This window comes from Mixophyes fleayi, chromosome 12 (genome assembly GCF_038048845.1).
Source record: "Mixophyes fleayi isolate aMixFle1 chromosome 12, aMixFle1.hap1, whole genome shotgun sequence".
Lineage (NCBI taxonomy): Eukaryota > Metazoa > Chordata > Amphibia > Anura > Limnodynastidae > Mixophyes > Mixophyes fleayi.
In genome coordinates, this window is record NC_134413.1 from 68936324 (window position 1) to 69052331 (window position 116008).

Genomic DNA, 116008 nt, shown 5'->3' on the forward strand with positions numbered 1-116008 from the left:
CCATATATTATGCTATGATTCTACTGTAGAATTTGCGATTTAACTTCTCAGCAGGGGCGGATCTAGAGAATTCTTCTACCCGGGGCAATTTAGGGGGGGGTCAATTTAGGCCCGCCCCCTTTTTTTTTACATCTAAAGCTGCCGGCGGCTGCATACTATGTGCAGGTCCGTTTAGCAGTGACAGGTAGGGACAGTGTGCTGCCCGGATGCTCTGTTTAAAACACAATCAGAGCGGCCGGGCAGCACGCTGGCCCTGCCTGTCACTGCCGAACAAACCTGCACATAGTGTGCAGCCGCCGGCAGCAAGCCCCTGCTAGGGGGGGCGATCGCACCACCCCCCCCCCCCCCCCGTGCATCCGCCGCTGCTTCTCAGCCACTCAATAAAGCAACATGTAACCTAGAAGAATCAGAAGATCTCCTCCGCATTCCCAACACGTGACTCTCGCAGCCCAGCCAACCTTATGACCAGTTCCGTTAGGCTGCACTCTCCATGCTGCCTGCTGTCTCTTGTCCGTACGTTGACAGTGTTGTTCTGCTTTTCCTTCTCCCCGACCACTGCAGAGCAAGATAGGAAGTATTTGGTATGATACAACGCATTTAGCATGGTTTAGAACAAGACTGGCCAACCTGTGGCTCTCCAGCAGTGGTGAAACTTAATGTCCCAGCATGCCTTGCCAGCTATCGGCTGGCTATTTACTGCAAAGCATGCTGGGACTTGTAGTTTCACAGTGCCTGATAGCCACAGGTTGGCCAGGCCTGGTTTAGACACTAATATTGTCGAGCATACTCTGCCATCAATAATCCTTAACTGGATACAGATGAAAAACTCACTTGTATTTACGTGTGGCTGAGCACAGCTGACCTCAGATAAAATGAACCCAATATAATTGGAACAGGCCCATGAGTCACTTTGAGAGTCAGCAATTCATTTCTTCACACATGTTTCAGAAGGCGTACTTAGTTGGTAGGAGAACCACTAACATCTTTACAGGGTTGCATATAATTATTAGTTGAGAACATTCACTTTACATCTGTTTCCAAACTGGCACTGATGACCATAAGTGATTATGCCAGAGGTCAGCATAATACAACTAAACTGGTTACATAAGGTTATTTCACGGTGTAAAATTCTAGAATTACCCCAGATGTGCAACATGCAACTTTATACTTAGATTACGTTAAGCCCAACTTCCTACCTCTTTATTACCACTAATGTCATTAAATTAGTTTTCTATTTTTCTCTTAAATGCAGCCGAATTTATGGCTTAAATTAAGTATGAGAGGGAGGGGAATCAGAGCTGTTGCATGTAGCAATGTAGTGTGTGTGTGAATGTTATTTCATTGCTCGGAGTGCGTCTATTAAAGGCGCTTCTCTGTTGAAAGGGTGCAGGATTAAGACAGGAAATGGTTAAAAGTTTACCCTTGGAGACCACCAGCTCTGAGCCCATCTGCACACTCTCCACTCCTTTATTTTGTTTCAATAATCTCCCTCAGTAACATTAAATCTAATTGTTGCACTGAAAAATACGAAGTGCCCTGAGCGCACCTACTCAATACTTGTCTTGGCAAAACCTCAATCTGCCCAATGTCTCCAATCTGCAACACTTCGGCTCTGCCACTGATGCTGCCAACGTGCGCCACAAAACCAAGCACCTTGGTGGAAATCTAGGCACAATGGCTCAGTGGTTAACATTGCTGCCTAACAGAGCCGGGGGGTCATGAGTTTGACTCCGACCAGGACCCTATCTTTGTGGAGTTTGTATGATTTCCCCGGGTTTGTGTGGGTTTCCTCCCACACTACAACAACATACTGGTAGGTTAACTGTTTGCTGACAAATAGACTAGTTTGTGTGTAGTAAAGAATTTAGATTGTAAGCTCCAATGGGACAGGGACCGATGTGAGTGACCATATATTCTCTGTACAGCGCTGCGTAATATTATTAGTGCATTATAAATAAAAATAAAGGCATGTATAATACACCAGGGTGAGCTCTTTAATACTTGAAGCGATCTAACTGGGATGACATAATGATTAGTAAGATCAAATACCCAGGATGAAGTTGTATTGTGCCAGTTGAGCTTTGCGGATTTTCTTGTTGAAGGTAGTTCCTCGGTCTGCATCAACATCCACCATAAAGCCTCCGTCATGAATGATTCTGTATACCTGCCAGACACATAAATAACACAGTCTGACATACACACATTATACTGTACACTGTCAGACCTCTCACTCACAACAGTTGACCAATAAGAAACAGGTCCTCCAATTGTTGAAAGGGGTAATACGGTCTCTTACCTCCTGGGCATAATCCTCAGTACTGGTTCCAGTAGGGACCACCATAACCTGGAATGGCGAGAGCCAGAAAGGCCTGGAGAAGACACAATGTTTAGTTTTCATATGGAAACGGAGTACTGAAACAGCAGACAAGCTGCTTAATAATGTTCAGGCCATCTATCATGATAACAACATTTTCTTCTTTTTAACTTTTGCACTCAAATATAGGTTTGTTACTGCACACTAATGTTTTATGATATTACTAGGATACAGCATACAATCCAACTCCTGGGGGTAAATGTATCAAGCGGAGAGTTTTCCGGCGGGTTTGAAAAACCAATCAGATTCTAGCTATCATTTATTTAGTACATTCTACAACATGACAGCTAGAATCTGATTGGTTGCTATACGCAACATCTCCACTTTTTCAAACACGCTGGAAAACTCTCAGCTTGATACATTTACCCCCCCTGCTTTGTGACTTTTCTATTTTACGGATGTAGCTAAATGTGTTTGCTAGTATGTGGAGTTAATCTTATAATTAAAAAGCACTCATTGTTTTGGGAATCTTTTTTTTATAAAAAAAAAGGGCAATTTAATAGATTTATAAAGAAATCTATTTATATAATAACAAAAAAAAAACACACACAGCCTACTTGAACCACCACCATTGTTCTGGAGGACTTTTGACTTTCCATATAAGACCTTTTCCTGTGTGCTAAATAAATCTCCAACCCAAATATGCCCCTCCTTCAATATTTTACTCTCTTAGCAGACCTTTGATAAGAGGGAGTGTAGAAGAGACTACTCACGGCTTCCCTGCCGTTTCCACCAACTCATTGTTCCCCACAAAACAATAACATAAAAAAAATGATAAACTGATCAAAGACAGAATGTAATAATGAGCAGTATTTTCTCATTTGCTTTCCAGAACACAAAGCAAATAACTTTGTGTGGTTAGTTTGCCTCCCTTTAAACATATAGTCCACCGACCACAAATTATTATCTCGTTGCCGTCAGTAACTTATTTCCGCGAACTGTTCAGCCACTGACAGACCCATCACATTAATTAGCTGATGTAGAGACAAACGTACCACTTCCCGGCATAATTCTCAGCCAGGATAGCCAACATCCTCTCCACAGAGCCCAGCACAGCACGGTGGATCATTACCGGCCTCTCTACCGTACCATCCGCTTTACTGCGACAGGGAACAGAAGGGGCTTTAGGTGAATATCGCTCTCTTCACAGCAAAACACAACATTCTATTTCATAAATGATATACATTATTTATTATATTTCTGTTGTGCTTCACTTAGCAAGTCCAGGTAAACAATAATGTCCTCATAAAAGCAGTTTTATGTATGGTTATGTAATCCTTAAAGTTTTATTTCCAATGTAATAAAAAAATTTTTTTGAACAGATTTGTTTTTCAACTAAATATAGACACAGGTAAAAAAAAAATTACACATTTTTCATCATATACGGTCAACCATTAATTGTTATGTCGACACAAGGACCCCAAATTTTAAAACATATACCTATCAATCCATGGGCAAGAAGAAATTATATATTGAAATTATGTCTATATATATATACATACATTTATTCCATTTACTTTATCATGGAAGATTGCTAAATGATCACTTACTGCATTCAGTCTGCCCATTTTACCTGTTTTAAAAAAAAAAAAAAAAGTACCTGCTGTTGGAGGTTACATAAAAATCACACCCTCTACTAACAAAAAAACAAATGCGTGTTCACGATTGGTTTTTATTTGCATACTTTTCAGAACGAGGAGATACTAGGTCGGGAGCTTATCTGCATACAAGGAATTCTTCTTAATCAGGGAAAAACTCCCCCAAAAATTAACCTTATCTACTCAAGTACCTTTGGGAAGCGGTGTCATTTTTAAATGATTTGCACGTTTCCAGGCAACTAAAAAAAAAAAAGTCTGAAAGCTCTCTGTTATGTAGGTTAAAGTGCGTGGTCTTTAGACATCAATTGTGAGCACACGTTGTGAGCACACGTTGCTCACATACACTGTTGCTCACATACACTGCAGTCACTCGGACCAACGGCTGAACTAGCAGATCTGCTTCTCTCCACTCCACTCCGTTAGTTAGACTACTACGACAACTGCTACTCCCAAACACATCAGACAAAAAGGTGGCTGATAAGTTCCTATCAGTCATCACACTAATGAACCTGCAGGGAAAGCAGCAATGGACGCTCCCCTAATGCGGAAGGAGGTACACTCTGCTGCTAAATCCTTTAAGCTAGGTAGATGGTCTCAAAGTGGAGCTCTATGTAACGCTGTGGAACCTCATTGGACCAGACCTGGTAGAGCTGTGCGAAGAGATAGCTGTGGAGGGCAGAATGCCTCTGTCCCTGAGCGAGGAAATGATCACGATCTTGTATAACAGGAAGGGGGAGAGATGTGATCTTAAAAATTGGTGTCTCATCTCTCTCCTGAACGTGGACTACAATTCCCTTATCAAGGTAATAGCCAAACGGCTAAAGGCTGTCATCGGACAGATAGTGAACCCCGACCAGACCCGTGGCATTCCGGACACATGATTTTAGACAGCCTTGCCCTACCCAGGGATACGGTCCATTATATCAAGGACTGCCGCGTGCTGTGTTAACGCTTTATGGCTTGCCAGGAATCGCCTCTTTTTGAAAATGGAGAAGATGTCTAACACTATCACAGACCGATTCACAGCCTAAGAGACTATTCCATCATGGACAGTCGCTGAGGAAGAAGAGTATTAAACACCTCTTCTCGCCCAATCTGTGTCTGTATTTCAATAAAGCCTTGTGCCTGTAATTCTCCTTTACCCTTCATACTACTTGAACTTTGTTGAATGTCTTGTCCTATTAATGCACCATTCTCTTACATATGTCTATCAAAAAGCACAGGGCCTGCTATTACCCTCATCACCTACCTGCCCCCCTCAAACCATTGTTCGTCTTGTTTAAAGCGATGAATGAATAGCGTAGTACATTATCTATAGTGTAGGATGGCACAATTTATGACATTTGTACTCAAAGGTAATGTCTTTATGTATTTATTTTTATTTTTTTTAAAAAAATAAAGTATATATTTTTCAATAAGCAGAAGAAAAAAAAAAAAAAGTCAGGGTTGGTTCTAGACCTTTTGGCTAGGATCAGGTCATGACCCCTCTGACCATAGGCGGGATACCTTGGTCCTCTGGCCAGGTGCTGAGGCAGCTCAGAAAGCCCAGGATCTATGTGTCCCTGGTGTGGCGAGCCAGGCATGCCCGAAAATCACAGAGGGACGAGAAACTCCACTGAACTTATTAAACATCAAGTAGTGCAGAACTTCCTAAAGCCTCCACTTCTTAAAGTGCAATGTTGCAGAGGTTTGTTTGCTTTTGTGTTACCTGTGACTCCAAGGGCTAGATTTACTAAGCTGCGGGTTTGAAAAAGTGGGGATGTTGCCTATAGCAACCAATCAGATTCTAGCTGTCATTTATTTAGTACCTTCTACAAAATGACAGCTAGAATCTGATTGGTTGCTATAGGCAACATCCCCACTTTTCAAACCCGCAGCTTAGTAAATCTAGCCCCAAGTGTTTTGGAGTGCCATTTTTTTGGCACCCCAAAATAGGCGGTTCTTAATAGAGTGTATTCTACATCTTAACCCAGGGTTTCCCAAACCCAGTCCTCAGGGCTCCCTAACAGTGCAGGTTTTCAGGATCACATGTGACATAATTAGGACCACCTGTGGATCTGTTACAATGTGTCAGTCAGTAATGATTAAACCCTGTGCTCCAGCAAGGAGATATGGAAAACCTGCCCTGTTAGGGAGCCCCGAGGACTGGGTTTGGGAAACCCTGTCTTAACCCATGGACTGCAAAAACAGATTCTAGGGAACCGATCTTAAGATTGCTCAACCATGATCTACCGGGTTCACACTGGTGGTGAGCTTAGAACAAGTGCCCGCCGGTCCCCAAGTAGGTGAACACTGGAGATGAGGTATCACTTGTGATATTATCCTTTAAAGGAAGAGAAATATTTTGTACTTCAAATGGTCAGACCCATTTTCATATAGTAGTTATGTATCAGGTCCACTGGGAATAACTTACTTTTTACTCTACTCAAGCAAACGTTTAAATTATTTATTCTGGACATATATGCCCTTTATGGTAGCAAATTACAATAAAATGCAGTTTATACACACACCCACATCTCTATCTCATGCACCTTGAAAGCAGAGAAAAAGATAGACTGCTCGTTTAAATACTTACATGTCTAACAACACCACAAAGAAAGATCTCCTGTGAGTACATGACACATTACAGTTTACCTCATTAAGCAGCCTTGGGCACTTGGCGTTCGCCTCCACAAAACACAGACGCCAGCTCATTTTCTCATGCCAAGAAAACCTGTCACCTCCTGTTAGTTTTGCAAAAGTACCTTTAATCATTTCCGAGAATGAGAACGTACCCCACATAGCTAAGGTTGAAGCGGATTGGTAGCTGAAAGTCCAGCTGGATGGTGGCGCATTGGTGGTAGCGCCCCATGGCATCTTGAATCTGGATATCAATCTGGAACGGAGAAAAAAAAATACCTGGTTACATGCAGAGCGTGGTTATATTCCGCAGCTCTGTAATCACGCCTCCCAAAAAAGATTTTTTTGCTTACGGTAAAATCTCTCTCTCTCTCAACATAGTTGGGGGACACTGCTCACCTTGGGGTATAGAGGGCGCTGTTGGAGTAATGGCACTAAATACTTGTCTAGCCTGCTCCCCTCCCATCTATGCCCCTCCAGCCGAATCTACTCAGTTTAGAAGAAAGGGCAAAACACAACCAACAGAACACTGAACTGAACGGTGGTTGAGAACGCAGTGTCACTCAACTGTGTTAAGAGAAAGAGAAAGTCGAACCCGGTTTTTGCATGAGGAAATGATGGAATAGTAACCCAAACCTCTCTACCCCTACAGAACGAGGACAGTCACTTCTGAAGCTGGTAGAAATTAGACAGCCCCCTGAAGGGCCCCCTTTTCTGACTCGATCCCAAGGAAGATGGGGGTCGTTGAGGTATCCCCACGAGGTCCAGGATGTATTTTCTGGACATCACACCCCTTACCCTGGCATCTGCAGCGGAACAAACCCACTGCTACCGTAAGAGCAGCACGTGCGCTCCCACCACCAAACGGACCGGTGGTGAAGTCCAGGAGTCATGCGCCCTGTTTTTGGGATGGCATCCTGTGCAAGCCTGCCTCCCCCCCCTCCCCGCCACCCTCCAAGGCAAAGACCGCTGGTAGCTCCGCCACCACTGCAGACATGGTTTGCCGAAGCATGCTCCCGTATCGTCCCGCGACACCTTCCTGAAAGTGACTGGGTCCTGAGCACTCTCTTACAGTGCCAGGTGACCCTTTTTCTGGGAGGAGGGAGGGCACTAAAACACCATGGGCACTCTCACTGAAGTAGCTGCGGTGTTCACTAAGTGAACGCTGCTCAGAAATAGCACCAAAATTTATTAAAACTGTAGAAAATAAAAGCTACACTAAAAAACGCGCCCAACTCGTAGGCACGATTAAAAAAACCTGAGTGCCTCCTGCAGGAGGGGACAGAGAGGGAAGGGGAGCAGGCTAGTCAAGTTTTTAGTGCCGTTACTCCTACAGCGCCCCCTATACTCCCAAGGTGGGCAGTGTCCCCCAACTGTATGTGCAAGAGAAAAATGTCCAGAACAACGTTACAGCATAGAGGAATGAAAAGAACTTTAGGGACAATATAGGTATACTCCCCCTTCTACAATCCACTGTAGCCAAGCTAATATATGAAAGGTATTTACATTATCTATCACCATCATCCAATATTTATATAGGGGCAGCATGAATTCCTTTACCACTGGCACAGAAGTCAATTAACCTACTAATAGGTCTTTGGAAAGTGGGAGAAAACCTGAACGAACCAACAACACAAAAGACAGCTGTGTCCCCCATGTCTCTAAATACTATCGGGGTCCAGGAGCAAGCAGGTGGAAACCTGTAAAGTGTCTTGGCGAACACTCGCTTGCAGGTATACACGTCTAATAGATATATGAGTGTGTACTGTGATTCTGAGGAAGTACTATTCACATCTTTGTACATTTTATTTGTCTATTTCCTGCTAAGTAAAAGCGAGTGTTCTATTTGTTCCCCCCCATGTAAAATAGAAGACTATATATTACAAATACAGAGAGGCATATGAGACAAGGAGCTTATCTAGCGTACTACTGTCAGCAAAGGAAACGGGATGACATTTACAGCTTGTGGTATACCATTGACAGCTCGCCAGAAACAGGCGTGAATCCGGTAACACGAACTGTGTCACACAGACAACCACAAACTCGTCCGGCTGGAGTTGAGCAATGTTTGAGGTAACTGTGGAAAACTCCATATTCCCTGGGGGGAGGTAAGATTCAACATATACACAATTTAAGAACCACCCAGGCCAGTAAAAAAAAAAAAACAATTGGGTCCTTTTCAAGAGATTATACTCATCTAGGAAACGTCTATTACGTAATCTATACTGCCAGTTACTAGTGATACGTGGATTTTTTGGCAGAAATAAAATGACTAATGCCGTGTAACCAGCGAGGAGTCACTCAGCATAGAAAGGAAAATAACAAAACCTTCCAAAACAAATCTAAACTACGTAGGCAAGAGAAACAAGTGCCAGAAATACAGGCCACTAATGTGGTCACATTTGTAAACATTTTATAGGCATTTTACTATGTAGAATTCAATTCCCAGTTTTTGCACTCGATGCTTTTGCATGTATGTTATTTCCCCATAGAAGGTATACATACAAAAAGCTCTATTACATTCTTTTCACTCGTGTGCGATTCTTATCACTTACATCTGCTGCCACTCTTTGGGCGGTGAAAAGATTCAGGGACAGCGAGATCCGAGAACAAATATGTTTGAATCTCACTGCAACTCAATAATTTTTATTTGAAAAGGCCGTTTGCCCACTGCTGATGTGTTCTAATATGCAAAGACACGTTGTATGGGAATCGCTGGCAGACAGTAGACTTACACTTCTTATCCAATAGCTGTCTCAACAATTGAGAGAAGGCAATTTGGATGGATGAATAACAGATTGATGCACATTGTGCATCGTGTTTGGCAAATGATTAATGTCTTCCATGCAACTACCATATTCATTTGTGTCCATTTCATTTTTCTCTGGAATTCCTCCTTAAATCTTCCAGAAACAATGCTGTTTTGTAATCATGACAAAACGCACAGCATCCGTTCCTTGTATGTGGACTGTTTTTCCTAAAGCTGCTAATTCTCAGCATCTGCTTTTAATAAATATGTAGAGACAGCAGAATAACACCACTTCTCTTGTCCTGTATGCAAGAAGAAATGACACGATATCAGGGTGCAAACGTATAGCTGTCACTTCCCAATAGCAGGCACATTACCTTAGCTTGCAGGGTAGACCGTTTTGCTGCTTACAAAATTTAAATCCCCCCCACACACACCCTGCTCTTCACTCCCCCTGTAATTTACTAATTACATGGAAGGGGGAGGGAGGCGGGTACTGGTGGAGGATAAATTAATTACAGAGAAGGGCAGTGGGGTAAAATGGGTTACAGTATGTGGATTATGTACCTTAATACACAAATATAAACACAACAGTCACATACATCTGCAAACAGCAAAATTCCTATTCCATTTTCAGTCTCCCACAACTTTTTGCTCACAGTCCAAATTTTCAAAACATCAGAGGGGAAACTAACCTTTGGACCATAAAATGCGCCATCTCCTGGATTCAATTCCCATGGAAGATCAAACCCATTCAAACTTGTCTGAAGTTCCTGCAAGAGATTTAGGTATAAACTCTGCTGAAGTAATCGGCTAACCAGGTGAACCAAAGAAAATAATGCAGTGCTTCAAATTTGTTTAAAGCAATGGCAAACCTGTTCAGCCTTCTGCCAGACCTCCAGCTCTCCCATATACTGTTCGGGACGGGTGGAGAGGAACAGTTTAAACGTGAACCCAAACACAGAGTACACTGCGCGGAGGAAGTCCAGACAGCCGCTGATTTCCGATTCAAGCTGGCGAAGTCAATAGCAGATGCATTAGAATGTGAATTTAAGAAAACAAAAAGCAGATTCTGGAACTTCTGAATTAAATTAGTGTCGCATTGGCATTTAATGCACGGAATTCCGTTCTTCTTTTAACCAGCTCATTACAATAGTCATGTTGTTAACATGATTAATTAATCCACTGGGCTGTGCTGAGACTTAAATCCTATACAAACTTTTTAAAACAATCTTGTCAACTCAAATTCTGACAAGGGCTGGATACATCCAAGTATATATAAGAGGACTTAATGAACACAAATGTTATTTTATGTGTGTCACTTAAAATCTCCAAACGCTGCTAACTGTGCCAGTTCAGGATAAGTTCATTGTGATCGCTCTATACCCATTAGCTGTGCACTGGCTAAAGGCAGATATCATTGTAAAGTTTGATGTATAACAATACATAAGCTGAAGGTTTCCACAGCGCAACCAATTTTATTCCTTTTTGTCCGACCTAGTGTTAATGGTGGTTGATATACAATAAACCACGGGTTTGCAGCAGTGGGTGACTGGATTGACTTGTGTACTTTTTTTTATATCTAACCACTATATTGACATCATATCTATTTAAATTGTCTCCTCAATCTATCGTGTGTGCCAATAACCCGTAGCGGGACCGTTTGTTTCATATACCTTAACAACTGCCTGCTCACCAGCTGTAAAATCTCCATCCAAATAAAAACAGTATGGGCACCTTTATATACAAGTGGTCTGCTCAGAGCCAGATCATCCATTAGGCAACCTAGGCTCCTGTCTAGGGACCATTTGGGCCCAATTACCCCAACCTCTTTTTCTGTGGAATTTTCGACAAAGGGGGTGAGAAAAAGGGTCCTAAACTAGCATCTTGCCTACGGACCCATGTGGTCTTAATCAGGCTCTGGATCTACTGCGTATATTCAATTTGTATCCAATGCACATGACTTGAGCTCATTTAATTTTGCTCTAGGATATAATTAATAAATATGTCTGGGCAATAGAATTATCTGAATGCAAAAATCCCTTTAAACCTCAGGTGATGGCAGCGTTAGGTTCAGAGATTCCATTAATCAGTGTAACATGAGTGAAACCCTTGCTATCACACGCAGGTCATGTGACCATGGATGTAATTGCTGTGCACTTGGTAAATGATGGCTAATTCTACAAGTAAGGACTGCCGGTGTGAAGCTAGCCTTCTGTGCTCTCTTGTAATTGGTCGAGATTATCAACAAGTCACAGATGGTCTCACCTGATCCATCGAGCAGAAAATGTGGGCATCGTCTTGCTGGAAGCGACGAACGCGCGTCAGTCCCGATAGGGCCCCCGACAGCTCATTTCTGTGCAATACCCCAAAATCAGCTAGTCTCAGCGGCAGCTCCCTCCACGACCGGGGCCGATGGTCAAACATCAAGCTGAAAAGTGACAAACCAACTATTTATGGTGTCAAAAAACAAATAGGCCATTTATAAAACTAGTCACAATTTAAACATACAAAAACAAGCATTGGGAGATTAAGATTCTGAGCGACTGACCAAGTAAAAGGGCGACACACGTTCTACAATGAGAAGGTGTCAATCTATCCCCTGCCAGAGGAACAAACATAATTACAATAAACTTTATCAAATGAACAGCAGTCAGCTCCAGGTGTATATAGCAATGGAGAGTGCAGAAGCCCCAAATAAATATAGATAAAGCACTTGATGGATCAAGTTTATGATTAACACCTTTATTAATATAATAATCACCAGTTCAATAGGACAAAGCATGCAAAGGAGTCAAACAGTCAGCTACAATCCGTAACACATTAAAAAACAAAATACAAAAAAAACAGACTGATTAAATACGTTACACACAGATAACTTTTACACTTGCATCACCCCAAGAACCAAAATGCAGATGCCATAAAAGTTCATCTTTTAAACAAACGTGACCTCAACCTGTTCTCTCTTGTTACATGGGCATCGTCTACTAAGCCATCAAACAAAGTTTATTCTGCATTGTTAAAACCGTCACCTTTCATATGCTTTGTAAAACGTCCATGCAAGGCTAATGTTTAATTGACTGTACAGTTACCTAAAAGAGCTACTTAATATATAGAAATTACTTTTCCTGGTATATTAGCAGGATGATGCTGTTCCAAATCATCTATGTAGACCTGATGAAGTGCTGAAACAGCATCCGAGAGGCTAGAGATGACCTCATATGGTCCTTTTCACTCAGAGAATGGTTCCATTTCATTTCTGTATTTAAAGTTTTCTTGCCACAGATGAACTCTCTTCGCTAGTGCACATTAAAATTAAGTATGTTCACCGATTAATATAGCACACAGTCCTGGAGCAGTGACAACTGTGACTTTCCGTATGTTCTAAAGATGGTTCTACAAGTATAATATCTAATTTGCTCTCTAAGAGTCACTTAAATCGCTAACAATTACTCTTCGCCTGGTATATAGAGGGAGGCAATATAGTTCCCAATGATCTATTCAGTTTGTCCCTCTCCCTATATAAGAAGTGGGTTTATAATGCCAGCAAGGTTAATGATCCATCGGCAGATGAACTGCCAATCATAAGACTGTGTGCACAAATATCTGATCAGCCTTCTGTTTCCATGAATATGTGGAACAGGCTCCAACCCCTGCTTGGAAATGCATTGTGTCTGTGGCAGTCTATCAAATACGTGCTGTGAAGTGGAGGATACTCCGAGAAGGCTCTTTCCTTCTACTGTCAGCCGATCAAAATTGTGCAGTTTTGGGGGGTAGGATGGGATTAAACTTCTGCTGGATTTGAGGGGAAGGTGGGGGGAAGCATAAGGTGTTTGTTTTGGGTATTTGATAATATAAGGGGGGAGAGAGATAGATGTAGTGTATTTATGTGGGTGTCATTTTAAAGAAAACGTAACCTCCAACAAAAAGGCATACATTATCTGCAGGGTCTCCCATATGAAAGTGGAGGATTCCATCACCCTCTGTACCTCTTTGCCTGCTTCCCTAGCCCTATTGTCTTACGCTTCAGCCTATTTCTCGCTGATTTCTATCATCACTTTCACTCATTATCCCAGAAATAACTCACTGTATATGTCATGTGCGGCGCTGCGGACCCTTTGTGGCGCCTTATAAATCACAGATGATAAAAATATTATTATTATTAATAATAATAATAATAATAATAATAATAATAATAATAATAATAATAATACCACACAGGAAATTCAGATCCAAACAAACAGATATATTTTTGTTACAAGGGCAATATACATGGTAAACCACTTCCCCTAAACACTATAGATCTTCCCCTGGATTGCAGCTTTTTAATAAGGTAACAAAAGGTATCTATCAAATATTAAAAAAAGGCACAAAATAATCAAATTACTTATTTGCACATGAGCCATGTGCCCCTTCTGGCAGACTAAAACCTGGATACGCTCATCTTGCATCTATATGTGTAGGTTAACGCTTAGCGACGTGTTCCCGAGAATTCCGTCACGAACGGCTCAACAGGCAGTCTTGGCAGCTCTTACTCATGAATAGTAAGCTGATGATCACACAGCACATCTGTGTTACCACTCCTGCTCTCTGCGTACCTGTGTGGCATCCGGTCAACACCTTTCATGCTGCGACTCACCAGTGACCGGGGCAGTTCATCGGCTTCAGAGAGAAAGTCTCCTCTTCCACAGTGAAAGAGAACATGTGCTCGCCATAGTGGTCCCAGTGCCCAGACTGCTCCCAGAGGCTCTTGTTGTACATGTTTGGCGTAATAACTTCAGTAAAACCCCGCTTTCTGTACTCAGCCTGCATGGGGTGATAGAGGAGCACACAGGGATCTCTCTGTTATCAGTGACAGAAAACTCTTCAGAGTACAGCGTCATTACTCCCATCTGAACAACGATAGCACATATGGTGGAGCGAATAGTACATACATGAGTCACTCATACAGAACACGCAGATGAGCACTTGCAGAATGCAACCAATTAAATTAGCATAGGCGACAATTACTTTCAGTGGCAGAACTTGGCATTGTATTTAAGAACATCTCACAATTCATCAACTTTGAATGGTTAACTGCATGTATGTTTACACTTCATTATTGTAGAAAAGAAAAGATGTTTCTAAAGGTATTAATAACACATATTTTAAATGTCTCTTAACCTACTTGTCTCAAGGTCCTCTAGATGATGTTACAGCAAACTGGTGTTAAAAGTTCCAGACAAATGTATACAGTATAAGATGTTTGTTTACTTTCCAATACATAAGTGTCTTGTTACTGAAAGCTGAAGTATATGATGTACTGTGCATGTGGTCCATTGTGATAAAGGCTTTAGCTGAAACGCAGTAATGATGTACGGTACAAGGTACTCCAAGCTCCACATCCGGATATCAGTACACACCTTTGTACAGCTTACTCCCGGAATTGGCTGCGTGAGCTATGCTGTGGATATGTGAGTTGGATATTTGCAACACCTTAGGGCAGGGTTTCCCAAACCCAGTCCTCAGGGCTCCCCAACAGTGCAGGTTTTCCATATCTCCTTGCTGAAGCACAGGTGTATTCATTACTGACTGACACATTGTAACAGATCCACAGATGGTCCTAATTATGTCACATGAGATCCAGAAAACCTGCACTGTTGGGGAGCCCTGAGGACTGGGTTTGGGAAACCCTGCCTTAGGGGGATACACTTTAACTATTTTATGTGTATTTTTATGATTGGAGTTTCTGTTTTCTCCATATTTTGCATGGGCATGCCATCTGGAGGAAATTATGGGAAGAATTGAGATGTATGTAACAGACAAACAACTTGCAATTTCCAATAAAATAAACTTTTGAAAGGCCTGTAATTCTCATCCCAAATAGGAGTTTAATTGCATTACATGTAATATATCACTGTACAGTGCTTCAGTCTCCCACACGTGTGCGGTTCTATAGAAGGCTATCCTAATATCCGTCATGATGACTGAGACTTGGAAGTCGATTGTGTGGTGATGAGAAGACGACAATAAAATAAAATATTGGAGGAAAGGCTCCGCTCATGTACTAATGGTAATAACTGGATCTCCACTATTGGCGTTTCTATTATGTTCTGCATGAGAGCGCCATCTGGAGGAAATTCTAGGAAGGAGTCAGACATATGTAACATACAAACATCCTGAATTTTCCTAGAAAAGGAACTGATGACAAACCGGTCATCCTTATCTCATATGCGAGTTTAATTGCAACCCATATGAGCCAGTTCTCCTATATTAGGAGTATGCTGCGCTGTCTGTTAAATGTGCCCTCCTATACCAGCAGGCGCGGGCTGGGATAGGGAAGCCCGGGGGGCACACAGGCGGCCGCATCGCATGAAACGGGATGTGGCCATGCATTGATGACGCGGCCGCATCCCTGTCATGTGATGCGGCCAATGTGCTATATTGCACCCGGGGGGGCGGCCGGCTGGCCGGCCTACATCCCGGCCCTAATAGCGGTCTGACCGAGCAGCCCAGGGGGGCCCGCTCCCCCCCGCCCCCCCGGGCCAGCTTGCCCCTGTATACCAGTTATCTTGCTAGGATGGGGTTGATATAAGGTGACCCTTTAAAGCAGGCCTGTCCAACCTGCGGCCCTCCAGGTGTTGTGAAACTACAAGCCCCAGCATGCTTTGCCAGTAGACAACCAGTTGACAGCTGGAAGGGCATGCTGGGACTTGTAGTTTCACAACACCTGGAGGGCCGCAGGTTGGACAGGCCTGCTTTAAAGTTTTTTTCAAAACAAGTATGTTGAGGTTGTGGTGTACACCACAGGTCACCAGAGTTCTACTGCACACTTTTGGAGGCACCTAATTGTTATTTCTATACATTTATACACCCATGTTTCTGAGGTTACATTACATAGATTGATCCACAAAGATCGTCTTAAATTAAATATCAGGGAAATGGCTTTTAGGAAACCTACTATTCTGATCAGCTAAAAGTGGATGCAACAGCCAGGAATCAGTGGAAGTCTTCATAGCTGATAGCAAGAGGACTCTATCCTTTTCACCAAACACCAAAACGAACTATGAGGGGAAAATACATTGGTGGTTGTTAACCCGACATTTAATGGCAGCTCTGTTTAAAAGTAAAGAATTACCTCCCCACTTCATTACTGAAATCTGAAGTTCCTCCCAACTATTTATCCAAGTGTCCTGATGGGATCCAACGTTGGCCAAACAGTTGAGAGTGAGGTGCTGCAACATCAATGTCCCTGTGTATGGATAAACTAATCCAAACTGTGCATCTGCTGCAGAGCATACTGCCCGACTGCTAATCACTGTTAGAGAAGAAGCCCCTCTCTGCTAACATCTCTGCAGAGCATACTGCCCGACTGCTAATCACTGTTAGAGAAGAAGCCCCTCTCTGCTAACATCTGCTGCAGAGCATACTGCCCGACTGCTAATCACTGTTAGAGAAGAAGCCCCTCTCTGCTAACATCTGCTGCAGAGCATACTGCCCGACTGCTAATCACTGTTAGAGAAGAAGCCCCTCTCTGCTAACATCTGCTGCAGAGCATACTGCCCGACTGCTAATCACTGTTAGAGAAGAAGCCCCTCTCTGCTAACATCTGCTGCAGAGCATACTGCCCGACTGCTAATCACTGTTAGAGAAGAAGCACCTCTCTGCTAACATCTGCTGCAGAGCATACTGCCCGACTGCTAATCACTGTTAGAGAAGAAGCCCCTCTCTGCTAACATCTGCTGCAGAGCATACTGCCCGACTGCTAATCACTGTTAGAGAAGAAGCCCCTCTCTGCTAACATCTGCTGCAGAGCATACTGCCCGACTGCTAATCACTGTTAGAGAAGAAGCCCCTCTCTGCTAACATCTGCTGCAGAGCATACTGCCCGACTGCTAATCACTGTTAGAGAAGAAGCCCCTCTCTGCTAACATCTCTGCAGAGCATACTGCCCGACTGCTAATCACTGTTAGAGAAGAAGCCCCTCTCTTCTAACATCTGCTGCAGAGCATACTGCCCGACTGCTAATCACTGTTAGAGAAGAAGCCCCTCTCTGCTAACATCTGCTGCAGAGCATACTGCCCGACTGCTAATCACTGTTAGAGAAGAAGCCCCTCTCTGCTAACATCTGCTGCAGAGCATACTGCCCGACTGCTAATCACTGTTAGAGAAGAAGCCCCTCTCTGCTAACATCTGCTGCAGAGCATACTGCCTGACTGCTAATCACTGTTAGAGAAGAAGCCCCTCTCTGCTAACATCTGCTGCAGAGCATACTGCCCGACTGCTAATCACTGTTAGAGAAGAAGCCCCTCTCTGCTAACATCTGCTGCAGAGCATACTGCCCGACTGCTAATCACTGTTAGAGAAGAAGCCCCTCTCTGCTAACATCTGCTGCAGAGCATACTGCCCGACTGCTAATCACTGTTAGAGAAGAAGCCCCTCTCTGCTAACATCTGCTACAGAGCATACTGCCCGACTGCTAATCACTGTTAGAGAAGAAGCACCTCTCTGCTAACATCTGCTGCAGAGCAGTGAGAATATGGTGGACAAATCTAGCCAGTTACTTAGCGTATATTATTCAGCTCAGTAATGAACAGCCTTATGATATATATGTGTGTGTGGCACAGTGAAAATAGGTAAATACCTTGATGAACTCTATCAGGACATTGTAGATGTGAGCTCCTTTTGGAAGGAAGAAACAACTTCCAGGACTCCATTCATGGAAGAAAAACAAACCCTGGTCCTAGAAGAGAAAGGACAAGATTTACTGATAAATACTGAGCATACGGCTTCCGTGCTAACCAGACTTGGCAATAGGAAGATCTGTTCCCAGAAACCTGATGCAGACTGCAGCTATCACCGATTGCAAGCGGTGCAAAACTTTAGCCAGTAGGAAACATCCAAGTCAGAGCCTCAATCTTGAGAGATTTTTGTACAAACCATTAAATGCATTTCTGCCGTAGTTCAAGGAGGGTCACAGGCGTCACAGACTATAGTGCCTTTTACGAACAGGTTATATACCAAGGATTGAATAAGTTTAAATACCGTGTTAGTCCTTAATGCCAGCCATGATGCAGAGATACCAAGCCTAGCCCGACAGCAGAGATGGGGGCAGCTGTACACATGGCCATATTCTGTAGTGTGGCCCCAAAAGGATCGCCATGCACAATAAAAAATCCTATTAAAACCGATAAGCATGTTCCTGAAATTCGATTGGTCCGTAACCACATAACTGTGTTTGTATTCATCATAGGGCCCAATCTCTCACCAACAGACAACGTCTGTGACCATTTAGGAGCCTTTTAAACAAAATTGTCAATTATTCCGTTTGGTTCAAAATGAAATCTGATTTGAAGCTTTAAAAAGGTGTACCTCATATTTATAATGCCATAAAGTAGACCATTACCTTTCCTATTTTGCGGTGGTCCCGGCTGATCGCCTCTTCCTGAGCTCTCTCCCAATCTTTCAACTGTTTAGCATCAGGAAAAGAAATCCCATACACTCTCTGTAGTGTTTCCTGTGTAGGATCCGCCCTCCAAAAGGCTGACGAGTTCTGTTATGAAGAAGGAGAGATGTGATGCTCCGAGGCTAGCGATCAGATTAGCGTGTCACAAGCAGGATCTCATTTGTCATTTCAACGTTTCTAAGCACAATCTAAGAGCAGCTTCCTTACCTTTGTTTGCTTGTCGTCTAAGTAATGGATTGTTAACCAATTTATGACTTTGCAAAATGTATTTAGCGCATCTATACACTGTGGTGAAAAGGCTTTAACATGTTTAAATGGTTGAAAGATGTCACAATTGGTACCTTGGTGGTGTAAGGGGGTTCAGGGAGCATTGAGTGGCGTTAGGCCATCGCTCCAGTATGTGGTGTGCCACGGAAATCCTCTATCATTATGGTCCAGTGTGGATTCCGTGGGACTTGGGGGTGTTGCCTGCCTTCCATGCTCCAGAGTTCCACGAACAAGGAAGGCAGCGATGGAAACAGCTACATTAAATCTCAAGCAGGGTTTACGTGAACCCCACAAGAATAAGTGTAAGACAACCAGCAATACTTGGGTAATCCTGGAAGCATTATAAAATACTGGCACTGCGCTGCCCCCTAGAGGCTCTAGGGAGCAAAGCTCCACAGCCGAGTTTAAAGACTTCTGGCTACGGCAGTAGTGGGACTGCTGCCCCAGTGTTTGCCTACCATCCCTCTGGAGCTGGGGGTAGACCACAGAGCAGGAATCACAGAAGGTACTTAGCCTTAGTAATGCCAGGGTGGAGAGGTGGCCAAGCCACCTTCATACCAGCAGTGCATGGAGACAGGAAGGAAAAACCACCCCAAGTACAATTTATAAGTGTGAACAAGGTAAGTGAATCAACCTGGAATGGTTTAAAGGACGGGGGGAGGGGGGGGGGGCTCTATTAGTTGTGTGGATAAGCTTCAAAAAGGGAAGCGATGTACCAGGTACAAGGGAAAGCGCTGAATGAATAACAGCTCTATTAATAATAATTATAAATATGATAAGTGATAAATAAACATTACTATTCTAATAGATCATGCTCTATTCCTTCAAGATAGCTAATTAAACCCTGTGCTGAACCCAGTTCCCTGAATCAATGTTCCGCTCGCTACCGAGCCGCCCTGGTCCAAAGTAAGGGGTTATGACCGTGTCCCTCTAGGTGTTGTGAAACTACAAGTGCCAGCACACCCTTCCAGCAATAAGCTGCTATATATTGGCAAAGCATGCTGGGACTTGTAGTTTTACAACACCTGGAGTGTCACAGGTTAGCCAACACTGGGTTCTGAGGATCCAGCCACAGTCTCTAGCGCTGCAGCAGCCACACAAACTACAAATAAGCAAGCGTTTCCAAGTGTTGGTGAAGGGCCTGGTAGTGGCAGAGACGATTCTCCTACAAGCGGGAACACCACGGTGGGGCGCAGCTGACACATGAAGAGAGTGCCTGGTGTCCAAGTAGCAACAGCGGCCAATCACAACAAGGTCACTGTTTGGTAACGCTAATTGCATTGAAGTAATTAGGGTATAATTGTATGGTTACTATATACAGCCCAAAGTAAAAGATTTATTCTGCTATTCTATCAAAAGGAAGCTATAAAAAGTCACAAAAATATAATCTATAAAGAACTCATCTGGGTAGACCGATATCTATAATTAATCCCTGTAAAAAAAAGACACAACCAAAATGGAAAAATATGGCCTGGTCATGAATGGCGGTGAGGAGAACCATCAATCACGCTGCAGATAGAATGTTTTGTATCCCCACAATACAGCTAGATCAATTTACTCCAGAGTTACAAGTGCCTTTGTGTCTTATGTCTGCAATTGTTTGCTGGACAAGTCTAAACGAATGTATTTCAACAAGTGTCCAGTTTTAGGTGATTATTATTGCCTGACCTTGAGGAGTCGAATGGCTTTAATTTGCCCCGTGTGCATGACATGGGGCCCTCGGCAGAGGTCAACCAAAGAACCGCATCTGAAACGAGAAATAATTCATCTTACCAGCGCTGTGATTATAACTGCAAGATACCAACATCCTAAGAGGAACTAATGACGGCTGCCAGATTGCTCGGTAAGATACGAATACATTACACTTCCGTTACCTGTAAACAGTTGTTGTCGTCTCTACTTTCTCTTCAATTATTTGCATTTTAAATCGGTTATGCTGAAAATGAAAAATAAAATTAAAAATCAAAATATTAATATTTGAGGTACATACCAGTAATGTAACATTAATGGAATGACTGATTACACATGGCTGGTAGAATAAATTCTACTATAGTTTATAATACATTCAAACAGGTTTTGCATTCTGTCTGACCTACCAAAGTGTTTATTCTCAGGTTGTACAAATAATAGGAGAGTTACAGATACTACTTATTTGCAAACGGATGACAACGATGAGGACAACAATTTTAAATAAACCAGTAATATCAGAGAGAAAGAACAAAGGACGTCCCACAGGGAAGTAGGTATTGTTAGCATCCATATGAAATAGGTCATGTTCCTACCCAAGCAGTCCAGCGGGGAATTTTACAAGGACTGACCAACCACTGCACAGTGCGTTCTCATTTCAAGAAGAAATCTAATTGGATTGGTTTTGATCGAAAAAGGTGGAAAATAAAGTTGCACAATTTGCCATATCGGTGCATGTGTAAGAGGAAATCAGACCAACTTAAATGGTGGGTTAGCCAATTTCCAGTCTCTTTATATTAGATCACTGTAATCAGACTGTGTGTGGCCTAATTTCAGATATAGTCATACTGCAACATGGTGGGATTGTAACGTGTATGACCAGCATTAGATACATTTTGATCGTGCACACACTGTGATTCCAAAATAAATAAGATAAACATTATTTGACATTTTATTTCCTCCACCCCCTCCAAAAAAGAACATATACATTTGTATAGAATATGGCTTCTGTTTACTGCCTAAGCTACCATAGAGGAAGCAGGTAAGTCGTTTCTGGCCCCTATCTTCCTAGAGTTGCATTCCCGATGATCCCGGAGGAAGCACACCCCGGTATCACAGAGCTGGGGTGGTGGGGGGGGGGCGCCACGCAGACACTGCGCCACAGAGCTGGGGGGGGCACCACGCAGACACTGCGCCACAGAGCTGTGGGGGGGGGGGGGGCGCCACGCAGACACTGCGCCACAGAGCTGGGGGGGTGCCACGCAGACACTGCGCCACAGAGCTGGGGCAGGGGGAGGGGGGGAAGAGCGCCATGCAGACACTGCGCCACCGAGCTGGGGGGGGGGGGGGGGGGGCGCCACGTAGACACTGCGCCACCGAGCTGGGGGGGGACCTCCACGCAGACACTGCGCCACCGAGCTGGGGGGGGGACCTCCACGCAGACACTGCGCCACCGAGCTGGGGGGGCGCCACGCAGACACTGCGCCACCGAGCTGGGGGGGCGCCACGCAGACACTGCGCCACCGAGCTGGGGGGGGGGGCGCCACGCAGACACTGCGCCACCGAGCTGGGGGGGCCGCCACGCAGACACCGAGCTGGGGGGGGCCGCCACGCAGACACTGCGCCACCGAGCTGGGGGGGGGGGGGGCGCCACGCAGACACTGCGCCACCGAGCTGGAGGGGGGGCGCCACGCAGACACTGCGCCACCGAGCTGGGGGGGGCCGCCACGCAGACACTGCGCCACCGAGCTGGGGGGGGGCGCCACGCAGACACTGCGCCACCGAGCTGGGGGGGGCCGCCACGCAGACACTGCGCACACAGACACTGCGCTTGTGTTACATAGAGGGACATGAATGCCTCACCTTGAACAGTTCCAGCAGGTCTTCCTGTGTCACTTCCAGTCGCTGGAAGGGGAGCTTCTGTTTAACTATATCTTTACAGACTGCTTCCAAATCGGGAAGTTCACTGCCCAACACACTGCTAGAAATGAAGGGAAAACAAAGCATCCAGTAATCTGGGCTTATTCAGCAAGGATGATATCTACTTATTTTTTGTAAATGCTTTATTTAAGGAGGAGACAACATTAATACAAACATCACAGTACTCCAAAAAAATATGAATATACAAGATGTTTCTCTAAGTTTTGTGTGTTATACCAATGGAAACGGGGAGGGGGAAAAGAATCAGAGATGAGGGAAGGCGATAAAATGGGGGGTAGGAAAGGCACTAACAGCATCAAGAATATCGCTAATGACAATATGTTTGGTATCAGTAGCTGATGGGTATTGCTAGTGATATATTGCCATTTGGGGACTTTTTGGTGTACCTCTTGGGGACGCTCACTGTTTAGAGTTAGGACCACCCTATTAACAAAAGCACCTTGACGGGGCTAAGGGTACTGCGAGGACCCACCCCCATGAGCCCCAACCCCCACCCCCGTGAGCTTACCTCCTTCTGTTGTTCAACTCCATGTAGGGCTTCCGCGGCGCGCTGTAATCTCCTTACTAAGGAGGAGATCTCGTAAGAGCGAGACTATGGCTCATAGTCTCACTCTCACGAGATTTCCTCAGTAAGGAGATTACTGCGCACCACAGAAGTACTACAGTGACAGCAGGCAGGTAACAGCATAACATTTGCTGTTCGCTGCCTGCCATTCTCCTTGAACAGGTGACAGTCGGAGCCGGGGGCGATCCGAAGAATGCTGGCGGGCCCCCCAGCTGCCTGAGGCCCCTGGGCTGTAGCCCCTTTAGCCCTATTGTTAATCCGGCTCTGCTTACCATACATTTGCAAATATGTGCAACTGAGATTTCTGCATTTTTATGTACAAGTAGAAATAGCAGCTCCTTTGCTGGTTATAGCAGTGTGCTGGGGGATTTTTCTCGTAGATCCTTTCCGGATAACCCCACCATTCAAGCACCTGCTACGAACCTATAAATTGATTGAGCAACACGTCCGGGGAGAAAGAACCTGTACAATTAAAAAAAATCAAACCTCAACAAGGACAAGATTCTTACCCAGAGGATAACCGCTTTGAAAAGTCTATAATTCCAGTATGGAAGCCTCACTGTCACACTTGCCAGAAATATGTAACACTATTTAAGGGCGAGTTCTCTGTATTGCAAGATGCTTCATCATATCACATATCCAGTGTATGCGCCCTATATGCATTAGTCTAATCCACCCAGCAAGCTATCAACCTCAATCTCCTAAGGCCTCCTGTACATTATATTCTGCATAATACCATGAAGACAACCTTAGATACATAACACACTGGGCACTTTAGTTAATAAAAGGAACTTATGCTATGTATACCACTACACCTAAAAAATTGCAACACAGAAACAGTTTACGTTTCATCTGTATTTTCAATAAATATTTTCTTCCTCTATTTTATTTAGTCCATCTAAGAGGTTTTTAAAAGTACCACTTGCACAACAATTACCTTCATTGCTAATGACATTCAACTGCAGTTCTGTTAAAGTTGCCTACTGATAGCACATTGAAAACTAACTAGCCATAGCTTGCAAACGAAGTACCTTTTTGCTTACTCCCTGAACAACTTCCAAGAGGCAAGATCTATCCCAAACCACTTGTGTCCCCCAATGCACCAAATAAGAGGGATTTTTTTTTCCTTTCAATTAAGCCTCTTGACGCATTACAACTTTAATACTCCCTGCTGCGCCTAAGCAGAGCCTTGTGATGCGACATAATTCAAGTACAAGTAGGGTACGAAACAGAATCATTAAAGGGCGACGTGTACAGCAGTATACAAACACAAACAACATAACACACAAACTTGGCTGCTGTTACCTATTGTCCAGATGTATATCATAGAAATACCCATTCTCGGTGTTGGGTCCGTGGCACAAGAGCCCTCCATAGAACTGCTCCAGAGCTGCCCCGAGGACGTGGGCACTTGAATGCCAAAATATCTAAACAACGACATAAAAGACGGCTCCATAAAGAATAGAAGCTCTTAGAGGTAATGAAACACTTCAACGTATTTGAGGCAAATACTCCATAACTTAAAAGGTAACAAAGCAAATTTACTGAGTACTACGTTCCATTTAAATACATTTATTTCTTGCTGAATGTGTTTTAGGTTTTGTTTTGTTTTGGTACACAAACTTTGTTGTGCACGTAGTCAATGTTTTCTGCATATTTTTTATGTTATAATAACTTGCTTAAAGTACGATATCTAACTACCTTGGTGAGGAGGGACGATTGAGATCTGTAACCTCACATAAAACCAAAGTGAGAGGACATCTAACGATTAAACATTCTCCGTACAGCACTCCGTAATATGCTGCCGTTGTATAAATAAACCATAAGGATACACACATAACTATTACTCTATTTTATAGGTCCACTCTCTTTCACCTGTTTTGAAATGAATATTTCTTGGACTCATGTATCACAGACGAATTAACCGGTGGTAGTCAGCACATTAATGCTGACTACCCAAACATCTACACACCAAAGGTCTCCTTCCCGACGAGGCTCCAGGACGACTGATGTGCCAAACGACTGGAAGCAACCGCGATGAATGAAGAAGCCGCCACGGCTTGTTGACGTCACTGTACAACGCTTTGTAAAGTACATTGTCCAAGGCCACACTTACATTACGCCCTTAACAGCACCGATAACAGCGTCGCGGATATCAGTGAAGTCATCAAGCCGTGGCGGTTTCTTCATTCATCGCGGTTGCTTCCAGTCGGTTGGCTCATCAGTCGTCCTGAAGCCTGGTCGGGAAGGAGCCCTTCGGTGTGAAGACGTCGGGTAAGTGTTGTCGGAATAATCAGCATCATTATTCTGTACCCCACTCGAATTAACAGCTAATCTAATATACTATTTTGTACAATATCAGGGGAAAGTCTTCTCTATTCAATGGGGGGGTGGGGATTAAATTGGCCGCGTTACTCTTGAAAGTACCAAGGCCTGCGCACTATTACCATTCATAAAATCAGAGTTAAAAATTACCGAACTAATGGTAATCGTGCGCAGGTCGTGTTACTTTCGAGAGCAACGCGACCAATTGAATTCCTGCCAATTAATTCATAAGCATATAGGATGCATGTGAAAATATAACCGGTTTGAGAACATCTTCTACCGTTGCTCCTATCTATAATCTGCATACGGTATGACTAAAGCTGGGTACACACTACAGAAATTTCGACCAACTTTTTATGCCGATCGATTTTACATGCGACCGATGTTCCGATCGCTCGGTCCATGGACTGCATACATACTAGCCTTGTTTAGGACGATAAAGGGAAGAGCAGACGTCCCTTTAGCGACTTTTTACAGTTATGTTGTCGTGAGCAATGACTGTAATTTCGTACTCACTGTTGTGTAGTGTGTATAAACTTCCGACCAATCCACAACGGAAACGAGATTGGAACGAAAATATTAAACGGTACGACCAACCAAATGAGGCGATAATCGTCCATTTGGGCAGACTGTTAACCATCGTGTCACTGCACACACTGACCCCACTTTTGAACGAGAGGTTGTATGTCGGCCGATTTAGCCGATTATTGGATGAAAACTGTGTAGTGTGTACCCAGCTTAACAAAACTTCTGTGTGGAGCATAATGCAATACTGACCCCTGCAAGATAAGGAATACAAATATAATATAGGATTAGCCACTTTAAGCAACACCACCACCAAAGTTCATAGTGGGTTATATACTCACAGCTTGTCCATCACTGGAATCAAAAGTGAGAAAGTCAAGGTCAGCATCTTCTTCTAGTGGTCTGCTCAGATCATACACCACACCATTTACTCGGGCAGCTACGATGCTGTGCGGTGAACCCGACCTGCTGAAAAGACCAGGGAAACATCCAGCCTCTGTGGTGACTGCGATTTAAAATAAGAGGATGATAAAGAGAACTCACCCAGTTTTTATGGCTAGTTCATAAGGAGTGGTTCTCCATGACTCCCCACTCACTACCCTCCCATCCGGTAAGGAGATTTTGATGGGACAGGACTCTCTATCTGCAAGCCTGGCCTCATAACGCTGCCATAGCTTCTCGAAATACCGAAGCCGATCGCGAATAAACTCTGGCAGAACTTTGTGCTGGAAAAGAAATACGGCAATTGAGAACTAGTACACGTAAGAAAATTTCACATGAAATGATCAAAATAAATAATAATAAAAAAAAAAAACAGTGCTGCTATTGAAATCGTAACAGAATGCATTTGGGGCTCTACCGATAACGTGCAATTCTTAATGACAACATACAGACAGTTCTGAAGATTCTTTTTTAAATGTCTATTAAATGATGAATTGCTTCAGTCTAATCAATTGTTGTAAGTCAGGAATGGCCATAGATAGAGACTGTCGGTGGTTGTGTGGAGGGATGAATTAGTGGTAAGGTTGTTTGACGTTTATATAACCTTATCCAGGCCAATAGACAAATCTGCTTTCAGGGATAGCTTAAGGCTAACGCTACACTTTTATACAGGCTGACTTGCTCTATACCAAACAGAGCTTCCAGGTGGATGGGTCACAGGGAAACCTACCTTTCATTTTCTTTTTGTTTGCTTATTACACAGTGCAGATGTAATAAAGGAATAACACTTCTATAGAAAACCAGGTGACATGATCTCTTTTACATGGGTCACAAGTAGGTCCTGGGGGGGCTGACAAAGAAGCCTATGTTGCAGTGTTCCAAAAGAGTAGTTGGCAAAAATTTAAACGGGGGCATCAATATTCTTTGGTCCCCAGAATTCTCTTTGGTTACGCGTATGAGTCAGTTTCAAAAACGTGCTGTGAAGAACTGACTCATGAAGGCCGAAATGTTTTCATATGAAATCGGTCAAAGACCTTCTAACTCATCTGATTACCTTATTAACTGGAACATCGTGCTTATATTACTCCTTAATAAAGATGGCCATTTAACTTCCAATATCGCAGGTTTATAACGGTATTTTAGATGCCATCCACACAACAGTGTCCTGAGGATGTGATGCAAACGGAACGCAACTTGAGGAAACCGCAGCATAGAAATCCATTCATTTCCATGACTTCTCGCATCCACCCGGAAAACAAATAAGTGTTGTCTGAGAAGCTACTGCAAGAAAATTTTGTCCACTTCATTTTCTCACACTCTCCCCCCTGGTGAGCATGGTCCAAAGCTCGTGACTCTTTATACCACGGTCTTTCCTCTAGTTCTCCCCGGCTGCAGCAGAACACAATTTGTGAAAATGCTCACGTGGACATGACCCTATTCACAAGATGTTATCTCCTGTCTGATTTTGCTGAAATATTTTTATAAATGTTTTGCAACCATCTGACTTTTCCCAGCAAGAGTAATGTGTATTTAGAATTTAAACTGCATCTAGGGGAATAAATGTATCAAGCTGAGAGTTTTCCGGCGGGTTTGAAAAGTGGAGATGTTGCCTATAGCAACCAATCAGATTCTAGCTGTCATTTTGTAGAATGTACTAAATAAATGATAGCTGGAATCTGATTGGTTTTTCAAACCCGCGAAACATTTACCCCCAGGTGTATGACCATGTTTCCCTTATTCTGCTGATAGTTTTGCCCTCCAAACATCAATAAAATGAATGCAGAAGGTTTAAGATGTCTTGCAACAATATATCATGCATCATGGCAACCACTACCAGTGTTTTATACAGCACAGCTCTGAAAGCCACAGAGACAACAAATCATAAAATGACAGCTGTCATTCACCATCGTGGACAACTTGGGATGTCCAATCTGTACCTGAAATTAAATTTTTGCATCTGCCAACAGAGACCACTAAGCAGGGGGGGGGGAACTCATTTACATTACAGGGTTAATAAACCACATTCAAATGTTTCTGTCACACAAAGTGGGGGCAGCTATTTTGCGTGATAAACCAATGAGCGTGAGAATGCAGGCTAAATTAACAATTTGTGAACACATAGGCCTTACCATAGCAGATTACAGAATAATGGTGTCACAAAGTACCTGTAAACCTGCATGCTGTGTCACATTACTGGAACTGTGCTTCCATTTTCTATTTCCTGCCAAAGGAACGCCTTCACTGGGGCACTAAAAGCAGAGGGGACATACAAAAAAACCTGTTGTAAACATACATATAACAAAACAAAATATACATTGCAAGAATAATTTGCTGTACTTCCTTTAGCCGGTGATCATATTTTATTATCTAGTCTCAAGCTACTTCAGTTTTTACCAAAGTGTATAAATCACCAAGAAACAAGTTAGGTGGACAGTGTGCATGGGAGATACAATATAATAAAGCACTTCTGAGAAAAACACATTTATTTTTTTGTGCCACAGAAAACAATGTCATTACAAACACCTGGCATGGCAGCGACACACAAAGCATAAGCTAAATTGATGGCATTTGCACCCACTTAATAAGCGGTGTGGGGGCGTCTTATGGATAATAAAATTCCATGCAGTTTGTTGCTGAAATTTTACCGTATCTTTAATTAAAACCATAATCATGGAACGCGCTCTTATACATCACATGCCTATTATTTAATCGCACATGTTGATTACTCTGGACAGGAGGCAGCCACGTTATAGGCTTAACCAATATTCAGCCCATCAAGTCACTAGTTCCCAGTGGGTGATCAATTGTATTCTCACTAATACTGAGAGCATAGTTCTATACTGCATTTGACACCATACAGGTATGTTTATAATTATAAATTAAAATCTATTCACTGTTGATAAGAGCAACAATGCATTTTACTTTCAATTGAATCATTTTGGTTTCTTAAGATAAATGTGGTGCTCTCTCAGAGCACCATCAGATGCAAAAAGGTCATTTGAATACACATAAGAGAACATAGTACTGGTTAAGGTCATTTCCTATTGCAATAAAGGATAAATACACATCAGTGTTAGTATAATAAAAAGGAAACTAACCCTACAAACACCACCACGGAGAGACTTATATCTAATAAGAGAATTCCTCTTCACCAGCTCTAATAACTTCATACTCTGCAGCAGAGAGCATGTGCCCTACATGCACACAGCGCAGCCATTAAGCCACAGCCACGCCCCCTCCCATCCCCAGGAAGAGGTCATGTGACTGAGCTGCGTCACATGACTTCCCCCACTGACAGCTCAGATCTGCAGCTAGGAGGAAATACTGCAGGGTGCTGCAATGCCCGTGGCTGCTTTGTATAAATGCATCATGAATCTGACTGCATGCAGCAATAAGTGCAATACTGCAAACATGGTGGCTGATTAGCTGCATAAGATCTACACAAGCTAGAGGACTGAAATGCACTAAACTGATGGCTGCCAGACATTAGAGCAGCAACGACTCACTGCAGACATCAGGAGAATCCCTTTCTACAAAGTATTGCGCATTAGCAATGATTCCATGCTGCAATGAGATGAGTTGTAATTACGTTATGTAGATTTAGTGCCAAAGGAGCGCTACAGTAACGGTGGTCACACATATGTAGGACACAACATGAGAAGAACATAGAATCTGTTACTAGAGATTGGTGCACAAAGTGCTACATACTTAGTAATACACAGGTTGTTCTGTGCAATATCAGTATCATATAATTGCATTGCACACACACACATTATATATATATATATATATATATATATATATATATATATATATATACACACACATACATACACACACACATATATATATATACACACACACATACAGATAAAATTAGGGTTATACAAGGGTGGCATTATAAGAGACCTTTACATAAAATACTTCACAAGCCCTTATTGGCCCACTAGCTTTAATGGACACAGAGGGGATTTCAATCCAATGCAAAGTGCTGTTGAAGTAAAACATCTCTGATTGTTGCTGGGATCTCTATCTGTAACAATCACCCACAACTGAAATCCACCCCATATAGTGTAGCGCCTCCATTATATATTGCAATTTGGCCCATCTTATCTCTGTCTTGTATTGCTATGGTGTTAGTTCCTAATTGTAAAGCTCTGCAGACTCTATATAATATAAATTAATATGGATAAAGAATATTTTACAGAGCCTTAATAATTTTGAATGCTGCAGGCAACCTTGAAGTTGATGCAACACAAAATGCTTTTCGGAAAGCCGGTGTACAGGTCCATTTGCTTACATTTGTTTTTTGGACCCCGGCATCAGAGTATTTACTAGGCTTGCTGATGAGCATTAAAACGCACTTGATTTTAAAGCACATGTGTACAAGCAGAAGACACTGATAGGTGGTTAATATAGTGTAAATATGCAGTAAATCAGGACATCTAGCAAGAAAAAAAAAATAAGTGTTTTTACTACTTTAGCAGATTGGTTTCTATGGCTTTCTGCACTTTCGCACCATATTAAATCACCCCTTTTCCAAGACATATGAATTAAATGCCTGGATAATTTTGACAACACAAGATACCAAATTATTCACATATTTTGGGTCAAGCTAATCCCCAAATACCCCTTAGAGGTAATTTCCAAACAGGGAGAACTGAAATTAATTTTGCAAAATGTCCCAGTGTTCAATGGCTTCACAGAAAGCTAGTATAAAATTAGGCCAAGCCTCCATCCTGCCCTAGGTCCAAGCATATCCACAAAGTTGATATGGATCAGCTAATATGGTCATTTACAAGCCACTTGTATTGACATGAACAAAAGCTGAATTGATTGAGTCATATTGGGAAACCAAATCTGATTAAACATTGATCCCCCTAGGCATGTGTATAGTGTCATCAGCTGATTGGTCATTTGGCTTGACCAGACAGCATCATCATCATCACCATTTATTTATATAGCGCCACTGATTCCGCAGCGCTGTACAGAGAACTCGCTCACATCAGTCCCTGCCCCATTGGAGTTACAGTCTATATTCCCCAACATACACACACACTAGGGCAGTGGTTCCCAAACTGGGTGCCTTGGAGATTTCACCGGGGTGCCTCGGCCAGGGCCAGTGGTAAGCAAGGTGGGGGACTACTTGGTAATTATTTTGGCTTAGGGGTGCCTTGAAAATTTTTCGGAGACCTTAAGGGTGCCTTGAACTGAGAAAGTTTGGAATCCACTGCACTAGGGTCAATTTGATAGCAGCCAATTAACCTATTAGTATGTTTTTGGAGTGTGGGAGGAATCCGGAGCACCCGGAGGAAACCCACGTAAACACAGGGAGAACATACACCCTCCACACAGATAAGGCCATGGTCGGGAATTGAACTCATGACCCCAGTGCTGTGAGGCAGAAGTGTTAACCACTGAGCCACCATCTATCTATGAGACGTAGACCTCAAGTTCACAAGTCATGTCCATCATGGATTGGGCTTGTAACCAAATGTCCAAGGTGTGTTTACCAGAACGCTCAAATATTAAGGTACAAATTAAAAAACATTCTTAATTGTCAATTTTCATCCAAATAACGTTGATAACATCAATTACAAAAACTCCCCATTGTAAAATGAACGTATGAAAGAACATCATCTGTGTGAACATCACCAAGCTGAACCAGTGAAAAGGTGCCAAGTAAAATTATGCCAATCATATATAATAAACTGTCAACTTTTTTTCATGTAGGAATGTTATGAAGTTATCTTTACTATAGGAGCTGATCCTGTTATATTACTAATGCTACGTTTTAGGTTGTTTTATTCAATGTTATAAGAAAGATTTCACACAAGTATCCAATTTAAGTAGGAACCTTTTAGTACAACTTTCGGCACAAACATCCTTCAATATAATTGAATTATGGGAAAGCCACATAGATAAGCTTTAATCCAGGTCGTCAATATCTGTGTTCCAACCCAAGTCGCTTTAGTTGGTTCACAATGACCCTCGTTAATACGTTTAAATGTCATTCTTCTATTCGATTTTGTGCTAAAATAGGCTATTTAGTTTAACTGTTGCTGTGTCCAACTAATATCTTATCATTCTATACAAATAATATGGCTCCGTTTTATGGTTTGTAGACAAAAGCAGTTTAAAGGAATTAAAGATTCATTTAAAAGTGGATTTTGGGTCACGATATGGATAAGATACCATTTTAAACTAGCAGGAGGAAAAACATAAAAATCAGCCAAAGAAGGTTGGATTTCAGCACACTCAATCTGTAAGTAGAAAACAAAAGAAATGCGTTACAAGTTGCACAGTTAAAAATTAAATAAATATGGAGATGTCCACTACTGCCATTATAAACCGTGGGGAATATTTATCAATTGAGACCCTATATTTGTTAAAGCCTGACATGGGGGGTCAGTTCTACTTATGTCGATAATAAAGATAAAATCCTTTTAAAAATAGATAACATTTAAAAAACGAAAAAAAATCCTTTGTTTATTAAAAATCGCTTTATTCAGTGCAATCAAACTATATTTTCAATTATTTTAATCTGTCATTGTCATCTTGAGTTGGCTGTAACAGAACAGGTCATACAGTGGTACAAGTCCCACCACGATACTTGTAAATTAGGCCTCATTGTGCAAAGGCAAGTGGATGCCTTTGCTGGAAAATCTTATTGCCAGCAATAACCCTTTCATATATATGTCACAAAACGCCCCTTTCGCTGGCAAAAATAGTTTTTGGTTTTTTTTTTTTTACCCCTTACATAAATCTACAACTTTGTTTTCCAGGCCAATATACCTTAAGAATAAAGTATTGAGGACAGCCTGGTGAATAGAACAGACAGTACGCTGGAAGTTGCTACATTATTATTCCAGGGGACCACTACCGTTCTGTCAGGAGAGGATGATTCTGTATAAGCACCATGGTGCATGTTACGTTTGAATATGCCCCATAGTCTACCAAGTTCCAATAGTGTTCTTATATTAATTGTTGGCGTTACAGCCTAAAGTAACATGCCCAGCGCACTATTACCATCATTATGGTAATAGTGCGCGTAAATACCGTTATTACGGTACTTTTCACGCTGGATTTCAGCTCGTGGCTCAGGGAGCCGCGAGCTGAATTCCGGCTTAGTATTACCGTTTTTTTTCCGCCGCGGAAACCGCCAACAATTGAATATGCCCCTATAGATTCATTGAGCTTTGGTTTACAATATTGCTTGAAATTTAAAATACTATCTCCAATTTTGATGACATTAAGTTAGTTTGGGCACTAAATTGCGACGGGAAAATATCGACAGGCTAAATGCAGTGGGCACAGCTAGAATTGTTGACATTTTCAAGCTGTCCCCCGCAATGGAAGTGTCTGCATTTAGCCTGTAACGTTTTCATGTCGACAGGTTAACTGCCGACATTTCCTGTGTCGTAATTATGAACGCATCCGGTTTAAAGTCCAACGCTGGGGAATCCAGCTACAGCCAAGCCACTTTGAAATCCTGCTAGCGGGGCCTGTATTGTTTTCTCTGTGAGGGAGTGGTTTGAATTAGAGATGAGCGAGCTCGGATATCTGAAATCCGAGCCCACCCAAACGTTGCCGATCCGAGCCGGATCCGAGACAGATCCGGGTATTCCCGCCAATTGCAAAACTGCAACCGAGGCTCTGAGTCATAATCCCGCTGTCAGATCTCGCGATACTCGGATCCTATAAATTCCCCGCTAGCCGCCGCCATCTTCACTCGGGCATTGATCAGGGTAGAGGGAGGATGTGTTAGGTGGTCCTCTGTCCTGCTATATCTCGTGCTGTGCTGTGCTGTGCTAGGGAAATAACAATGCCCTTAGAAGGACCCAGCCCAGCACGAAAAATTTTAAAAAAAGTTATAAAAAAAATAATTATAAAAAAAAGAAATTAAAAAAAAATATCCAAAAACAATCCTGCAGTATAAGTCCATTGGTACTGCAAAATTACAAAGTTCACTGATTCTGCAGAATAGACTGGGAATTAGTGGAAATGATTGTTATTGAATGTTATTGAGGTTAATAATAGCGTAGGAGTGAAAATAAACAAAAAAAACTTGATTTTAACACTTTTTATGTTTTTTTCAAAATAAATCCAAATCTAAAACCTTAAATCCGAACCAAAACCTTTCGTCAGGTATTTTGCGAAACAAATCCGAACCCAAAACCTCAAGCAAATCCGAATCCAAAACACGAGACACCAAAAGTGGCCGGTGCACATCCCTAGTTTGAATAGCAATGTCCCATTTGCAGGAGTAGTTTAGTATGAGGCAAATTAATAATCTTTTATTTGAAGCACTCTCCTGTATGTATTGTCTAATCATCTTTTTTTTATCATGCATCAGAAGTATGAACGGTCATTTCTAACGTGTTATCCGTTTCGTTCTCCGTTAGCTGAATAAAAGATAATTATTGGGCTATTAGCAGGCTAACTGCCAGCCTGATACTATGCAAAACAAGAGGCTTTAATTTGGAACATTTGCATTCCAAGGCTATATATGTAGTATTTAGCTTTCTCTCTTTAGTAAAAAACCAACATTGACATTACCGATGCCATGAATTGGTTGTTCACACCTATATAAAAAAAAAAAATAATAATCAAGAGTACGGGGAGAACATACAAACTCCACACAGATAAGGCCATGGTCGGGAATTGATCTCATGACCCCAGCGCTGTGAGGCAGAAGTGCTAACCGCTTAGCCACCGTGCTGCACATTCTCTCTAAAGATGTAATGTAACAAATATGATGTTGGCTCCACAAGTTATGAAATAACTTTATCCAGACAATGTGTAACACCTATAAACAAACAGGGCACACGCTTAAAGAGGCGCGGTATAGGCTGTGCGGCTTTACAGCGCTTACTCTATGCGTAACACGCCAGAGAGGTGTATGCTTTGGGATCAGTGAGTCTTAAGTCACTTGTCCGTACACTAACACATGCTCAAGTGCAATAGACAGCGAAGACACCCTGCGAGCCGCCCGGTAACTATGCACCAAGATAAACACGACAATTCTTTATATAGATTAATAGATTTGAACACAACTGACTTCCAAACAATTTTGCTTCCAGCAGAATGCATACAGTATCAGTTTTCAGCAACGCATACTATAAGAAGTAAACAAACACACTCCTTGGGGGCTATACAGGATACATTTCTGGCAAACATTATGTGATTGAACTTTTTCAATTTATTTAAATCTGAAAATACAGCGGCTTAGCTAGCTTTAACCCATAATCAGTATCTGTCATGTTTAGTCTAATGTACACAAGAGTGATCAACATCAATATTCAAATCGGTACTATATCCAGATTATTAAATGCACTTTATAATTTTTTATTTTATTTTAGGTATGTTTCTGTTGTAATGCTCTTTTTACCATTTTCATAACCTTTATTATAATCTGTAGATATCAATGTTGTTATCTATAAAGAGATGTTAGATCGCAGCCTACATTCTTATAAGCATACCTATTGTACTTTTTCTAATTTGTGTGGTTTTTCTAGTTAGTATTGGGTTAAATTTGCACTTTCATTAAGAATTGTTTTCATTAAGAAATGTAAGACAAAAAAAATACTATGTAATGTAGTGACATCATGCCAGACTACACACCACAATCGCTGTAGTGTATGGACGCTAGCATTGAAACATCATCACCAAGTGGTTGTGCAGGAGCATATAAACTGCGGATTTGTTAAACCACGTGCCATTACCTTTAAAAGTATCAGTAAAGTAAAAGCCAAAGGCCACTTCTGTACATTTAAAAGCAATAGTTTAAAAGCAGGTTGAATAGTCTTGAAGTGTAGTACCACAGGCGGCCCTCTAGCCAAGTCAATTTGGCCATCACTGTTCTAAAATAATTTTAATTGAATATTTTGTAAACACGCAGAAGGATCTTAAAAAGGTTTTTCTTTAAAATGAAAACAATTAACAAAATAAATGTTTATCTTGGCTTCACTATAAATTACGGCGTTGTGGGGAGTAATGTTTTACAGTCAACTAAAGCAACCATCATTAGAGAAGTTTAACAATTTTAAGGCTTCCCCATTAAGAAACATTATAGGGCGGAATGTAATAAAAATTCTTGGCTGTTGTATTTATTCACATATTTAACAATGTTATCCAAAGCTGTGAATACATCGTCATCAATTGCAATTTTGTTGCATTTGTTTGGTTGTGTGATCAGAACGCTAAACTGAAAAATAATATTTTGAGTCTGGCAATTTGTTTTAAATTTTTGTAGCTATTGCAGCTACTTTTAGCCATTTTGATTGTCCAAGTCAAAGTTTTTAAAGTTGATGTAGTTTTTGCAGTGTTTAAGCTTTTCACTTTATTGTGTGAAAGTTCTTTATTGCATTTGCTAGCAAGTGGCAAATGCAAAAGATAATTTTAAAGGGATGATGGGAATACAAGCGTATTAAATGAAGATTTCAAGGATTTCTCTAGTCGAAATAAAACAGGAAGTGGCCTGCAAATAAAAACCATACGTGTGCATTAGCCCTCACACTCGTGTTTAAAAATATGGTCTGCAGATACCAAGGAGTTTCCTTCCAAACTCAACAGCTTTAAAAACGTTACACTTAAATTTGTTTTGCTTTTTAAGTTCTTATTATGGAAGTGTATCTTCAATTTCAGGCAACTACAATTTGAAACAATTTATCTTTTAATTCTAAATATTTGTCTCTGTAATATAGTTAAAAAAAAAACAACTTACATTTCTATAAACCAATGGATCTTTTGTTGAGTCATTGAAATAGTTTACTTTGTATTCCAGAAACTTAAAAAGATACAAATTAGTAATGTAGGTAGAAAAAAAAATGGCCCATGGATTTGATAGATGCAACCAAACATTCAATCACCAAACGTTGACCGGGTTCTCAGCCTTTTCATTCGTTTTGGCGGCAACAAGTATACCGGGAATAACTATTCAACTTTTTATCTATCCAAACAAATTTTATATTGCTTTTACATCTTCCAGAACAAACGGGATTGATTTGTGGTAGTATATTAGAATATTCTTTTATGGGTCTTTTATAGGGCAAAACTGATGGGAAAAGAATAAGAGTACAATTTTACACGATTCTTTTCAAAGCTACTTTCAGGGAATTAAAACCACTAATCTCCACCCACGCCCCCCCCAAAAAAAATCCTGATAATGTAAGACTGCTTCTCCCAAATAAACGTATACTAAACATGGTCATTTGTAGAAGGCCTGGTGTAATTAATGTTCACAAACAAAAATATATATTTGAAAGTACAGGATAGTCCATAAGTGTGTCCTTAAAATGGAAATGAGTAAGGAAATTTGAATCCAATGTGTGCACTTTTTAAGGTATATGGCAGCCATCTTGTGGTTGGCCATCTTAGACGTAGCTCTAATTTTGAATTTTTTTAAAAAAGGGCGTTTCCACAATTGTGGACCACCCTGTATATGGCAACTGCACCCATAAGCACAAATTCTTATGGTGTAAATGAGCATAGGGAACGAACAATGACATAGCACAGATATGTTGTATTCTATAGTCATATTCACTCAATTAAATATAAATACTGCAGTAGGTGGCGCTATTTTGGAGGTCTGCTTTGTTCACTTGAAAGCACCCATGAGCCCAAATTCTTAGGGTGACAGTGGGCAAAGGGGCTGGACATGGGAACATATATTGGGAGTGATGACTTTTAATATAGGTTTTTGGAGCACATGTTGTATGCCTTACATTCCTATTAAGTGTACAACTTTTAAGTAAAAATAATGAGGCAACATTTTTTTTTTGCTGGCTGGACCAAAATGAAAAAGGTACCGGGCACAGAGCTGGTTCCAGAGCTAGCAAAAGGAGGTCAAACAAACCATCACCAGTTTTAGCTACAGTCTACAAATGGTAGCTCAGGCCTTATTAAAGTGTGACCTGCCGTGTGAACTTAGCAATCAGCCGGGAACTAGTTAAAAAAATAAATAAAAAAAATACAGACAATAGTAGCTGCATGGAGCCTTCTTTTTGAGAATGATAACTTACACTGCTAAAAAAAAAAAAAAAAAAAAGGAAAAGACATGAAATGCAAATTTGATGATAAAGTGAGGGTAATTAATTTACGCTGGCTTTACTTGAAATCATTCTTTACAATCCCGCTGTTTAATTGTTCGGAGTTGTGCATCGAATTATGACAACAAAACAAAGGGATGTGCTGCCACTCTTCAATATAAATCAACGCTCGTGTCTTAGCCTTAAATATTGAAGGGAAAGAAAAGCTGATTTTTAAAGTTGATCTTTTCAATTAAATATGCGGACTAAAAAGGAGGCCGTTACGTAACGGATGCACTTCCAGTGTAGTGTGCATGATTCAAATAAAAAAATAAAATAGAAATTATAAAAGTAATGTGGAACTTTGTTACTGGGATCATCAATTTGATTATGTATAACTGACAGAGTACAGTTTTGCTGATAGCAAGAAATGCAATTTCTATTATTTGATTCAGCACCTAGAAAATGTCTTGAAGGACTAGAATATCACATTACTAGTATAACCCTGCTCGTTTTACCAACCTTTTTGCAAAAAAAAAGTGTGTGTGTGTGGGTGGGAGTGGAAACTGTTTTCTATTAAATGTATATAACAAGCAACTTACTTTAGGCCGAGTCGTTCTTTATTTTAATTATACTCGGCTATGCTCCAACTGACAGTTGTGAGCAATATACATAATAGGTTTTACTAGGAAATCCAAATGGATGTTAAAGTGTGATATAATGAGAATATTTAGGTTGAAACATTTCCTGTTCATTTCTGAACCACTGCTGGCCCTAAAATCTATGTTGGATCGGAAAATGGAAAGTTTACTTTTAATTAAAAGTCAATAGCAGTACTTTCCTACTCCTAAAACTGGTCATATGCGTTAAAATCCCATCTGTTTTTAATTGATTTGTAAGAAAATCAAACCAAACGGTCATTCTTGACAGGTAACGGGTAGTGAAACGTGTTTGGAAGTACTCCTGCACTGACTTAAACCTATGCTTATTCTGTTGTATAGTCTCCATCCTGTTCAATGGCATTACTCTTTCACTTCTGTTATTTTTCAATGTACTCAGACATCAACATTTATTTATATAGCGCCAGCAAATTCTGTAGCGCTTTCAATTGGGATCTTTTTATGCTCTGCCAATCTTAATTCTTAGTTACCACATTTATACCGTATACTTTGATATATCTCTAACTGTGTAGTTGAACATTATTGATTAGTCATTACTACCATATTTCACTCATTGACTTTAACTTCATTAAATTGACTATTTATATTGAACACATTGTTCTAATTATATTTTCATCCTATTTTTGCTTACCAGTTTTTCCCCACGGCTATTACGGATGGCCCTCATACTGCGATCTCCTGCCCACTTAGTAACCATAATGCTATCATCTCTACACTGCCTCCAATATAGTCTGTTGTACTTCCACTATATCTAATTCCACCATCCTTTACCAACTGATACCATTTCTCCCTTATCTGCAGCATAATTCCCAGTCACTAAAAATCTACTCATCTTACTTATTGCACCTCCTAGCGCATCAAAACTAAAACGTACTCAACCAGGCTACCCTCGTCCACCAATACTACCACGCCAACTAGCACTCCGTGGCTACGGACAAATAAGTGTAAACTTTATTTCTAGGTATACTCGGAGGAACCAGTGTTTGCAGTGTATACACACATCTCCCACAAGAGCCTAGGGAAGAACTGCACCATGAATAAATGACAACAGATTAAATATGATCAGATGTATAGATCTGAGAATCTGGGGCCTGATTCATTAAGGATCTTAACTTGAGAAACTTCTTATTTCAGTCTCCTGGACAAAACCATGTTACAATGCAAGGAGGGGGGGGGGGGGGGTACAAATTAGTATTCCGTTTTGCACATAAGGTAAATAATGACTGTTTTTTCATGTAGCACACAAATATCAACTTTAAATGTCAGTGTACAAATAAGCTATCAAGTATTTGTGTGCTACATAAAAAAACAGTCAGTATTTAACTTATGTGCAAAACAGAACACTAATTTGCACCCCCCCTTGCATTGTAACATGGTTTTGTCCAGGAGACTGAAATAAGAAGTTTCTCAAGTTAAGATCCTTAATGAATCAGGCCCCTGATTGGGAATGATGGAAAGATATAAACACAATTGGCCAAATTGAAGAATTCCTTTTTAGTGTCTAGTAAAGCAAGGGGATAAAAGTCTAGCATTGTTACAATGTATGAAATGTGATAATTCAAATAGTCTATTCAAGTAACTAATTTGTTCTGAAGTGTAATAAAGGTTGCCTTTATGGTCACCCTGTCACTACAGAAAATACATGACAGATGAAGACATGGGGGCAGCACTTGAAGAGACTGTCAGAGAGACAATTACTTTCACATTCAGCTGTGCTCCTGTGTAGTGATCCAGAAAACAAGCATTATTTGTAAGATTGAAAAACTAGATACAAAATCGATTTAAGCGCTGTTGCATTATATCTGTTTTCAAACAAGGTGTTGATAAATTTTAAGATGATCAGAATCGCCTATCAAACGAACGTTGTAGTCGCAATCAACAATTAACCCCATTTTTAAAGTTGTTGCCAGGTTGGATGTCTACACTACGGGAAGATTTTTCCTTTTAAGCTATTAGGGTCACCTGTTACATGGATCCAAGTAAGATATTAGGAGTAATGACTGTTGCACACTGCAGTTGCTGAGGGCTTATTTCTGGGGGTGAAGATTGATTTTACCTGCACTTCCCCAGTATGATAAATCCTTTCACTGTAAGAAGTCTGTGCATTTTGGGTGTCAGAACACATCACATTACCATTAATGAATTATCCTACCCCAACCAACTTTTATGAAAAGCAAAAAAAAAAATAAAAAAAAAAATATTAAAATAAAATTATATATATGCTTTTTAAATATTTTCTCAGTATATATAGCGCTATTTTTCAAAACAAAAAGCAAGTTAATCAAGCTGGGAACATTTTGTTTTAGTTATGATGGAGCCTGAATAGTAAACACTCTGTATTGTACACTGCAGTCAGATCTAGAAGCCAGTTGTATCTTTCAAGTAGCCATGGAAGATGTGCATATCTTTATTAATAGAAATGACTCCAGTTAGCTATATATTTTTCTTATGGGCATTGGCGGCTGGCCAACCCCTGGAAATTGTCCAGCCCTATTTGGAATATACACTCAGTGACCACTTTATTAGGTACATACTCTAGTACTGAAGTACCCATGTGCCCTCAGAGCAGCCTGGATTCTTTGCGGTATGGATGCAACAAGGAAAATTTCCTTAGAGATTCTTGCACGTTAACAAGATTGCAACATGCAATTGCTGAGCATTCAAATGGCAAATCTCCCCGTCTTCAACATTGCAAAGGTGTTCTATTGGATTGAGAGCCGATGATTGTGGAGGCCATGGAAGAACACTCAACTCATTGTCACTTTTGTGGAACCAACTTCAGATGAAGGGCGCTTTGTGACATAGAACATTACCCTGCTGGAAATAGCCGGTAGAAGACAGTTAGACTGTGACCACAAAGGGATGCACACTTGTTTAGCAACAATGCTCAATTGGTGGTATCAAGGGGCCTGTGTGCCATAACAAACAAAATATTCCCCACACCATTGATACAAATATTCAACCGTCTATTTTGTGGCGAGCCTGTGCCCATTGCAGACTGACATGAGTGGAACCGCGTGTTGTCTTCTTCTGCTGTAACCCATCCATTTCAAGGTTCGAACTGCTGTGCACTCATAGATGCTCTTCTGCTTACACCGCTGTCATAAAACATGATTATTTGCATTACGGTTGTCTTCCAAGCAGCTTGAACAAGTCTGGCCATTCTCTTTTCCTCAACAAGGCGTACTGTCCGCAAAATTGCCTCTTACTGAAGGCTTTTTTTGTTTTGTTCATCATTCTCTGTAAACTATATAGAATGTTGAATGTTGTGCGTGAAAATCCCAGGAGATCAGCAGAAACTGCTCAAATTACCCCATCTGGCACAAAATATAATTCCACAGTCAAAGTCACTTCAACCGAATTTCGTCCCCCAGTCTGGGATTTCATCTTAACAACTCAACCTCTTGACCATGTCTGCGTGGCTTTTATACATTCCTGGCCGATTAGATATCTACATTAATGAGCAGGTATTCTGGTGTACCTAATCAAGCAGTCACTGAGTATATATTCGCATTGTCAACATTCAAGTGTTTTAAAATAGAAAACCCCCTTAGACATTAAACATCACTATGAAATTACTGACCATGTGGTCAGGAAGCAAATCTGGTGCCCAGAATGACAATGTGAGCCTGGGTTCTCCCATCTCACTAAAGTTCTTTAGTTGGGCTAGCAACACCTTCCCCCCCCCCCCCCCAAAAAAAAGAGTGCCTGCAACTTTAGTATTTAAGGATATAGATAGCCATTGGCAAAAATTCTACAGTGTTGGCATTCAAAGGCAAGAGCTGGGTATTAAATGTAATAGCAGAACATTGACAGCAGAGGGTAAACTGGTAACGTCCAACCCCAGAACAGGAAGCCAAAGCACGACGCTACATGACCATTTGACTGAACTGAGGAATATAGCCCCAGAACCACAATATTGTGGTAAGTGGGAGAGGCGTTAATAGCTTACGAATGCCTAAGGGAAGTCAAATTGTTGGGAAAAGTATTTGGGTTAGATGAGAACTGGTGTACATTTATGAAGACTGTCCTGCAGGTAGCCGCAGTATAATAGCCACCACCCCCTTTCTCTGGACAATATCACATTTTCTAGTCACCTGTAATACAGGTTTTAAAAAAAAAATTAGAAAAAAAAATATTGAACTTCTTATCTAATAAATGTATTTTGTTGCAGCCTCGTTGAACAATCCACTCATAACACATATGGAAACTTGCTATACATGCGATCTGTATGCTAAAATGCAGGATATTACCATTTGGGAGAGGCTGGGAATTGAAATTGAACATTGTCTACACAGAGTGCCCCTAATACCTCAGCGATACCAAATGCCTGTCTAGACCATGTGCCTCAGCTGTACCACTTTGTCCTACCGCGTTAGTAAGTTGCAGTCTAATACCAGTTCAGTGTCTACCTCCTGCGCAAGAGATGGGTATATTGTAACATCGATTGATTTAGTAAACCACTTATCTATGCCACTCAAAATGTTTCATTGGATAGTTTGCTGAAAATACCACCCCCCAAAAAAGAATATATATTTTGTTTCAATTTATAGTTTACAATTCACTGAAAATTAAACTCTCCTCTGGCCAGTATTGTTCAGATCAGCATGCCTTTCATAATACTATCTTAAAGAGTACATATACATTGCTCATTTTGAATTACAATTCCATTCCTTTGTCATGTGACCACAGGGGTGAAAGGCTGCAGGGCAACAGGTACAGAAATTCTCCATTTAGGCTGAACACCAACATTCAAACCTCCTTCCTTGGCTTCTAACTAAAAACCTGCAGCAGTGCAGTGTTATATTTCTTTTCAATTGCACTTTGCATAGATAACCCTAATCACAGACAGCTGAATTAATATATAAAAACATAAACACCCTGCCTAGTCTAGTCTGAACCAATGCCAATTTCAATGATATTGGTCAAAAGCACCGAGGCAGCACAAGTACTGCAGTGATTACATTTTCAGGAACTTAGGAACTTAAAAATATTTATGTAACAAATAATTAAAAAAGTGTGGTGCAAACATACAATCTAGTTTTTATTATATTAACACACAGACAACCTTCAGTTTATTGTTACTGGCTGTAATGCAAATGGTTTTTTTTTCACACAGAGCACATGAGAATATTAAGCATTTATAGAACAGGCACAAAAGGGGGGGAGAAAAATAAAAAGCGATCAATATTTACAGCATTTTCTTTTAACAAAGCTGCATATTTAGACATTCTGAGACCGGTCTTCATATACCTTTGAAATTCAAACATTTACATTGTTTGTGATCTTCTAATTCAGGACTGCACAACTCCAGGAGGTGAAGGCCAAATATTTACTCTAAACCAAACACATGTATATTAAAAAAAAAAAGTAAATTAACCGATTTATTAACAGATTTTTGGGTAAGCCATACAATCTGTCTTATTTGTCCTTCCGGGTCTAGAGTTGAGTAACCCTAATCTAACATATACAGGGTAAAATGATAGCAATGTCCTTTTCTAATGGGTACATTGTGAAGGTAGGAAGGACAATAGGAGATGGTTTAAATTTAGGAATGTCCCTTGCTACTCTAGAGTCATGCTATATTGCCATTTTGCAGATACAGGGAGGAGACACGTTGCTAACACCATAGACCTCTCCAGTTCAAAGCAAACCAGTACACATTACTCTGCATCAGGCACACTAGAAGGCCATCCCAAAAAGGAGATGTGAACCAGATTTGAGACTTCATATAAACAAATATTTGTCAAGGTGAAATTTGCAAATATCAAATTGTTCAGTTAGTTGAGTGTAGTGTGACTTGACTCGCTTGTATATTTTTAAAGTAGAGGTTAACCTTCAAGTTGTAACTAGGAATTTAATATTCCAAAGTATTCCACCAGCTCTGTCTTCCCTGACAACCATCAGTTAGCGCACATTCTACATTACTGTCCTGCAATCATTGAAGACCGTAAAGTAGGCCCAATAACTGTACTGCGGAGATCAGTGCCTGCGAGTGTGGCATTGGAAGATAGAGAATAACGCGATGGCTATGAGACAGACAGTTCTGGATGATGCAGAGGGATATGTTTTTAGATCTACTTGAACAAAAAAATAAAAAATTGTTTTGGCTGGGAAAAAAACCCAAAACTTGCATGTATCATTAAAGCATTTTCTTCTATTTAAAGGTAACTTATAAATTGGGGAATATTTGTTCAAAAAAATATATTAAGACAATTTGCATGATTATCCTTTTTGCTGATAAATGGTGAAAAAGTAGGTTTTCTTTGCATTTTGTTGCAACCATGTTTAAGTACTCTCCCAAAGTGTGTTCCCTTTCCAAAGCACAGGGCAGCAGCAGGACAGTGACTAACAATGGCGGAGAACGCATTTAAAATAGAAATCTTGAGTGGACATAATGTTTCAAATAGAAGTATGCAGGAATCATTGTCCAACGATCAATTCCTTGGAGCAACTACAGACTTTGTTAAGTCCCTTTCTGGAGTTTGCGCTAAATTCTATATTTAACTATAGACATCCCTTTTATTGTGTGTCATATGCATTGTTACAAATCCACCACAGTTTGTAGAAGCACCTGTGTAGCATATATTCAAGTGTGCCTTTATTGATGCAGTGAACTAAGCGTACAAAGTATGTAACATCTTATGGCCTACCAGCAAGCTACAAGCAAACAATGGCCTTACAATACTTCATCAGAATGTTCTATGTAGATCCAGTAGGAATCATCGGATACTGTTCTATTCACTTATAAGGGTCCCATGTTTCACTTTGCACCCACAGACAAAAACACATTACATTACAAGTGCAGTTTTTGATTATCAAAGTACTTTGCAGTCTGCCTTAGTGTTCTGATAAGTGAAGCAACACGCTGCCTTTACACCATCAAGCAGTGGTCAACTTCAGGGAGAAAAGGGATTTAATTTTAGCAATTTTTACATTCAATAACATTTGGAGATCAAGCTGTATATCAACTATGCCAATGTTTGCTCTGCTAAGCAGGATACTAACAAAAGCATAACGGCCAGAGCTCAGGCTAAAATAAGCGGCTGTGCTACGCCAAATATTAAAGTGATCAGTTTAAGTGTTACACAGCCTGTTTGTACAAGTGCGGTTTGTCATTAAACAAGTGCCGAAGACACAGAAAAATAAAACAAAAATCCTTGTTCTTGGTGGAAGTCATACTGTATTATGCAGACATTTAATAAATGCACTTTTGTGTACGTACAGGCTAAATTAACACAGTCAAAACATTGTGTATATGTATTTTTGTCACTTTCACACTGTGGAAAGCATGTTTGCAGGCTAATGGAGTTAGACGACGAACTACTATAGTAGTGGTAATGGAGGCCTTAATTTTACCCATCATATTATGCACTTCCGTATTTGTGGGCTTATGTTACACACAAAACTAATGATTAGATTGGTTTGCATTATACAAGTTAAAACTGAATGTAAAAAACATTGCTGTGTGTCAAAAACAAACACTAGGCATATAAATTTGCAATTAGTATAAACTAACACGTTATGAAGAACTTATGACTACTCTTAAACGTGTAAAACATATACTAAAAAACAAGCACAACTTGGGAGTATCGTTAACGCCACCAAGTGTTCATACTCTCCTCCTCATACTCCAAGGACCTCAGGCTGCAAATCACCATAGCCGGATTAAGTCCCGAAACGCGTCATGCTGGAATGTAGCTTAACTGCGTTTGGAGTCGCATTTCTTTCGACTGGAGGGTGTGAAGAGAATTAGAGGGAGTAGGCAGAGGAAGAAATGTTAACATTTTAAAAAAAGAGACAGATTCCATTATTTAGCCTCAAAAACCACTGATCTCCTTATTACTTCCCCTTGTGACTCACCTATCTGGTAAATAGAAAGCAATGAGCTGATCTGGATAGGCTTCACTTGAGAGAAAAGAGCAGATGGACAGTTTGTTAACTCCACAGATTGGTTCAGGTATGGTTTTATTAGAGTTTGAAGTTGGGCATTTCTTAAAGACAACAGCATCACCACCTTACTGGAAGGTTCCAAATAACACCTTTATGATTTCGGCATCAAGTGATTTACGTGAGAGAAAAAAAATCATTTTCTGTGGTTTCTTTTGACAATTATCAATAAACTTGGTGAACAAAGAACACACTTTTCTGATTTATCTTGGATATCAGCTTAGTTAAGATCGCAGAACTTTCAAACCAAATGTAGGCTTTACTGGATAAGTACATAAGCCAGGGCCACAACTTAAAATCATTACTATAACTGTGTTAGTACCTCGGTTGGTAATAAGGGCGCTTTGGGGCAAAAAATTGTGGGCCCCTCCCAAAAGGTGGCCGTGGTCGTTTTAAATTGTGGTATGGTTCTCTAGGCCTGAACTGAGGTCGCTGTGGCCTTAAGCCACCACTGTTCATAAAGTCTCTATGATGTGGGCCAATATGATGGGGAGGACCACTAAAACCTCCATGGTGGTCTCTAGGAATATGGCCCACTGGGTCATTTACCCTACCAAGAGTTTGGTTGTGCTGGCTATTATGGTCACGGGATAAAGGTTCATGATCTCTAGTTGAACCTGGATGCATGGTGAAAGGTTCCTTCATCACACCTTGATGGACAGCACCATGGTCTTGTGAGAATGGGTTGTGCATATCTAAACGTGGAGGAGGTGAAAATGGAATGCCACCATGTCCTGTTGCATGATGAACAGTAAAGGGGTTTCCTCCGTGTTCTGAAGGTGGAGGAAGACCAACATGAGGCAAAGTTTTAGGTGGTTCCACAGAGGGTATACGTGACGAGATCGGTATATCATTAGGAAAGAGATTTCCATGGTCAGGTGGTAAACCAGGAGGGGGGCAAGGAGGTGGCACAGTCTGTTCCATTTGAAATGGCACACCACGATCCATTGGAGAAACTATGGGTGGCGGTGGTAAGTGATGGTCAAATGATTGGATATTTTTTGCTCTGAAGTCACTGACAGAGTTCTGAAATCGTGGTAAGTGCTCCTCATACTTTGTTTTAAACCCAGCACCACCACTGCTGCCACTGACTGAAGGCTGTTCATCAGCATTTGGAGGACCATCTTCAAAAGAACTCCCTGTGTTGCCAAACCAACCACTTCTACCCCCGTCCATCCCATGTCCTCTGCCCCCCTTCATGCCAACCCTCATTGACTCTACAGTTTTAATAGGCTCCCCTGATATTCTCATATTACCCACATTGTGATACCCCAATGTTTCAATTGGAGCTCCTTTTTCCTCAGAACTATTTGGCAAGTCAACACAAGAGGAAGAAACTCTAGTTTCTATGCGATATTGCTCTTCAGAGCGGTCTTCGGACGTTATCCCAGTATGACCAAGACCAGAGATATCTTCATTTACGCTTGCTTGGCCAAACTGGTTCTCAGAGGGTCTGTGAGAAGCATTTTTAAGCATATTTTTAAACTCCATTGCTGTAGATGCTGAAATAGTTGAGCCTGATTGTTCAGCACTAGTTCGTGTAGGTTGATTATTCTTGGGGAGAAAGTTTGGATGTCTGCTTTGAGAAACATGTGAAGGATCCGAATACTGTGTTTGTGGTATAACCGACTGCAACAATGCTATATTGAGGTTAGTGTCAGATGGGTAAAATGGTTCACTTTTAGGAGGGGAAGAGGAGCGGCTACCCTCAAGATTATTGCCTCTTAAATTATAGCCATAAATATCAGAGGTGGGGGGCAATTGACTGCTGTTCTCACCAGGTATAAAAGGAGGTTTCACAGAATGAGGAAAGGGCTGTCTACTAAAATCTTGGGGTTGACTGAAACTCGAAGTCCTTTTTTCAAGATTACCAATGGCAGAGGATGGAGGCCCAGAATACTCAAAGTCACGATAGTCTTCATCTTCATGAAATGATGTGTCCGGAAAAAACTTCTCCAAAGTAGAATCAACTAATGAAGGTTTTTCCATAGTATCAGATGACTGCCTGTATGCATTGGGTGAATTTCCATCAAGGCCAAAGGACCTATATGATGGTAAGGACAGATGCATCTGAAATTCATTGTCTTTGTTTGAGGGGGGAGATCTTGAATTGCTGGGTGTAGAGGAGCCAGGACTTATTATTTTTGATAACAAGGACACACTATCAACATTGCTTGGAGTCTGTTTGTCCATAATTTCATCCTGGGTAGGCGTACCACTTCTTTCGTCACGGACCGGAGTCCCATCTACATTATCCAGAGAGGTGCTAGTGGGTCCACTGTTAAACTCTGACGATGTTTCTGGCACACCAGTGGAACCCATACCACTAAGAATGGGAATGTTCAAATCTAGACCACTAAAGCCTGGATTTCCCTTTAAAAAATTATGAATCTTCATTTCTAGACTGGAAGGTTCAGACTCTTCAGCGGGTTTAGGAATCTCTGTGGGTTGGTCATTGAGTTTCTCTGTAGACATTTTAGGTTGAGATGAAAATCCAACTGTCTGTTTTACACTTGAACTAGGTGGAATACTTGGCTTGCAGACAGGTGTGGAAGAAATATTACGATTTGAGTTTGTGGGGGAGTAACCATAGCTTTTAGGCATGAAAGGGGGAGTTACAGTTGGGGTATTTCTGTCTTTTACAGTGTGCACAGTAGTATTCACTGGAGCTGTTGATGTACTGATCGTTGCTGATCCACTCTGCAGGGCACCGCTGGCAGCAACACTTTGAATCAAAGATGATAGACCTGAAAAAAAAAATAAGGCGGCATCATTTTAAATACATGAAATTAAAGAATACTGAAAAATGCAAAACTTAGGAATCCTTGAAAAGACATGTTTACACCTAGACAGCAGTCAACCATACAAGCACATTATATTAATCTTAAAATAAAATATACTGATTTTTATGGAGTATATGAAGTACTTAGATGCTTCATAAACACTCCTACCAACCCTCCGGCATTAACCAAAAAGGAAATTCTGTAGAAGAGAAAGAGAAACCAGAACACACCTAGTACAGGCATGAAATGGACTTGCTTATGTTTCAAGCCCCTGGATGCAGTGCAAGTGTAAAACTAAAAGTGAAACGTCCCTTTGAGTGGGTACCCTTGACCTTAGAACCCATTATGTGTTATTAAAAAAAAATATATATCAAACAACGTTGAATTCACAGGACAGTTTCCCACCCCTGCCGTTCAGTTGTAACCCCCACAACGGTCTTCACTCTGCGAGATTTGAAGTGCAAACAGCAATGTTAGTTGCTTACTTGTATATAAACAGATTGTAGCATGCACTTGGCCACGACTAGAGATGCAAGAGTAAAAATATTAGGCTATGCTTTAACTATATATTTGTACTATATTTAATCTCATTTACCCATTAATAAAGAAGTACATATAGTTATGAGGGGGGGGGATTTTTATACTTGCAGTAAATCAGTTACTCGGATTTCATGTGGGGGACACTTACCATGGGGTTGTATGAGGACATACTGCAGTTGCTACTTAATGGTTTAATCTAACAACTCTCCTCTGCAACTCCTGTAGCTACTCAGTGTAATTAAATACCCCAAGGAAAGGAATCAGAAACATGCAACAAGTGAACAGCAGAAGAGCGGAAAGGTAGGGAAAGCAGCGTCTCCCAGATGGAACCAGAGAAACCTGATATTGTAAGTATAAAAATCCTCTTCTATTTCATCCAAGCTGGGAGACACTGCTACCATGGGGACACTCAAAAACAGGGAGGGAACGCTGTCAACCCAGCACATAACCAGTAGATTCGACAAAGCCGTGTTCAGCTCAGCCCAAGAGGCCCCCAGAGAGAGTGAAATGCAGTGATACGCCCATGCACAGGCTGTTTGGAACCAACTAAAACCTGCCTGAAGGTGGATGTAATCCACCTGTTGATTGTTTTGTAGCAGGCCAGCACCTCGTGAGCCTTGTACAAAACAAAAAGAGGATCTGTCTGCCAAACAGCGGACATTCTATTCACATAAATCCATAGAATGCACCATCATCGAACAGTGCCAAGGGGCCCTGACCCGAAGATGCAGCCGCCTCCTGGAAGACCAAGACCACAGTCTCCTGATTGAGATGAAATCTGGAAACAACCTTGGACTAGAAGGAGGGAACCGAGCCATATCATGGAAAACCAGATAAGTACCAAAACACTCTCCTCACAGAAGCGATGGTGAGGAGAAATACCACCCTCCAAGAGAGGAACCTGTGCATAGCAGACTCCAACAGTTCAAAGGGAGTTGACAGTAGGACCTCAGGTCCCAAGGTGCCGTAGGTAGTACGCAAGGAGGCTGGATGTACAATAACCTCTTAAGGACTGCACTTCCAAAATCCACGCCAGCCCATTCAGGAAATATAGGGAATGGTCCGATACCAGCACCGTCCAGGAGAGCTAAGGCCCGTATTCAAGCCATCTTGCAAAAATACCAAGATTCTGGAGACTCCGAAAAGCTGCCATATGACAGGTCCTGCCACACTAATAATTGTGGGTGTAAATCGGTCACTGGCCCTCAACATGGTGCCTACGACACTGAAGGAGAGACCCATGGACCGCCAGATGCTAGTCTCAACAGTCACGCCATTAAAGACAGCGAAGGAAGGTTTTGGTGCTGAAATGGACCCTGGAGCAGGAGGTTGCTGTGAGGACGACAAAAACACCATGCACCCACTGCCAGGTCCTACCAGGCCCGACAGGGCCATCCAGGATCACAGTAATTCCTCCATGCACAACTATATAGAACCAAAGGCAGCATGGGGGAAACAAGAACCCCAAGCGAAACTCCTACAGCATGGTCATGACATCCACTGTGCACAACATGGAGTCCCTGAACCTGGAACAGAACCTGAGTACTTGGCATTTGACCCCCACTTGTGGACAAGCCAGCAAAACACCTTCCACTACAGAGACCACTTCCCTGGGAGCAAGGCGTGTCTACTGAGGTAGGTGCCTCCATTTCCCACACCTGGGAAAAATACCCACAATATTGCAAGGACAGCATATTCCACCCAGGACAATATCAAGGCAGCCTGTTTCATCGCTCTGGCACACCTTGTGTCGCCCTGCCGTTTGATATACACCACAGCATTGACATTGTCCGACAGACGGACTGGAGAGCCCTCTGAAGTACTAACAGCATGACTTGGAGCACCAAGATGTTTATCGGGAAAGACACTCTCTGAGGTGGACAGAGAACTTGCAGGCGACTGAAGAGCGACTGCTCCCCATACCTGAAGACTATTATTCAGGACCACAGGACCTGATCACAGTCAAGTGGTCTGCCACCAACCACCAAAGACATGCATCTTGGGAAAAAATCGGACCGTCTGAAAGTCCAGAGATGGAATCATGAACAGTTTGACAAGAGGTCCCACTGAAATGTCTGAGAATGGAACAAGCACTATAAAAAGTTTTTCAAAGCTAGAGACCATCTTCTCCATCAGCTTCATATAGGAGGATAAAAGGGAGTCTCGCACCTAAGACTCTACACCAAGGCCTGAAGAGTGCACTCTTTACAGCTGGAAGAAGAACCTTATACACTCTGCAGTCCAAGATAGGGCAGGAGGGATAACATCCACTTACAGGGTATTAACTGAGTTTGGGAGTTCAGCATCCAGTCGTGCTGCGCAAACACTCTTATGATCAGCGAGAGATGGAGCCAAAAAGGTACTAATCGGAGGTCGCCTTTATGAGCAAATCATACAGATATGGGACGATACATACTCCCAAGGAACATAACCATGCTGCCTTGACCGCCATGATCTTTGTGAAGACCCGTGGCGTCTTGGAAAGGCCGACTGGAAGTGTCCAACTGAAAATCTGAATAGTGACTGATGCCCCCTCACAAATAGGCATGTAGAGATAAGCATCCTGTATGTCAATAGAGGCCAGGAGCTCGTGGGGTTCCAACATGTTGATCAATGACCTCAGGGACTCCATGCAAAAGAGATGTACATTTAGGACCTTTAGGTTCAGAATGTGGTGAAAGAAGCTGTTTGTCTTTGGAACCAGGAAGAGGCTTTGAACATAAACCACGGCCTCACTGCCCGGAGGGACCTGGCAGATAACAGCAACGAAAAGAAGCAAAGTGATTGACTGAAGCAAAGCCAACCTTTTCATTTTGTCATGCGAAAGCTTGTTGGAGAAGAAACACTGAGGAGGCGAAACTTGGAGGTCTATCATGTAACCCCATTGCATAATACCCGTGATCCACGGATCTTGAGAAAAAGCCGCCCATTGGTCTGAAATGGCATCAGCATCACACTGCACAAACCACCCCTGGATCATGCTGTCTACTGGGTAGTTTGCCCTTCAATTGTGCACAGGTAAAATATTTAACCTTGGGTGCTTTAACCTTGTCCGACACTGTCCTACAAAAAAAGGTGTAACACTACTAGTTAAAACTGCAACTCAAATATACCAACAGAAGGAAACCGATTTCTTTCTAAAACACACTTTTGTTTCCATCTTCCAATGGCTCAACAGGGTGCACAAAGGGAAGGGGGGTTTGAGCATGGAGAACCCCTTGCATGAAAGTCTGCACATACTTCATAATTGCCAACTTGCACCAGAAAAGATGGCGAGCAGAAACCTGCATCTTCATTGAAGTTAGAGATTTTTGTTGAGACCCACCTGAAGGAAGGAGAGCAAACGAGAAAAGAAAAAAAAAGGAAGTGTCAAAACGGATTCTCACACCAGAGAATATATGTCTCTTATACATGGGAGAAATTCGTGGAAGAATACCGTTTCCTAGTGTTTATCATGATCTGTACAACAGTGTTGGAGAAACCCTTGGCCAGAAGAATCAGGGGGTCTCCAGATGAACTAAAGGGAGTGCAACAAATAGGGCCTTAGACAACAAGATCGTGACAGAAGCAACCGCCAGTGTGTGCCTACAGGCATCCTGAGGATGTCTGACTACCAACACGGCCACTCTGGACCCACCGGAGGGGCAGCCACTCCATCCCTTTTCAGTTTCTTGACCACCCATGGGAGGAAAGTACACCAAACGAAAGTCACAGAAAACTCATAACATCTCTGTACCTCACAATATCCCTGGACTTCACGCAGGAAAAAAAAAAAAGGGGCCTTGAAGTTCAGATTTGACGCCGTGAGATCTACTTCTGGCTGACACTCGATGATTAACCAGAAGGACAAACACGTCACCATAAACGGACCATCCACCTAGAAGGAATCTGTTGTGGCTGAGATAACTGGCCTCCCAGTTTCAACCCGGGGATAAAAATGGCAGATATCACAGGAACACGACATTTTGCACAGGACAAGATATGCGCAGTCTCCTTCATGGCCATGCGGGTCAACGCCCATATTGTTCAGGTAGGCTACCACTGTCGCATTGTCTGACTGGACGTTTAGGGAAGACTATGCCTGTCTGTACAAGTGTGCAGCAAGCAGCAAACAGAAAAAAACGTTCTAAAATAAATTACAGAAAATTGCTGCAGAGCAGCTACAAATAAGCCCATCTCCTAACGGCAATTAAACCTCATTGGGGAGTTGCAAGGGTTGCAAAGGGGAGGAGCTTCTGTCAGTTACATAAAGTTCCATCTCCTGTGTTCCCCTCATACAACTCCATGGTGAAAGTGTTCCCCAGATTGGATGCTAAATTTTACACACTATTTTACATTCAAATGTTTTATCATATGTGTTACGTTATCCATTAAACTTCATCCATTTAAAGTAAATTTGAATGTGTGCCAAATACAAAATATTCTCTTTTGTGCTTACACCAACACCCTAGGATAGTGGAAAAACAATCTAAGACAAATAATTTGCAGAGACATAATAAAGAAACTGACAATTGAGGTAGTTCAGGGTCAGCATGCATACTGATACAAAGACAAGGACCACCTATAATCTCCTCACCCATTACATAAACCGATTCATTGTTATTTAGTAATCCTGTTAATTAAAACATTTCAAAAACCCCACATGTGGTATAAACAAACACACACTAAGCTTGATGTGGCCACTTAAAAAAGAGCACCTATAGCAGTTCTATAAAATTACCTTGCAAGTTTGGCATAGAGGGAACCTGCGTTTTAGACAAAACAGAAAGAATGCTTTCAGGAGTTATATCCACTTTGGAAAAGAGGTTTGCCAAAGGGTTTGGTGTGCTCTGATTTGGCTGCTTAACAGCGCCACTTAAGGATGTAGTTGGAGTTGTCGGTGTACCAGGGGAAGGCTTGGCTGCTGGACTCACTCCTAGAGACAAATGAGAAATATTTAGTATACTGTGCACCATGCATTCAAAGATATAACATTTGTTTACATTCTTAATTTAAGAACAAATATTACAGTTAATACTCAACAAATAGCTTTTGGAAGGTTAAAGCCATTCCATCCGTCTCTTCTAATCTATGCTCCTTCAAACGGGCACTTAAATTCACCTGTTCCTTAAAGCCTACCAACAACCCACTTAACCTCTCATCTCTTCTGCTCAGCCTCCCCTGACCCCTCTTCTCTCTCCCCTTTGCTTCACTGGCTCCCTTTTGTGCCTGACTTTGTTTACCCTGCCTTAGGATGTAAGCTCGAATGAGCAGGGCCCTCTTCCCTTCAGTCTCCATACCTGTTCTTCTGCTCCGTCTCTACTGTATTTGCCTGCCCGGAGTTTCTGAAGTACTGGTACTTTGTTTAATGTTCTGTACTGTTCTACCCTGTATATAGTCTACTGTATAGTCTACTGTTTGTACTGTGTGCGGCGCTGCGGAAACCTTGTGGCGCCCTACAAATAAATAATAAAAATAATAAAAGAAAAAACACAAACTAGTCATACAGAATTGATATTGAACTGTAATTATAGACTGGATCCACAGATTAAAAGCAAGGGGAAACTCACCTGTTTTCATGACAGAAGTTAAGCTACTTAAGATGGAACTGATCTTCCCCAGATCTACATTGGCCAAGTTAGGCAATGCGAGGGGAACTGATGGAGGAATGACAGGAGCTGTTCCTGTTTTAGCAGAATTTGTTGCTATTGGTGCAGAAATAGCAGCTGCCACAGTGGAGGGGGGTGCCGGTGCACTAACGGTGGTGGATGCAGGTGTTGTGACAGAAACCGGGGCAGAAACTGGGTCAGGAGATGCGACAGGCTCTGGAACAGAAGTTGTGGCTGTGGCATCAGTGAGCAGTGTAGAATCAACACTGATGACTGTATCCTTCAAGGTTGATGTAGGTTCTGCATGCTCCTTCCTTTCTTCAACTACAAACAGAAAAACAAACATTAATCTGGTAAGTACATTTCATATCCTGTGAAAGAGCTTCGTTAAAGGACATGAGGGTGCCAATTTAATTTATTTAACCTGTGAGTGTTCTAACAAAAGTTTTTCAGTGGCTTATACAAAGATGAATATAACAATTCATGCTGTAAAACAGACCTACAAGGCATCAGAGGAAGTTACACTGCTATGTAATGCTGTGCTGCTTAATCTGTGGTGTTTCAGGGCAAGCTAGAAAGGGCCATTACAAATTATTATTTTGCAAAAACATGTTAAACTTACACATTCTTATAGAGTCAACATGTACTAGAGAAATTAAGCATGTGACAGACATTTCCGTTAAGACAAAAGCATCTAGAGCAGTGTTTCTCTGTGAAATATTTTAGAAAATCCACAGGTGGTTCTAATTGAGTTTATCGGTAATGAATACACCAGTGCTAAAGAGGAGAGATATAACATGCACTGTTAAATGTCATGTACTTGTCACACGTTTTTACCGTTATGGCACAAACCCATAAAAACGTACTAATGATCTCTGGCATTTCCTCGTCTGCATCCACATCGGACAGCTCCATGTCTTCCACCATGCGATTGTCCTTGGGAGGCCCTGGGGAATCAAGTTGCACAGGCTCAGCCTCTGGGGACAAAGGGCTCTCATCACCCATTCCTTGGAAAGGGGATTCTGAGCCAGTTGGAGAAGGCGCATCTATGGTGGGAGATGGTACTGGAGATTCCTCAGGGTTTGGAAGCGTGGCTTTCAGCTGGTCCAGCTTCTTTTTTAAATTGTTTACTCGATTTGCAAAGGTTTTGTATGCCTTTAAAGAATAAAACATGGGTATGAATGTTACTGGTTTATTTTGTAGTAGATTGCTCAAGCAATAATGACATCGTTAGACTACCATGATTAGCTGAAAAGCAGTTAAATCTGACAGCTGCATCAGGGATGCATGACATCTTAAAAATGTTTGTACGGATCACTCATATAAGCAGAACAGTGATCTTGAAGTGTTACCACCTTACCAAGCTGTCTCTGAGAACTCTAAACGTATCAAAATGGGCAGCAACGGAGCAGTTTGAGGTAAAGGAACAAAAATCTGCAATCCTCCCTCTTCAATCCTTCATCACAGCCATCACAATAGGATGTAAACAAGCAATAGTATGGAGAGCTACAAAAGAACTCAGCCACGTATGCTACACAATCAAGAATTCAGACTATAGAACCGCCAGCTGATGACTAGCTAACAAAGGGATAGACGTTAATCTAGCTGCTTTGCAATGCTTTGGTGCTGAAGCCCGAGCTATTCTTGCCCAAGATTTTGCTACAGCTCATGTTGAGTGGGCTATCAGTATCTCTGGCACTCAGTATCTTTGGCATTTTAAGTCAATTCCTCTTGTACGTCTGTCTAATTTCTCAGATCCATGTGGAAAGGTCTTGTTTAGAAAGACATGCACTTTCAGAGGTCCTGTAGGAATCAGTGCCGTAACTAGACATTTCGGTGCCCTGGGCGAGACAGGGCACCGGCGTCCCCCTTCGAAGTGGGAGTGACATTTGCCAAGTGGGTGTGGCCAACCTAATGTGGGGGTGTGGCTAGAACTTTACTGAAAGAATTCTGTTACACATATTTGCAAATGCATGATATATATATCTATCAGAGCCAGATTTACACCTCATGGGGCCCTAGGGAAGATATTGGTTTGGGCCTCCCCCTTCACACACACAGTGGCCCCTTACATACACATAATACACACATGCGGTGGCCCCTCACATACAGAGCTGGATTAAGGCTTTGGGGGGCCCGGAGCACTTAAGGCAGAGGGGCTCCTATGATGTAGCATGGTTATCATTTTACACAAATAAACAGGCAATAAAGTGTGCACTACTGTTAGAAGCACACAGCTCTGCCTGCACAAGCAGTACGTGGTGAAGTAGGACATACCTCCCAACTGTCCTTTTAGTCGGACCAAATCCTGACTAAGCGAGACAGCCACCCAAATTCAGGGCTGTCCCATCAGATTCAGGACAGTTGTCAGACTGTCCTGCTCTCTCCTACCTGTCTTGGTCACTTTCATCACTTGTAGCAGCTGGTTTCTTTAGCTCAGTTCCTTCTTGTCTTGATCCTGTGGATCCCTATTTTGAAAAAAATGGGTACATGAGATTTAGAAAACTCCAACCAGCCCCGTTGTTAAATCAATAGCACTCACGCTTTATAATTAGGCCTCCCCCCACTCCCAACAATAATATTCACATTTAATAAGTAGACCTATTTCCCTCCAACCAGCCCCAACATTAAATTGACAGTATACCCATTTAATCAAAACTTATTTCCCTCCCTCCAAACAGTCCCAGCAATAAATAGCATTTACATTTAATATAACCATTTTCCACAACCATCCCCGGCAATGAATAATTCATATTCACATTTAATAAATAGCCCTCCTCCCCAAAATCAGCCCCATGTTCAATTAATAGCCCCAAACCACCCCAGCATTAAATTAAATATTCTGTCACCTCACCTTAAATAATAAGCCCCCACCCTCACTCCACCATTAAATAGCCCACCTTCCACACTATATTAAGATCCTCCTTTCCCTCACACGCCTAATTAAAATACTGCAGCCACACACACTTTATTAACAAACTTTCACTACCCCCCCCCCCCAGCAGCCATAGTCACTCACTCAGCCCCCCCCCCAGCCGCAATGTTCACTCACTCAGCTCCCCCCCACAGCAGCCATGTTCACTCACTCAGCTCCCCCCCACAGCAGCCATGTTCACTCACTCAGCCCCCCCCAGCAGCCATGTTCACTCACTCAGGCCCCCCCCCAGCAGCCATGTTCACTCACTCAGCCCCCCCCCCCCCCCCACAGCAGCCATGTTCACTCACTCAGCCCCCCCAGCAGGCAGCCATCTTCACTCACTCAGCCCCCCCCCCCCACAGCCATGTTCACTCACTCAGCCCCCCATGTTCACTCACTCAGCCCCTCCCCCCACAGCAGCCATGTTCACTCACAAATGTCTTGCTATTGCCTTGATGAAGTAAAATAACTCTGCATCCATTTTATTTGAAATGTAGAGCACAAATTTTTACGATAGCTGATGTTTTAGTAAATTGATGGAAAGTGGATTTCCACATTAAAATGTTAACTCATTGGACTGTATATCTAAGCAACATTTACTAAATATCTTGTTTGATACTTCTGTCTTCTCTTGCGTGTTTTTAGTTATTTATTTTTTTGCCATGCAATACAATACAAAGTTGATCTCTGGATAGGTTTGTGCCCATTGCAGAGAGCCCAGAGGTTGGAGATAACTAAAAGAAGCTACACCCCCCCTCCCCTCCCCTGTACACATGTTCACTTATTCCCCGCGGTGAAGTCTTCTTTACTTATTCCTCCCCCTCCAGTACCTGTCCCTATCCCTCGAACGGAATAAAGACTCTAAGAATAAAGACGATCAAAAACACTCACCTCATCAGCCTGCAGGAATTTACTCTGCGCCGCACTCAACACATTGCGAGTGCACGTCAGCCAGCCACCACACTAGCCCCTCTCCCCTCTCGCGGCATCCGACCTCCCACTCCCCCGACTCGCCCCCCACGTGTCGCGGGGGGAGGGGGGTGCCGCGAGTCGGGGGAGGGGACACAATTATTTTTTTCTAAAAAAAAGTTTTTTTTTCTTTTTACTCTGTGCCAGAGGGGAAGGTAGCGGGCGGCTGCTGCGCCCCCCTCGGGCTTGCGCCCTGGGCGACGGCACCGCCCGCACCACCCTGGTTACGGCTCTGCTCAATACCATCAAGGCTAGTTACACTGGATTTGGATGGAGGACATGAACCTTCGTGAAGGAGGTCTGGCAGAAGATGTAGTGGTCATGGTTGTTTCACAAGGCATCTACCAGGACACTGGCCAGAATGGAAGGATTGGTATCAGTTCTGCCTACTCATTTTTGATCTCTCTCAGCAAGTGTGCAATGAGAGGAAAGAAATGACTCAGCTGGAACATCCATAGACCTGTCAACGCACTAATTTCCTATGTCTTGGGAGCTTTGTTTCGATAGAAGGCGCTGGGTACCTTGTTATTCTTGCTTGTTGCAATATTGTCCACTTAAGGAAGCCCGACCTTTCCTATTATTAGTTGGAATACTTCCTGATGGAGTCAAAGACCATCTGCTATGTTTGCCTGCTACATGCAACTCTGAGTGAGACTTATCTGTCCATGACTCGATTTTTGCTACTTCCACTGTTATGGTTCTTCTAGTACCTCCCTGGTGATTTATGAGACTACAAAATTCTGGTCGTCTGAGAATAGTCTCCAGTATTTACTCAAGGTCCTTTCTTGTTTCGTGACCAGATCCCTTGTGCCATTACAGAAGATGGGTAACACAGTAGACTGGGGAGCCAATTGAGTGAAATTTTGCTTTTAATTTCCGACTTTACCACCAGCTGAGAGAGACTGCTTGGTGGGTCTAGTTAGTGTGATCACAATCCAGAGAAATCAGTTTGTAGCTCCACACAGATTCCACACTGACCTTGCACAGGGAAAGACCCCTATGGTGGAGGAACACATTCCAAACAATCAAAATCCCCACCTTATTGTTACTTGGCGACAAGTTTGATTGATGGGTCAGGTACCGGATTTTGACCACCTCTCTTTTGACAAAGATACCTTGTTCTGTTTGTTATTTAAAAAAAAATTAAAAAATCCCTAAACGATTGGACTTAGATGGTGCCTGTCATGGATAAACCTGTCAAGTTTCTTTGAAGTCCAGAACAATGCAAAAGGCTCCAGATGATTTTCTGATGAGGAAGAGTCTGAATTAACAGCATGTGCTCTCTTGACCTGCAGGATCAAGATGAACTACTCAAGCTTTCCTTGAAGTATGCATACTGTTGAGCAAGGCTTATATTTTCACTGGGGCTGATTAAGCCTTGGCTTGGACAAAGAACTTTCCCCTTGGATACTGATGGAATTCTCTGTTGTATCCAATTCATACAATGTCCAAAACCCATTGATCTGCGAGTTGTTACATATTTCTGCATATTGACGGATTCTTCACCCTAATGGTGTCACCTGGTACTGACCTTGGCAATAGTCATTAGGAAGTCCTCCGATTTGTTATGGCTCAGAAGTTTGAATATTCCAACAGACTAGAGGTAGAAGGAACACACTGCCTGGTGTATCGCCTTACTGGCATATAACTTTGCATCTTGAACGGATGAGAAGGGAGACTATTTTAACCTCCTATCTTTGGCAAGCGGTTAGATTTACCCACAGAGGCCTTCTGTATCATGGTTCACCAAAACTCTGCGCCTCTGCATAATCTCAATACTATTCAATGGGTATAGCATGTTGATCTCGTCTTTGACATCTGTATAGTCTGTTGCCATAATCTGAGTGCTCTGGCTACTGAAGCCATGATTTCAATGTGGCTTGGGATACATATGCTTTTTAAAACAACTATTCATATTTCTATCAATGAGGACCTTCAGAGGACCCCCATCCTCAAGAGGGATAGTAGTAGTAAGCACAATAGCTAAAGCAGTGTTTAACTTGGGAGTTAATCTCCACTTCTGCGCCTCTATATCACTAAACTGATACACGTTCTAATCTCACTGTTAGACAGCTTTCCATCTGTACCCATTCCTTACAGATAACTTTTCTTCACTGCTTTTTTAACACATGTGGGACCTTGCTCTATTTATGCTTTGCATAGCACATATCTGACTTGGTCACAAATTATTCTTTCATCTAGGCCAGTGGATCCCAAACTTTCTTAGTTTGAGGCACCCTTAGGGTCTCCATAATTCATTCAAGGCACCCCTAAGCCAAAATAATTACCGAGTAGTCACCTGCCTTACTTACCATCAGCCCTCGCCACAGCACCCCAGGGAGGTCGCCGCGGCACCCAGTTTGGGAACCACTGATCTAGGCTATACATTTCTTAAACTGCTCAGTGGTTTGAATTTGTCCTTAAGTTTGGAAACTACATAGTACAAAAAGACCCCTTTTTTGCTCCCCTTCCCTTACAGAGACTCAAAAGAAGTACTTAAAGGACAAGATATTACAAACACCTACCATGGAAACAAGGCAACAATAATGCACCCCTAACTTAGAGGTTTACCTAGAGTGGGTGCACTTCAGCTCTTTGGGATTAGACTCCAGCACCATCTTACACAAGGTATCTGGCTGCTGTACACTAAAATTCAGTGAGGGTAAGAGTGCTCACACTACAACAACAGAGAATGCTAAAGGAGCTCCAAGTTCTCATTCAGCCTGGTCCTCCGTTTCGGAGTCACGTGACCTCTTGACATGGCACAAGCTTGCAGGACCTGACATTGGGGGGCTGGCACGCCATTTGAAACTAACCAGTTTTGCTACTTGTGGGAGCAGATTTGGTGTTCCCTGCGGCGCCAACCCTGTCCTGGCTTGCATAACGGGATGTTTGTCACCCGGACCTGCAAATCAGGTAAGCTCCTATGCTATCTAACTAGAAACAAGGAAAATACATAGAAATAAGAGGAGCCGCCTTGCATACTTCTGGGGCCGATATTTGTTTATCTTATTTCTATCTTAATTAGAAGGGAACGTGCCCATAGTGACGGCTGTCATGGAGGATTGAAGACGGAAAAAAAATATGAAGTCAGAAAATTGTGTGAGCCCAAAAATGTAACCACTTGTCTTGGCACTTCTAAAAGAATACGTCTTAACACAAGTCGTACATTTCCTTTATTAACAATCCATTTAATTGAACCAATGGCTCAACCAAGCTATGCTCTAATGATATAGAGTGAGAATTGATCCATCTGACTGCACTGTTCACACGTGCTTATACTGGGCCTGCTACAGGAAGTATAAGAAAATATAAGTACTAAAGTACTACTGCCTATAAATTAATGAAACCTGTTCCCCTCTGTATAATTCGTGCCTCCAATTACCAAACTGTGTGACCATGACAACGGAACTCAACGTTCCACTAACGTTAACCTACTGATAAGATCCAGCATAGACAGAGTTAAACAGAGAAACACAGATCGATCAAATCTTGGTATTACTTACATTCACCACAACCTTGACTTCACGGTACTGAGCTTCAAAGAATATTCCAGCATTCTCCAAAGCTTCAGTTAAAGGTGGACCATTTTTCACCTGCTTGTCAAGAATATTCACAAATTCTTCAAGTTTTGCGCTAGCTTCTTCAAAATCTTTGGAAAACTTCTTTCCTCCAGCCTTATCTAGAATTTATTAGAAACATGGAGAAAAGGTTAGAAAAATGAGGTCATTTTACTCACTGTAAAATCCATTTATCTAAATCCATTAAGGGAACACTGCTTAACCGTGGGGTAGAGCGCTGGGAGTAAAGTAAGCCACCAATTATACACTAAAACTTGTTTAGACTCCACTCGTTCCCTTCTATGCCCTTCCACTAAGCCCTCCGTTTCTTTAACTAACAAAGCCCATATGATAGGACAGAACTAATCAAACAAGAAAGCTTAACTGTAAAACGGCAAAAAAATAAAAAATTAAAACAGGGATCCCCAAATAGGTTGAGAGAAAGTGTTTCTACAGCAAGTACAAAAATCTTCTTATTCAGTATATTTGGGGGGACACCGCTTAAGCTTAGGGACATTCCAAATTCGATCCTAGAGAAAGACACACTATGACACAGCTGAACGCAAAACTTTTGACCCAAACCTGGCTTCTTTGGAAACAAAGACATTGAACCTGTAGAATTCGGTAAATGCAGAAAGAGGACCAGGATGCTGCCCGACAACTGTTCAACCTGAAGCTTCATGCCACGTTGCTTAGGAGTCACAGACTGATCTAAGAGTAAGCCGTTAAACCATCCAGAACAGGAGTCCCCTCTGAATATAGCTTTGATCCATAATGAAACAGAAGAGATGATGGCTGGCAATAAAATACTGTGTCAATGAACAACGAGGCTATCTGTTCTACAAAAGGATGACCTGTCTACATAAATCCTCAAAGCTAACCATATTTATCAGGTAGAGAAATTCTTCATTTCTAGACGCAAGACCTTATCCTAGAGTAATGTAATAGTTCATATAAAATTTGAACACCTTGGACTGGTAAGAAGGCGCACAGAACCATTGTAAAAAGGCAGAAATGGCCTGCAAAAATAGCAGACAATTCGGGCATCTTGCTGTCAGTAAAAAGGACACCCGTCGAGTTTAGGAATAAGATCAATAGATTTGAGGGGCTCTAACTGCAGCTTCTGTAGCATAGAAAGGACAAAAAGCTTAGGTCCCAAGGAATTACAAGCAAGAAAGGTCTGCACCTCAGGAACAGAGGCCAGCTTTTTCTGGAAAAAAAAATATTGAGGGGTTACATTTGGGACTGAGAGGCTAAACACAACCCAATATGTAGGCCACCCTGTTAGGTGATCAAGAAAGCTCTGTGGTAATTTTTAAGGGAGACTGATTTTCTGGCCTTGACCATGGTCTGATTGACTTCACTGATAGCCCCCTTAGCTTGAAGAATCATGGTCTCAAAAGTCATGCCGTTAAAGCAAATAGAGCCCAACTTAAAAACATTCTCAGCATGTCAACAAAAGCACCATTTATGTTCTATGACCATCTTAGCTAGTCTGACGGTACCAAAACTACTGGGACAACCTCTCTTGGCCTTCTTTATTATCCTAGGACGCCTGGGGACTGAAGGGAAGATATACACTAGTTGATTCTTTCAGGGGACTGTCATGGCATCCCAACAGGAATGCATCTAATCCTTTGTTCTTGCGCAGTATTGAGTTACTTTGTGGTTCAGCTGAGCCACCATTATATCGACCTTCGGCTGACACCACCTCTCCATATACTGGTACAAAACCTCAGGATGGAGGGACCATTTCCTAGGATGAATGGCATGCTCACTGAAGTAGTCCTCCAAGTTGTCCACCCCTGTAATAAATACCAGAGATCTCACTGGGACAACTTTCAGCCCAGGACATAATCTGGGCTGTCTGCGCCAGAACGCTCTTGAAAGCTGAAGAACTGCTTGGGTGGATGTCCCAATAGTAACCTTGTTTTATGATGCCACCAATCCATGAGTCCAATGAAGACCTGATCCACAGGTTCCAAAACGAGACATTCTCCACCATGGATTTTTCTCGGTGGGGAGGGACCACTTCATGGGGACTGTTTAAGTGAGACTGAGGGGCATTGGACTGGCCACCTCTCACAGAAGTTCTACTAGCTTTCCATGAGAAAAAAGTACCAAAATCTCTGGCCTTGTTGTATACAAAAACTGGGAAACATTTCCTCCTGTGGCCTGAGAAAGGAACCTGTCCAGTTCTGGAGCGAAAAGGACAGTCCACATCCCTTAAAAGTGTAATACATTCAGAGCCCATTTGGACTCCACATTTCCCTCTCCACTTACTTGGTGCAGCTCCCTTGTGATCAATGTCACAGCCACTGGCGGTACTGTATCCCCCAATACCCAGAAGCCAAGGAAGAGCACCGACAGCCCCGTCTCAGCGTGACAGGAAGAGACTAGGACTTATGGATACTCCAGCTCCTGGAATGCGTTTTGGTGCTGCACTGAAAGGTAGCCACTGTTACCATACTGCTGACCAGGTAATCCCTCCAGAGAGATGGGGGTGGCAAGAGAAGTCAGAACAGTACTTCTACCAGTATTATAAAGAAAACAGTGGTAGTGTAAACCAAAAAGCAAAAATAAATCAAATAAAATCGCTATAACAAAAATGGTGCCCTACTCCATAGGATTTACAGTGGAGGGATCTAGAGGGGAAGAAACAGAGACCAAACAAGTTTAAGTGTAGAATTAGTTCCTTACTCCCAACACAGCATCCGCTATACCCCATGGTAAGCAGTGTCCCCCAAATAGGATGAATGACGATCAACAGATAGAAACATTTTTGTTAAATCTAAGCATTCACATAACATACCTTTTAGACGTTTCAATGTCTCTGTGCTGCACACGTCAACTCTCATATTTGAGAGTTGCTTTTCCTTCAATTCAACATGGTCCACAGATCGCTTGTATGACAGCAAGTCATCGATCACACTTTGGGGCTAAAGGGGGAAAGAACAGAAAAGGTTCCAGAATCAGTAACTAGAAGGATTGCATATTAGAAACATACAAACATATTGAAACCTGGTAAAAATCCATTTATAATATTTAACATGTTAAACAGCCAAATTCTCATTTTAGTTTTTTCTTTTAATCTTTGTTCGAATCTCACTATGATGTATCTTTCAGTAAAATAAATCTCTATTTGTAAAGTTATATAATTGCCGAGTGTGGTCAGGACAGGCTTTACTTTGCAGTTCTGCTACACAGACTTGCAAAGGTGATTTACAGATTATTCTTTTACTGTCTCTAACATACTGACCACTCCTACTGGTGCTATCGACCACTCACTGACTTATCACACCACTTTGGTGTCCCCGCTTGCAGGAAAGCAGCGATTTTCCTCCCAGGAAGCAACTGCTAACTTCTGGATGGTTTATGCTGCAGCAGTTTTTTTGCAGTCCTGATAAAAAATAAGTGGTCAGATCAAACCAGGCAGTCACCAGCAGTGTTGGCTCAGCATGCTAGATTTAGCAGGACAGCCAGAGGGTGAATTAAAAGGTAAGCTCTTATGTGAAGGTTGCATGATTTCAGCAGATAAGGAGCCTTACAGAAACAGAGTAGGATCTTTAGAATGAGTGGTGTTCATCACTATATAGCTCTTAAATGAGCACAGCCAGATAGATACACATGGAATACACACTTTACATGGAGCTTTGCTGCCCTATTACCAGCTGACAGTTTTTCTACACAGGTTGGCAAGTGGTAGAAATCCAGCCACCTAACTCGTTTATAACCTGTCCAGGTTGGTTTGTTTACATTGCAGATGAATCAGTCTTAGTGGGACTTAGTGGCGGTGGCATTTCCCCCTCCTATCCATGCACTAGCAGGGGGTGCGTGTGGGGGATGGGAAGGAGCAGCCCCCGATATTCCATGACGGCATTAAGATTGGACTTTGATATCAGAATGACGCCCCAATCACCACTGGACAGCCAACGTAAGCTTTCAAATACATTTATTGCCGTTTACATTACTATACAGGTGTACAACAGGTTAACCTAATCATTAAGATGCCAGAGCATGTGCATGAATGGGGACACGGGGACCTGGTCACAGTGTAAAAAAGCCTAAATAGTAGTAATGCATCAAATTTATATAGTAGTGCTGGTCTCTTCAAATTGAAAATGGATATCTAGAACATAAAAATGCCAGTGAACAATATTTATCATTTATTCACTTGGAGGACAATGAGACCAAGAGGTTTAGAGGCTCCAGTCAAGGACACTGCTTTTACCCATCTGCTTTTTACTGTGTTTTTACTTCTAGTTTACAGTTGTATTTCCTGCCAGTTATTTGAATTTACTGCATTGGTTGTTTAAATTTACAACAAACACTCAGCTAGAGCTAACAGCCTCGCCGTATTATCAGCAGAGGGATCCCCACCACAGGCAGGGTCCGGAAACCCTGCGCTGACACCACACCATCTGGTGCGGCAGTGCCATATAGAGTAGCAGCAGCAGCATTGTGGCAAGTGACTCCCAGTGCCAGGAGGGGAGATACAAAACAGCCACAGTCACAGGAGCCTAGGACCTATGAGGCAGGTGTCAGCAGCTTTAAACTTGCAGTTCTGCACAAGGCCCTGGCTAAGAGTGTAGGGACTGGTTAACGTTTCATTTCCTTAGGGGCCCTTCACAAACAAGAACCTGGAAGCAGAGTTCTGATCTAGTATATTCCTCCTATGGAGAGGTAGGCGAGTGTCTAACATCGAGGACTCGTCTGATTTTTCCAGGACCTTTCCCTGCTTCCACTTGAGTATATAGGCAGTAAAAACGTGTTCCGAGGTACTCCTGGAAGGGTTACAGTCCAAGGTCAAAATTACGGACAAAGATCTTCAGCTTCAGGGTCTAGGCGAACTATCTGGCTCAAAGACTTGAGGCAGACTGTGCCTGAGCCTATGTAGTAATGGAAATCCGTAATGGAAATCCACCAGAAAAAGCATGAGAGGTGGCAAAAACCAACCATGGGGGAGCCACAAGGAGCCTCCTTGCAATGTATGAGATCACAAAGATGCGCAAGGCCGAACAAAATGCACCAGTAATATCTACACTGTTCATTCCAGGAGTGGAACACAGAGAGGGTGATTACCTCTGCAGGCATACCAGAACATTGAAATATGGGATCAGCTGGTCATCTATATCTTGGCTGTACCACAAGGAAAAACATTTTGCCAGATATCAGCAGGCAAGACTCTTCTGTGGGATTTTAGTTAATCTGTTCAATGATGGCAATGTTGCCACAGGTTCTCAAACAATGAAAGAGAAAGGTCCGGGTGATGTTGGTAGCACCTAACTGAACAAGGTGGTTTGGTACAGGGACATTCTCAAGTTGTTGGCATCTTCCCCTAAGAAAGGATTTGGTACGGACTATAAATCATTTATTTGGATGCTAAGTCTTCACATAACAGGATTAACTATGATGAACAAAAGCTGCAATTAATTGTTACATCTAATCTAAAACTGCTGTCAAATAAGGAATAAAAGTATTTATTAATATGCAGTGTGAGATGTACCCATTCAGAATTTTCATTCAAATTTGCTTATAGACCAATGCATACTCTAACTGAGAACACTAAAAGGTCATTTTCATTTCACACAAATGCACCTATGGGTCTTCCTTGTGCCTAATCTAGTACACACCCACATAAAAAAACAATTTTGTCAGGTTCATTCCAATTACTGACAAAGAATTTAATTAAATCCCTACTTTAACTCAGACAGACACTGAATATGAATCTTACCCTAAATTCAGCCACAATCTTTGACTTTAAAGCGGCTTTAGGATTCACTGGCGGAGCTGAAATATAAAAAAGTATTAACACCATATGATCAACTTAAAAAAAATATATATATATAAAAATAGAAAAAGTTTGCACAGAAACTAAACAGCTTTACATTTCTGTACCAGTTTCAGCAAGTTAAAATTCTTCTCTGTATCATTCCAAAAGAAAGGAACGATGGTTTGGGAGCTGCGAAAAAAAGACACACACGCAATAGCGCAACAGCTTTAAACAGTTTATTTCACCAAATAAAACACACTTTGGCTGGATACACACTACAGAAAATGTCTCCCGATGCAATATCCGTAATGATTTTTCAACTGACTGAATCAGAATGCAAATTCATGTGTGCACACTATATATGTACGTTTTAAAAGATATAACTTCAGATATGTGCTCTACAGCTGTCATAAAAGTCGGCTGAAGAGATCAGGACTCTAAAGTCTATGGAGATCCTGACCGTGAGAGTGTGCAAGATTGGAACAACGTTATTCCAGGGATGAACAAGATTTTTAGTCCAGTTTAAAAATCTCTTAATGATACAATGGGCTTTGGAACATCGTTCATTACTGCAGCATACACTATTGTGATAATCAGGCCAACTGGACGTTTATCGTCCGATTGACCCAATAATCAGCTGAAAACACTGTGCCCAGTTTCACGACAGAAAATGGAAAGACAAGTTTAGACGAACCAAACTATGTTTTATCAAGCCAAGTAAATGGAATACTATTGTTCCTTCTGACACAAAAAGCAACATAAGAGAGTGTCCAACATACAGGTCCAGTTTCCATATGAAGCAGCACCAGCAGGAGCCCGAACAGTTTCATCTGGTGAACTTCACCTCAAAATGGTTTAGGGTCCTCTAAATGTGTCCCTGTACCAGAAGTTCCTCCTTAAAAAATCCATTGAATTCGATATCTGGTCAAATGGCACATTCAACCATAATCATAAAAGCCCTCTTAGATCTACCTCTGACCTGCACCTTGTCTTGTCTTTGGTAACCACCTCTCACTCCTGGCCTACAAGACTTCTCCTGTGCTGCTCCCCACTTATGGAATTCCCTACCACACTCAGACTTTCCCACAGCCTTCAAATCTTTAGATGCTATTTGAAAACCCATCTCTTTTTTAGAGGCGACGTTATCCTCGATAACACTATTCACACTAATGCACCCTCACAACTATCCCAATCTCCACTCTGAGCCACACTTATTCCTCTTGTTTCAGTCGTACCCTCTTCCCTTTAGAATGTTAGCTCTCTAATGAGCAGGGTTCTCCATAACCTTTGTTTTCATGTCTCCATTCATTTTGTCTACCTTGTCTGTTCTTGTTTTACGTATGTCCTTGTCTTTCCTACTGTACGGCGCTGCAGAGCACTGTGGCACCTTACAAATCTACAATAATAATAAAAGCACGGATCTTTTGAGAAATAGAATTATACCCCTAAATACAATCAATAAACAAACTGAACATCTGCTGAAAGGGGTAGCACGGTGGCTCAGTGGTTAGTACTTCTGCCCCACAGCACTGGGGTCGTGAGTTCAATTCCCGACCATGGCCTTATCTGTGAGGAGTTTGTATGTTCTCCCCGTGTTTGTGTGGGTATCTTCCGGGTGCTCCAGTTTCCTCCCACACTCCAAAAACATACTGGTAGGTTAATTTGCTGCTATCAAAAATTGAACTTAGTCTCTCTCTCTCTCTGTGTGTGTGTATGTTAGGGAATTTAGACTGTAAGCCCCAATGGGGCAGGGGCTGATGTGAGTGAGTTCTCTGTACAGCACTGCGGAATCAGTGGCGCTATAGAAATAAATATATTTTATCACCACCATTTAACACTATTTAAAAAGTGTGTTACTGGAACATTTCCATTTGCAAAATAAGAGCGTATTCCTGTTGGAGGCACTCAAACACCAGTTACAGTATTCAATTAATATGGGTTTTTGGTATTTTCCTGAGAAAATAAGGGTTAATATACCTGGGGGGTTGCTGGTATGGTAACAGGGAAATTAGTAACCATCATGGAGAAAATATATATTCCATAGAGGCTGCATGCCTAACTATAAAGGAGTGCATTTCTGTAAGGTTACAAAGCTTTCTTCTAGGCACTAGCAATTTGAAGTTTCGCAGAGTTGCAAAGACTTGCTTATGGATCCGACAGTCTGGCAGAGTAAAAAGGTCAGTGGGTCTTTGGGTAACTGAACATCAGTAACCGTGCAATGCTATTTGTCCTCAGATATAGTAGTAACTCACTGTGCAAATATGAGGACTTTTCAACATTTATTCATATATTGATCATTATCAAACATCAATCTATTTTATATTTCCAGCAAACAGGGCATCTTTCAAATGCACAATACAGGGTGTGCCACAGTGGAGAGTTAACATTGAAACCATATCAATGTTAACTCTTCTCCTGTTGTATAGCGTCACTAGTCATTAGGGCTTTTCCACAGTGAAAACTATTATACATATTGACAATCCTTTTAACTTTCAGATGCTTGCTGCATTTTAATTGCTGCTCTTACACCCCTCAGGCCATACAGATTAACTCACTGCCTCTATTCACTATTGGTTTCTCATTTGGGCAGCACTGTGGCTCAGTGGTTAGCACTTCTGCTTCACAGCACTGGGGTCACAAGTTCAATTTATATGTTCTCCCCGTGTTTGTGTGGGTTTCCTCTCACTCCAAAGACACACTAGTAGGTCAATTGGCTGCTATTAAAATGACCCCAGTCTCTCTCTGTATGTATGTGTGTTAGGGAATTTAGACGAAGCTCTAATGGGGCAGGGACTGATGTGAGTGAGATCTCTGTACAGTACTGCGAAATTAATGATGCTATATAAATAGCTGATGAAGTCATTCTCTATGATCTATAAGTATTGTTTCTCTTACACCAATTCATACTAATTAGCCCACTTTCTGCTTATTTCTCATGTCATTTATTGAATTTACTCTGTATATATTCTGTTATCTTGCTCACCACTGAATTGCATTTGTGTGATAAATACAAGAGGTACTCTGTGCTACCATGTATCCCTGATTCAAAGTCAGCTTAGATCTGTCTCCATTATACCCAGCGTATGTTTCACATTTTTTTGTCTTTTCAGTGACTAAGAACTGTTGAACCATTACAAGCCATATACATTAAATGGCACAAACTGAAAGTATTATTTCTGGAGGCAATTACATCTGCTACACGAACAGGAGAACTACATGCGTTTGGTTCCTTGACCCATTTCTTGAACATTTTTCCAGTGAGATAATGCAGAGGATAAATGCAGCTTTACTACCTTTCAGCTAAATTAGGAGATTATATTGTTGTCTTTCTGCTTATTGCCAAGTAATAATGCCTGTAGGAACACGTGTGCATGCTCCAGAGATACACTTGCCAGAAGGATGGTGGCATTGCTGCACAGGCCTGTAAGGAGTACAGTCTTGACATGCCTGATATTGAGGGCACATTCAACTAGAGCGACGGTAACCTCCTGGGCATGCAGGGCCTAGGCTTAAACAAGCAAAATCTGCCAAACGGCAACGTGATCACACTTTTAAAAGATTACTTTTTTGGATGTGACATTGGCTAAAAGGTGCTCAGATTGGAAGAAGAACCCTTCAGACTATAGATGAATTAAATAATACTATTTCATGATTGGTTTCACTTCTTGAGCTCATCCTATGTTATTGCTTGCGTACATCCTATTTGTGAGGAGTAAACAAGTTATATTTGTTCCTCCTGTCTTGGAAGGAATCTATGGAAGCCCCGATACTCAGAAGCAGCTTGGGAAGTTACTCCCACACCTGGACGGAGGAGGAGTCACGATATATACCTCAAAGGTGTTTCCTTTTCCTGACACTGCTCAGCTGACTAGGGTATTAACCCATTCATTAGGGTGTAATAAGAGTCCTTTGAGAATATTAAATAGTAAAATATATTTTATATACAGCCTACAAAACTGATATTTCACTATCCTTTGGGAATCCTCCAATGCATCCAATTATAGCAGGCAATAGTTCAGAGGACACATGCGTCAGACTACAGTGATGTATTATTCAAGAAATGTGTAATAATGCTTCCTTCCCATTTGAAGAATACCACATCTACCCTACAAACTCTGTATGGGCTAAAGGTTACATCAAAAAGGGCTCACGGCATGCAGGGAATTTCTAGATAACATTAATTTAACAGACCATAAATCATTAATTTGCAAATTTTATTTATATTATAACTATATGTATTTTATCTGCAAAACTGTAAATATATTGATTGGGGAGGTTCAATTATTTTTTCAGTTTACGTATCAAGAGACATTGTAGCAAGGTGGAGGTATGTGTCCACCAGTGACCAACGCTTGGATATATAAACAGCTATTTATATGCAACGTTCTAAAGTTAGGTACCCAAAGAACAATTTATACGAAGCTCTACTATGATTAAAAATAGGAAAGACCTCTGTTGAAAAAGAAATAGACACCGTGAAATAATATGGTACCATCTTTTTTCATTTTTAAATTGTGATGAGTTGATTTGTAAAGTATTGAATAAACACTGAGACGTCCTTTTGTTGTATTCAGTCCTTCTTACTATTTTACTTAAGAAACCAGAAACTTTATCTTTCAAGTTCCTGGACCTTTTTTAAAGAAGTGGCCCTAACCTTTTAAGTACTATAATAAGAATAAAAACATTACATTGATAGGACAAGTAGTATGTGGCTGTTTTAGCTGCAACTACTGAGGGGTATGTAAACTGGCTAACCCTCAAAAAAACAATTTACAGACTCCAAAAACCCCAAGACATACAAAATGAAGACCTTAATGAATTGTATAACATGTTATCTAATTTACTAGAGTGGCCCTGTGGACTTGAAATGACCAAACGACACCTAAAATTAAGAATATATTAGAAATATTAAATGCTTTGAAACAGAATGTTCTGTGATTTTATTAAGACCACAGTCAAGTTACTTTTAAAACAATGAACACCTTTGTATTGGGGAAAGCAGGGGCAAATTAGATAAGACACTGTACAAGGAGGAAATGTTTTGGCTTTTTTGACCCAATCTCCTTTCGGTTTAAATGATGCATTTGAAATCGCTTAAGATTTGATTTATGCATTTAACCCCCTTGGGTTGCTACACTGACAATTTATGCTAGCCACGGCAGAAGATTACTTTTCTCAGCACACCTACTGCGGGGAACATTGTGGGGTAAGTTAGTGGGACCCTCTACCAAGTCTAACGAATAAAAAGTAATAGCACTTCAGAGACGGGGACATTCTAATCACGAACAAGGAAGCTATTAGACTGGGTTTTCCAACAGCATGCACAGTTACAGACACCCTATGAGGTATATATATAATAGACTCAACGATTTCTCAAAAGAGCAAAAACTATTTATATAGAAGTGTGTCACGATAGCCTCTGTACACCCTAGCGATAAAAATCTACCAGACGAACAGCACCAGGCTCCTGCTGGTGTTTCTTCATATGGTGAATGGACTGGTATGGTGGACAGTCATTCATATTGCCTTTGTGGCAGAAGGGACAATTGGATTCCAGCTACATAGATCACTAAAACAAGTCCATTTCAGATAAGCTTATTATTTATCTTTTGAAAGTGCATTACATATTACATTGTGAAAATTCAATTCAGATGAACTCAAATTAATGTTCTATTTGGTACGAGGCTACTAATTTTGCACAAATCCCCAGTGTCATTTTAAGTTCACCATTAGGCACCTCATCTTTTCACAGGTTATTTTTTTTTTTACACTGATGAAACAAGCGGTGTGTTTAAAGGTGACTGTCTTTATAATTAAGGGAGTAATCTGTTCGTGTTACTTATATATATTTTGATTCCAGTCAATATGGAATATAATATATATATATTATTTTTTTTTGACACATCTGTCTCTAATTATGTATAAGTATGGTCTTCGTGATTAAAGTGTGCACCTGCATCTGGATTGTGTATTATATTAAAAGGCGCTACACTGATGTGCCTGAAAGTACATTAGGAAATTAGGGTATGTACAGCACTGCTCTTTGGATTTTTGTTTTGAAGGCACTGCCCAGCATCCAACTCAGCTATCCATAGGTGTCGTCTGGTTACCAACAATACTACTTGTAGTTTAAAGGCACTAAATGATGTCCCATATAATAAAATTATAAATGTTTAGTATAGGTACCCATCTGAATGAGGTCACCTTGAAGTGGTAGATGGGTACCCATATTTTGACCAAAACAACAAAGAACCTTGTGTCCATTCTAGAAGTTCTATTATATGAATATTACTGTAGAGCTTAACGTACATCTGTATCTAATTATGTATAAATATGTTCTTCGTGCTCAAAGTGTGAACCTGCATCTTGTGACATACACCAATCCGCCACACTAAAACAGCTGACCTGTGGAGGCATGGACTCCACAAGATCTCTGAACGTGTCCTGTGGCATCTGGCAACAAGACGTTAGCAGCAGATCCTTAAGTCCTGTAAGTTTGAGGTGGGGCCTCCATGGCTTGGTCTTGCTATTCCAGCAAATCCCACAGATGCTCGGTCGGATTCAGATCTGGGGAATTTGGATGCAACACCTCAAACTCTGTTATGTTCCTCAAACAGGGGCTGTGGCTACACAGCAAGCTGCGGTACACTGTGTTGACACTTTTCTATCATAACTTTACAAAAATAGTGTCAGCACAGGCATTGGTCCATCCCCATTAATCTCACAACTAAATATTAATATGGGAGGTGCTCTTTCATTTAAGCTGCATACTATTTGTAGAGTTCAGTTCTATCTAATGACCTTATCACTAGCTGCTATGATGATATGCTTAGTTGTTCATATGTAAAGCATTGCTGAGGCGATCTAACAGCACATTTCATAAGACGTGGCTTACCATGCTGTCTGCTGCTAAACTTCTAGGTCTGATGTCACGAAGGACTTACATTTTGCCAGACAGGCTTAATCATAGGAATTAGATATCAATAAAAAGAGGATTTATGTACTTACGTTAAATCCGTTTCTCTGATTCCGTCTGGGGGACACTGCTTTACCATGGGTTGTGGAGGGGAGCTGGGAGTTGGCACCTAACTAGTTAACTTTAGTGCTGGTGATAGACCCCTCCCCTCTACAATCCCCCTGCCTCTTCCTGTACAATCCAGTTAGTTTTAAAAAGCCCCAGGAGAAAAATGGGCAGTCAAACAAGAGCACACAGAAGAATAACAGAAGGGAGGGATCGCAGTGTCCCCCAGACGGAATCAGAGAAACGGATTTAACGTAAGTACATAAATCCTCTTTTCTCTTTCATCCAGTCTGGGGGACACTGCTTTACCATGGGGACGTTCTAAAGCAGCCCCTAAAGGGTGGGACTACTCTGAAAATCCCGCTCGTAAAGCATTACGAGCGAAATTTGCATCTGCTGATGCAAAGACATTAAATTGATAAAATTTAGTAAACGTATGGACAGAGGACCAAGTGGCTGCCCTGCAAAGCTGGTCCGCAGAAACACCATTCCTTGCTGCCCAAGACGCCCCAACCGATCTGGTGGAATGGGCTGTGACTCTCTCCGGCACAGGACGGCTAGCCTTTATATAAGCTTGTCTGATGGTAGACGTAATCCATCTTGCAATGGACTGTTTTGAGGCTGGCCAGCCTCTCTTATTAGCGTCATAAAGGACAAATAGAGAGTCTGTACGTCTAATCTGGGAAGTTCTCCTAACATAAATGCGGAGAGCCCTAATCACATCTAACTTTTCCATCGATTGCTGATCCGTATGGGAAGATGAGAAAACCAGAACTACAATTTCCTGGTTGAGATGAAAAGCCGACACTACTTTTGGTACGAAAGAAGGGAGAGTTCTTAACACCGCTCTGTCCTCGTGGAAAACCAAATATGGTTCCCTACAGGACAGAGCTCCTAATTCGGAAACTCTACGAGCCGAAGCGATAGCCAAAAGAAAGAGGACCTTCCGGGTCAACCACTTTAGGTCTGCCTTACTCAAAGGTTCAAAGGGGGGGCCCTTGAGCATCTCCAGGACCATGTTGAGATCCCAAGGAGCAGTAGGAGAAACATAGGGAGGTTGGATATGTAAAACTCCCTGGAAAAAAGTCCTAATGTCTGGCAATTCGGCTAATTTCTTATGAAAAAATACAGAAAGTGCCGAAACCTGGACCTTTAGGGAACCTAGCCTAAGGCCTGCTTCCAGGCCATTTTGAAGGAAGGCCAATAGACGGGAAAGCTGAAAAGAGGACGAGTGGAACATCCTATTTTCGCACCATCTAATGTAGGCCTTCCAAATCCAGTGATAGATTCGAGAAGAAACAGGCTTCCTGGCTCGCATCAGAGTCTGAATTACACTGGGCGAAAAACCTCTAGCCTTCCAGAGGCTGGCTTCAACGGCCATGCCGTTAAATTGAGCGGAGGTACATTCTGGAAATGGAATGGACCTTGCAGAAGCAGGTCGATTCGATACGGAAGGCGGAACCCCGGCCCTTCCGCCATAGATATGATGTCTGCGTACCACACTCGGTGCGGCCAAGAGGGAGCGACTAGAATTACTGGCAGAAGGCCCTGCCGAACTCGTCTGAGTACTCGAGGAAGCATGGGAATTGGGGGAAACAGGTATCCCAACCTGAATTCCCATGACCGTCAAAACGTCCACTGCCGCCAAGGGATCCCTTGCCCTTGCGCAAAACTTGTGGACCTTCCGGTTGTGTCTGGAGGCCATGAGGTCTATGTCCGGAAGACCCCACCTGAGAACCAGAGACTGGAAGACATCCGGGTGTAGAGACCACTCCCCCGGCATCAGCTGGTTTCGACTTAAATAGTCCGCCTCCCAGTTTTCTATTCCTGGAATGAAAACCGCCGATATTGCTGGGACATATTGCTCTGCCCAAACAAATATTTGGGCTGCAATCTCCATAGCCGCTGCACTCCTGGTTCCTCCTTGTCTGTTGACATATGCCACGGCCGTGGCATTGTCGGACTGAATTCTGACCGGTTGGCCCTGAAGAAAAGACTGGGCTCCCCGGAGAGCCAAGAGAATGGCCTTCAATTCCAAAACATTTATCGGTAGAGTTGATTCCTGAGGCGACCAAATTCCCTGGAGTCGGAGGTGAAGGATTACCGCCCCCCAACCCTTCAGGCTGGCGTCTGTCGTGGCTATGATTCATGACCATTGTGCGAAGGATTTTCCCACGCTCATGTTGTGCGGACACATCCACCACTGAAGAGATTCTCTCGCTTTCTGAGATAGAGAGATCTTTTGACTTTTCAGGTGTAGGTGTGACCCTGACCACTTCGATAGCAGATCCCATTGGAAACATTGAGAATGGGCTCGCCCAAAGGGAATGGTCTCGAAAGAGGCCACCATCTTTCCGAGTAGCCTCATGCACAAGTGCATTGAGGGGCTGGGGTAAGACAAAACCTGGGAGGTTACCGACTGAATAGGGGAGATTTTCTCTGCTGGGAGAAACACTCTTTGCCTCCTGGTGTCCATGATGAGTCCCAGGAATACCATGCGCTGACACGGGATCAACTGGGATTTCTTTGAATTTATTAGCCAACCGTGGCCCTCGAGAACTGCCTGGGTGAGGGACAGGTGATAACGCAGGCAACCTTCTGAGGAAGCCTTGACGAGTAGGTCGTCCAAGTAAGGAACGACCTGAACTCCCTGCAGGTGAAGACATGCTGCCATAACTGACATAATCTTCGTGAAGACCCTTGGCGCAGTTGAGAGGCCAAAGGGGAGGGCCCGAAACTGATAGTGAGCAGATCCTACCGAGAATCTGAGGAGAGACTGTGGTGGATCCAGATGGGAATGTGGAGATAAGCGTCCTTTATATCTATGGACGCCATGAACCGATTTATCTCTAGGCCGTTTATTACTGACCTCAGAGCTTCGATCCGAAATTTGTCCACCCTTAAGTGAACATTGAGGCCCTTTAAGTTTAGGATGGGCCGAAAGGAGCCGTCCGGCTTCTTGACTAGGAACAGGTTTGAATAAAAACCCCTTCCTTTCTGCCTATCTGGCACTCTGCAGATGACCTGCTGGAGTAAAAGAGAAGCAACACAATCCTGTATGGCCCGTCTTTTTAAAAGATCCTGAGGTAGCGGGGTCTGGAAGAAACGCTGTGGAGCCGGGCCCAATAGGTCTATTCTGTACCCCTCTGAAATGATTTTCCGAATCCAAGGATCTTGGGAAGACGCTGTCCACTGTTTCTGAAACAGGGACAGACGTCCTCCCACTGGCGACCCCTGTAGAACAGGTTGGTCGACAGGACGCAGGCTTTTCCTGGGTCTTAGTGGCCTGGCGCTTGGAAGTAAACGAGGATCTTCCCCTAGAGGAGGAGCCTCGGGAATTAGATTGCCTTCCTCTGAAGGACTGACCCCTTTGGAAGGAGGTCCCTCGAAAGGGCTGTCGGAAGGAGCTATTCCTCTGAGCGCGGCTTCTGTTAGCGTATACTGGCAAAGAAGTGCTTTTGCCCTCCGTAGCCTGGGAAATGAGGGTATCCAATTCCGGGCCGAATAAGCCCGCTGCAGAAAAGGGGATGGTTTCAACGGACCGCTTTGACTCTGCATCACCTTCCCAGGATTTCAGCCATAGTGTTCTCCTTGCTGAAATGGAGGCCGCCTGAATGGCAGAGGAAACCGCCGCTGAATTCTGGGCCGCCTCATAGAGATACCCCGAAGCTTCCTTTAAATGCAAAGCAAGGGGAAGGAGCTCGGAGTCCTGTAAAGCTTCTGCCAGCTGGTCTGCCCATGCTTCCATGGCTTTTGCTACCCAGGCTGAAGCCAATGTGGGTCTAAAGCCAGAACCCGCAGCCGCAAATATTGATTTGAGCTGGGATTCTACCTTACGGTCATTGGCGTCTGGAAGAGACGCTGAACCCGGGGGCTGGGAGTAGAGTATGTTTAGCCAGGCGAGCAATAGGAATGTCTACCTTGGGAATACTCTCCCAGCGAGTCGCCTCTTCCTCCTGAAGAGAATACAAAGAGGTGAACCTTTTGGGAATGAAAAACCTTTTCTCAGGTTGTTTCCAAGCCCCTTCAACAATCTCTCTGAGTTCTGCAGAAGGAGGGAAACGGTTGGTTTTTCTTTTGGTCTTTTTGAACAGACTTCTGTCCCTGGGGGAAACCTCCTCCGGCTCTGGGAAGTCCAGCGCCTGTCTAACCGCTAAAACCAAATCATTAACAAATTGGTTTCTAGGGTACACTTCCTGCTCTGAGGAATGACTATGGTCAGCATCCGAATAGATTTCCCCCTCTTCCTCAGACTCTTCCTCCGAATCTGAAAGGACCACAAGGGGATTTACCTCTCTAAGCCTCCTTCTCTTAGCAGGCGGGGCATTAGAGGAATCTAGCAACTGGTTAAGCTTGTTTAATCCCTTCAAAAAGGCTGTAGACCAAGCCGGGTCTGTATTAGCAGGGGTTGGGTCAGCCTGTAATGTGGAAGTTCCCGGCAAACTCGATCCACTGGCATTTGAGAAAGCCTGGGGAACTGACTGCGTATTAGTATTGCTAGCCACAGAGGTTGCCACAGTTGATAGCAACTGATTTGATTGAAAAACCATTTGGGCTAGGGAGGTAACCGACTGTGTTAGGGAGGTTACCCAGGCCGGTTCCTCAGACGAAGGGGCTGTAACCTGCTGGCTTTGCACAGAGGGGGCCCCTGCTTCGCATGCAGAGCGCCATAGGGTCCTTCTGCCCACACGGTAATTTAACATGACATTTAGAACATGTGAAATATTTTGCCATAGGGCCCTTTCCCTTATCTGTCATTTTATATAAAGGAAGGCACACCAATCACACAAAATCAATCTAGCTGAATATACAGATAGAGATAAAGGAAGAGAGAGAGAGAGAGAGAGAGAGAGAGAGAGAGAGAGAGAGAGAGAGTAAAATATTAAAAGAACAGAGTAAATTACAAGTAATCAACTAATGTCTTTGAAAAAGTTGTACTTGAATATTTTAAACACCATAAATATGTTAGGCTAGCAGGAGACTATAATGTAAACCTGCTAAGCCAGTAATAAAACAACGAATATGTGTTTAAATAAGCTTTTACTTAGCCCAAGGGCCACCAAGACAGGGAGAAGTCCAACAGCAGTCTGCTCTCCCTCAGCTCTGTTCCTGTTCCCGGGCTTCTGCTTTGGCGCCAGAACCCTGGGACAGTCCATCTCTCTCTTTCTCTGTAGGAAGGGGGGGAACTCTATGTTTTAGCTCCCCCCTCTTCCCTGATGCCGATGTTCCTGCTTGAAAATCCATAGGAAAAACGGCTTTTGGTGGCAGATTTGTGGAGACCTCTATTAGTTCCTCTTCTCAGGACAGAGGTCTCCGCAGCGGTACCTTTCCGACGCCCCCCTCCTATGTCTGAGGGGGGAATCTTTGTTTAGCCCCCTTCTCCTTGGCGCTGCTGCCGAAATCCAAGATGGCCGCCGCCATTTTCATTATCCGATAACCGGCGCTCTATGCCTGTAATAGCAGCGCCGGTTAACGGGGAGACTGTAGGAGTGCAGTGGTCCATGAGACCGCTTGTCACTCCCTTCAATCAGGCACTTTGTACTTCAGTCCCTGTCAGTGAGAACCGCTGGCTCTCTGCTGACAGGGGAATGCCTGCGCTGCCAAGCTGTGAGTGTGTTCTCTATATTAGAACACACTCCAGCGCTGCCACCTGAAAAAAGTAAAAAGTAAAAGAAAAAAATAAAATTTCTTAACATTAAACTAAGCACTAAACAAAAAGGCTGCCCAACTCCAGGGCACCTAAAAAAAACAGGATTGTACAGGAAGAGGCAGGGGGATTGTAGAGGGGAGGGGTCTATCACCAGCACTAAAGTTAACTAGTTATGTGCCAACTCCCAGCTCCCCTCCACAACCCATGGTAAAGCAGTGTCCCCCAGACTGGATGAAAGAGAAAATGTATTTTAACTATAACTAGAATATCATTGTAATCATGGACTGGAGTGCTCCTATATTCAAACCTTTTCTCTTTGTAAATACTTTTCTATCATAGCCAGCATTACCTTTTTCAGCAATTTGTTCTACAGTAGCTCTTTTATAGGATTGGACCAGATGAGCATCAATAAGCCTTGGGCACCCATAACCGCTTTTGGTAGGTACTACCCACTGCATATCGAGAACACCCCACAAGACCATTTTTAGATGCTCTGACCCAGTCGTGTAGCCATCACAATTTGGTCCTTGTCAAACTCACTCAGATCTTTACGCTCGCCCATATTTCCTGCTTCTAACACGTAGACTTCAAGAATGGACTGTTTACTTGCTGCCTAATGACAGGTGCCACTGTAATAAGATAGCGTTATTTACTTGACTTGTTAGTGATTTTAATGTTGTGGCTGATCAGCGTATATATACACACATACACTAAAGTGGCCTGTGTTATTGGGGGGGCTATTACATAACTGCATATGTAGCAACGATTGAACTGCAGAAGCCATGTACCTTATGTTCAGCACTGATGCAAAAACCATGCTGAGCTTATTGCAGATATAGACGAATGCTCTTCAGATGTTCGTGTTTAATGCCAAGGCGGGTTTAAGGGCTTACATGAATTCAAATTTTAAAGATCATAATTCTGGACATTCATTATGCCAACTGGAAAGCTGACTGCTTGTATTTTTGTCTTGCTCCCAAAGACCACCCATATTCTTTATATAGGTGGTCTTTGGGAGCAAAACAATATACTCATTCATGTATAAAGAAAGTGTTCACTAGAGGGTTCAATAATCTATAAACTTTGGTGATAACACAAGCGATTGAATGCACCTGAACACAATATAACCCACAATAATCACGAGTAAATGACTGCTGAAGTTGACACAATAGGACTAGACATATAAATTAGGTTTATACCATTACACCGCAGGACATTACCTTCTGGTGGTTTCTCAGCAGGCTTAGGACGGGAACTCTTACTTCGCTCTCGTTTACTCCAGCCTCCACCTAAGGTAAAGAAGTCATTAACACACAAAAAATAATGTAACATGCTCCATACCATTGACTGCACACCAGTCACTTAAAACAGTTTGACCTTCCATTAATAATGAAATCTTTCACATAAGTGAACATGCACAATCTCCATCCCACTACAGACATTACACCTCCCCCCACAAATAAAACAATGGAGCTATGTGAAGAGAAAAAAAAAACCGGTCCCTTAAAAAGCAAGTAAACTCATTGCTATTTAGGAAATAGAGGAGCAAAGCATGAATTATTCTCCTGCATTAAACACTCGCAATTGCATTTAATAGGGATGCTAACTATATTTTCCTTTGTTTTCTGTAAATTAATTATTTAGGAAATAAAGTATAACAGTATTCATCTTATAGGAGTTGGCCTAGTTCCTATGAGCCCAACCATAAAATTAAGAGGTGAATCAATCCTGTCACAATATAATAGCTTGAGCTGCGGCCTAACGGCAAGGAGTGATTGGGGAATCATTGTGGTTCTCGGAAAAGGTCATTGCAGATGTGATCAAGTCCAGAGAGTTTCCAAAATATGGAACAGAGCAGCAGACAGACGTATCCTACACAGAGGGACCACAGAACTGTAGCATATATATATATATATGCAGAACATCTGAAACTGGTGCACCTTTAACAGTATGTACCAAATTACAGCTTCACATGAGGAAAGTCCAGAGTCATTCTGTATGTTTTATTATGCTCAGCTGAGGTAACCGGATTTTGTATGTATACCAAATGCAGAGTTCTAATTATATGAAAGCACTGCCTGCACATGGAAGATGAGATTGCTTTCTAGGCTTAGGACATTTATATATATATATATATATACACACACACATCTACCTGGAGGTTTATATCTACAATTTACTTTTGAGCGCACATTTCAGATAGAAGCCAGCATCCAACAGATTGTGCCAATTATCAAACTGCAAGACATTACTTAACGAGCTTCCGTCAAGGAGTGTTTGCGAATGGATTCATGAACAACTAGTTTCACTACAGGAAGTCTGAATTCCGTATGGAGAACAGGAACTACACTCCCGCAACTCATCTTGCCAAAGCACTCAAGAGAATCCGGCGACAGGTAACATCTTTCCATTGTGCCTGTATTCCAGCTGATTTGTGACTGTTTTAGAGTGCTCTTCCATCACTTAGAAACTTCCTATGCAAAGCGTTGTAATAACTTCTGACTTACACTCAGCGCCTATTATCCGGAATCCGAATGACCTGTTATTTTTAACATACATATCGAATCTGGACAGACTTCTTGTGCTCTATTGATTTCATCATTTGTTACATATTTTTGGGTTCTATGAGTGTTATACACATATGAAGCATTTAAATTTATTATATTTTGTGTAATAAAACTTGTTATTTTAAACTTCTTTCACTGATTACTAGACTTTATTTTTAAAGCTTTCACCAAGAGCTGTAGAAAGCATTTGTTAGATCTTAATGTAACAAAGTTTACTGAACACTATATAATAAAATACAGATACACATTACACCAGCACCAAAACATTGAAATATTCACTTTAACTTGCAGCTCCAATGAAAAATTAGCAGGTTAATAAAAATAATACTCACTTAGAGCAGTTCTGAAACTTGCAATAGTGTCCTCCTGGTAAACGTTCCTGTCTTCCCAGATTTTAAAGACTCTGTCCACAGATTTTGAAACAGACTGGTCCCTTTAGGAAAAATATGATTTTATTTATAATGGGTTTTATCAGGTATTTGGGCAAGCAAAACATGTACATATAAATTCACATTACAATGGTTCCGGTCACTTCCAGAAATATCCAGGATTGTGTTATAATCAAGATTTACATGCTCTTTTCAACCAAGGCAACTGGAAGATTAAATGTACATGTGTCATGCATCCTAAGAGAAGACTTCTACAAAGGGATCAAGCTATTTCAAGCAGCAGAAGTGGCAACTCTTCCCGGTAACCTTTTTAGCAGATGGTTATGAGAGATGAAGATCTCAGATCTGACATTAAGTCATGTAGGTGTGTACACGTGAATCTGCATAATCATCAATAAAATAGTTATAGAAATCACATCTGCAGCAATTTTCTGTAGCGTGTACCCAGCTTTTCTTCTGCCAATTCCTGAAAATTACCTGTGTAAAATGGATAACCCTGAGGAAAAAAAAATACCATTTCACCTCCTGCTGTTCACGGCATCTGTCCAGTGGATGAATATTATAATGTCTGTTACTAGAGACACCATGGATAGCTATGGTAAACATAACCTCCAGACTCCTGGAGTATATATAGACGTCCTCTCTAATAGCATTTGCATTAAACATTTATAAGACATAACACAACCTTGCATATACCAACAGTGGCTGGTAATGGTGCCCTGACATTCACTGGTTGCAGAGGGAAAAAAAACATGTGATGTCACATTCAATTTTCTTAATTGTGGGTGGACAAATAGGAGTGATGGAGAGGTCCAGATAAGATACCCATGTAAGCTACAAGAACAAAAGACTGAAGCTAGTAGTGTTAGTGTGCAGGGTATATCTAGACAGCCCCCTCTACTGTAAAGGTCTAAAATAGGCAGATTAGATGGCAGCCCTAACCAATGGGTTAACATCCAGCTCTAGGAAAGAACCACGGAGTCCTTCAAAGAGGAAATAGGCAAACTATTTACCTGTTAATTTCGTTTCTTTGAACTCTCTGGCAGCTCTAACCAAGGTGATGTACCAAAGCCATAACACAGGGTGGGCCAATAAACAGTGACACCATAAGGAGTGCAAAAAAGAAAATGTTTATTGATCTCAAATTTGAAGAAACTCCTTTCAAACAGTTTCAGTTACTGGTGTCACAGCCAGCAAAACGTGCCTTGTAAAGGTGTGGATTGTAAACCATCCTGCTGCTCTACAAATTTCTTTTAGTGATATTTTCGCTCTTCGAGCCCACAAAGTTGCAACTGCCCTCGTTGAACGTGCTTTTAGAATTTTCGGCACCGCCAGATATTTTAGCTTATAAGCCTGTAGGATCGAGTCATCGCTTAGTCTTGCTAAAGTATCTTGATAGGGCAAGACTTTGTGCTCCAGAAGGTAATAAACCAACCAGCTCTTTATATATCAGTCTCTGTTCTTGGCAAATAAGTGGAGAATGCTCTTGTCACATCTAAATGTATGAAGACAATTCTCCTCCAAGTCTTATTTTTAATATTGTGTGTGTTTTGGTAAAAGGAAATATCTTTTTTCTGAGACCAGGGGAGGAAATTAATTTTGGTTTTAATGTTGCTAAAAGAAAATGCATTATTTCTGAGGTATATATGTGATACTATAAGCATTTGTTGAGGAAGTCTTGTGTATTTTGGTGTAGAGAAATTACTTTGGGGGGGGGGTTTTTGTAAGTTTTCTATGGGAATTCTCCAATGGAGGAAATGTGTATTCTGCAACTGTCTGAAGAAAGGACCCATGTTAATCTCATTTTAGACCATTTGATGTGTGAGGGTCCAACACCTGAAGGTATAGCAGGGGTGGGCAAACCAGTCCTCAAGGGCCATAAACAGTTCATGTTTTTAGGATTTCTTTAATCATGCACAGCTGAGTTAATCTATTTGGCTGGGTCAGTAATTATCCCAGCTGTTTCTACAGACAGAAATCCTAAAAACATGAACTGTTTATGGCCCTTGAGGACTGGTTTGCCCACCCCTGAGGTATAGGAAGGTTTAATTAGACTTGCTGTTAGATTTTCTCTGTCTAAAACATGCAGGAAATCACAGCATGTTTTAGGATATCACAGATAAGTGCAAATATTGTTAGCTTTGCATTACATGTAAATCCATGTTTGGGTAAACATACTGCATCCTGATTCTAGAAATAGCTCAGACCTCCGGGACTGGCTTACCTTGTGAGGCTGTGTCCAAAACTGTATAAAAAAAAAAGCACTGTTTTGTATTGGAAGAAGTTGTTCTTGTTTCATCTGACCTGCTCACTGGTACCTTGAACCAGTGTGAGCAAGTAAACATCACTTGCTTCAAAAACCTGCTTGGAATCTTGTCTATCCCTGTGACCTACAGATTAGACCCAACTCTAACTCGTTCCCGGCTTATCTGAGATTTGGACCCAGCTTTCCGGTACCTCTGCTCTACCCGCTACCCAGCAACTATGGCCAGAGTGATAGGCCAGGGGGAATCCATTCACAGCAACTCTGATCCATAGGAAGAAATCAGGAGTTATCAGCTCAGGTACACCAGTAACTGGGTACACTCGCAGCGCCAGTTACCCAGAAGGAACCTGGTACTGGATGCCGGTAAGGAGTCCAGTGGTGGCAGCATTTGTAAGCCCCTCCTACTGTGGTTAGAAGGCGCATTTGGGATAACGAAAGGGAACGGTGACAAAGCAACCCCAGCCGGTTCCAAGCAGCAACAGACAGGGTGGCATAGGCGGTCCATCCAGTCACACTCTTGTAGAGGCTGTCAGTAACAAGTACAGCACAAGATTAAAACACCATGTTACAAATGGATTGATGTATAGTCTAATTGTTTTTACAGCTTTAAAAAACCCAAAAGCCAAAATTAGTTATTCCAATTATATTTTGTTATTCAGAATACTTAACTCTGAAACTTGAACTTTCAGAGTTTTCAAAGCAGGGCCCTTAAAAAGGCCCACCTGTGTGTAAAAAAAATAAAAAAAACAGACCACAACACCACCACAAATATTTATGGAATACGTTGTGCCATAGGGTTACTTGAGCATTACTTGCACCAATAAAGCTTTTTTCAAAACATTATAGTAGATTTCAGATTTGTTTCCTGACTGCCAAGGCTACCAAGATCTAAAAAATTATAGGAAACTGAAGGAAATTAAATCGTAGATGAACTTCTCTAGGTCTTGTCAAAGCATCTACTACTTTTGCATTTGGATCTTTGTGGAGAGAGAAAAACAGACTCAATTTAGCATTCTGTGTTGTCATTAGACCTATTTGTGGACGTCAAACTGGTGTACTAAGTAACCAGAATATCTCTTCTTTCAGACCCCATCCTCTTGGATTACTTTATGTTGGCTGAGATAATCTGCCAGTATATTGTCATTGCCAGCTACTCAGAGTTGAAAGAACAAAAGGTTGCATTCTGCCAAATTACTGGTGTTAATTCCCTCAAGTGTACTCCTGGTTCCTCCTTGTTTGTTTAACTGTTTAATTGTCTGAGAACACCTTGCAACATCTGTTACAGGAAAGGTTGAAAATAAAGGATTGCTTTTCAGACACCTAATTTCTAAAATGTTTATATGAAGTTCATTTTCTTCTTTGTCCAGGTATCCTGTACCATCTGTAAGTCCACAGGCGTCCCCCAGCATCTCATGCCAAAGCATTCAGGTTCTGAGAGAGAAGTTTCCTGAATACTTTTTATAGGTTCTTTCCACCAACTAAGGTATTCTCTGACTTCTCTGGTAAATTTGCTTTTGTAATCCAACGATTCCTGCCTGTAATCCCATCTTCTCAGCAACATAAACTGTAACGTTTTCATGTGCCAGCTTGTCCATGGTATGACTCCCACTGTAGATGTGAAAATCCCTAGGAGGCACCCTTATTGAGATAAAATAAGAATGGTGGGCTTAAAATATGAATACAGTGACCCAGTGCTAAATAATGTCAGCTCAATGACAACTGGAGCAATTTAAACAAAGACAGTACTCAATATATACACACTCAGATTACAGTGACAAATAGCGAGTTCTCAAAGCATAAAAGTACAGTGACAGAACAGAGGTAAAGACAGCACTCGCTAGATAAAACGAAGAGTATGAAATGGCTGGATGAGAGCACATTCACAATACCACACAGACTATCTTGCAATGAAAATGTTTCCAACATGCAGAGGAGCAAGTGAATAATGATGGGCTCTCCTGCAGAAGCCCGCCAAAGAAGGATAAGACCTCCTTAAATATATAACCAGTCCATTCATGGCTGCCTTCCATGGCACATTCTTCCCTGGTGTGGGGGCTTACCCTGCGAAGCCCTCACCAGAACATTCCCTGGAAGAGACTGGGGCATGTGAATGCTACACTGTCCATCAAGTGTAGATCCCGAGACCCTAACCTGTGCAGCCAACCAGATGACCCTTCTCCACAAGAAAAAAATGATGGTTAAAATCGGGGAAACTGTACGAAGCGTAGACGGTGCCTGCCCCACCTCTCGTACAGCGTGCTCTCAAAGAGCACAACACTAGTGCTAAAATACATAATAAATTGAAAGAAAAACACATCTCCTTTCATGAGTTGTAATGCGAGACACTCCCTGAAAAAACAATTCAACCTCCCACGCCAAATTTAAACTAGCCCCCAATAACAATCCTTCTAACCCAAGCCACATGCACATTCTACCCAATAAAGAACATGCTGTTGTAGTAGCACAATATACTTGTCTTACCACTGCAAGCCCAACCTCCACTTCCATTCACATGGGTACTTTGAGGGTAAAAATATATGAGACTTGCAGTAACTCCTTTCCAGGAATTCTCCAGAACACTAGTGCTAGAGACTGTTATGCCGATATATGAACAGAAAGCTTTAAATTAAAATAAGGGTAACCCACCCCTCTTTAATGTATTTCCAATAATCTTACTTCCTAATGCTAAAAGTACTAACAATAATGTGCAATCCTAGAGAATTGTTAGAAAAGGTATTAATGGCAGGTAACAATTACCACGTCACTCCTAGGACCGCACTCCCAGACAGGATTACAGTTAACCTAGGAAGGGACAATTAATTAATAATTTGAGATTAAATGCTAAACTTTGTGTGAATGGATCACTGATAAATAACTTCTGGTATAAATTTATTCAAAGGAAATAGCGCAGGGCGCTTATTTATATAATTGCACATGCACTTATTTTTGATATTGTGTATATTTTGAGATAGGAAAAAGTCATTTCTGAGACCAGGGTAGAAAATTTGTTTTTCCGTTTTAACCTTTCTAAAGCAAATGCCTTCTTTCTGATGTATATATCAGACACAATGAGCCTTTGTGGATGGAGGTCTTTTGTGTATTGGGATGTGTTTTGTATGGAAGTGTCATTGTTTGGAGGTTTCCACTAGCAACCTTATAAACCCCAATTAGGCCTATGGGGAGGGAGTCTGATAGCAGGAAATACCTGCTCTGGCCAAAAGCCCAGCAGGGGGGTCGTTACTGTGTTGCCTTTTGTCAGAGTGTTCAAACCTTTCTTAACATTGTGAACAGCATGTATTGCATGACATCACAGAGTCTCTAGAATTTCATAGATAAGTGTAAATATTGTTGGCTTTGCAATGCATGTAAATCCACGTTTGTGTAAACACATTACATAATGATTCTAAAAATAGCCTGTGTCTAAACTGTATAAAAGGCACTGGCTTGTATTGAAAACTTGTTCTTCTGATTTCATCTTACTTGAGTGAGCACTGGTACCTTTAACCAATGTGAGAGCAAACATCTTGCTTCAAAGACCTGCTTGGAAACATCTTCAATATTGCTGTATTCCTGTGACCTACAGAGTAGACCCAAAATCTAATCTGTTCCCGGCTGTCCTGAGTTTTGGACCCAGCTTTTCGTGTACCACAGGAAAAGCTGCAGTCCTGGTCGGTGTGATAGGCCAGGGGGGATCCATCCACAGAATCCCTGATCCATAGTAAGAGGTCAGGAATACCCGCCCAGGTACACCAGCAACAAGATACGCTAGCAGCGTCAGTTACCCAGAAAAAACCTGGTACAGGATGCCGGTATAGGAGTCCAGTGGTGGCACCATTTGTAAGCCCCTCCTACTGCCGCGCATTTGGGATAACGAAAAGGAACGGTGGCAAAGTAAGCCCAGCCGGTTCCCAGCTACGACAGGCAGGGTGGCGTAGGCGGTCCATCCTGTCACACTTTGTTTGAAAGGACAAAACTTCCAACAGTTTCTGGTAAAAGTATGTGTGGCTGTATCAATTAGAAACAAAATTACCTACTTATTTAACTAGTGGCGCAGTGCAGCAATGTTTATCATTGCAAATGTACTGAGTTTTGTATTGTAAATGTACTGATTGCCATGTTAGAGGAAATTTGTTTCAGTAACTGTCTGAAAAAAGGAAATCCCATGCTAATTAAGCCTTTTCAACTGAGTTACCAACACATCCCTTTGGCTTGATGTACAGGAGAGGGTCCTTCGCCTTTCATCCTGTGTCTTGGTAGACATAGGAAAACGATCTGAATAAGGCAACAAGTAATTTAGGAAACCACATTGATGTAAATTTTGATAAGTTTAAATTGCAGGGAGGGAGATGCCCTCATGGGATCCAGAGATGAATCAATGATACATCACAAAACGTGAAAAATTGGTTTGGTCATGAAGCATCGAAAACCAAATTTTTAACGTAGCTACACAAAGACAATGAACTTGAACATACTTTCCCTATATGGAAAATAATATCAAAACAAAATGTATTTGTAAACCATTTTTTAGCCCCAAATGTGTACTTACTTTACTAGAGATGCAGCCTCAGGGAGCACATCTGCAAACGTATCACGATAGATTATTGCGTTCTTCCTTTTGCAGTTTTGGATTATATCATTTGCCAAGTAAAACAGGTTCAGTCTGTGTGAGAAAGCAGCTGTGAAGGAAAAAAATGGCATCATTAAAGGTACACTGCAAACTGGACCATTTTAAATATTAAATGAGAACATTTCTTTCTGACTGGAAGAAGAATGCAGAGCTAGAGAGAATAGACAGCATCCTGCTCTCACAAATTCCTGCAAGAGTTGGAGATCTACAAACAGGGCACCCTCATGAAACCTTGCCCCAAACCACAGCCAATATAATTTTAATAAATCTCTAGAACTTAACATTACCGACTTTTACTTTACATGTAAATGTCAACTACAAAATGTATTGTGTGTTTAAGACATATGCAACAAATATCAGGCTCACCACATTGCTTGCTTATTTTCATTTTACCCTGTAAACAATTACAGTACTTTAATGCCAATAAAACTCCTTGCAAAGCAGCACACTGTAAACAAATGATTCCAATACAAGCTGTGTTGTACCCAAATACAAACACAAACTGCCTAGTTATACAAAGGGTATGGCTATAAACAGAATAAAACAATGATGCAGGCTGCATCTCAAAGGACAACTCCAAAAGGGTGCTCATACATTGTGCAATTATGCCAGCAAATTAAAACACTGATTGAGCACAAAGGGGGAATTCAATTCCCCCCAAAGTAATGCCACGATAACTCTATTACCGTTATCACTGGTAACCTGGCTTTCTGCTCACAGCTCAGGGAGCTGCGAGCAAAAAGCCTGTGTTGAAACTACCGTAATAACAGTATTTAAGCGCACTATTACCGTAATACCGGTATTTAAGCACACTATTACTGTAAGAGCGGTAATAGTGCGCAGGCCACATTACTTTTTATAGTAACGTGGCCAATTGAATTTCCACCATATTGTAGCATGTAAAGAGTACCAATCCTAATCAATTAATGGACCCATTAGATGGAGGGTGGTAAATTAAATCAGACAGTGCGGGGACATATTCTGACAAATTGAATGTTGCTCTGTAAGATTTATAATTTGGCCAAAAAAGTTCTCTATGCATCCCTGTATTGGGTATCAGTGTATGTCTCATGATACAAAGGAGCAAGCAACTACTACATGGTTCTAACAGCAAAGCTGCTACCTTTTCCATTTACAGTCCACCACCTCTTGACTATGCTGAAGACAGGGAAATTAATCAAGAACAAGAAGTGGCATGTTGGTGGAGAAAAAGCAGTGCTGCTGTTATGGCGCAAACAGCAACTGTATATTATATGTCTGCTGCCACAATCTGCAGCACAGGGAAGGGACATCAGCCCTATCCACCCAAACACCAATCCATCCCAGCAGTGCATCTATGTTACAAGCGGATACAGTGATTGAGATACCCTGCATCTAGTGAAATTATTCCTCATGAAGTGCTCATGAGGAATAAGAAAGGAGAGAGAACAGATAAAACAGGACAAACTGGAAGCATAAAAACTGGAGACAGGCAAGTACGAGACATAAAATGTGGAATGAGACAACCACAAACGTCATGTGTACATGATTGTGTGCGCTAGTCTCATTCCACCTATGTATACACATGCACAGCATGTGTATGCATAGATTTATAGGCACTGTGTGTAATTGTGCACATTAATTTGGCGGACACTGCTTACCATGGGGTAAAGAGGGCACTGTGCTGGGAGTGAGGCACTAAAAACGCTAACTTATCTGGCCTGCTCCACTCTACCCCCCCCCCCCCTTCTATGCCCCTAGTACAGAGATCCTTGAGGTTTTAACTAACAAAGCCCTAAAGGATAGCACTATAGTAACCAAACAAGAACAATACGATTAAAACCAGAACATAAGGCATAAGCAGTGTCCCCCCAAATGGATTCATAGAAATGGATTTTACAGGGACTACAAAAATCCTCTTCTAAAGCTGCCATTAGGGGTGGGTACACACACACACTAACAGTGTCTTTCATTGTCGGCCATTCTCGCTTGAGTGAGGTTTATAAAACAAGGAGACCGTTTTACATAGGAAGGCCAAGCAGCCCACATAGACCTGCAAGACTAACTATATCCAACAAAAGAGGCTTTAGAACCAGAGTGCAAATCCTAGCTCAAAGCAGATCTCACAATATCCTGGGTGATAATACATTTTGACACCACCTTGGCCTGGAAGGAAGCCCTTGGTCGAGGAGTAGCTGTCAGCATGAAAAATTAGAAATTGGAGACCTGCCAGTGCAGATACTAGTCTCGCAGACTATATATAGTGAGTAAAAAGGACAACTTCCTGGTCAAAAAACTTTAATCGACAGACTCCATAGGATCGAACAGCGACTTTTGTAGTGTAGAAAACTAAATTCAGGTCCTACAATGCTACCGGCGAAACAAAGAGTGGATGAACATGAAGAAGCCCCTGAAGAAAGTTTTGGACTTCAGGCAACACAGCCACTCTTTGGAAAAAGATAGACAAAGCAGACACCTGAACCTTCAGGGAAGCCAATCTCAGTCCCCTGTTCAGACCATCCTGTATGATGGACAGGAAACAAGCCAGTCGGAAATAGATGGAAGCAACCCACCTTTCATACCAGCCTATGTTGGTCTTCCAGACCCAGTGATAATACTTAGAACATGCCGGTTTCCTGGCAGTAATCATGGTCTAGATGACCTGCTCAGAGAGACCCCTTCTTACAGAGAATCATGGCATCAACCACCAGTAGTGCCAAGTCCTGGTGGAAAAACAGACCCTGGTTTAGAAGATCTGCTCTGAAAGGAAGTCTCCAGGGTGGTTCTATTGCCATGCTGAGAAGATTGGCATACCAGGACCTTCTCGGCCAGTCTGGTGCCAGCAGAATTACTGGTACCTGCCCGTCCTTTTCCAGCACCTAAGGTAACATGGGAATCAGAGGGAACCGTCGTGGCATCCACTAGAGTTGCCTGCGGATCCCTGGTTCTGGCACAATACCAATCCACTTTGTGGTTCAGCTGAGCAGTCATCATATCGACCTCCGGCTGTCCCCACCTTTCCAGATTTTGGTCAAAAACTTATGGATGAAGGGACCACTCCCCAGGATGAATGCATGTCAACTCAGGAAGTCTGCTTTACAATTGTCCACCTCCAGCATAAACACAAGATTGCAGGGACATGATTATACACAATATTCCGCCCAGTGTATGATCTTGGATACCTCTATCGCTAAGGAACTTCTGGTCACCCCTGGGCGATTTAAATATGCCACAGCCGTGGCGTTGTAGACTGGTTTGAATGGACCCGTTTCTCAAAAGAAATTGAGTCTGCACCAGAGCATTGAAAACTCCTGATTGAGATTCCTCACCTTCAGCCACCACAGGAAAGACTGACAAATGGACGACGACAGCTGGAAAAACTGCGTCAAGTGAGGATTGGACCTAGACCACCTGGTGAGTATCTTTCTCTGGTTTGGCCAGAAGTGAAATAGAGCAAACTACACCACTTTGGAACAGCGATGACAGTAGAACTCACTGGTTCCAGCAGCTGAATTAAGATGGTATTCCAGATGATGTACAAAACAACGCTGTCCTAAGTGTAGTGGCACTACTTTATATTTGTGAGAAGGCAGTGGGAAATTACAAACCCGTTAAAAGACTATTAGGCCTCTAAGATTTGGCAGTTATAGAACGCTGCGCAGAGGTATAAATGCTGATGCAGGTCAACAGGTTCAGGTCAACTTCAAGTGCTGGGGGATAGTGCACCAAAAGGGTAGAGTGTTCAAGAATTTTGATAACCAGTGCACATTTTAGTTATCATGGTGACCACGACTTATACAGCCCTGATTTCATGTAATAGAACCACATTGTGTGTACAGGAAAAGGGTTAGAGTAAAATAAAAAAACACTTCATTTGGAGATTTATTTAAAAGACCATAAAATATGTACATCATAACCAGGAGTGTCACACCTCTAACAGATGAAAATGTTTATATTTTAAGATTTGACAATAGTGGGCATCACACCCATGATAATATATAGTGAATTAGCAAAACTTATTCTTCCCCTGAAAACAAGATTAATTACTGCATGGCCTTGTCTATAAATATGATCCTAGCCCAGATCGAGCAGTCTATTTTGTGGGGTGGGAAATAAGTATTAAACTGGCCCCACTGTACCAGGGAAAGGTCAGTCAATCCCTTCACAACATCCCACAAATGAAATATCAGATAGGACCATTTACATTTTGTCCCCCTAGTGTTGGTCACGCAATTTGGTTCTAAGGTGGTTATTTTTGCGCCCCTGCATTACTTTATGAACACCTACTTAAATACTTTAAGATGATTGAGGGCATTAATCGCCACAACAGGTTACATCAACCTAGACAGTTTTGTTGCTTAATTCCCCAACATCACATTGTATTCGATTTTGTTAGTCCCAATGATGCCAATATTTTGATCTGGGGCCAATGGAATGTTCTAAACTTTGCTTTACTTACTGGTGGTTAAACCACTATATAATTATTTTTTTTGAATCAAGTAATATTTTATTAGTTTTTTGTACACACAATATGTACATAAACAAATTAAATAAAAGACAGACAAAAAATAACAAAACATAAGTCAGCCGTCAAACAAAGTTTACAGTAAGATCACTGAGTGGCATAATAATTTCCTTCATATGTAGGATGAGTGTGTGGGAGCAGATCCAATTTATAAATAGTCAAATGCATGAACACATATATAAATGCATGAATAGTTAAGTACAAATATCACCTGGAACCACAAAGCTTATCTGGCAAGGTTGGTATCACATAGGTCAAGCAAGACAAGGTCCGTATGTTGCATTAACTTGAGTCTAGACCCACACCCTTCTCAGCCTATACCTTGATTCATACCAAACAGACCAGATTTCGTGGTATTTGTGTTCTGCCCATCTCACAGTATAAGTATATCTCTCGTGATACATAGTATCGTTTACCAAAGCCTTCCATTTATAAAAATCTGGTTTTACGTTTGCAAGCCAGTTGCACGCAAACCACTGTTTAATTTTGTTAACCATTTGACACTTTAATAAGCAGTGATTCCACAATGACTATTTCACTGGTACTAGCTAAGATTTGACTAGGAACACTCTCTCAAGCCTCATCTGCTTGCCCATGGGCACAAAGATTTGTAGTGGGTGAAAATAAATCACAAACACAATCCATTATAATATTAACTACAGCAGATGTGTGCTGATCTTGTGGGAGACAGTGACCTGTACACTAGTAGGGTTGCAAGATAACAAATTCCACCAGAATAAAGACATTAAGATTTATAAAAATACATATACCATGATAAACATCCCATTGGTAGAACAGACAAAAAACATATTGCTTATACACACTGATAGACACCAAGCACACCAGTATCACAGCTGATACACATTAATCACTCAACAAATGTAAATAGAGAACCCAGAGTAACCCATACAGACTATAGTGCCCTGGTTGGCATCAAACCCACACGAAAAGTGATGTGAGGCATAAACAGTAACCACCGAAATCTAAACTATTTCAGCAGATAAGGAAGAAGAGGGAGAATTTGCGTGTTCTGTTACCTCAAAGAGCAGACAGAGTATTATTTACTTTGGGGGGGGGGGGGGGGAGAAAATACATGCAATACAACAGTAATAAAAAAAACAAAAACATACCACCTCACCATCACTTTTTATTACTGCTGTATTACTTTGGGAACAATTTAAAGCCCATCCCTGAGTATTTATGTTGGTGAGGGCAGGGCTGCATGTGGCATGGGCAGTTAATCTTCATCATCATCTATTTAAATGGTGCCACAAAAGGTCCACAGCACAATAAAACACATTTACACTAGTAGACAAAACTTAGGCAGCAACAATCCATAACATTACATAATATATGAAAAAGAAAAGAATACAAAGACATGTTGATTAGACAAATTACACACAGATAACTTTGTAATGCAGATAAAGTTATTTACGGGGACAGTGAGTAAGAGTGATGGTAATATCCAATGAGAGTATTGAAAGATAGAACAGGAGGAAAGACTGCACTGTTCATGACAGAATACATTCTTAAAGGATCACAATACAGAGATAGCAATAAAATTAAGCAAACAATAGTTAGAGAAGTAAGCATACCATAGATATGTCAATACACAAATTATTTCAAGCAGAAACAGTAGCCATTACGTACTCACAGCTACTGTAGCAAATCAGGTAGGAGCGCAGTCTGCTGTGGTAAACGGAAGTACTTGCCATGCAGTAGCCAAATAGCACATCAGTTCAGTGCCTCGGTACAAATACCCAAATCTAGTTTTATTTAGCAGCGTAAAACATAAATCCTAGCCTGTCCTGCTCTAACACAATAAAGAATTCCCTCTCTAAGTAGAAGGACATAATGTCCCACACACAATACAGAACTTACAGGTAACAATAGCAGTGTCTCAGCAGGCCTCTGACCTGTTTCCCAGGCAGTGAGACTGAGAGAACAGCATCACAGCCTTTTAACTACACCTCACAGGTGCAACTCCTAATTAGCCAGCAACTGGCTAGCTGCTTGGAAGACCCGAAATAGGCCTAATGAATGGAGCCTGTCCACTACATTCATAACCCAAAGGTCCCTATACCAGCCATTCCTGCAGACGAAAGGATATTTGGGAAGCTTTTGCCATCCAGAAGTACTCTCCCAGGTTTTTTAAAAAAAAAAAAAAACAAATAGGAAACATATCTCCCTTCACTTCTGCATTGTCTGTCACACTACTTACTAACATAGATCAATAAAACAACCAATTGATCTGGACGCTGTGTACCTCTTTGTTAATGGTTCCACAGATGTAACTTATGTTTTCATTGTTGATATGAGAGTTTAGCAAAGAAATGTATGAAAATGTACATTAAACACATCACTGGAGAAATTGGATAATTTTGCAAAAAGGGAATACATATTATACCGAAGGTTATCATGTAAAAATTATTTTTAAAATACTACTACAACCCTGTAATTTTGATTCTGGTGAACTCCCCAATGATCTAGTGTATGATCAACAACTCAACCAAAGAAAAGAGCATTGTTTAGTTTTCCCACCTGCTGCCACTGATTTAACTCTAATATACCAATATATAGCAAGAAAAATTCTTATTAGCAAAACACTCAGTTATGGAGCACTCCTTTAAATTATTAAGAGACCACCAGACGTCAGAAAACGTTCTGATTCATAAACAAGGGATATTAAAAACCTTTGTCCACCTCATACATGTATCGAAAATAATAATTAAGACAGCAATGGTTCTGCCATTAGAATAACAAAAAATAACAGAACTCGCTCATGGGACTCTGACCTCCAAGGACCGGTCATGGCTGCCAGAGCAGTGTAAATATACTCAGTTTCCTAGAAATGCCTGTACCCAAAGATAGGACACTACCTTCAAAAAAAAATTAAAGTTATTCTATAAAACATTCTAAACGTTCATATTTTAATGGGTTGTGCACAAGTTCATCACACAAACAAACCCTTAATGTGATTGGTCTCCACTTTTGCACCACTACACTTTTGTATACAGCCTGTACAGGTCTCTATGACAAGTTAGTCTCATGCATTGTAGCGGAAAGGGAGGAAATACGGTTATAAGGATTAACCCATAACCTAAATGGTGAATAAAGCATAAATCATAGATGGCCGCATTGTAAATAATGTCTATCAAATGAAAAAATTTAGTAAGCTAGATGTAATGCAAATGACTTCACAGCAAAGCCTGCTCTCACAGGGGTAATGACCTAACTTAATATGTAAAGTGATTTAGTGGCTCTGGAGATCCAGGTCTACAAGAAAACATTGACACCTTTACGGAGAAACGAACAGCTTCTGAGACCTTATGTGGTAAGCTATGTCCTGGTATTGGAGTTGTTTTTGACACCTGAAGTGACTAAGGAATCGTACTACCAGGGTGTCTTACGTCAAGAGACATGAGCTGTGACCACATGACGGCATGCTGTATTTTAATTGGATTGTAAGTGTATTGTGGAAATATAATTGTATTTGCCTATATAAGTGATCAAACATACATTTAGTGCATGATGAAGGCCTGCCCATGCGTCAAATAAAACAGTCTGGCACGGAGGGAAGAGTATCAGATTCAACTAATATTCTAAGCACATCTGTAGATTAAAAAATCCAATACAAATTTACCAATGATAAAATTGGATTTGTAAGACTCCCCAGAAAAGATGTTATATTTTAGCATTAGTTATTGAACAGGGAAGATGTAAATTGTGCTTGCAAAACTGTCACAGGTCTCCCCTGTAGTAAGGAAAGAAGCAAAAAATTGTCTTTAAAAAAGCTGACCACTTACAAGATATCAGACTTTTGGGAAAATCAACATTGACAAGCTGTCCACCCTTCTAAACCAATTTAACTTGGAGCAGATTATACAACTCGTATTTAAGTTTACACTCAAATTTTCTCCTGTTTATTTTACATGTTTTGCTTATGTTATATCATCTTTTATTAGTTGTTTCTGTCATGGTACAGAGAACTGACAGTAATTTATAAGGGATAAATCATAACTGCATTGTAAATACATATATCCTGAAACAAATTCGTTTTTGGACTCCTGAATAGACTTTGTGGGGCAGGTCACATCTGGACATCCTTGCAGCCAAAGGCAGCATTTTGAAGGCCTATACAGGTAAACAGAAATATGAGCTTCAAAGGAAAATGTCTTCATAGTTCATATTTTGGGAAATCCAGGTGCCACTCTATACTGAGGAGCAGAACTCACACCAGGGTTGTGAATGACAGGTACGGGTGGTATCCGGGAACAGCTAAAATCACATATCTTTGGAAAAGGTACGTCACATTATCATAATTTCCTTATGTTTGGTATCAAAAGATGGACAGAGTCATAGGGGATTTATTAATAATAAAATTGGATCTGTGTAACGCTCCACAGAAAAGTTTGGTCACATAGTAGAATTGGTTAGTAAATCAGGCAACATGCAACTGGTGATTGAAAAAAAAGTGTCACAGGGCACAATCCCCTGGGAGTAGAAAGAGGTATGGAAGTGTCTTTAAAAAGCTGAGACCAGTCACAGCAAGTTGTCAGACTTTTTTGGTAAATCAATTCACATTAATAAGCTGTCCATCTTCCTAGCCAATTTCCCATGGCACAGATTCAGTAGGTCTATAACATGTATGATAGGTGAAGAGACTGAGGGCTGGAATCATGTGACCTCATACAGCAAATCACCCAGAAGTTTACGGCAGCTGGAAGCGTGTTCGTGACAGTTTCTTTAACCTGTAAGCATTGTACTTTTTGTATATTAAACCTAAAAATTTAATAAGTGCTGTCCTAATTGCTCTAAACGAATAAGGACAAGTGAAGTCACAGCTTTGTACACTCTGCAAAAATGACCATTTTTGGATTAAAGTGTATCATGCCTCCATGTTATAGATCGGTACATAGTGTAGTTATCTAAAGGACCTATCCATTTTAACTGATCTGGATCAAATCCAAAATCAAATATGCCTTCCTCATGTTAGACCTAAAGATGAATAATTTGAAAACATTGTTAGGAGTTATGTGCACCAGAATCTGAAGCTACCTACCATTGCCAACATCCAGGAGACTCAAGTTTACAGAAAAAGAATGCAAAGTGTCAGACTTAAAAGCTACAAAAGGTATGAAATTGCCAACTTACAAAGATTTCTCTAATTCAAAATTGAGGTTAAAGTTTATCCTGAGTTTTCTGCTCTGGCTTCCTGGCTTCAATAACCCTCACTATTCCCTTGTGTACTGCAAGTGGTGTACATGGATTTTCAACACAAAGCAGAATAAAACAAATAAACATGAAATGCACTCTTATTTGAAAAGAAAACACTTGTTTAAAGTGTTGAGCATTTTACTCTGCCAAAAACAAAAATGCAGAGCAACTACTGCACACACCCTATGTCAAGTTGGTTAGTAAATTCAGTTTCAGTTAGACTTGAGAGTTACCTGTGAAGGAAAAGAGGACTCATCACAAGAAACAGGAAACCAATATTCAGAAAGAATAGTAAAAGCTGCACTTGGGGAAAGTAGCACAAATGAAGGAAATAAAACATTTTATAGTAGTCTACAACCATTTATGATATATATTAAACAGTCATTAAGCTTGATATACAACGAGTCGCGATGCAAAAATTACTTCCCTTTAAAGCACAATTAGCTCTTTAAACTTAAATTTTCTATTTCATGCCAGTACACCACACAAAAGAGTAGGCACGGGGGAGGTCTCCTAATGAAAGTGCCATTGTAGAATCATTCCCTAGTCTGCTAATAGGTATTTGTCTCCATAACGTTGCAAAATACTTTGCAGTACATTAAGAGACAGCAAACAGTCATAGAACATATACTGAAACAGAAAGTAAGAGTTAGCCAATAACTGAAGTCAACACACAAAGATTATTGAAATAGCAAAGGCCTCTATAGTGCACATGACCACCATTTCTAACCTTAACCATCGGACCTGTGTCTAGTGATCAGTGTGCATCAGATGTGTGATATCAGCGTAGAGATGGGCAATATATGTTTGTGTGTTTTAGACCCAGTGTTCTCCCCAGCAGCTATTTCCCGGGTGCTCAATCCAGCTGTATTTACTTGCCACCTGGCTCTTGGAGCCAAACAGTCTTATTATAATAAAATACACCATTGTTTCTCCTATTACAACAGGCACTATATGAGCACTACAGCCAGCAGTGTGTTAGACCACTGACCACCAGTCCTGGCAGGTGTGGGTAAGAACCTCCAAAATGTTTTCATATTAAAACGTATCACAACTGTCCCCACCCCGCTACTTCTTAATACCATCCGGCTGGCAAAATTTTCCAGGGAGAACAAAGCAAACAATAGGATATTTCTCGATCTCTATTGTTATCGCAATAAGTTTCTAATATGGTTATGGTGGTAGTAATTATGTTATTGCCCAAACCTGAATCGGCCCCTAAACATTTCTTAGATTCGGGGCAATTGTATGTTGCATTGTTGTGTTCTCAAAATTCATAGTTGCAGTAGGAAATGCTGAGGTGCAGGGTGTGACCAGATGGGCTTCATCGCTCGGTCAGTCGGGGGAAAAATGATATAAAGGGATGTTTCTGCAGTTTATCTGGGTTTCTTTCACACCGCCAGTAACTGATGGTTACCGACCACACAGACTGGTGTCACCTTGCCACCAGATACACAGACTACAAATGCCAACTGTGCAATAATTGTAGGAGAATATCGCTTCCAGCACTAGGCTCCTGTGCGGCACCTAGAACTGCAACTTATGGTGTAGCCGGCAGCTGCTGCAGTGCCTCTTTGCTGTGGGTTGGTAGGTACCGCCTGACCATTTACTATGGATCTGGACTGCTGGGTAGCAGGCAGAGTGTTAAGACGCTGGGTTGCACACAGGACAGCCGGGGAAGGGATTACCGTGTAAGCTCTTATCTGTTGGTCACATGATACGGCAGGGAATAGGTCAGGCAGAATCTGCAAATAGTGACGTACTATTGCTCAAGGGGTCCTTACAGGGACCATTACAGACTAGGTGGAGATACTAGTGACCATCTAGAAGTACAGAAGGTATAATACGTTACATGGTCAAATAAAGCTCTTTATATACACTGTTCCTGAAACACATGTTGGTAGGGGGATGAACCAGGCCCCTTTCCTACCTGACCACAATATCTGAGATAATACATTCAATGATTAGCTTCAGGATGCAATATGCTCTCTAAACTTAAAAACACAGATAGCATGGCTATTGATCCATGGTAGGACTGGCCAGAAGGGGTTGACTTTGGCCAGAGTTAGTCAGCTTAACATATACTAAAATATGTGGAACTAACTTTCCCGGTTTTAACACGGAAAGGTGGTTTGAACAGAATTGTGTATTTGATGAGTGCAGAGTATCTTATTTTGTTTATACAATGGAACACAACTCTCTCGCACCCAAGTTTGTCTGCGGTGAGTGCCAAATGGATCAATTTTTTGGAGGGGAGAGAGATATAGATGCAAATCTGCCATAACTACGCCATTTTAAGTCTTGTTGTTTTCTTAGGCTGAGATCACATTGGCGTTTTAGCACAGCACACTTTAGTGCTCCAGTCAGAAAACAAGGAAGCCAGTTTCCTCGTCACATGACAAGTGCCTTCCATATAACAGACATCATGCTTCCATTAGACAACATTACCTTAAACAAAAAAATAATTTTTTTACAAATTTGATCACTCAAAGCTAAAATGGAAACAAAAAACAGGATTAGCAATATCTATAGTATACCTATTCATTTTTAATACTCTTACGTAACTGTTTGCCAGCCCCACCTCATGCGTATGTCACCACATTGCTTAAGACCACCAATGTACTGGTAGTAGCACAACAACGACTAGCACTTTAATTGGTGGAGGGAGACCAGGTGCTGTATGACTATGGAAACAGGAAGGTGGGCAAATATGCTGCTCTTCAAGAGCCTACTCATAATAAGGCCCTCAGTTTTGAGGGACTTCTCTCTAAAGGGACTACAACAATACAAGCGAATGGTGACCCAGAGCAGGGGCCTCTAGTACTGGTAAGATGTGGGGTATCAACAGTAACTTACAGTATATTAAGTTACAAAGTTAGGACAAAATTGTTGCCTCAGTCTAATGGGAACTAAATACGAGGGGGGAGATTTCTGGAGTACAGTCAGTTTAAGAAAGTGTTTTAGATTATTGCACTAATCTACATAATTTTTGTAATAAATCAGAAAACGGATGTTTCTACTTTAAAGCTGCACTACCACCTACTGCCCTGGGTACATGCAGCCAGTTTCTCAAAGATGTGTAATACAGGACTGGGAAATCACTTTCATTCACCACTTCTAAATGTTTGCAGAGAATGTGTGTTTGTATGCTGTGATTATTTCTCACATTCACACCCCTACACGCCAGTCTGGTTTTCATCTGGGCATACATATAGATGAAGGGAGGTGTACAGAGGAGCCCCAGGAAAAATAGCTAGAGACCTGGCAAGGGAGAGTAGTAGTGGAGTATTGTTTAGGTGGCAGTGCAATTTTAAGACGTGTAATACATAAGCGAGAAATTCCTGGGAGCAGAAAATTATTATGCATTATCTTTATTGAGAGTTCCCAACCTCATTTTGTTTTAGTTGGTGTTGTCTATACAATGAACTTACTTGCTTAAAAATAATAATTCTATAATTACAAAGTCTAAAGGGAGCTCAGCAGCATCACTTAAGAACCACACTTAAGTACTTCAAAACGTTAATAGTAAATAGTGGCACAAATCCAATAATGTAAAATTATGCTGATTAAAAGCCAATTTCCAGACAAAAAAAGCCATCTCTAGTGGGTAATAGGAAATATTTCCAGATCAGTCATTAAACAAAACTAAACACACCTTAGCCCAAGTTGGAATTGTTCACAGAGGCTGGGTTCAAAGTTCAAGCCTTGCACCATTGGGTAATGAGGTTAAGGAGACCACAACTCATTTTAATTGAACGAAATACACTAGACAATCAACAAAAGTATATGCATTTCAAGAGAACTTTTGCACAATATATTTGAGTGCAACAAAACCCCAAACTTAACATATATGTATAATTTTAAACCGGTATGCACTTACAGGAAATAATTCTTCAAACTACTCATGGTGGCTTGACAAAAATGCACAGCAGCTCGGTATTCATTTTACTTTAAAGTGACCCAGAGAAGCCCTTACTGGTTGCATTTACAGGATCTGATGCTTTAACAATTTAACACCCTGGATAGTCTCCACTACATAAGCATAATCTTACTGCATGTTTGTAGAGATAACTTTACTTTATGTTATAGTGCAACCCCAAAACACTATATGACAATATACAGATTTATTCTGCATTAAGCTGTTGACAAAAATACCTGACACATGACCAGTGAATTTATGCAATATCTGGTTCAACATGCAGTGCCTGTTACCCTCTTTATATACAGAGGGTTTTTAGCCCTTCATAACCATGGTATACTTTGACTACCTGCCACATGATTCAACCGAAAGCTATTTTTTTCTTCCTTCATCTAAACAACTACATTTTTATGTTTTACATTCAGGACATAAGCCTCTCTTTGAAACATGAACACCTGTATGTTCTGATCAGCCTCATTATTTGAACATATGAATGCCATACTTAATATATATTATGGTCTTTGTATGTGCAAATAAAGAGAAAAACGGGTAAATAAAGTTTAACATAATTCCTCTTCTAATTACTTTAACCCAAGTAATGCAACACCAAAACATAATCAGTTAATACTGATGAAAATAGCAACGCCAAGTACGATTACAACATACAAGGTCTGGAATACTTTTTTTTCTGTCTAAACTTACATACGTGAGCAGTAAATTGGAACCAGTTTTCAAGCAAGCAATACTAAACAGAGTGGACTGAAAATATTATCAAGGTGAGCAGATTCATTGCTCAACTATGGTATTATCTGTTATTTACGGTATACGCCAAGTTTTTGTTTTTTTGTCTAAATCTATCCAACGGGTTTATCTAGCAATTTGGGCAGCACGGTGGCTTAGTGGTTAGCACTTGTTCCTCACACCACTGGGGTCATGAGCTCAATTCTTGACCATGGCCTTATCTGTGTGGAGTTTGTATGTTCTCCCCGTGATTGCGTGGGTTTCCTCCGGGTGCTCCGGTTTCCTCCCACATTTCAAAAACATGCTAGTAGGTTAATTGGCTGCTATCAAAACTGACGTGTGTGTGTGTGTGTGTGAATGTGTGTGTTAGGGAATTTAGACTGTAAGCTCTATTGGGGCAGGGACTGATGTGAGAGTTCTCTGTACAGCGCTGCAGAATCAGTGGCGCTATATAAATAAATGATGAAGATTATGATTTTACAAGGACTGAAAGTTACACAGACCAAGAACAAGCACAGTAATTTTACAGTTTTTGTACGCGTTTTGTATGCATTCTCACAAACTACGACAGCCCCACTGAACAATTTGTAATTTTGTACTTCATAACTAAATGTGGAGGTAAGCTTGATTTAGGGCAAGTCATTGAGTTTACTCAATGACATTTACTCAACTTAGCACAGATCTATTACAGTAGTCACTTTTTTATTTTATTTTAAAACAGATTTCCCTTGCCCATTAATATTATTTGATCTGGTGCCTAGTGATCCAAACAGAAAAAAGTAACTAGTAGAATCGCATAAGTGACAAGGATGGTCCTATCTGGGCCACCCATATACTGCTATCGGTGAAATTTGCACTTTCACTTTACACTAACTGTGGAAGCAATTGGAGGTATAGAAAGATCTTGGTTCCTGAACAATCAAAAGGCTCCTTAGGCTGTGGTACAGCTACAATGACTACTTAACAAGTGGTTAAATCAGTCATAAGGTACACAGGTCGCTAGTGGTTAAACCCTATAAGCTCCGCATTTGTAGGCAGCAAAGTATCACAATGACATATTTCAAAGTGAGTCGTACTCTACTATCCATAATGAAAGATAACATTTGCATAAATTAAACTCTTTAAAAAAAACAAAAAAAAACAAAAAAACATTTATCTGCAAAAAAGCTAACAGTTTTATGCAGCATACAATACTGTAGGGCTGAACAAATACCAACCTAGGATGACATCAGATGCTTTCTGCATACCAGATCCAATACAAAACAAATGCTATAATGCCTTTGGTAATGTGCATTCTACCTAACTGCATTCTAAGCTAGCAACAAGACATTGGTCGGGAGTCTTACACATTTATAATATTTTCTGCACAACTTAGTATGTGCAGTGATACATTCGTCAATACTGAGTATCTAATGTGCTGCTTCACTGCTGAGTATTTAACAGTATGTGCTTCACTGCTATGTGTATACTCTCTAGGCATTAGGAAATACAACAAAGTCAAACTCAACTCTTCAAAGTAGATGAAAGTTACAGCAACTTGGCACAAAACACCGATATAAAGTTGAAACTTTTCTGCAAGTGGGACCTTGCAGGTAACCTTTTGGAGATTAAAAACAGAATGACTTACAATTAAGTAACATAAGGGACATTTTTAAAAAGCAAATCATAAAATAGGCAATGCTCACACAGGTTTATACGCAAGGCCTTTTCATAAAGGATGCTTTTCTATTTTTAAGTTTAATGGCCCTTTTAGTGATATTTACTTAAAAATCTATTTCCTTTAGAACGTGTGTACAAATGGAAAAATACAGCAAAGTCAATACAACAAAGAAATACCAGTTCAGGAACACACTTTTTTTACATTGCATTTCTAACCAAATTAAAGAATTGAACACAATAAAAAATGCAAACAGAAGTCTGAGAAAACCTTAATTATTTCTAGCAAAACTTATAACAGTAAAGGATATTCTGGTACTTCCAGCATAATTCCACCCAAAATTGAAAAAAAAAAAAATTGGTTGGGGGTGGGAGCAAAGATCCTAAGACCGACCCAATCACAAAATGTTACTTACCTATAGTGCAGAGTTTTGGCTATATGCTAGGTCCCTGAATCCCTGCACAGCTCCACCACTACTCCACTCACTTCTGCATGTTATCTGTGGACAACACGCTACCTGTCTGAATAAAGAATAAAGTCTGAAGGCATAAGGCAAGCCCAGCAATGTCTGCAGCACTCTTCTTACCCTTGCTGATTTGTTCTTTTTTCAGACAGACAGCGTTTTGTCCACAACCACCACACTGGCAGCAGAATGCAGAACAGCGCAAGGTAGAAAGGGGCATACTGAATAGCCCGAATGCAGGTCCACAAGTCAAGTAACCTCTTAGGAATGGATTTTACTTGTTGGTTAATTCCACTAATAAACTGAATTTTCAGTTTTGGGAGATATACTTGAAGATATTTTTTATTTTTATTTATTTTTAATGCCATGAAAACTTAGTAATGCAAATTTTTCTCTAGAATTTATATTTTCAATCTGCTTTTGCAATTAGCTTTTGACAATATCAACAATAAACCACTCAAAACAATACAATGACAGGCTGCAGTAGTATTCCAACTCAACATACAATTCACAAATTCCAAAATATTCTGCCTGCTCATACATAGTATCAATACATGAACAACTTTTTTCAAAATGACTGACAGCTCAAACATTACCAAAATATCACACGAATATAATAAAACTGCTAAAATAAACAGTTTTCTAAAGGTAACTGTCAACCAATTTTCCAATATGCCCCCAGCTTTCCTTTCCATAGGTCCTGCACTACAAAACAGTTTTTGGTTTAAATGCCTGAATTTCAAACATATGCATTTCTGCCAACTGTTCCCAAATGCCAGGGACACCCAGGATTTGCAAGTGTGTACTTGTCCATGGTTTTTACAGCATCAATCCCATGAAACAATGTTGTCTGGTATAAGACGCTTGGTGATTACCCATTTCCTTTGGTTTGTTTCTTCAGGCTGTTATTGCCTATTAACAATTATGCACAGTTTCATTTGACTAGCATGGTAACCAGTGTCACATGGCACATTATGTAATGAGCAGAGAGTCTTTGAAACCCCCTCTGAGATCTGCCTTCATGCTGATATCCTCATTCACAACTGAGCCAGAGCACACAAAAAAAAAAAAAAACATATGGGAGGGCTGCATGAAACTCACTGCAAATCCTTATACTGTGTCAGTTCAAAATTATTATTGCTGCTGCATATTTAAGCCACAGCACTTGTATTATGACCATGTCAACAGGCCAAACCATGTAAACGTACTGTATAATAACTGTATACAGCAGTGGATTCCAAGCTTTTTCAGTTCAAGGCACCCCTATGCAAAATAATTACCAAGTAGTCCCCTGCCTTGCTTATCACTGGCCCTGGCACCCCTGTGGGATCTCCAAGGCACCCCAGGGAGCCTAGGCGCACAGTTTTGGAACAACTGGTTTACAGTGTTCTGCACACGTACAGATTCAAATGCCCAACAGCTAAGCATTCATGGAAAAAAGTAACTAATGTAAAAACAAAAAAGTGCAAAAGATATAAATTACACCTTGACAATGCATGTTACAGTGAGACTTGGCGACACTTGGAGCTCAATCACACATCATCATTTTTATTTATATAGCACCACTAATTCCGCAGCGCTGTACAGAGAACTCACTCACATCAGTCCCTGCCCCATTGGAGCTTACAGTCTAAATTCTCTAATATAGACACACACACACACATAGACAGGAGAAACTAGGGTCAATTTTGATAGCAGCCAATTAACCTACTAGTATGTTTTTGGAGTGTGGGAGGAACCTGGAGCACCTGGAGGAAACCCACGCAAACACAGGGAGAACATACAAACTCCACACAGGTAAGGCCATGGTCGGGAATCGAACTCATGACCCCAGTGCTGTGAGGCAGAAGTGCTAACCACTAGGCCACTGTCATTTGCCCACATCAATATATGCAAAGCACATTTAAAATAGGAGAAAAAAAGAGTCAAAGGTACCATTCACACCACTGCATTTTAAAGTCAACATGGACTTGGTACAGTCCAGATCGTGCATCGTTTACCAATCTACTTCCCAGGTGACGTATATTAAAATCTTCAACTAACAAACAAAAGTGTGACTGCATTTAGAGCTTCTCCAAATAGGTAATCATAGCTTTCAATACTGCTGTGGCAGGAGAAGAGGCATAACAAGCTGCAGATCACTGAGCATTCCAGCAAACTTCTGTATAATCTGTATATACTCCCAGAGATTTAGGTCAATCAGTGATCACTACAAGGGAGTTCATAAAGTGAATATGTGCAGCCTCTAGTTTCCCAGATCCTGTTAAACAACAAGTCCAAGCAGGGTATGTGGGATACCTGTGGATCCACAACACCTAGAGAGCCCCCAGTGTGCAGTGGATGGGACATCTGAGGTCCTAACAGTGACACACTCTCCTCCCACTGCCTTATGTTATCTGTCTGTATAAAGTGGTGACCTAGTCTGCAGCGCAGTATTCTGACATATTGCCCATGAAGCAGAGGGTATAGGGGTCCCCTGACCACAGGAGCTTACAATCTACGGACAGGGACGGCCGCCATACTCACATTTGCGGAACCACTTCAGCCACTGGTGCACGATGCTGACGTGGTGCTTCTTGTTCTCGATGCACCAGCCGGACAGGCTCTGTATAGACTCCATGGTATTAGTGACGGACTGCAGCTTGCGGTCCAGGGAGGTTTCCAGGGCCCCGGCCGAGGCCTTGCCGCTGCTGCCAGCCGCCATGTTTCCCCAGAATACCCCGCGGCAGCTGAGGGGGGGGGGGGAGGGAGGAGGAGGGGGGTGTGTTTGTGTCACAGGCTGCAGACGGCGCTGGCCATGAGCAGTAGGGTATAACAAGTACAAGTCAGTCAGCAAACAGACCCTAACGCAGTTTAATAAATCTGTGACGTAAATGGTACGGCTGGAGCACAGGCAGGAGGGAGAGAATACGGAGTGCGTCACCGACGAGCGGACACGACGCGAGGGCGCGCACGCTGGCTCGTGCTATATAACGCGGCGCCAGTGACGCGACGCGCGCACGGTTGGTAGAGGGAAGGGGGGAGTTAGCGTGCGCGCCGCCCTGGGACACGCCCTCCTCCTCCTCCCCGTGCTCGCCGCCCTGGGACACGCCCCCTCCTCCTCCCCGTGCTCGCCGCCCTGGGACACGCCCCCATCCTCCTCCCCGTGCTCGCGCTTCTCTCCCGCGCACAGAAGGCGGGAAGATGCAGAGAGAGAGCAAGGTCTGAATCTTTAAAAAAAAAAAACTTTAAAAAACCTCAATGTCATCCTGTGGACTGACACATGGGCCATAGTACCACAAATTATGGTTAATGTAACTTTTTCCTTTTTTTTTTTTACCATATGTCCTGTTGCCCTGCTTAAGGGAGAACAGTCCCAATTTTATGGTAATGTCCTGATGACAGGATATTTGGCCCAAAAGCCAAAGATTTTAGTCCCATGATTTTGCATGGGCTTGTCTGCCTCTAAAGGGCATATTCAATTGTTGGCGAAAATGGCAAAAAATCTCGCGGCGAGCGCACTATTACCGTCATTACGGTAATAGTGCATGTAAATACTGATATTAAGGTAATAGTGCACGTAAATACTGTTATTACGGTAATAGTGCACGTAAATACTGTTATTACGGTAATAGTGCACGTAAATACTGTTATTACGGTAGTTTTCTCGCTGGATTTCAGCGAGCTGAAACCCAGCTTACTATTATTGTAATAACGGTAATAGTTTTAATGCCGCGGCGATTCAAAACAATTGAATATGCCCCTAGGAACAGTTCTACGAACTTAGAAACTCTACCTTGAGTACAAGGACCTCAGTCATGCAACCTGTTGTTAGTCAGCATTGGTTGAGGACAGAGCCGTAGTATAAAATTTTAGTGCCTGGGGCGAGAAACAAAAAAGCATTCTCACTAGAGTTCAATTTTAACCAAATAAACCTAAAATATCCATAAACTGTGCGCACCCCCCCCTTTCAGTGTTGTGACCTGGGAGGTTTCCCCTATCGCACAACCCTAGTTACAGGCCTGATTGAGTATTTGTGCTACCCGAGTCCTTTCTCCAGTCAGTCCTGCAGCAATTACAAAAATTAGAACCCTCTGTACTATTGTTGGATTCTTACCCCTCTAAAGGCACCAGGGGGAAAATTTCTCCTAAAACCTATTGTTGGGTGGTAGTCATATTTACGAAGGTGAATCTGTCAACACTTATCCTGTCGACACCAAAATGGTGACGGTAAATGTTGATAGGTTCCATTCTGTCGAGACGCTTAAAATGTAGTCATTGTCAACATTTAATGTAGTAATGTCAATAATCACGAAGCCGATATAAACGTTGCCAAACCTGCTGGCACAAAACTGTTAAAACAAAGAAATAAAAACACTAATAAATCTTAAACCCCCCCCCCCCCCCCCTCCTAAACCACGTGAAATTTTGTGCTGGTGGCAATACAGCCACCGCCACAAAAAGGGTTAAAACATTTTTTTAAAAATGGGAACCACAAGTGCCAGCAGTTCCTGCCGGCTAAGGCCAACTGCGACCTTTAGTGCCCCTACACAAAATTTAAATGAACCACACACCTCGTTTTACCAGTATATTGAAAAAAAATATATAAAACCCCAGTAATACTCACCAACCACCAGGTACTTCATCTGTAAGAATTCCAGTCTTGTAAGCTGTAAAAAGATACCTAATAAAAGTAATCCTAATGGTCTTTTGTCCATAAAAAATAACCTAATCAAATTAATCCCAGGTTGGCAAAAAAAATCTTTACTTTCAGCTTGATAAACCCAAATAAATCCACCGACACATGCTTGGCAAAATAAAAAACCCAATTCAGACAACGCATACTAGCTCCTGTCTGCAGGAACTCCTGTTGCATAACGATAAAATTAAAGTACCTAGGTATATTTATTACCTGGGACTTTCTCTCATACAGCATGAGAAAGTCCCAGGTGATAAATAGACCTGGGACATATTCACCATAATAAATTGAACCCAAACCAAAGTTTTAGGTTTCCAATCTTTCAGTGTATTAATCACTCTCTCTGAAAACTTTTTTTTGCCTAGATTTAACCTCTCAATCTCAACACCTTCAAACACAGACAGAATTTGGGTGGCATAGTGGACCCTGTCGTTGCAGATCTGGCCTGTTTAGCAACAACATAGGTTCATCCAGTGCCATGCTTAGTGCTTGAGAAAACCAGACTCATTGGAAAGAAGGCTTGCAATGTTATAACTTCTACCTTAACCTGCTTGACCGTTCCCTTTCTTGGTACTAGACGTAGCACAGAATAAAATTAGCACAGGCTGAAAGCCCATTGTCCTGTCAGTCCTTGTCTATTCTTACTGCTGCTTAACACCTTTTTGCATAGAACTGATGAACCTTTGCATTCCCTTTTAGCCATGATGTCTATATATGGCTTTCTATACTTACTACATCAGGAAGCATTCTACTATTAATTTCTACTTAGGGATTTTTTCTGACTACAAGTACTCACACAATATTTATGTCATTTTGTGTTGGACCAATTTGCAAAACTAGGAACATCCAACAGTGTTTTATTGTATATTACTTTAATCAGAGAGATCGCAAGTGAGACGTTTTTAAATATCAGTACACAGTCTCCCGTATAATAGCCTCAATCAACGAATGGGTATATCAATATCATTAATAGATTTCCCCTTAAGAATGCAGTATTGTCACTGACAGGACAGAGCCTGAAGGAATTTGAGGAGTTACATAAAGGGTATTTTTTACCTTCATTGATATTTACAATAACAGCAACACAGTTCAGTAGTTCTACTGCTTTTTAATTGTGTTCTAATATCTGGTTTCTTGCTCAGGAATGGCAGCAGGCAGGTGTGAATGCATCTGCACACACAGTGAGGCAAAGACTTTTGGAGGACGGCCTGGTGTCAAGAACAAGCATCTTGGAATAAGACAAAAGTGATAACGAAGTGGCTCGGAGATCAAAACATCGAAATTTTGGATCCATGGTCAGGGCACTCCCCAAACCTTAATCCCATTGTGGTCACTCCTCCACAGGCGGGTGGACAAACAAAAACCCACAAATTCTGACAAACTCTAAGCACGGATTAGGCAAGAATGGGCGGCCATCAGTCAGTATGTGGCCCAGAAGATGATTGACAGCACGCCAGGGCGAATTGCAGAGGTCTTCAAAAAGAAGGGTCAACACTGCAAATATTGTCTCTTTGCATAAACTTAATGTACTTGTCAATAAAAGCCTTTGACACTTATGAAATGCTTGTAATGTTACTACAGTATCCCATAGCAACATCTGACAAAAAGGTCTAAAAACACTGAAGCAGGAAACTTTGTGAAAACCAATACTTGTGTCATTCTTTAAACTTTTGCCCATGACTGTACCGTACTGCTGTTTGAAGGTGCCTTTGACATATATCTTCTTTGAATACCAGTATTTTGTGTCGGACTGTTTTCATTTCCATTAGTGTGCACCACACACAGGCAAATTCTTTTTCTTTGCTTTAGTTTTCAAAAGGTTTGTTTTAAAGGAAGACTTTTCTCTCTCTCTCTCTCTGTCCATATTCCTTAAGCCATTTCTTCCCCTAGATATACCCCCAGTAAAATTTGGTTGCATCGGTGGTTAAACCAGATATAGTTTCACTTCTGTAGACTTATTGCTTACGTTCATTTTGCCACGATGTTAGAGTTTCTTTGGCTACTACTATTAGGCAAGCACAACTGTCTAGCTGTTCCTATCACTGGTTACATTAGAATAAATTGTTCTGTTCAGATGAAATTGATCTGTGGTAACGCCATGACTGAATGAAACATCCCTAGAACCACCATGCACCCCCGTGAAGGATGCTTATGTTTGATTAGGCCCTTGGCCGCCACCTTCCTAAGCTTTCCTGGGGTAGAGAAACTGACCCTTGACATGAGTCTATTATTACTCCCAGAAATGTGTTCCTCTTAGATGAGACCAGCTATTTTTTTTTCTCCATTTGATTAGTCACCCATGATCCTGAAGGGTTTCTTTCATCTTGGCTGTGCACTCTTGTATTTTTTGTGGGGATAGTGTAGGTTCCTACAAAGAATAAATCACTTACAACGGATAGCATTAATTATAGCATCAAGCGCAGACATAACTATTCTTTAATTTATTCATAATGAACAGACGGGTTGACAGTCTGGTATGGCATTGATCAAATCAGGAATTTATTTGATCAATGACTATGCCTTAGATTGCAACCTCACACTTATACTCAAGGTAGTCTAGTTATACCGAACACTATCACTCAAATCCCTTTGTTGTAACAACTATATACGGCATTCTTTCCAGCTATTAGACCTGAATACATTGCGCTGTGTTAATAAGGAGTTACTATTTTAGGTAGCATCAACACAACTTCTGGATTGGAATACAGAATCAAGCTACTAAAGACAGTCATAACTACAACATCATAGCATCTCTAGCGGACATTTGTAGACAGAATTCAGTGGCGCTGATACAGCACCGTCGCGGACGCTTCTTAGACAGCGCCGCTGCTGCTGTATAGGACAGCGCTGAAGAAACGGAACTGCTGCGCATGGGCAGCAGCTCTCGCGGGGGGTGGGTTTTTTGGGGCCCCCCCCCCCCCCCCCCCGACAATCCTCCGTTCGTCCCTGGAATTAGAGATGACTGATCTCATGCTTTTGTGAATT

At 41.5% G+C, this 116008-nt stretch overlaps 1 protein-coding gene and 1 long non-coding RNA gene across 6 annotated transcripts; one reads left to right on the plus strand and one right to left on the minus strand.

The window, feature by feature from the left end:
• Positions 1-315: 315 nt before the first annotated feature.
• Positions 316-111335, minus strand: LOC142109180 (threonine--tRNA ligase 1, cytoplasmic-like). Of its 5 annotated transcripts, none has more exons than XM_075193269.1 (19): positions 29634-29792; positions 28701-28784; positions 26638-26819; positions 26436-26559; positions 24550-24671; positions 22602-22716; positions 20927-20988; positions 20721-20799; positions 18726-18872; positions 17964-18062; positions 13980-14146; positions 11609-11771; positions 10216-10353; positions 10036-10113; positions 6747-6847; positions 3370-3474; positions 2297-2369; positions 2050-2164; positions 316-555 (listed from the first exon to the last, which is right to left on the minus strand). In XM_075193269.1, exons 1-19 carry the CDS (start codon positions 29703-29705, stop codon positions 407-409), a joined length of 2175 nt encoding a protein of 724 aa, XP_075049370.1. In that variant the 5' UTR covers positions 29706-29792; the 3' UTR covers positions 316-406. The 5 variants fall into 5 exon arrangements, 3 of the variants coding, with proteins under 3 accessions (XP_075049370.1, XP_075049371.1, XP_075049369.1); XM_075193268.1 differs by having other exon boundaries at positions 317-555; positions 22602-22719; XM_075193270.1 differs by lacking the exon at positions 3370-3474 and having other exon boundaries at positions 22602-22719.
• Positions 111336-111468: 133 nt separating this feature from the next.
• LOC142109181 (uncharacterized) lies at positions 111469-114584 on the plus strand. Its single transcript, XR_012680304.1, has 2 exons — positions 111469-111546; positions 114166-114584. It is a non-coding gene; the product is annotated as an uncharacterized LOC142109181 (long non-coding RNA).
• The last annotated feature ends 1424 nt before the right edge of the window (positions 114585-116008 follow it).

Excerpts from the sequence above, each read along its gene's own strand:
- LOC142109180 (XM_075193268.1), bottom strand. The coding sequence starts at position 29,705 with ATGAAGTTATTAGAGCTGGTGAAGAGGAATTCTCTTATTAGATATAAG. Across the intron at positions 20,989-22,601 it reads ACCTGCTGGAACTGTTCAAG|CATAACCGATTTAAAATGCA; the intron begins GTGAGGCATTCA and ends TTTCATTTTCAG. Across the intron at positions 18,063-18,725 it reads ACCACCGCAAAATAGGAAAG|GACCAGGGTTTGTTTTTCTT; the intron begins GTAATGGTCTAC and ends TTTCTCTTCTAG.